Source organism: Musca domestica, unplaced genomic scaffold, assembly GCF_030504385.1.
Source record: "Musca domestica strain aabys unplaced genomic scaffold, Musca_domestica.polishedcontigs.V.1.1 46, whole genome shotgun sequence".
Classification (NCBI taxonomy): Eukaryota; Metazoa; Arthropoda; class Insecta; order Diptera; family Muscidae; genus Musca; species Musca domestica.
Window position 1 is genome coordinate 95,390 of NW_026712336.1, and position 106,750 is coordinate 202,139.

The 106,750-nt window shown below is 35.2% G+C and overlaps 9 protein-coding genes across 9 annotated transcripts; all 9 read right to left on the reverse strand.

Moving 5' to 3' along the window:
- Positions 1-14,196: 14,196 nt before the first annotated feature.
- LOC131804548 (uncharacterized) lies at positions 14,197-15,022 on the reverse strand. The gene is made up of 3 exons (XM_059127574.1): positions 14,738-15,022; positions 14,494-14,661; positions 14,197-14,433 (listed from the first exon to the last, which is right to left on the reverse strand). The coding sequence occupies exons 1-3, from the start codon at positions 14,987-14,989 to the stop codon at positions 14,248-14,250; spliced, it is 606 nt and encodes a 201-aa protein (XP_058983557.1). The 5' UTR covers positions 14,990-15,022; the 3' UTR covers positions 14,197-14,247.
- A 3,399-nt stretch (positions 15,023-18,421) lies between these two features.
- On the reverse strand, positions 18,422-19,284 carry LOC131804583 (uncharacterized). Its single transcript, XM_059127635.1, has 3 exons — positions 18,913-19,284; positions 18,670-18,837; positions 18,422-18,599 (listed from the first exon to the last, which is right to left on the reverse strand). The coding sequence occupies exons 1-3, from the start codon at positions 19,162-19,164 to the stop codon at positions 18,429-18,431; spliced, it is 591 nt and encodes a 196-aa protein (XP_058983618.1). The 5' UTR covers positions 19,165-19,284; the 3' UTR covers positions 18,422-18,428.
- A 2,978-nt stretch (positions 19,285-22,262) lies between these two features.
- On the reverse strand, positions 22,263-23,129 carry LOC131804584 (uncharacterized). Its single transcript, XM_059127636.1, has 3 exons — positions 22,818-23,129; positions 22,562-22,729; positions 22,263-22,496 (listed from the first exon to the last, which is right to left on the reverse strand). Exons 1-3 carry the CDS (start codon positions 23,049-23,051, stop codon positions 22,323-22,325), a joined length of 576 nt encoding a protein of 191 aa, XP_058983619.1. The 5' UTR covers positions 23,052-23,129; the 3' UTR covers positions 22,263-22,322.
- Positions 23,130-27,943: 4,814 nt separating this feature from the next.
- Positions 27,944-28,807, reverse strand: LOC131804541 (uncharacterized). Its single transcript, XM_059127554.1, has 3 exons — positions 28,569-28,807; positions 28,188-28,355; positions 27,944-28,117 (listed from the first exon to the last, which is right to left on the reverse strand). The coding sequence occupies exons 1-3, from the start codon at positions 28,800-28,802 to the stop codon at positions 27,944-27,946; spliced, it is 576 nt and encodes a 191-aa protein (XP_058983537.1). The 5' UTR covers positions 28,803-28,807.
- Positions 28,808-32,091: 3,284 nt separating this feature from the next.
- On the reverse strand, positions 32,092-53,165 carry LOC109613612 (uncharacterized). The gene is made up of 5 exons (XM_059127555.1): positions 52,881-53,165; positions 51,580-51,741; positions 32,595-32,924; positions 32,330-32,497; positions 32,092-32,267 (listed from the first exon to the last, which is right to left on the reverse strand). Exons 1-5 carry the CDS (start codon positions 53,130-53,132, stop codon positions 32,094-32,096), a joined length of 1,086 nt encoding a protein of 361 aa, XP_058983538.1. The 5' UTR covers positions 53,133-53,165; the 3' UTR covers positions 32,092-32,093.
- A 5,301-nt stretch (positions 53,166-58,466) lies between these two features.
- On the reverse strand, positions 58,467-59,331 carry LOC101896845 (uncharacterized). The gene is made up of 3 exons (XM_005190182.4): positions 58,960-59,331; positions 58,717-58,884; positions 58,467-58,644 (listed from the first exon to the last, which is right to left on the reverse strand). The coding sequence occupies exons 1-3, from the start codon at positions 59,209-59,211 to the stop codon at positions 58,474-58,476; spliced, it is 591 nt and encodes a 196-aa protein (XP_005190239.3). The 5' UTR covers positions 59,212-59,331; the 3' UTR covers positions 58,467-58,473.
- A 4,368-nt stretch (positions 59,332-63,699) lies between these two features.
- LOC109613956 (uncharacterized) lies at positions 63,700-64,860 on the reverse strand. Its single transcript, XM_059127632.1, has 3 exons — positions 64,447-64,860; positions 64,010-64,177; positions 63,700-63,944 (listed from the first exon to the last, which is right to left on the reverse strand). Exons 1-3 carry the CDS (start codon positions 64,678-64,680, stop codon positions 63,771-63,773), a joined length of 576 nt encoding a protein of 191 aa, XP_058983615.1. The 5' UTR covers positions 64,681-64,860; the 3' UTR covers positions 63,700-63,770.
- A 4,684-nt stretch (positions 64,861-69,544) lies between these two features.
- On the reverse strand, positions 69,545-70,543 carry LOC101897016 (uncharacterized). The gene is made up of 3 exons (XM_020039146.2): positions 70,161-70,543; positions 69,819-69,986; positions 69,545-69,748 (listed from the first exon to the last, which is right to left on the reverse strand). The coding sequence occupies exons 1-3, from the start codon at positions 70,401-70,403 to the stop codon at positions 69,575-69,577; spliced, it is 585 nt and encodes a 194-aa protein (XP_019894705.2). The 5' UTR covers positions 70,404-70,543; the 3' UTR covers positions 69,545-69,574.
- A 3,089-nt stretch (positions 70,544-73,632) lies between these two features.
- Positions 73,633-74,454, reverse strand: LOC131804582 (uncharacterized). Its single transcript, XM_059127634.1, has 3 exons — positions 74,135-74,454; positions 73,870-74,037; positions 73,633-73,807 (listed from the first exon to the last, which is right to left on the reverse strand). The coding sequence occupies exons 1-3, from the start codon at positions 74,384-74,386 to the stop codon at positions 73,634-73,636; spliced, it is 594 nt and encodes a 197-aa protein (XP_058983617.1). The 5' UTR covers positions 74,387-74,454; the 3' UTR covers position 73,633.
- Between the last annotated feature and the right edge of the window lie 32,296 nt (positions 74,455-106,750).

Here is a 106,750-nt window from a genome sequence, read left to right on the forward strand (position 1 = left end):
GAAAAATTCCGTGGCATCAGAATAAATGCCGAATATTATCGCGAAAATATTTTGGATGGTGTATTAAAGCCTTGGGCAGGCAAACATTTTGGCCGCAGACCTTGGACATTCCAACAGGACTCAGCCGCATCGCACTCAGCACGCGCCACCCAAGAATGGTTACAAAATAAGTTTCTTCGCTTCAATTCCACCACACAATGGCCACCAAAATCTCCGGATTCCAATCCGTTGGACAATTGTATCTGGATTATTTTGGAAAACAAGGTTGGCACTAAAAAATACCAAAGTGTCGAACACCTCAAGCAAGCACTTCGCCGGGAATGGGCCAAAATTCCGCAGAGCTACATTCGAGCAGCGTGTGACGGTTTCATTGGCCGTTTGAAGGTCATAATTCGTGCCAAAGGTGACCAATTCGAACAAATCTAAACTTATTCTTAAATTGGATTGTATTTCCGACATTTTTAGCTTTCATTCAATAAAATTAAAAAAAAAATGTAAAAATTATGGCGTTTGACTATGTTGAAGTTTTTTTTTTATCTCACCCTATATTGGCCGCCAAAATTTTCCGTTAAATTTAAAAAAAACAAAATCTAAAAAAGTCTTTGATAATGTGGGAGATTATGTTAAAGCCTTCACAGCCTTGCTTTAATTCTCTAAATCACGCCATATCCATGTCAAAAATACTCTACTTCCCCTTTTTGACCACATGTTGTGTTTTTAAAAATATTTCAAGCAGACATGTTTACAATTCGTGTTATTAACTTGAATTTTTACACAAAACTACAAAATATTGAAATATTTCAACCATGTTTCATTGTATCGAATTTTAAATATTTTTGTAGAACAAAAAATATTTTGTTTCTGTATATCGAAGCGCAAGTAAATGTGAAATAAGTTTTTTTCTAAAATTTAATTTTTTTTAGTTTAATCAAAAAAAAAAATGAAAAAGGAACATTTAAAATTGTATTTTTCTGTTGCTATTTCGCATTCGTATCGACATTCAGAAAGAGGATTCAAAATGAATTAAAAAAAATGAAATTTTCTAAAAAAAATCTTTAGACTTGTGTAATTTTTGTTCATTTTAAATACTCTATTTTGTCAATTAGCCTCCACATAAAATTTTAAATTTATTCTTCAAAATAAAAATTTATTTTATTTCAATTCTAAACGTTTTGGTTATTAGTTGTATATCCCACACTAAGGCTAGCCTATATTAATACTTTTTTTTCGAAAATGCAGAAATGTTTGATAATTGCCAACAAAGTCGACAAAATAATGACATAAATGTGCTTGGGGAATTTTTGACTTTCTGGATGTTGTATAGGTTGTATGGGTTATGCCACAGTTTTGTGGATTATGCAGCTTGCTCATAGAATACAGGTGAGCAGAAAAATATTCAAATTATTACAAATTTAATTTTTTTTATTTTTTAGATGAGTCTATAATATCATCGGGCAACAAATCCTATGCAATGTGGTCTTCAAGGTATAAAACGGGAATAAAGCACCTAAGTTCGGTCGTGCCGAACTTTTAATACTCTCCACCATTCGCAAGGAACTGGAAAAACTGATTTTTACCATGAACCAATACACGCCACGCGAGTGCTCTGAATTGGTTGAAATTTACAAGAAGTCAATTGTGAAAACTCAACGTGCTTTTAAAACATTAAAAAATGTGAGAAGTGCGCCTTCTAAGAACACCATTAAGCGTTTATACGAAAAAATTTCGACTGGTAAGGCTCTTTCTAATCCGAAGAGGCCATATAAAAGACGACCAAGGCGATCGGCCGAGAATATCGCTGCAGTACGAGCCGGTGTTGAGAGGTCCCCAAGAACATCCAAAAACGCCGTTCTCAGCAGTTGGGCATGGGTCGGTCCACTTTACAACGGATTATTCGTATTGATTTGCATTTGTTCCCGTACAAAAATTCAATTGACGTAAAGAATGTTGCCTGCGGACAAGCCTCGTCGATTGGAATGGGCCCAAAGAGTCATCGAAATGGCCGAAGATGACGAGCAATTTTGGAACATTGAATGGGACCGTAAATGAGCAAAATTGCCGTTTTTACGCCACTGAAAATCCTCAGGAGATTCAAGAAGTGCCTCTTCATGACGAAAAAGACACAGTTTGGTGCGACGTTAGAGCGAAAACGGTCATTGGGCTGTTTTTCTTCCAAAATGAATATGGCCATGCTGTTACCATAAATCAGGAGCGTTATCGCGACATGATGACCAATTTTGTGATGTCAATTATTCGTCGAAAGCGTATGAGGCATCTGGTTTCAACAAGACGGCGCTCCACCGCACACAAGTCGCATAACAATCGATTTTCTGAAGAATTTGTTTCCGGGCCGTTTGATGTCGAAAAGTGGTGATTTGGACTGGCCACCGCGTTCGCCCGATATGACGCCGCCTGACTTCTTCTTGTGGGGTAGAAGAGCTCAAGGACAACATTCGTGAAGAAATAGCCGCTATTCCGGCCGAAATGTTGGCAAAAACGATGGAAAATGGAGCAAAAAGGGCACAATACGTCATCAACGCCAGAGGCGGCCATTTGATAGATATCATTTTCAAAAATTGATGTAAACAAATCTACTTGGAACAAATTAAATGATTAACATTGCCAACCGCCAAATTTTTATTTTTTTCTTTGATTTAAAAAAAAAAAACATGGATTTTTTAAAAAAAATATGGGCAACCCTGTATCATTATCGCTAAATCATCAAAATACCAAATATCGGGGAGTACTGTTATATGGGGGCTAAACAAAGACGTGAACCTGCACAGACAAATTTCTATCTTAGGCTGTAGTATCCATTGCGAACTTCAAGGTTTTATCAACAGAATATCTTAAAAATATTTTGAATCAATTGAAGACCTTATATCTCTATCTTTACTTCAGAAAACCAATAAAATGAGTTTAATCAATTGAAGGCGTGTAGAAGGTCTTCTACAAGTCTTAAATTTTATCTCAAATTTTACCTTTATTAATTTTTACTAATTAATAATTTAGTGGGAATCTCCAACTAAATTATTAATTAGTGACATAAAACATGATATATTTAAATTATGACAAAAAGGATAAATTAATAAATTTTAAAAAATTCACTCCTTACTTCTTTTCAAATGATGTCATGTGTGTCACAGCACAACACTTATGCCAGCTGGCTGGCTGGCAAACGAAAACTTTGACCCATGCCGTGGCAACCTTGACTGATAAATTCTGTTGCAACAGCAGTTGTCAAGCTCATCCAATCAAAACAAAACAACAACAGCAACGACTACATGTTAACTTGGGTTTAGCTAAGCAAAACTATCCAAGCGAGAAATATGCATTTTGCAAAGACTAAAGTTTAAGTGTGCATCTCTAGCTTGTTTTGCTATTTTTGATGGTGGCAAACAAAAATGCAAGGCTGAAGACGATACGAAGGAGTGTGGCAAAAAAAAGGGGAGAAGAATAAAAATGTATTAATGAAATATCTACTAAACAATTCTTGTTTAAAAATCTTAATAATATTCAATACTTTTTCAAGTTATCGTACCAACTGAATATTGTCCAAACGCCCCTCGTTTTTTACAATGTCAAGCTCGTTCTAAATTACAGAAATTACAAAACGGTTACAAAATTGGCTGACTAGAAGCCAACCTTTTGAGGAAGAAATATTATAACAAACTTTCGTATCTATGCCCCCCCCCCCTCTCTCTCTCTCTCTCTCTCTTCCTCACTCTCTCTCTCATCACACATTTGAGTAAATTTGTATCGATTTTCTTCATTTCCTTCGGAAGCTAAAGTGATTTCCACAGACCCTCCATACTATGGTGTAGGGTATAAAAATCGTGGCAATATCCAATTTTTTTTTTTTTTGGAGTCACCATCCTAACTGAAAATAGACCTAGCCTTAATTAACCACCCCTCGTTTTTTTCAATGTCAAACTCTTGTTAAGTTACAGAAACTAATATGAAAACTTCATCCGCCTTACAAAACGGGCTGACTAAAAGCCAACAATTTTGATGAAGAAAAATTAGAATAAACTTTTGTCTCTGAAGACCTCTCTCCCTCACCTCGCCTTATATGTAATATGGTTGTCAAATCATCCCCCCAAAATGAAATAGCTTTGAGCTTGAGGGCATTTTGGATAAAAATAAAAAAATTAATATCTTTCATTGGTTGAGCTTTCGACAACTGCATCATGGAGATACGTTTTTTGTCATTGTATTTTTATGCCCTCCACCAGAGTATGGAGAGTATATTAAGTTTGTCATTCCGTTTGTAACACCTCGAAACATACATTTTAAACCCCACAAAGTATATATATATATTCCTGATCAGCATAAAATTCCATGGCGATGTCCGTCCGTCTATGAAATTCTCTAACTTCCGAAGTAGGTTGATACAATTTTACTCAAATATATATTATGTCTGCAGGACTTTTGGTATTGAAAATGGGTCATGTATGTCCGCGTTTTGGTATAGCCCACATATAACGATACCTCCCGATATTCGGTACTTTGATGATCTTAGCGACATTATTCACCGTAATGGTTTCAAAATTGGTATTTGAAGTTCGTAATGAATACTACAGCCTGTGAAAATTGCCTGTGCAGATCGATGGCATCGTATAGCCCCCATGTAACAATACCTCCCGATATTCGGTATTTTTATGATTTTAGAGACCTTTTTCACCGGAATTGTTTTAAATTTAGTATATGAAGTTCGTAATGAATACTACAGCCTAAGACAGAAAATTGTCTGTGAAGGTACACGTCTTCGTATATCCCCCATATAACGATTTCAGATTTCAAGCACCCAATATCAAATTGTACCAAATATAGTCTATTTAGTATTTATACCGTCAGCCATATGGCTACAGAGGGTATGTATATATCGAAATAACGGTTTTAGACCCCAGGTCTCTTTGGACCAAATCCGTTTCAGTACATTTGGAGTCGATTTAGCGTTGTCCGTCCGTCCCTCTCTCTCTATCTGGCAGGCTGGTGCGCGCGATAACTCTCGAAGGGAGTATCCGATTTGGTCCAAACTTGGTACATCGTAATATTTTTGTCAAACTTAGATCGAGTTCGGCGATGGGCAATATCGGTCCACTTCTTCTGGTACCTCCCCCACAAAAGGTATAAATTTTCCAAAAATATGTTTTTGCACAGAAAGTGAAAGGAAAATCCGATTTTGTTCCAACTTTGCACATTCTAATATTTGCATCAGTGCTAGGTAATGGTGTGAAAATAAACAATATCGGTCCACTTCATCAAGTACCTTCCCCACAAATGGTCAAAATTTTGAATAATTACAACTCTTATAAAAATCTGATGTAAGAGTCCGATGGCGTTCAAATTTCACACATACCGATATTTTTATTAACCCAAGGTCTGGTGTTAAGATGGAATATATCGGTCCATTCCTTCTGGTAACTCCCCCACAAATGGTCGAAATTATCAATAAATACATCTTTTTTGCGCAGAGAGAAAAATGATAATCCTATTTTGCTCCAACTTTGCATATCCTAATATTTGCGTCAGTGATAGGTCTGGTGCGAAAATTGACAATATCGGTCCGCTCCTTCTGGTACCTCCCTCACAAACGCTAAAAATTGTGAATATCCATGAAGCTCATAAAAAGCGAAATCAATATCGTATTCCATTCCAGTCATTGTATATCTAAAATATTTCCATCAACACAAGATCAGTTATAAAGATGTTAGAGATCGGACCATTTATTTTGCTACCTGCTCCACATATGGTTCAAGATTTTGAAAATCAAAACGCGCAAAGAAAGCGAAATAAGAATCCAATTCTCTTCAAATTTCACACATACAAACAATTTTGCTAACACAAAATCTGTTGTGAAGATGCTATATATATCTGCGAACCCCTTCTGGTACCTCACCCTCAAAAGGACACAATTTTCGATACTTTTATGTGTCATAAATTGCGAAACAACTCAGCGATTCTTTACAATTTGCTATATCCAAATATATGTCTCTCAACCAGAATTCTGAGATGAATATGGAATTTATGATTTTCCATAAATTGGATATAAATGTTCGATTTTCTTATATATTTATAATAATATTTATGTCATGTTTATTTAGGTCCGATATGAAATAGACAATATTGACCCATTCTTTCAAAGCCCACTCCATAGAGGGTCAAGAGTTTGAAAATTCATAACGGAAGTCAAAATATTTTTAAATAATCGAATATTGGCTGTGGGTATACATCTGTCATTATCATAAACCTACCACCAACAGGAACTCCAACCCCAAACTGTTTCAAGTTTTGTACCATTTGGTACAGTCCATACCCTTAGTACACATTTCCAAAACCACCTTCATATATCAAACTTACTTTTCAACCTTGATTCTTATAGCGAATTTTAAGTTTTTAGCTCTATATGTTCGCATAATACCAAATGGTACAATTTTATAAATTCAGTACCATTTAAGAACTTTTCGTATAATTTAAGTTCGAATTTCCAAACCATCTTTGGTACATATATTCTGCACTATATTGGTGACTCTCATTTCAAATTTCAGAATACTAACTCTTTGCGTTCATCCAATACAAAGTATTCAAATTTTAGTACTTTTCCTACCCTTTTAGTACGAATTTTGGGAAAACCAGACTTTTCTTACACCTACACACCAACATTAACCCTCGTGCAAATTTTAAGATTCTGGCTTCAGCCATTTCGTCTGGGCTTTGACTCTCGGCCAGTCACCTGTCTGTCCCTCTCTTCCCCCCTCTCTGACCCCTCTTTCCCTAACAATGAGACCTGACACATTAAAACTATTTATTTGTTTCACAATTACCACCCACCCTGACCCACTAACCTACTGTTCCAACGCCTGTGATAAGACAACAACAACTGAAAAACCATCAGCGGTTAATGTGTACAATTCAGGCGGTTAAATGCTGTTGACATTCTGGTTCGTTATTATATTTTTGTTTTTGTTGTGGTTTTTATTATGGTAGAACACACAACAACAGCGAGCGCGTTTTTTAACAACAGCATCAGTTGCAATTCGCAAAAAAATATATATCGCTTAATATTGACTCGCATTTGAAAGCGTAAAATCTGTAATGCAAATTTATCACATTTGCGGTTTTTTTGTCGGCGAACAGATTGTTGTATTTATTTATGAATGTGTATGAAATTCAGTTTTTTTGTTTAAAGAGAATATGACCGATTTAAAATGAGGACTTAAATTTTGGTTGGATGAAATTGGGGGGTTTTAAGTATAAAAGCTCTTTAATTGGTGTCTATAGGTCAAAGAACTTCCAAAGTTTTTGTATAACACCAATACAAGCCCCAAGTGTCGCATTCGAAGTTCTTCTGTATATAGAGGACATAATTCACACACATAGTATACCCTCCATAAGTTTTCTATAGATAAAAACCCTTCCATAAACTTCCAATAATTGGAGGTCATTTAAGGACCTTCAACGAAAAGAACACGTTCCACAAACCTTGTATGGATAAAATACATTCCACCGATCATCTTAAAGTAGAAATCAGATCGGAGGTTCTTCATACAGGTTGTCTACAGACATCTGAGAAACTCGCTCGAATAGGAGTGAGTATATTTCCGAAGGAGTGAGTATATTTGAGTATGTTTCGAAGAGAGCAAAATTCGTTAAAAAACGAGCAGATTCTTCTCTCTGCTCTGCTCCGGACATTCTCTTAGTTTTTGTCATGCTGTTGTTATTTTTCTATGTATATGTATTTTTCTGTACCAAAACCTCCACACCCTCTCTTCCAAAAACTTCCAATAATTTGAAGGTCATTCAAGGACCTTCAACAAACCGACCACGTTCCACAGCTGTTATATGGATAATATACATTACACAGATCCTCTTAACATAGAAGTCAGATCAAAGGATCTTCATACAGGTTGTCTACAGACCTCTGAAAAACTCGCTCTAAATGGTTAAAAAAGAGAAATTCACTCGAATTCGTGCTGGAGCACTCATGGGTGCTAAAAAAATTGGGCAAACTCAATTCGCTCGATGTCGCTCGAGCGTATTTCCCTTGTTTTCGAGAGGGAGCAACATCCTTTCATAATCGACCAGATTCTACTTTTTCGTTCTTCTATTTTTATAACGTTATTTTTTCTCTACAAGAACTTTTCCCCTCTTCTAAAGCACACATCAACGGTGCCCGGACATTGTAAATTGCAAATCTGGGTTTTCCTGGTCATAACCCCCATAATGGAAAGTAGGACCGTTTGATGTGGGAAAGAAACCAAAGCTTAACTTGAGTTTATTATATTATATTTATTGCAGAGACATATTTTTAATCTGATTACAGTTAACCAGAAAGCTTATGGAAATACCTATCTAACAAGTAATCATATGATGGGACCTTTGAACCGGAGTTCCGGACCAATACAAGAAAATTTGTATTTTTGTACCGGAACTTTTTGAAAAACTCCTAAAAGATCTACGCCTTCTTTGAGTGTTTTGTTTTTCAAAAACTGGAACCCTATGTGGGGGAGGTGCCAGAAGAATTGGTCCGATCTCTGCCATCTTTATAACAGACCTTGTGTTGATGGAAATTTTGAAATGTACCAAGTTTGAATGGAATCGTATGTTAATTTCGCGTTTTATGAGCTTCATGGATATTCAAAATGTTGACTCTTTTGTGTGGAAGGTCCCAGAAGGAGTGGTCCGATATATCCCATCTTTACAGCAAATCTTACATTAGTAGAAGTAATGGGATGTGTAAAATTTGAAAAGAACTGGATGCTTATTTAGGGGTTTAAGCCCGTTATGGGTTTTCAAAATTTCAAACATTTTGTGGGGCGGTATCAGAATGAATGGTCTGATCTCTACCTTCTTTATTACTGATCTTTTGTTGATAGAAATATTGAGATGTACCAATTCGGAATGGAAGCGGGTGTTAATTTCAAGTTTTATCAACTTCTTGGTTATTAGAAATTTTGTCTGTTTGTGGGGTAGGTACCAGATGAGTGGTCCGATATATTCCATCATAACAGCAGACCTTGTGTTAGTAGATAGTTTTGGTTATTCAAAATTTTGAACCTTTGTGGAACCATAAGAACTGATCCGATCTCTATCATCTTTATAACAGACCTTGTGTTGAGGGAAATATTGAGATGTGCCAAGTCTGAATGCAATCGGATGTTAATTTCGTGTTTTGTGAGCATTAGGGATATTCAAAAATTTTCAAGAACTTACACTGCAACAGAAGGAAAATAGACTCAAAAGAGCTAAAGAAGTGCTTCGCTTGGCCGAAAGTGGTGAACTGCCGAATTTGGTTTTCTGCGATGAGAAAACATTCGTTGTCCAGCAATTTGTAAAGAAACAAAATTATCGTGTTTACTTGCCAAAGAGGTCAGCTGAAAATGTGCACCTTCGGTTGGCCACCAGCCACTAGAACTCAAGCGCCGGCCATGGTGATGGTGTGGGCCGCCATAACAGCCGATGGTCGCTCTCCACTCGTATTAATCGACCGTGGCATCAGAATAAATGCCGAATATTATCGCGAAAATATTCTGGAGGGTGTATTAAAGCCTTGGGCACGCAAACATTTTGGCCGCAGACCTAGGACATTTCAAACAGGACTCAACACCATCGCTCTGAGCACGCGCCACCCACGAATGGTTACAAAATGAGGTTCCCCGCTTCATTTCCAAAATGTCTGGATACCAATCCGTTGGTAAATTTGGAGTATTTTGGAGAGCAAGGTTGGCACTAAAATACCAAAGTGTCGATCACCTCAAGCAAGCGCTTCGCCGGGAATGGGCCAAAATACCGCAGAGCAACATTCGGCCAGCATGTGACGGTTTCATTGGCCTTTTGAAGGCTATAATTCGTGCCAAAGGTGAGCAATTTGAACGAACCTTAACTTATTCTAAAATTTGATGCTATTTCCGACATTTTTTGCTTTCATTCAATAAAATTAAAAAAAAAAAATTTAAAATTATGGCGTTTGAATTTATTGCAGTTTTTTTTATCTCACCCTGTATACGCTCTCCAGTCATGTGATTGAGTGTCTAAAAATTCACGCATGTCGAAAATACCTACCTATAATGGAATTTATATCAGTAATCGCTGTAGGCATAATCCCCATTATTAGGAGAGTTATGTCCGCTACTTTCTAGGGGTTTTCGACCGATTTTTTTTTATACCCTACACCACATAGTGTTAAGGGTATTATGTATTATGTATTGAGAATCTGCATAGAATCACTTTCTGAGTTGATTTATGTATGTCAGTCCGTCCGTCCGCCTGTCCATGTATTCTTGTGAACAAAATGCAGGTCGCATTTATTATCCGATTGAGATGAAATTTTCCAATCAACATTTGTTTGGCCCAAGGACGAACCCTATTGAAATGGGAGATAATCGGTAAAAATTTAGATATAGCTCCCACAGATATATCTTCGTCCGATTTGCCCAAACGTGTAATATCAGCCCGAATAGTATGGAATTTTGTACATACAACCAAATTAGGCCTGAAAATAAGTATGCCAAATTTGATCGAAATGGGTTCAGATATAGCTATAGCTCCCATATATATTGTTCATCCGATTTGTTATTTTTGTCCTCCGCAGTCGTAATTTGCACTCTGTAACAACAATATTTGGGGAAATATATCAAAAGCAGCTCAGAAATGCCTTTGCTAAATTTTATCGAGATCGGTTCAGATTTGGATATAACTCCCATATATAACTTCGTCCGATTTACCTTCTATTGTACACCAAACGTCTAATATTTGCCCAAATGGAATGGAACTTGGCACATGCGACCGAATTGAGTCTAGAAGCTAGTATGTCAAATTTGGTAAAGATCGGTTCAGATATAGATATAGCTCCCATATATATTGTTCATCCGATTTGTTATATTTGTTATCCACAGTCGTAATATGCACTCCGTAACAACGATATTCAGGGAAATATATGAAATACAACTCAGAAATATCTTTGCCAAATTTTATCGAGATCGGTTCCGATTTGGATATAGCTCCCATATATATCTTTATCCGATTTCAAATTAATAATGCGCCAAATGGGCAATACAAGTCCGAATTTAAAATATACAAATGCTTCGGCATACTTAGTCCTTTGAACTTTAAATTATAATTATAATCAGAGCGTGTATGACTGAATTCTCCCATAAAAGCTTTTAATTGTTTTGCGGAGCTCTACTAAATTATCAAAGTGGTCTAGGGTATCATAAAGTCGGCCCCGCCCGTCTTTAAGACTTTCTTTACTTGTTCAAACTTGGAGTGACGTGGGAGTGTTCCCACACAAAACAAAAAAAAAAAAATGAAGAATAGACTCCGATGAATCCTGATCACGAACAAGTTTTCCTCCTGAGTGAAAATGAGCAAATCCGTTCTTCCAAATCCTTCAACATCAGACCTTCCCTACGCATCAAGGCTTCCACAAGTCCCAACATCACTTTTATCCTTTACCCATTTATTTGTGTGTTTTAATACCTCTTGCATTCAAAATATCCCCATTATCACTCGCCTAATTGATTGCCGCAATGCCACTTCCTATTATGACCCGCAATTCCCCTCCGACTAGATTTCCATTGAAATGTGGGTTTATTCTCCAAAACAAAAATTGCAACCAACTCAAAATTAGTTGTTTTTGCTAATAATAGTGGAAGTGTTGTTTTATTACAACAAATAATCTCTGCCATCCTCATTGTTGTTGCATTCATGGCCACACATAGGTTTTCAATTGTAAAACTAATAATCGCTGGTGTGATTGTGTGCGTGTGTGTCGGTGTGTCTAAATTTATAATATGGTCAACATATTTCAATAATTCGAACAATCTAATCAAAATGAGATCACACACCATTTTACCCAACCATATCCTCTCCATTGGCAATGGCAAATCCATGCCATGAGAATATGGCCGGGGTAAAAATTACACTTCAATTTGTATTTGGCCAGGCTAAACAGGATTAAAGCTTTTGACTTTAATTCATTATTGAATGAAAATTGCAGACAGCAACCGTTGTATGTGGCTTAGTTTAATGAAATTATTTTGGAATTTTAGTGGCAAAATAGTTATGGGATTGTCGGATGTGAGTGAATGCAGTGGAAAATACTGCTCACTTCTATGGAGTGGTGGCTCAGGATAACACTAAAACTTTATTTATCCCACACACATATATAAATATTAGAACAATTTCTTAAATCCCTTGATATTGACAATAAATGAAGCAGAAATGACATCAAATTTTAAATCCGATTTTTGTGGGGGTTCCCTTACCAAAAAAATTTTAAAACAAGTAAGCAAAGGCTACAGTCGAGCGGGGCCGACCGTTGAATACCCTACAACACTATAATAAACCAAACAGTTTATATAGGCGAGATACTCAAAAGAATTCCACAAGATATTGTGACAAATAATAAAAGAAAACCATCAGGTTTCGTTCTCTAATTTTCGAATAATAGCAACTTAAACGAATTTGCTCATTTCCAATTTATTGGTAGATGTTGCACGTAAATGGTCTTCCTAGATCTGGAACCAGTATTTCCCCAAGAAGGAACCAATATTTCTCTCAGAAGTGGCAAAAGATTAACATTTATTATTGGTTTTTGACTGAAACGCATCTATATGAGATACAGACATTTGACTATATTCTTCAACGAAATCAGCGTTAATGAAATAGTCGGAAGGGCGTCTTTCCTGTGTTTGTGAATTCTCCAAAAAGTCACTGGAATGGACATTTTCGTATTTAGTCTACAAATGTTGGCAAACTCCTTCACACATTGAATATTTTTGGATGGCCATCCAAAACTGCTTGGCTTTTTCAATGTCCGCTAACCCCCATACAAATGTGTGTGAGGACCGGGCGATAATTACGACCTGCTGACAATTTTGCAGTTTTTGGTCCATTTCAACCCCTAAATATATGGCGATTATCTCCAAAAATAGTAGGCTTCTATTCTGACCCTCATCTTATCCCCATGCAAAATTTCGTAAGGATCGGGCCATAAATGCGATCTGTATATGATATCCTGATATCCTAACTACTTAGTCTTTTTAGCTGTAGAAATATTACCAAATGTTTAATTCAAAATGAAAATATGCCAAAAAAAAATATGACAAAATTGAAAAAAATATGAGAAAAATTTACAAAATCAATATTTTCATCTTTAGAGAGATATTTTTATGCGATTTTTTAGACGTTTTGTGTTTCCTGCCAAGAGGCCATTCTGAATTAATCTTTCAAGCATATCTTCTTTGATAGACATATATATCGCACATATTTTGCTATACATCCGTTTTGTTGGATGTTAACATCAATGTAAAGATCAGAAGTAACCTTGTGATGGCTTTGTGATTTCGCCAGGATTTAAAATATTCGCGGTTTAATGAAAAATTTTGATTTTTTCAACACAAAAGATATGGTCTATTTTACCCGCTAAATATTATCCGATGACCACCCAAATTGGTAGGCTTCTTCCCCGCCCTAAACTCTAGCTACATGCGAAATTCCGCGTCGATTGGTCTATAATTGCGACCTGTATAGCTACTGCAAAATCCGACATTTTTTCAGTATTTGGTCCATTTCAACCCCTAAACATTTGGCAATCATCTCCAAAAGAAATAGGGTTCTATTCTGACCTCAACCCCACCTACATTCTAAATTTCGTGAAGATCGGGCCATAATTGCGACCTGTAGAGTGATTACAAATTAACATGGACAGACGGACAGACGGACAGACGGACATACATAGCTAGATCGACTCAGCTCGGCGAGCTAGGAAGATCCATATATACTTTCCTATATGGGAAGCCAATATTTCGAGGTGTTACATAATTTTTGGTCCAATCAAACTTATAATACCCCCAACACATAGTGTTGTAGGGTATAATTAAAAATTATGGCGTTCGACTTTGTTGCAGTTTTTTTCATCTCACCCTTTATGTGTAGGCTCAACATGTATCATAAAAATGTAGGATCCATTTTGGGTTAATTTTTTTTTTTTTTTTTTTTTTTGCAAATTTTGCATTTTTTCCGTATTCGGGGCAAATTGTCCTAAAATTGCACTGTGCAATAGCCAGTCTTGGTTGTGTAGAATTCAAAGTGGATTGCATTGTAATCGGTTTGTAGATCAAACCCCCAAAAAATTTAGGGAATCAAAAGGCGACAGGTTAACTTTGATAGTAAAATATTTTCTTTAATTTTTCAATTATTTAATAGCTTGAAATTTGACACTTAATCCTGTTGTATACACTCTCACATGCTTCTTTGTTTTTTAACTTTTGCAAAGACACCAATCAATTCAAAACAATACGATCTGGGACGTTTCATATTATTTTCGTCATAGGCATAGACGTTGACCACGATTTTATGACGTCCCTCCAAATTTATGAAATATTCTGCAGCAGTGTACACATTATAGGGACGATAATGAATAGTGTGCTAGAAATAGAGAAGAACAAAAAATGAAGAAAGATTCACCAACCAAATTTCCCAACCTACCCCAAAATTATTTATACATTTGCGCTCATTTTCGGGAACATTAACAGTCCACACGGGATACCACGGAGAAAGCGCATCATATTGGACCCGACAAAAGTCTCCGAGACGCATTGTTAGAATTGTTGGCTGCCAGGAACCGCGTTTAAATTTCAAAATCTCTCCAATTACCTAGAGATGAAAATCGCAAATTGAAAAGAAAATAAATTAAATTTAAGTGTCTCCCTAGCAAAAAAAAAAAACTAACCTCTATGCGATCGGTGGGTTTTACATCTTCCCATATAAAGGTCATATTACCCTCAACGCGAACAACACCGTCATTATATTCCAAAATTATTTCGGATATATCAACAATATCTAGGATTCCATTGGTGCCGGGTTTATCAGGACAGGCGGTAAATATTTGATCATCGTCTGGTGTAAATTCATAGACGGCTCCTTGTAACATCTGCCAGGAAAGTGTGAAGAATATCCACCCTGTTGGTTTTGGAAATAACATTTTCCTTTGTTGAAATTCCGTCGTTTTTCGCAAAGTTTCAAAGTTTTTTGAAATATTTGATCGGTTTGCTGGTATTATGTATTTATAGTGTGGCAGATTTATGCCCTACCCTATAATTTGCAACTTTGTATAATTTGCAATTTTGTATTTCACAACTTTGTATGTCAGATCGCCATCGGACAAGAATAATAATTACAATGTAGGAGAATAAAGTTAAAATACTTTTTAAAACAATGTTTACCATGGCGGATTTCTGTGCAAATAGTTTAAAAATAATATTTAAAAAATATGGATTTTTTTAAATAATAAAAATTTTTTTTTGTAATTTTTTAAGACAATTTGAAATATTTTTGTGATTTTTTTCTTAACATTGATAGAGATATTTTATTGGTATATATTGAAAATAGAGTGTTCTTTTCGTTGGCAACTTATAGTGAAATTTAGTGTAGAATATTTTACTCTTTGATACTTTCTGTCTAAAACAAAGTTTTATGTTACTTTCATGCAAAACTTAAAAAAAGCGCAACAGAAAATCATCCAAAAATAATTTTTTTTTATTTTTTTTCAACATTGATACAAATATTTTCCTGATAAATAATGAAGATAGAAAGTTGCTTCCTTTCATGACTTATAGTGAAATTTTGTGTAGAATGTTTCCCTCTTTAATACTTTCTATGTAAAATGAAGATTTTTGTCATTTGCATGCATCAACTAGAAAAAAGGCCCAAACAAATTCCTATAAAAATATGGAATATTTTCAAGTATTTTTTCGCAACATTGATGTATATATTATCTTGATATGTAATGAAAATAGCAAGATCTTTTCTTTGGTGACTTATAGTGAAATTTGATGAAGAATATTTCCTCCTTTCAAATTTTTCGTCTAAAATGAGATTTTATGCTACTTTTATGCGTCAACTCAAAAAAAGATCGAATCAAAATCCTTCAAATACTAAAAAATATTTTTTGCGTTTTCCTTGCAAATTTGATACAAATATTTTCTTGACATATAGTGAAACTAGAGATTTCTTATCGTTGGTGACCTATAGTTATATATGATAGAGAACATTTTTCTCTTTGATATTCTCAATCTGAAACGAAGTTTTCTACTAATTTCATGCATCAACTCGGAAACTGCCAAAAAATCCATTGACAAAATAGTAGATATTTTCGGTTTTTTGACAATATCAATACAAATATATTCTTGATATATAATGAAAATAGACATTTCTTTTCTTCGGTGACTTATAGTAAAATTTGATGGAGAATATTTCTTCTTTTCGAACTTTTTGTCTAAAATGAAATTTTATGTTACTTTCATGCGTCAATTCAAAAAAAGGGTCGAACAAAAATCCATCAAAAACTAGGAAATATTTTTTGCGTTTTCCTCACAAATTTGATACAAATATTTTCTCGATATATAATGGAACTAGAGATTTATTTTCTTTGGAGACATGCAGTGAAATTCGGTGTAGAGCATTTTATCCTTTAAAACTTTCTGCCTAAAATTAAGTTTAAGTGTCAATTTTATGCATCAGCTTCAAAAGAAGGTCAAAGAAAAATCCATCAAAAAATAGAAAATATTTTTGTTTTTTTTTACAATATTGGTTCAAATATTTTCTTGATATATATTAAATATTGACATTTCTTTTCTTTGGTGACTTATAGTGAAATTACATGAACAATGTTTTTCCCTTTGATACTTTTCATCTAAAATGAAGGTTTATATCACATTCATGCATCAACTCAAAAAATACCGAAAAAATCCATAAAAAAATTTAAAATATTTTCTCGCTTTTTTTGCAAAATTCATTGAAATATTTTTTTGATATATAACAAAAACAAGAGATTTATTTTCTTTGGTGGCTCATAGTAAAATGTGGTATAGAATATTTTCTACTTTGAAAGCTTCTGTCTAAAAATTTCTGTCTAAAATTTAATGCTACTTTCATGCATCAACTCAGAAAAAGCCAAAGCAAATTCCATCTAAAAATAAAAAAATATTTTTATAAATTTCCTTCCAAATTCGATATGTAATGAAAATAGAGAATTCACATCTTTGGTGACTTATAGTGAAATTTGATGAAGAATATTTCCGCCATTAACACTATTTCTCCGAAATGAAGTTTTATATCACTTTCATGCATCGACTAAAAAAAGGCCGAAAAAAATCTATCAAAACATAGAAAATATTTTCTCGTTTTTTTGCAACATTGAATCAAATATTTTCTTCATATATAATGATAATAGAGATAGAGATAATAGAGACTTCTTTTCTATGGTGGCACATAGTAAAATTTGGTATAGAATATTTTCTCCTTTGATAGTTTCTGTCTAAAATAAATTTTAATGGTACTTTTATGCATCAGCTCAAAAACAGCCAAAGCTAATTCAACAAAAAAATCGAAATATTTCGTCGATTATTATTTTTTTTTTTTTTAATTATTACAGGTATTTTCTTAATATATAATAAAATAGAGATTTCTTTTAATTGGTGACTCATAGTGAAATTTACTGCAGAATATATTCCCCTTTAATACTTTCTGTATAAAATCAAGTTTTATGTCACTTTCATGCATCAACTCAAAAATAGACCAAAGAAAAATCCATCAAAAAAACGAAATATTTTGTCGATTTTTATTTTCAACATTGTTACAGGTATTTTCTTGTTATATAATGAAAATTGATATTTCTTTTATTTGGTAACTCATAGTGAAATTTAATGTAGAATATATTCACCTTTAATACTTTTTGTCTAAAATGAAGTTTTATGCCACTTCCATGCATCTATTCAAAAATAGACCAAAGAAAAATCTATCAAAAAACACATCTATTTCGGCAATATTGATACAAATATTTCCTTGATATGCAATGAAAATGGGGACGTCATGTCTTTGGTGGCTTTTCGTGAAATTTGGTGTAGAATATTTTTCCCTCTGATATTTTTTGTCTAAAATGAAGTTTTATGTCACTTTCATGCCTCGAATCGAAAAAAGAGCAAAGAAACATCCCTCAAAAATAGGGAAATATTTTTTTGCTTTTTTTTAAAACATTCAAAGAAATATTTTCTTGATATATAAAGGGAATAAGGATACCTTGTCCTTAGTAACTTGTAGTGAAATTTGATGAAGAATATTTTCGTCTTTGACGTCAGCCGTCTAAAGTGTTGTTTTTAAGGAGAACTTTACAAAAACTCACATGAAGTACGAAATTAAGCCTAAAGTGTGTTTTTAGCATTTCCTGACGTTTAGATACAATTTAGAGTTATGATTTGTTATGAGACCTAGAGTGAAATTTTATGACAAATAATTTTTTAGAATATTTTGGCTTGTTACAATCCAGTTAAGGGAGTTTTTAGGTAACTTTAAAAGTATAATATTTTTTTTATTTTTCCATTATTTAATTGTTTAAAATTTGAAACTTAACCTATTCTTCTTTGTTATCTAACTTTTGCAAATACCCCAATCACTTCGAAACAATACGATTTCGGACGTTTCCTACCATTTTCGTCATAGGCATAGATGTTGACCACGATTTTATGGCGTCCCTCCAAGTTTATAAAATATTTTACAGTAGTATTCACATTATAGGGACGATAATGAATAGTGTGCTGGGAAGGGAAAAAACCAAAAAAATTAGAAAAAAAACAACAACAAGACCAACCAAATTTCTCAACCTACCCCAACATTGTTTATACATTTTCGCTCATTTTCGGGAACATTAACACTCCACACGGCATACCACGGAGCAAGTGGATCATATTGGACACGACAAAAGTCTCTGAGACGCATTGTGAGAATGGTTGGCTGCCAGGATCCGCGTTGAAATTTCAACATCTCTCCAATTACCTGGAGAAGAAAATAGCAAATTGGAAAGAAAATAAATTAAATTTATTTGTAATCCTAGGAAAAAAGAAAACTAACCTCCATGCGATCGGTAGGTTTTACATCTTTCCATATAAAGGTCATATTACCCTCAACGCGAACAACACCGTCATTATATTCCAAAATTATTTCGGATATATCAACAATATCTAGGATTCCATTGGTGCCGGGCTTATCAGGACAGGCGGTAAATATTTGATCATCGTCTGGTGTAAATTCATAGTCGGCTCCTTGTAACATCTGCCAGGAAAGTGTGAAGAATATCCACCCAGTTGGTTTTGGAAATAACATTTTCCTTTGTTGAAATTCCGTCGTTTTCCGCAAAGTTTCAAAGTTTTTTGAAATATTTGATCGGTTTGCTGGTATTATGTATTTATAGTGGCAGACTTATGCGCTACCCTATAATTTGCAACTTTGTATAATTTGCAATTTTGTATTTCACAACTTTGTATGTCAGATCGTCATCGGACAGGAATAATAATTACAATGTTGGAGTATAAATTAAAATACTTTTTAAAACAATGTTTACAATCGCGGATTTCTTTTCAAATATTTTTAAAACAATATTTAAGAAATATGCATTTTTTAAATAAAAAAAAAAAATAGCATTTTTTTAAGGCGATTTGAAGTATTTTTGCAATTTTTTTCTTAACATTGATAGATACATTTTTTTGATATATAATGAAAATAGAGTGTTCTTTCCGTTGGCGACTTATAGTGAAATTTAGTGTAGAATATTTTACTGTTTGATACTTTCTGTCTAAAACAAAGTTTTATGTTACTTTCATGCAATAAAAAAAAAGCGCAACAAAAATCATCCAAAAATAATTTTTTTTATTTTTTTTCAACATTGATACAAATATTTTCCTGATAAATAATGAAGATAGAAAGTTGCTTCCTTTCATGACTTATAGTGAAATTTTGTGTAGAATATTTCCCTCTTTAATACTTTCTATGTAAAATGAAGATTTTTGCCATTTGCATGCATCAACTCGAAAAAAGGCCCAAACAAATTCCTATAAAAATATGGAATATTTTCAAGTATTTTTTCGCAACATTGATGTATATATTATCTTGATATGTAATGAAAATAGCAAGATCTTTTCTTTGGTGACTTATAGTGAAATTTGATGAAGAATATTTCCTCCTTTCAAATTTTTCGTCTAAAATGAGATTTTATGTTACTTTTATGCGTCAACTCAAAAAAAGATCGAATCAAAATCCTTCAAAAACTAAAAAATATTTTTTGCGTTTTCCTTGCAAATTTGATACAAATATTTTCTTGACATATAATGAAACTAGATTTTTCTTTTCTTTGGAGACTTGCAGTGAAATTCGGCGCAGAACATTTTATCCTTTGAAGCTTTCTGCCTAAAATTAATTTAATGTCAATTTCATGCACCAGCTTGAAAGAAGGTCGAAAAAAATCCATCAAAAAATAGAAAATATTTTCGTTTATTTTTTATCAACATTGATTCAAATATTTTCTTGATATATATTAGATATAGACATTTCTTTTCTTTGATGACCTATAGTGAAATTTGATGAAGAATGTTTTTTCCTTTGATACTTTTCATCTAAAATGAAGGTTTATATCACTTTCATGCATCAATTCAAAAAAGACCGAACAAATCAATACAAAAAATATAAAATATTTTTTCGCTTTTTTTGGCAACATTGATTAAAATCTTTTCTTGATATATATTAAATATAGATTTTTCTTTTCTTTTGTGATCTATGGTAAAATTTTGTATAGAATATTTTCCCCTCTAATACTTTCTGTCTAAAATAAAGTTTAATGCTACTTTCATGCATCCACTCACAAAAAAGCAGCCAAAGCAAATTTCATAAAAAAATAATTTTGTTTTTTTTAATTTTCTTGCAAATTTGATATATAATGAAAATATAGGATTCATATCTTTGGTGACTTATAATGAAATTTGATGGAGAATATTTCCGCCTTTAATACTATCTCTCAGAAATGAGGTTTTATGACGCATTTATGCATCAACTCAAAAAAGGACGGAGAAATATATCAAAAAATTTAAAATATTTTATCGTTTTTTTGCAACATTGATTGAAATATTTTCTTGATATATAATGATAATAGTTATTTCTTTTCTTTGGTGGCTCATAGTGAAATTTTGTACAGAATATTTTCTCCTTTCATAGCTTCTGTCTAAAATAAAGTTTAATGCTACTTTCACGCATCAACTCAAAAAACAGTCAAATCTAATTCCATCAAAAAATACGAAATTTTTTGTCGATTTTTTTTTTTCAACATTGTTTTAGGTATTTTCTTAATATATAATGAAAATAGTGCTTTTATTTATTTGGTGACTCATAGTGAAATTTACTGAAGAATATATTCCCCTTCAATAGTTTTTGTCTAAAATAAAGTTTTATGTCACTTTCATGCATCAATTCAAAAATAGGCCAAAGAAAAATCTATCAAAAACACATCTTTTTTCGGCAAATACAAATATTTCCTTGATGATAATAGGGATGTCATATCTTTAGTGACTTTCTGTGAAATTTGGTATAGAATATTTTTTCCTCTGGTATTTTTTGTCCAAAATGAAGTTATAGGTCACTTTCATGCCTCGAATCGAAAAAAACGAAGAAAAATCCCTCAAAAATGGGAAATATTTTTTTACATTTTTTAAAACATTGAAAAATAAATATTTTCTTGATTTATAAAGAACATAAGGATATCTTCTCTTTGGTAACTTTTAGTGAAATTTGACGAAGAATATTTTCGTTTTTGACGTCATCCTTCTAAAGTGTTGCTTTCTTGGAGAATTTTACATAAACTCTCTTGAAATACAACATTAACCCCAAGATGTGTTTTTAGCATTTATTTAATTCTTGGGGTTCTGGTAAGATTAAAAGTTTTGATTTGTTCGGAGACCTATAGTGAAAATCTATGGCAAATAATTTTGTTGAATATGTTGGTTTGTTACCATTCCGTTTTAAGGGAGTTCTTAGCTTTAAAAAAAAGAACCAAAAGACTGCTTTGGTGAGTCGCTTGAGGTTTAATTTTTTCCAGTAAAAATAATCCTTGTATTGCGATCAGGGATTTTAAGGAACCTCAATTCGAAATTTTCCAAAAAAAACTTGGGAGAATGGGCTACCTGGCACTCCACCAACATGACCCCTTTTGAGACTCGTTTAAGGGTTAAAATGGTAGACCAAAATAATCCTCAAATTGCTATCAGTAATATATGCCGAAGACAATATTTATCAAAAAAAGACAGAATTCCAAGGAATCTTATTTCGAAAATTTATAATAAAAAAATGTAGGAGATGGGAAACTTGCCATACTTCACCCCCTCCTACACCACGCTTTAATTCCATAATCTGCTGAGTTTCTCCTGTATTTATTTTTTTTCTGTTGCTTAGTGTTATTTATTTATTTCCTCTGTCATATTCCACTGTTTTAATCTGTTTCATTTCACTTTAATAAATTCACCAGAAATTTGAAAGCACACAGCAGCATTACGACGCTTAACATTCAGTTTGTCATAGGCATCCAGGTGGATGACGATTTTGTGACGGCCCTCCATGTTGGTGGGAAAATCGTTGACAGTTTCCACATCGAATGGCTGGTAATGGTAAACATGCTGTAAATGCAAAATAAATATTTTAAATTATTATTAAAAAAATAAAATTTAGCACATTTTATTACTCCATAATGATTTATGCATTTTCGGTCCTCCTCGCGGATGTGACGAGTCCATATGTCATACCATATTGAGTTGTTATCAAATTGACGCTCACAGAAATTAAAAACTCGCACGAAGAAGGTTGTTGGCTGCCAAGTGCCACGTTGGAATTTGAAGAGTTCGCCATAGCCCTAAAGAACAAAAAAAAGAGAGAGGGAGAGAGAGAGTAAATCCCCAGGAAATATGTATATGATCAACAAAAAAATAACCCCAACTTACAGCAATCCGATCTGTGGGCTCCACATCCTCCCACATCATTTTAGCCTCACCGCTACAGCTAACATAGCCCTCATTGAATTCAATTGTAAGTCCCGTTAAATCGACTATGTCAAAAATTCCCTTAGTGTCCGGCATATTTGGACAATCTTCAGCAATATCCTCACTGTCCCGTATAAAATCGAAACGATGTCCAGCCGCCAGGGAAACTGAACCCAAAATCCAAATCCACAGCATTTTTCAAAAGGTGTAGTATTTCTCTCGGCGGAATACGAAATAATACAATTCAATAAAATTCCACATTCCGTTTTATATCTGTTGTGCAATTTTGAAATAAAAATGTGATTCTAATTTTATCTTAGATTATTCGGATAATCTGTAACAGCATTAAATGGTATCAGTAAACAAATTAAAATTATTATTTTCATGGGGAGGCAACAACAGCTGCAGAAATGCTGGTACCATTTAATCGCAAGCACATAATTATACCCTACACCACATAGCGGTAAGGGTATTATGTCTTTGGGCATTTGTTTGTAACAGGGGGAAGGAAGCGCGATAGACCCATGGTTACTTTTGAGGATCTTCATAGAATCACTTTCTGAGTCGATTTATGCATGTAAGTCGCACTTATTATCCGATTGAGATTAAATTTTGCAAACAATATTTGTTTGGCCCAAGGACGAACCCTATTGAAATTGGTGATAATCGGAACACATTTAGATATAGCTCCCATATATCTTCAACCGATTTCGGGTTAGTTGTGCACCAAATGGCCAATATAAGTCCAAATGATCTGAATTTTGGAATATCCCACCGAATTCAGTCTAGAAGCAAGTAAAATCAAATTTGGTGAATATTAGTTCAGATATAGCTATAGCTCCCATATATATGTTTCATCCGATTTGGAGTTTTAAGTTCTTCACATGCAATCCAGAAAAATGTTATTTAGTACAGGACATCAGATACTGCTCGAAAATGCCTCTGTTTTTAATTTAAAATTCAATTAAAAAATTTTTACTTCTACTACATGTGTCTCGTACCATCGCTCGATACCGTGACACTGGTAGCGTAGCCCAACATCAAGGAGGTGGATGGAAGAAAACATCAACATCAGCAGAAATGGTTTGAAAAGTAATGAAACGACTTGATCGAAACCCGCGTCGCAATGGCCGAAAAATGGCTCGTGAGCTGAACATATCGCAATATTCCATTCGGCAAATATTGTAAAATGAGCTCGGGGTAACGCCATGAAAATTTCAAAAAGTGCAAGAACTTATACCGCAACGGAAAGAAAGTAGACTCAAAAGAGCTAAAGAGTTGCTTCGCTTGGCCGAATGTGGTGAACTGCCGAATTTGGTTTTCTCCGATGAGAAAACATTCCATTTGTTGGTCACCAGAACTCAAGCGCCGGCCATGGTGATGGTGCCGGCCGCCATAACGCCCGATGATCGCTCTCCGCTCGTATTAATCAACCGTGGCGTCAGAATAAATGCCGAAAATATTCTGAAGGGTGTATTAATGCCATGGGCACGCAGACCTTGGACATTCCAACAGACTCAGCAACATCGCATTCAGCACGCGCCACCCAATGGTTACAAAATGAGGTTCCTCGCTTCATTTCCAGCACACAATGCCACCAAAATCTCCGGATAACAATCCGTTGGACTATTGTGACTGAAGTATATTGGAAAGCAAAGTTGGCACTAAAAATACCAAAGTGTCGATCACCTCAAGCAAGCGCTTCGCAGGGAATGGGCCAAAATACCGCAGAGCAACGTTCGGGCAGCATGTGATGGCCGTTCATTGACCGTATAAAGGCCATAATTCGTGCCAAAGGTGACCAATTCGAATAAATCTAAACTTATTCTAAAATTCCGACATTTTCTTTACAAAAGAAATGGAAAAACTATAGCATTTGACTTAGTTGCAGTTTTTAATCTCACAGAATATCCTTTCAGGGTCTTCAATAAAAGAAGACGTTGTCCAATCTTCTGTAATGGGACTATCTTTCAAGGTTTTTATTCAAAAGATAGTTTGAAGGTCTTATATATAAAGAAGGCATTCTGAAAGTTTTCTATAAACAAACCACAATTGCAATGGCTTCTTAAAATTGAAAATGATTCCAATCTACAAAAAGTCCTTTTAATGAACTTCTATAATGAAGAGACCTTCCAATTCCTCTATAATGGAAGACCTTTGAAAGGTCTAGAAGGAGACGAACTTTCACCTAGGTCGTCGATCAATAGCCGACAAAATACGCACAGACGTGTGACTCGTCCGCAGTCTCGTTTCTAGTTAGCCACGATTTGAGCCAGCTATCCCAGTGCTTATCACGCTCCCAGCACTTCGCAAGCTCCCAACGCTTTGCCCGCTCCCAGTTTTTTAATAAGCTCCCAGCTCTTAAGCAGCTCAAGTTCACAGCCAGTTCACTGTTCTTAGCCAGCTCCCACTAACCGATCTTTTCCCACAGAAAACCCGAATAACACAAAGTATAGTCACACACCCATCGACAGTCGAAACAAACAGCCACCAGATTGCCCAGAACCGAAGGCCACCCAATTACCTCGAGCCGACCACAATCCGAGTAGCGCAGAGCCGAACTACTCACACGACAACTGCCGAGACGACATCAAACCGATTACCCAACCCGAAGGCGAACCGATTACCGCGAGCCGATCACAATTCGAGTAGTGCACACACGTCTGATCTCCACCTGGACCGACAGCATCCGAAAACAGCCTTTTCCCATACAAGACTTTTTTAAAGATTTTCTATATGGGACATATTTTGGATACTTGCCCTTCATAGAAGACATCTTGAAAAGCGTTTTTCCATAGAAAAAGTTTTGAGAAGTAATTTCCCATCAAAGGCCTTCAAATGAGATCTGCATCTATGGAAAGCCCTTTCAAATGTCTTCTACAATAGGAAATTTTTTGAAAAAGAATTTTTGCATAGAAAACCTTTTGAAAAGACTTCTTCCACAGATGACGGCCATCTTAAGCAGAGGGTCTTTTACAGAGTTCTTCCCTCTTCGAATATCTTTTAGAAGAGCTTCCAAACCTTTTTTCTAACCCTTAAAAATTCCATTCCATGGAAAATCCTAAAAATCCCTCTTCCATACAAAACTACTGAGAAGACCATTGGCAATTTCATTAAATAGTTTCTTTGGCAATATTACCGATATCAATTAGAGGATTATTTTTGTGTAACATAACATAACCCTCAAGCGAGTCACCAAAGGAGTCTTGTTGGTGGAGTGAAGATCTCCATTTTTCCAAATTTTTATTTTTTTTTTTTAATTTCTAGTTGTGATTTGAGGTGGCCTTTTTTAATAGAAAGCTCTTGGCTAAGTCGAAAAAAGACAAGAGAAAAATTCATAAAAAAAATCCTTCGTTTTTTCGCAAAATTGATTCAATGATTTTCTTGATATATAAGGAAAATATAGATTTCTTTTCTTTGGAGACTTATAGTAAAATTTGCTGTAGAATATTACTCTATTTGATACTTTCTGTATAAAATGATGATTTTTGTAAGTTTTATGTATCAACTCGAAAGAGGACGGATAAAATCCATCAAAAAAAACAGCAAAAAATTGCGAGTTTTTTTTCGCAACATTGGTGGATATATGTTCTTGATATATAATGAAAATAGAGAGTTCTCTTCTTTGGTGACTTACAGTGAAATTTGATGGAGAATATTTTTCTCTTCGATGTCGTTCTTCTAAAATGTTGTTTTATTGGAGAATTTTTCATAAAATCAGATGAAGGTCGTACTTAGCCCTAAAATGTGTTTGTGAATATTTAGAAATCCCTGCTGTTTAGGTTGTATTTAGAGTTTTTATGTATTCTGGGACCTATAGTAAAATTCTACGACAAATAATTTTGTAGTTTATTTTGATTTGCTACGATCTCATTTAAAGGGATTTTTAACCATTTTTTGAAAAATGGACAAAAATTACACATATTCTTGGCTTGTTTGGGGGTTAAAATGTACCACCCGAAAAATCGTCGAAGACACTATATACCTAAAATGCATGCATTTTAAGGAATATTAACCCGAAAATTTCTAAAGAAAACTTAAAGAGTGGGGAACTTGCCGCACAAAACCAAAATGACCTCTTTGGTGACTCGCTTGAGAGTTATAATGTTTAACCGAAATATTCCTCGTATTTTTATAAGTATAAGTAGAATATTTTGATTTGCTACGATCTCATTTAAAAGGAGTTTTCAAACATTTTTTGTTAAAAGGGCAAAAAAGACCCCTTTGTCGACTCGCTTGAGGGTTAGAATGTCTAACCCGAATAATCCTCCTATTATTATCAGTAATATATTCCAAGACACAATATACCTAAAATTTATGGATTCCAAGGAATATTAATCTAAAACTATCAAAAAAAATAAAAGATGGGAGAACTTGCCTCACTACACCAAGAGGACCCCTTTGGTGGCACGCTTGGGAGTTATAATGCTTAACAAAAATATTCCTCGTATTATTATAAATATAAGTAGAATATTTTGGTGTTTTCAAATTTTTTTTTTTTTTGTAAAAAGGACAAAAAAGACCCCTTTGTTGACTCCCTTGAGTTTTAAAATATTTAGCCCGGATAATCCTCCTATTATTATCAGTAATATATATTCCAAGCCACTATATACCTAAAATGCATGGATTCCAAGGAATATTAATCCCAAAAAAATACGAATATTAATCAAAAAAAAATTAAAGAGGGGGGATCTTACCCGTCTACTTCGGCAAAAGGACCCCTTTTGGTGACTCACTTGAGAGTTAAAAGGTTTGACCGAATTATAGCCCGTATTTAAAGTAAGTAAAAGTACTACAACGCAAAAAGTCCAATTAATTTTACGTTGAATATTTCAAAAAATTTGTGGAAGTATGAAGAATTTGCTGCCCTCCACCCCCTCCTATTTAGGTTACTTGGCAATGTAATCTTTGAAAACGCCAATCTTGCATTTTTATCTCGACTTTCATAATCTACTAAACTTTTCCTGGAATACTTCTTTTCCTTGGCTTAAATTCGTTATACTTTCAAAAGCATTTGAAGGCAATCATCCTACCCGCCCCTCTTTTCTATCCGATTTTAGACTAATTTATTTATTTCCACCGAAACCTCATTTCACTTTAATAAATTCACCAGAAATTTGAAAACACACTTCAGCATTGGAACGTCGAACATTTAACTTGTCATAGGCATCCAGGTGGATGACGATTTTATGACGCCCCTCCATGTTGGTGGGAAAATAGCTGACAGTCTCCACATCAAATGGTTCGTAATGGTAGACATGCTGCAATATATAAAAAGTATTCAAAATTATTATGAAAAGGGAATTTCCGAGAATTTGAAAAATGTTTTACTCCATAATTATTTATGCATTTTTGGTCCTCCCGGCGTATGTGACGACTCCAGACATTATACCATATTGTGGTGGCATCAAATTGTCGCTTACAGAAGTTAAATTCATGTACCAGTACGGTTGTTGGCTGCCAAGTGCCACGTTGAAATTTGAAGAGCGCAGAGTAACCCTACAAAAAACGAGAGAGAGAGAGAGAGAGAGAGAGAGAGAGAGAGAGAGAGAGAGAGAGGGAGGGAGAGAGAGCAAGTTTAGATTATTTTTGGGTTAAAAACACATTTTTAACGTCACATATCCTGTGGGGCCACATATCCTGTAAGGACATATATCCTGTGGAGACACATATATCCTGTAAGGGTACATCTCCTTTGTGAAAGTTTCTTACATCAACACGATCCGTGGCTTCCACACCCTTCCAATGCATTGTCATTTGGCCCCTGCCGCTAACATAACCCTCTTTGAATTCAATTATAAATTCCGAAAAATCAACAATATCATGAATTCCCATTGCCTCTGGTCGATCTGGACACTTTTCGAAAATTTCATCATTATCCACAATAAAATCGAAATAAGATCCCATTACTAGGGGTATGGAACAAACTATCCAAATCCAAGGCATGGTTTTTCGACTCTCACGTTTACACACAAAAGAACCCAGGTTGCAGTGTGACAACTCCTTTTATATTTGTTGGATTTGACATTTAAATAGTGGCTAGAGATTAATTTCTCATTAGAGATAATTTAGCTAAAAGATAATCGGAAATAGAATTAATTTGTAACGCAATTACGATGACAGTACAGGGCAAAACTTTGGATATACGAACAGTTAACCGATGTTTATAATATAAAAATTATTTTTCTAAATTGTTACCACTTTCTAACTTCGGATATTTTTGCCATGCTTTATTAAAATGGCTATAACTCAATTCAAAATTAATTTTTTCAAATCGCTATAACTCTTTTTGTTAGTTTTGTTCAAAGGAGTCCTTCTAACGGTCATGCAATTATAAAAGGGCTCTCGAAGATCATCTGTCTTTAGTGTGAGAAGAAAAAACTGCAACCAACTTCAGACTGCTGTCATTTCCAAGCCACTCGTCCGACAGCTGTTAGAATTATTCCAGTGACAGGTCATTATATTGTTTACAAGCGCACAAAAGCATTTTGGTGAGAATTTTCCAGAAAAAAAGTTATTCGTGATGGAATTCAAGCGTTATAATGTGATTTCTTTTTATTTGGCTGGAAAAGCACATGTGGCTATCGTTAGAGCACTCCAGCATTTAATTGTGATACTGGTAGGGTAGCCCGACGTCAAGGAAGTAGACGGAAGAAAACTGCAACATAAGCAGAAATGGTTTGAAAAATAAATAAGCTACTTGATCGAAACCCACGTCGCAGTGGCCGAAAAATGGCTCGTGAGCTAAACATATCGCAATATTCGATTCGGCAAATATTGAAAAATTAGCTCGGGGTAAAGCCATTGAAATTCCAAAAAGTGCAAGAACTTACACCGCAACAGAAGGAAAATAGACTCCAAAGAGCTAAAGAGTTGCTTCGCTTTGACGAAAGTGGTGAACTGCCGAATTTGGTTTTCTCCGATGAGAAAACATTCGTTGTCCAGAAGATTGTAAAGATTGTCCAGCAGATCGTATGTCGTTTGGCCACCAAAACTCAAGCCCCGGCCATGGTGATGGTGTGGGCCGCCATAACACCCGATGGTCGATCTCCGCCAGCATTAATCTACCGTGGCATCAGAATAAATACCGAATATTATCGTGAAAATATTCTGGAGGGTGTATTAAAACCTTGGGCACGCAAACATTTTATCCGCAGACCTTGGCCAATCCAACAGGACTCAGCACCATTGCACTCAGCACGCGCCACCCAAGAATGGTTACAAAATGAGGTTCCTCACTTCATTTCCAGCGCACAATGGCCACCAAAATCAATACGTTGGATTATTTTGTCTGGAGTATTTTGGAAAGCAAGGTTGGCACTACAAAATACCAAAGTATCGATCACCTCAAGTAAGTGCTTCGCCGAGAATGGGGCAAAGTAACACAGAGCAACATCCGGGCAGCGTGTGACGGTTTCATTGGCCGTTTGAAGGCCACAATACGTGCCAAAGGTGATCAATTCGAACAAATCTCAACTTATTCTTAAATTGGATGGTATTTCCGACATTTTTTGCTTTCATTCAATAAAATTTAAAAAAAAAATAAAAATTATGGTGTTTGACTTTTTGCAGTTTTTTTATCGCACCCTGGAGCTGTGCGAAGACCTGGACCAGCATAGACAATTTTCTGTCATGGGCTGTAATATCCATTACGAACTTTAAATATGACATCTCAAACAATTTCGGTGAATATTGTACCTAAACTCGTCAAAATACCGAATATAGGGAGGTACTGGTATATGGGCATATACGAAGACCTGCATAGAAAATTTTCTGTCACAGACTGTAGTTCCCATTACGAACTCTAAATACGTAATTTGAAACAATTCCGGTGAATAATGACGCTAAAATCTCCAAAATACCGAATATCGGGAGATACCGTTATATGGGGGCTATACGAAGGTATGAACCTGCACAGACAATTTTCGTTCATAGGTTGTAGTATTCATTATGAACTTCGAATACCAAATTTGTAAAAATTCCGGTTAATAATGTCGCTAAAATAATAAAAAAAAAACCGTATATAGGGAGGTACCCTTATATGGTGGCTATACGAAGACGTAGACATGCACAGATAATCTTCTGTCTTAGGCTGTAGTATCCATTTCGAACTTCAAACACCAAATTTGAAATAATTCCGGTAAATAATGCCGCTAATATTATCAAAATACCGAATATCGGGAGGTACCGCTATATGGGGGCTATACGAAGACGTGGACCTGCACAGACAATTTTCTGTCTTAGGCTGTAGTATCCATTACGAACTTCAAATACCAAATTTGAAACAATTCCTGTAAATAATGTCGCTAAAATCATCAAAATACCGAATATCGGGAGGTACCGTTATATGGGGGCTATACGAAGACGTGGAGCTGCACAAACAATTTTCTGTGTTAGGCTGTAGTATCCATTGCGAACTTCAAATACTAAATTAGAAACAATTTCGGTGAATAATGACGCTAAAATCTTTAAAATACCGAATATCGGGAGGTACCGTTATATGGGGGCTATACGAAGACGTGGACCTACATGGCCCATTTACGAACTTAACCTGCCTGCTGAAAAAATAAACATTTGTTCAAAATTTTAGCCTTCTATCTCAATTTGTTCGAAAGATGGCGTGATTAGAACAGACAGACGGTCAGACAGACAAACGGACACACAGACAGTCGAACATCGCTAAATCGACTTAGAATTTTACGCTGATCAAGAATATACATACTTTTTTGTCTGACATGAGTATTCCGAGGAGTTACAAACGGAATGACAAACTTAATATACCCATACTTTGGTGGAGGGTATAAAAAAATGTGAAAGAGGGGGAACTCCGAACGGCACTCCACCAAATGGATATCTTTGATGACTCACTTGAGAGATAAAATATTGTACTAAAAAAGTCCTCGAAATATTATTGGGCAATATACCTAAAATGCAAGGAGTGCCATAAATTTATTTGAAAATTTTAAAAATGTAGATGCAGCACTCCACACCCTCCGATTCGGGTAAATTTGTGATATAACCTTTCAAAATGCCAATCTTCCATTTTAGCTTCACTTTTATATAATATACGAAGTTTTTTCCGGAATAATTCAAAAAAGTCAATATTCTCAACCTTTATAATCTATTATGTTTATCCTGGAATATCCTTGACTAGGATCTGCTATATTTTCAAAAGCATTTGAAAACAAATTTTTCTCTATCCGATTTTAGATAAATTTATTTATTTCTACTAAAACCTCATTTGACTTTTATAAATTCGCCAGTAATTTGAAAACAAACTTCTGCATTGGGGCGTCTAACATTTGAATTGTCATAGGCATCCAGGTGGATGACGATTTTATGACGTCCCTCCATGTTTATGGGAAAATTGTTTACCGTCTCCACATCAAATGGTTCGTAACGATAGACATGCTGAAATACACCAAAAAAAATGTTGAAAGAAAATAGATTTGAAAATTTAAAAAAATTATTACTCCATAATTATTTATGCATTTTTGGTCCTCCTTGCGTATGTGGCGACTCCAGACATTATACCATATCGTGTTGGTATCAAATTGTCGCTCACAAAAACTAAACTCGCGTACCAACACGGTTGTTGGCTGCCAAGTGCCACGTTGAAATTTGAAGACCTCCGCATAACTCTGCAACGAAAAAAAAACGAAAGAAGAATATTACATTCCGGCTTGGAGGAAAGAAATATCCTCAAGGGAGAATCCTCCTCCATTGGGAGAATCTTACATCAACACGATCCGTGGCTTCCACACCCTCCCAATGCATTGTCATCTGGCCCCAGCCGCTAATATAGCCCTCATTGAATTCAATTGTAAATTCCGATAAATTAATAAAGTCACGAATTCCCTGTACATTTGGCCTATCTGGACACCTCTCGAAAATATCATCATTATCCACAATGAAATCGAAGCGGGGCCCCACAACTGGGGAAACAATATAAAATAGGCAAATCCAAGGCTTTAGAAGCATTCTAGCCATTTTTAACGGACACTTAAGTTTAGACAAAACAACGCCGAATTTCTGTGGCGTAATTCGTTTTATATATTTCGATCTGCTCTAGAAATGGGTGGAGATTAATTTGACATGTTGTTAATAAATAATCAGTAACAGAAATCAACGAAATTTAAATTATGGGTATTACCGAAGGCAACTACAGTAAAGGGCAAAATTTAAGTGTCATGAACAGCTTACTGATACTAATACACTGAGGACCTAATATATCAATGGTAGAATAAATAGAACTCTTTAAATATTGGCTTTTCGGAGTATTTAGCACGAATGTGGCTTCAGTGTTTTAACAATGAACAACTCATTTCTTAACATGGCTGTAACTCCTTACATATTGACCGATTTTAGATTTTTATTCTGTTTTCCAGAAATGAAAAGAGATTTTTTTAATAGTTTTTTCCTCAGTGTTTTTTTTAAGAATAAGAGAAAAATAAATGGTGAGACAAAAAAAATTTTAATTAATTAATTTTTACATTTTTTTAATTCTTTTGAATGAAAGCAAAAAATGTCGGAAGTAGCATCAAATTTTAGAATAAGTTTAGATTTGTCGGAATTGGTCACCTTTGGCACGAATTATGGTCTTCAAACGGCCAATGAAATCGTCACACGCTGTCCAAATGTTGCTCTGCAGTATTTTGGCCCATTCCCGGCGAAGCGCTTGCTTGAGGTGATCGACACTTTGGTATTTTTTAGTGCCAACCTTGCTTTCCAAAATACTCCAGATACAATAGTCCAACGGATTGGTATCCGGAGATTTTGGTGGCCATTGGGCGCTGGAAATGAAGCGAGGAACCTTATTTTGTAACCATTCTTGAGTGGCGAATGCTGAAAGCGATTGTGCTGAGTCCTAGTCCAAAATGCTTGCGTGCCTAAGGCTTTAATACACCCACCAGAATATTTTTGCGATAATATTCGGCATTTATTCTGATACCACGGTCGATTAATACGAGCGGAGAGCGACAATCAGCTGTTATAGCGTCCCACACCATCACCATGTCCGGCGCTTGAGTTCTGATGGCTGGTGGCCAACCGAAGGTGCAAATTTTCAGCTGACCTCTCTGGCAAGTAAACACGATCATTTTGTTTGTTTACAAACTGCTGGACAACGAATGTTTTCTCATCGGCATCGGAGAAAATCAAATTCGGCAGTTCACCACTTTCGGCCAAGCGAAGCAACTCTTTAGCTCTTTTGAGTCTATTTTCTTTCTGTTGCGGTGTAAGTTCTTGCACTTTTTGGAATTTTATTGGCTTTACCCCGAACTCATTTTTCAATGTTTGCCTAATGCGACGCGGGTTTGGATCAAATCGCTTCTTTACTTTTCGAACCATTTCTGCTGATGTTGCTGTTTTTTCCGTCCACTTTCTTGACGTAGGGCTTCGCTACCATTATCCGGTAACGAGCGGTGGTACGAGACACAGCAGAAATGGTTCGAAAAGTAAAGAAGCAACTTGATCAAAACCCGCGTCGCAGTGGCCGAAAAATGGCTGGTGAGCTAAACATATCACAATATTCCATTCGGCTAATATTGAAAAATGAGTTCGGGGTAAAGCCATTGAAATTCCAAAAAGTGCAAGAACTTACACCGCAATCGAAAGAAAATAGACTCAATAGAGCTTAAGAATTGCTCCGCTTGGCCGAAAGTGATGAACTGTCGAAATTGGTTTTCTCCGATGAGAAAACATTCGTTGTCCAACAGTTTCTAAACAAACAAAATGATCGAGTTTACTTGCCAAAGAGGTCAGCTGAAAATGTGCACCTTTGGTTGGCAACCAGAACTCAACGCCGGCCATGGTGATGGTGTGGGCTCCCATAACAGCCGATGGTCGCTCTCCGCTCGTATTAATCGATTATCGCGATAATATTCTGGAGGGTGTATTAAAGCCCTGGGCAGGCAAACATTTTGGCCGCAGACCTTGGACATTCCAACAGGACTCCATCACACCATCGCACTCAGTACTCGCTACCCAAGAATGGTTACAAAAATGAGGTTCCACGCTTCATTTCCAGCGCACAATGGCCACCAAAAGCTCCGGACACTAATCCGTTGGGCTATTGTGTCTGGTGTATTTTGGAAAGCAAGGTTGGCACTAAAAAATGCCAAAAATACCTAAAAATACCAGAAAACAACTTTCACAGATCTTCTCACTATAAAGGAGCTTTTACAGTTCATCTGTATATAGAAGAGATTTTTAAGCCCTTTTACAAGTTCTTTTATCCATAGAGGCCCTATTACAGTTCGTCCACCCATAGAAGAGCTTTTAATTTTTTTTTTACAATAACTACAGAAGAACATTTAAAGCTTTTCTGCTTATGGAAGTCTTTATAAAGGTCACCTATCTATAGCTGAGCTTTTAAAGATCGTCTGCTTATAGAAACGGGTTTAAAGCTCTTCGGAAATATTTGAAAGATATTCTGTTCATAGAATAGCTTTTAAAGATCCTCTATTAACAGAAAAACGTTTTTTTTTTTTTTTTTTTTTGATTAACCTAGTCTTTGGTCCATTGAAGTTCTTCCTAAGGTCACTCAGGTTGTGAAATATATCCCATGTATAAAAGAGCTTTTCATTTCCTCTGTGTATAAAAAGATTTAAATCACTCTAGGAAAGCTTTTAAAGCTCTTCTGCTTATTAAAGAAGGCCTTTTTATGGTCTTTTGACCATAGAAGTTCTTCTAAATGTCATCGATCTTTAGAAGAGCTTTTAAAGGCCGTCTGCCCATGAACAGGATTGGAAAGATCTTTGGAGTATGCAAGAGATTTTAAGGGCGTACTGTCTGCAATATGTATTTGAAAGATTTTGAGCTTTTACAAATAATCTGCCTATAAAATGACCTTAGGTGAGCTTTTAAAGAGAGCTCTTCTACTTATGGAAACCCTTAAGGTAAGGTATTTTGTCCATAGAAGTCATTTGTCTAAAGTCCTTTGCCTAAAGAAGAGGTTTAACATTCCTCCGCCTATTAAAGGCTTTATGTAATACAGTTTACCTTCTTTCAGTAAAAAGAGCTTTTGCTAAATTTTACTAAATTAATAACTTATCCATATTTTAAAGATCCTTTGCGTATATTACACCCTCAAAATGTTAAGGCTTCCCTTTGAGCTTTTTCCTCATCAATTACAGATATAACAAGTAAGCAAAGGCTACAGTCGAGCGGGGCCGACCGTTGAATACCCTACAACACTATAATAAATGATAGAGTTTATATAGGCCAGATACGCGAAAAAATTCCACAAGATATTGTGACAATTAATAAAAGAAAACCTTCAAGTTTCGTTCTCTATTTTTTGAATAATAGAAACTTTAACTAATTTGCTCATTTCCAATTTATATGTAGATGTTGCACGTAAACGGTCTCCTAGATCTGGGACCAATATTACCCAAAGACCTATAATCTCTCAGAAGTGGCAAAAGATTAACATTTATTATTGGTTTTTGACTGAAACGCATCTATATGAGATACAGACATTTGACTATATTCTTCAACGAAATCAGCCTTAACGAAATAGTCAGAAGTGCGACTTTCCTGTATTTGTGAATCCTCCAAAAAGACACTGGAATGGATATTTTCGTATTTTGTCTACAAAAGTTGGCAAACTATTTCACACATTGAATATTTTTGAATGGCCATCCAAAACTATTTGGCTTTTGCATTCAAATGCGGTAACTTCCATTCAAATGCGCGTGAGGATCGGGCGATAATTACGACTTACTGACAATTTTGCAGTTTTTTTTTGTCCATTTCAACCCCTAAATATATGGCGATTATCTCCAAAAAGAGTAGGCTTCTATTCTGACCCTCATCTTATCCCCATGCAAAATTTCATAAGGATCGGGCCATAAATGCGATCTGTATATGATATCCTGATATCCTAACTACTTAGTTTTGTTAGCTGTAGAAATATTACCAAATGTTTAATTCAAAATGAAAATATGCCAAAAATATGACAAAATTGAAAAAATATGAGAAAATGTTACAAAATCAATATTTTCATCTTTAGAGAGATATTTTTATGCGATTTTCTTAGACGTGTTTTCTTTCCTGCCAAGAGGCCATTCTGAATTAATCTTTCAAGCATATCTTCTTTGATAGACATATGTATCGCACATATTTCGCTATATATCCGATTTGTTGGATGTTAACATCAATGTAAAGATCAGAAGTAACCTTGACATGGCTTTGTGATTTCGCCAGGATTTAAAATATTCGCGGTTTAATGAAAAATTTTGAATTTTTTCAACACAAAAGATATGGTCTATTTTACCCGCTAAATATTATCCGATGACCACCCAAATTGGTAGGCTTCTTCCCCGCCCTAAACTCTAGCTACATGCGAAATTCCGCGTCGATTGGTCTATAATTGCGACCTGTATAGCTACTGCAAAATCCGACATTTTTTCAGTACTTGGTCCATTTCAACCCCTAAACATTTGGCGATCATCTCTAAAAGAAATAGGGTTCTATTCTGAACCCATCCCCACCTCCATTCTAAATTTCGTGAAGATCGGGCCATAATTGCGACCTGTAGAGTGATTACAAATTAACATGGACAGACGGACATACATAGCTAGATCGACTCAGCTCGGCGAGCTAGGAAGATCCATATATACTTTCCTATATGGGAAACCAATATTTCGAGGTGTTACATAAATTCTGGCCCAATCAAACTTATAATACCCCCAACACATAGTGTTGTAGGGTATAAAAACACTTTCAATGCTAATAAACTTTCCAAATTTTGTGTATAGAAGAGCTTTTACAGAAGAGCTTTTATAGTTCATCTGCCTATTAAAGAGCTTTCAATGATTTTCCGCATATTAAAGAATTTCTGTAATGCAGTGGAACTGCAAATTAGCTTTAAAAGTTTTCTGCCAAAGAGCTTTCGAATGTTTTCTGAAAATAGAAGAGCTTTACAATATATTATACCCTCCACCATACTATGGAGGATATATTAACTTTGTCATTCCGTTTGTAACTCCTCGAAATTCTCATGTCAGACCCAACGAAGTATATATATTCTTGATCAGCGTAAAATTCTATGTCGATATAGCCATGTCCCTCCGTCTGTCTCTCTGCCCGTCTATCTGTTGTAATCACGCTATCTTTCGAACGAATTGAGATAGAAGGCTAAAATTTTACACACATGTTTATTTTTCCAGAAGGCAGGTTAAGTTCGTAAATGGTAGGTCCATGTTCATGTAGGTCCACGATTTTCATATAGCCACCATATAACGGTACCTCTCGATATTCGGTATTTTGATGATTTTAGCGACATTATTTACCGGAATTGTTTCAAATTTCGCATTTTAAGTTCGTAATAGATACTACAGCCTATGACAGAAAATTGTCTGTGCAGGTCCACGTCTTCGTATGACCCCCATATAACGGTACCCGCAGATATTCGGTATTTTGATGCTTTTAGCAACATTATTCTCCGGAATTGTTTCAAATTACGTATTTAGAGTTCGCAATGGGAACTACAGTCTGTGACAGAAAATGGTGTTTGCAGGTCCAGTTCTTCGTGTAGCCCCCATGTAACGGTACCTCCCTATATTCGATATTTTGATGATTTTAGCGACATTATTGACCAGAATTGCTTCAAGTTTCGTATTTAGAGTTCGTAATGGAAACTACAGCCTATGGCACAAAATTGTCTGTGCAGGTCCACGTCTTCGTATAGGCCCCATATATCAGTACCTCCCGAGATTCGGTACTTTGACGATTTTAGCGACATTATTCACCGGAAGTGTTTCAAATTTGGTATTTGAAGTTCGTTAGAGATACTACAGCCTAAGACAGAAAATTGTCTGTACAGGTCCACGTCTTCTTATAGCCCCCATACAACGGTACCCGCCGATATTCGGTATTTTGATGATTTCAGCGACATTATTTACCGGAATGATTTCAAATATTGCATTTGAAGTTCGTAATGGATACTACAGCCTACGACAGAAAATTGTCTGTGCAGGTCCACGTCTTCGTATAGCCCCCATATAACGGTACCTCCCGATATTCGATATTTTGATGATTTTAGCGACATTATTTACCGGAATGCTTTCAAATTTTGCATTTCAAGTTTGTAATGGATACTACAGCCTACGACAGAAAATTGTCTGTGCAGGTCCACGTCTTCGTATAACCCCCATATAACGGTACCCGCCGATATTCGGTATTTTGATGCTTTTAGCGACATTATTTACCGGAATGATTTCAAATTTTGCATTTCAAGTTTGTAATGGATACTACAGCCTACGACAGAAAATTGTCTGTGCAGGTCCACGTCTTCGTATGACCCCCATATAACGGTACCCGCCGATATTCGGTATTTTGATGCTTTTAGCGACATTATTCTCCGGAATTGTTTCAAATTACGTATTTAGAATTCGTAATGGGAACTACAGTCTGTGACAGAAAATGGTGTTTGCAGGTCCAGTTCTTCGTGTAGCCCCCATATAACGGTACCTCCCGATATTCGATATTTTGATGATTTTAGCGACATTATTTACCGGAATGATTTCAAATATTGCATTTGAAGTTCGTAATGGATACTACAGCCTACGACAGAAAATTGTCTGTGCAGGTCCACGTCTTCGTATAGCCCCATATAACGGTACCACCCGATATTCGATATTTTGATGATTTTAGCGACATTATTCACCGCAAGTGTTTCAAATTTGGTATTTAAAGTTCGTTAGAGATACTACAGCCTACGACAGAAAATTGTCTGTGCAGGTCTACGTCTTCGTATAGCCCCCATATAACGGTACCTCGCGATATTCGGTCTTTTGATTTTATCGACATTATAACCAATTTTTTGTAAGTTTCGCATTTGAATATTGTAATGGCTTATGACAAATGTTACCTACGTAGGTTCATGTCATCGTACAGACCCTAATATAATAGCTACATTCCGTATTTTTTAAGATTTTAACAAAATTTTTAACGGATTTTATTTATTTATTTATTTATTTATTTTTTTTTTTTTTTTTTGAAAATTTCTAAATTTTTACCAATTGGTGGAGGGTATTCAAAGTTCGGCGCGGCCAAAATTACAGGTTTATTACTTGTTTTTTAAATAAGAAAATATTTTTGTATTTAAAATTAAGCTAGTCTTTGGTCCATAGAAGTTATTCCGAAGGTCACTCAAAAACTTGTAAGCTCTTCTGCTTATTATAAAAGGCTCTATTATTGCCTTTTGACCATAGAAGTTCTTCTAAATGTCATCTATATACAAGAGTTTTTAAAGGCCGTCTGGCCATGACCAGGACTTTAAAGCTCGTTGAAGTATTGAAGAGATTTTAAGGGTATACTGTCTGTAATGGATATTTGAAAGATCTTGTGGGTATAGAAGAGCTTTTACAGATCATCTGTCAATAGAAGAGCTTTTATAGGACTTCTGCCTATTAAAGAATTTCTATAGGGCAGTGGAATTGCCATTTTACATTTCAAGGACCGTTTGGGTGTCAAAAACACTTAAATATGTTTAGGAACCCCTTGTTAGCTTTTGCCTCATTAATTACCGAAATAATGACAACACTTTCAATGCTGATAAACTTTCCAAATTTTGTTTTTTTTTTTTTTCACAAGCCCCTCATTACTGTCATATTTCATGATTATCGAAAAATTTTTGCCACAACTCAAAAACGACTTAGAAACTAATGTTGCCTCTTGGAAATTTCCCCTAACCCCTCCACCCCAACCACCGAAAAAAATGTCTTCATCAAACTTCTTCTTCTTCTTCAAAATGATGACAAACATATTACCAGCCATACAAATTATGACAAACTTTCGCTCAGACAGAGACGTTTGACATTAATTGATGCAGCATTTATAAGCTGTCATTAACAGGCGTCAACTGGCATTTTCTTATTACTCGACTGACTGACAAACAAACCACCACCATCACCAGCAGCAGCAACAACAACAACAACATGACGTATGAGTGATGTTATTACAAATTAATAACACGTATACGCATGGTGTTACATTTCCAAAGAAAGTTGGCTTCTTGGATGGCAATGGGAAAAGTTTAATTTTGATGGGGGTAGAAGGAAAGGGAAACGGATGGTAATTAGGGTAAAAGCAAAGGAAAGGGATGTGTGTTCTTTAGAAAAACACATATTTTCACAGACAATTTCAGATTGCCTTCGTGGATTGCGTATAAAAAAGGGATCATCTTGTGTTTTCAAATACATGTGAAAATATGTGCATATGTATGTGTGTGTACGTCTGTACATAATTGAAATGCCATATAAAATATTTCGAACTTTTGTTAAAACAACTGTCAACACTGAGTAAATACCAAAAAAAAAACATAACTTGACAGACAATACCCTCGAGACGTGTTGAAATTTCCCAAAGATTTTAGACAGCAAATGAAATGTGTGTTGACAAACCGATGAATAATAAAGGCGAGTTTACACATCATGAGTAAAGTCAGGTTATTATTTAACATTTAATTTTTATATATATAATTAAATCTTAATTTAAGATTTAATTTAATTAAAAAAATAAATAAATGAACTCAATACTGTATGAAAATATAAAATATACTTATACTATATTTATACCGAACTTATACCAGGAACGAACGCAGAAATGCATTTCGAAACCATTTCAGATGAGGGAGGCTTGAAATTATGTTTTCTATGAAAAACATACAAAACCAGTAAGGAAAAGTAGGGCGGGGCCGAATATATGATACCATACATCATTATGCTTATTTAGTAGAGCTCCCGTACCAAAAGAATTCATTAATAATAGATCATACCACCAATCAACATTTGGCTTTAGAGCAGTTATAATTTGGTTTCAGAGGGAACTAATATATGGCAGGCATATCCAATTTTGAATCGATTTTCACTAAATTTGACGGAGACATTTTAATCTTTTATACCTAATAGCATTGCTATAGAGTGCATGAGAAGGATTATATAAAAAATAAGTAAAACAAGTAAGTTCGGCTGGGCCGAAATCTTTAAAATCTTTAAAATATCTAATATAGGAAGGTGCCAATATATGGGGGGATATACGATATTGTGGACCTATAAAGACAAATCTATGTCTGCGTCTAAAGTACTCACAAGGAACTCCTTGCATGGATTTTCAGATAATTCCATTGGAAAAGTGGCTAAAATCATCAAAATACCGAATATAGGGGAGTACCGTTATACGGGGGATATACGATATTGTGGACCTATATAGACAATTCCGTTTCAGGGGTAAAGTGCTCACAAAGAACTCCGTGTGTGGATTTTCAGACAATACGATTGGAAAATGTGGCTAAAATCATAAAAATACCGAATATCGCGGGGTACCGTTATATGGGAGCTATACGTTATCGTAAACCTATATAGAGAATTCTCTGTCGGGGGGTAAAGTGCTCACAAAGAACCCCTTGTATACAAAGAACCCCATTCCGTTGAAAAATATGGCTAAAAACATCAAAATACCGAATATCGGGGTACCGTTATATGAGGGCTATACGATATCGTGGATCTATATAGATAATTCTCTGCCGAGGTATAAAGTACCCACAAGGAACTCCTTGTGTGGATTTTCAGACAACTCCGTTGAAAAATGTGGGTAAAATCATCAAAATACCGAATATCGGGGGTACCGTTATATGGGGGATATACGATATCGTGGACCTATATAAACAATTCTTTTTGAGGAGGTAAAATGCCCACAAGGGACTCCTTTTGTGGAATTTCAGACAATTCCATTGAAAAGTGTGGCTAAAATCATCAAAATACCGAATACCGTGGGGGTACCGTTACATGGGGGCTAAACGATATCGTGAACCTGTATGGACAATTCTCTGCCGAGGTATAAAGTACCCACAAGGACCTACTTGTGTGGATTTTCAGACAATTCCATTGAAAAATGTGGCTAACATCACTATGCGATATCGTGGACCGATATAGCCCATCTTCGAACTTGACCTGCCAGCAGACAAAAGAGAGATCTGTGCAAAATTTTAGCTTCCTATCTTAATTCGTTTAGACTGTAGCGTGATTACAACAGACGGACAGACGGACGGACAGGGCTAAATCGTCTTAGAATTTTACGCTGATCAAGAATATATATACTTTGTTGGGTCTAAAATGATTATTTCGATGAGTTACAAACGGAATGACAAAGTTAATATACCCTCCATACCTTTTTTGGTGGAGGGTATAAAAAAAATTGTAAGTTCGACCGGACCGAACTTTGAATACCCTCCACCATTTTGAACAAATTTGACAATTTAAAAAAATCCTTAGAAATTCTTTTAAAATCTTAAAAATACCGAATGTGGCTGTTATATTAGGGTCTACACGACGACATAGACCTGCATAGGTAACTTTTGTCATAAGCCATTACAATATTCAAATGCGAAACTTGAAAAAATTGGTAAATAATGTAGCAAAAATCATCAAAATATCGAATATTGGGAGGTAATCACATTAAGAGGCTATATGAAGAGATGGACCTGCATAGACAATTTTCTGTCACAGGCTGTAGTACCTATTATGAACTTCAAATACGAAATTTGAAAAAATTTCGGTGAATGAAGTCGGTAAAATTGTAAAAATACCAAACATAGGGAAGTACCGTCATATTGAGGCTATTCGAAGACCTGAACCTACATAAAAATTTTACGTTATAGACTGTAGAACCATTAAAATATCGCTAAAATCATCAAAATACCGGATGTAGGGAGGTATAGTTATATAGGGACTAAAACTAAACGTGGATCTATATAGGCCTTTTTCAATACCAAAAGTCCTGCAGACGAAACAATAATTTGAGTAAAATTTTATCAACCAACCTCAATTCTTTCGGAAGCTAGAGTAATTTTCACAGACGAACGGTCATCATTAAATCGACATAGAATTTTATCCTGATCGAGAATATTTATACTTTGGGAGGTCTGAAATTTGGATTTCGAGCTGTTACAAGTGGAATGACAAACCTATTATACCCTCCATACTATGGTGTCACTTCGTAAGTGACTCTAACATGAAATGTTAGAGTGTCTTCAGACTGGTCAGAATTTCATTTTGGTCAGAATTTTCCAGAAAAAAAGTTATTCGTGATGAAATTCAAGCGTGATAGTGTGATTTCTTTATATTTGGCTGGAAAACCACAAGTGGCTATCGCTAGAGTATGGTTCGAAAATTAAAGAAGCGACTTGTTTGAAATTCGCGTCGCAGTCGCCGAAAAATGGCTCGGGAGCTGAAAATATCGCCATATTCCATTCGGCAAATATTAAAAATTACCTCGAGGTAAAGCCATTGAAATTCCAAAAAGTGCAAGAACTTACACCACTACAGAAAGAAAATAGACTCAAAAGAGCTAAAGAGTGGTGAACTGCCGAATTTACTTTTCTCCAAATGATCGTGTTTACTTGCCAATGAGGTCATCTGAAATTGTGCACCTTCAGTTGGCCACCAGAACTCAAGCGCGGGCCATGGTAATGGTGTTGGCCGCCATAACAGCCGATGGTCGCTCTCCGCTCGTATTAATCGACCGCGGCATCAGAATAAATGCCGAATATTATCGCGAAAATATTCTGGAGGGTGTATTAAAGCCTTGGGCACTCAAACATTTTGGCCGCAGACCTTGGAATTTCCAACAGGACTCAGAATAGTTACAAAATGAAGTTCCTCGCTTCATTTGCAGCGTAAAATGGCCACCAAAATCTCCGGATGCCAATCCGTTAGACTATTGTGTGTGGAGTATTTTGTAAAGCAAGGTTGGCACTAAAAAATACTAAAGTGTCGATCACCACCTGCAAGCGCTTCGCCGGGAATGTTTCAAAATACTGCAGAGCAACATTCGGGCAGCTTGTGACGGCTTTCTTGGCCGTTGGAAGACCATAGTTCGTGCCAAAGGCGACAAATTCGAACAAATCTAAACTTATTCTAAAATTTGATGCTATTTCTGACATTTTTGGTTTCATTCAATAAAATTAAAAAAATCTAAAAACTATGGCGTTTGACTTTGTTGCAGTTTTTTATCTCACCCTGTATTTATTGTATATTGCATAACAATTTAAATGATCCTTTAGACCTTTCTAGGCTATACTAAGAGAATCATAAAACAGCCCAGAATAGCCACATTTGAGTAATCGAGAAAAACGTCAGGGCTAATTGGGCCACGGTCCAGAACACTCATGGTAAAACCAGTCGATCCTGAACGATTAAAACTTGCTCTAGCAAAGAGTGTTATCTCAGTTTAATCTGTAAACATTTGGGCGCCATAACCAGAAGTTTTCACATAAATCCTTCCTTATTGTTGAGGCTTATTTAATTTGTGGTGGGAATGCAGCCTCACCCACCCCCCCCCCCCCTTCCCGACCGTTTACAATTTAGCTTCCTGCTCCTTCAACCCCATTCCATTCGAGATGGTGGTGCCTAATCCCTCCCCTTCTCACATACCCTTAAATTCCAGTTCCCTTTTTAGATCCCTCTCCTTAAGCCACATTATCATTATATTTCCTCGGCTTACATAGTTCTTTGGCAACATTGAAAGGCTCCTTAAAACTTTTATTTAATCTGCATTTTATTTATAAAGCAATTTATCTTTGGCACATACAAAACCAACAGCAACAACAACAAAAACTGTGGTACTAAAACAAAAAAAAAAGTTCCGCATTTTACAACACAAAATGGAACATACTTGGGATGTACTTAATGATGTAACGAAAGCAATAGACCCTACTTCCAACATTTTTCAATGATAAAAAAGTTCAAAGCTCACAAATTCGAGGGAAATTGGCTACGAGCAAGGAACTGATTACTAACAGTGACTTTTTAAATACGACAGCAGGACCCAGGAATGAGTCCAGTTCGATGAACTTGGGAGTTTATTTCAGAAAATTTCTATAGACATTAAAGCTTTTAAATGCCACCTACCGATTGAATTTGAATTTTAATGGTCTTCCGTAGACAGAAGCGCTTTTAAAGGGCTTCGGTCAAAAGACGATTTTTAATAGGATATCTATTTTTAGAAGAGATTTAAGACTACTGATCATAGAAAAGCTTTTAAAGTTCTTAAAAAAAATAAGGCATCCTGTCCATAGAATAGTACTAAATATTATTTTGTCAATAGGGAGACTTTCTGTCCAAAGAAGAGCTTTAAAATATCTTCCGTCCATAGAAAAGCATTAAAAGGTCTTATAGAAGTGGTTTAGAAGCCCAGCCATGTGTGAAAGAGTTCTAAGGTCTCTGCTGTGTATGTAGGAGCTTTAAAGGACTTGAAACGATAAAGCTTAAAAATATTGAAATGAGAGTTCTGCACGGAGTTTTGCCTGTCGAAAAGCTTAACAAACTTTAAAAATTCTACAAATTCTATAGAAGACCTCCAAACATTGACATTTTGCGTTGTGTAAAATAATTCGAAAAGTTCAGCTGTCTATAGAATAACTAGACAGAAAGCCAATTCTATAAAATAGCTTAAGATGTCTTCTTTCCATAGAAGAGCTTTTTAAGCATAGAAAGGCTCTAAAGAAATTCTGTCTCTAGAATATCTTCCAAATTACTTCTATGTGTAGAAGAGTTTTAGAAGTTCTGCAATATGCAAACCCTAACTGGGTATAGAAGAGTTGCTAAGTGGTTTAAAATATATCCTGTCTAGAAAAAAATTAAAAGGTCTTAGGCCCAAAGATGAGCTTCAGAAATTATTTGGATTTGAAATACCTTCTGCCTGTTGAAGAGCTTTATAAGCTTCAAAAGGTCTACACCCAGTAAAAAGCTCCAAAGAACTTTAAAAACGTACTTCATCTATTGAAGGAATCCGAAATATATTTTGTCTGCTGTAAAGCTTTTTAAGCTTCAAAGAGTCTACACTCATCAAAAAGCTCCGAAGGGAGTTTGGTCTATTAAAACAATACAGAAGAGCTTTGAAGGTTCTTCTGTTTATGGAAGAGTTCGAAAAACTTGTTTACCTAATGAAGAGCTTAAAAAGTTCTTCTGCTTTAAATGGCATTTCGTCGATTGAGATATTATCAAAGGTCTATCTAAGCTATAACAAGTACGAAAGCAGTTAAGTTTGGCAGGACCGAACTTTTTATACCCTACACCATTTGGAAGAAACATTTCAAAAAAAAATCCGTCGGAAATTACCGCTCAAATGAAAACCTTTATATGGGGCTATACGAAGAGGTGGTCTTGTATAATTAATTTGTGTCATAGGCTGTAGCAACGGTTTCGAACTTTATATATGAAATGTAAAACGATTCTGGAAAGTGATGTCGCAAAAATCATGAAAATACCGAATATCTTGGGGTACCGTTATATGGGCGCTATATTAAAACGTGGACCTATTAGGACAATTCTCTTCTAGGAGGTAAAGTACTAAAGAGGAAACCCTTGTGTGAATTTTAAGACTATTCCGTTAAAAATGTGGCTAAAATCATCAAAATGCCGAATATCGAGAGGTGCCGTTATGTGGCGGATATACGAAAGCTTCCGATTCCTATAAAAGCTTCGATATGTATTTTCTATATGGGAGATTTTCAATAGGTTTCTCTATAGAATTCGTTTTAAAATGCTCTGATCATTGAAGATCTTATAATGTTGTTCGCGTTCCATAATAGATCTTCAAATGGTACTTTTTTTATGGAGACCCCCCTAACAGTCTTCAATCCACAGGAAGTTTTTTATACCCTACACCTCAAGGTGGTCAGGGTATTATGTCTTTGTGCATTTGTTTGTAACAGGCAAAAGGAAATGAGTTAGACCCATAGTTCCTTTTGATGATCTGCATAGAATCACATTCTGAGTCGATTTATGCATGTCCGTCCGTCCGTCTGTCCATGTATTTTTGTAAACAAAGTACAGTTCGCATTTATTAACCGATCTAGATGAAATTTTGCACAAACCTTTTGTTTGGCCCAAGGACGAACCCTATTGAAATTGGAGGTAATCGGTCAAAATTTAGATATAGCTCCCATATATATCTTCGTCCGATTTGCTTTTTATTGTGCACCAAACGAGTAATATCAGTCCGAATAGTATGGAATTTTGCACATACAACCAAATTAGACCTGAAATTAAGTATGCCAAATTTGAAATCGGTTCAGATATAGCTATAGCTCCCATATATATTGTTCATCCGATTTGTTATTTTTGTCCTCCGCAGCCGTAATATGCACTCTGTAACAACAATATTTGGGGAAATATATCAAATACAGCTCAGAAATACATTTTCTAAATTTTATCGAGATCGGTTCAGATTTGGATATAGCTCCCATATATAACTTCGTCCGATTTACTTTTAATTGTGCACCAAACGTCTAATAGTTGTCCAAATGGGATGGAATTTGGCACTTACGACCGAATTGAGCCTAGAAGCTAGTATGTCAAATTTGGTGAAGATCGGTTCATATATAGCTATAGCTCCCATATATACTGTTCATCCGATTTGTTATATTTGTTACCCACAGCCGTAATATGCACTCCGTAACAACGATATTTAGGCAAATATATCAAATACAGCTCAGAAATATATTTGCCAAATTTTATTGAAATCGGTTCCGATTTGGATATAGCTCCCATATATATCTTTATCCGTTTTCAAATTAATTGTGCACCAAATGGGCAATACGAGTCCGAATTTAAAAGATACAAATGCTTCACCATATATAGTCCTTTATAATTATAATTATATATAATTATAATTATGAACGTTTAATTGTTATGCGGAGCTCTACTAAATTAGCAAAGTGATGTAGGGTATCATAAATTCGGTCCCGGCCGACTTTAAGACTTTCTTTACTGGTTTTAAATGATTTTGCTCGCAGAAGGTCTTGAGAAGATGTTCCTTCCATAGACCACATTGCTGCTGTGTTTCGTTTATAGACAACCCTCTAATGGCCTCCAACCCATAAACAAGCTTCAGAAATTCTTTTTTTGTATAGAAAGCCTTCTATAGAACACCTACAGGAGGTCTTTTGCATACTCAGAGGTCTTCAAGAGCTCTTTTATTTATAGACACCTTAAGGAGTCCTTTTGTCAATAGGAAGACTGGCATCTTTGAAAGATCTTCGATTTTTTAAAGATTTTTGAGAGGGATATTTTATGTATAGGAATTTTATAGAGGACATATATGATGCCTCCCCCGCTCCCCCTGAAGCTTGTATTATTTTCCATCTTCCATATGAACAATTTCAACCGTTCTTAGCTAAATTATTTTCATTTTGTTACAACCCATATCTCCGGTGTATCATGCCCCATCCACGTTTCCTCTATGCGACATTTCCTCGACTCGATTATGTCCTGCAAGGAAATGATAAAATGCAGTTGTTGCCAGAACTTTCTTAAGTAGGATATTGTCGAAAGCTGTCCAGACATACAAAAATAAAAAAAAACAAAAAACAACAATAAAAAAACTTATCCCTTCCCTTGCAAATGGAAACATACAAACAAACAAACGAAAATGAGACCAACAAATAAACACGTAACCAGAAACAGTTTTCAGCATGGATTTAAAAGGGAACAACAACAACAACGACGACAACAGGAACAACAATGGAAAAGAAATTATTTAAATTGTTGTAAACTGTTTCATTCAGCACCGGCATAAGATTCTTAATTTACAGTCAGTTAGGCAAAACAAAGCCATCAAGTCTCAAGTTTTAAAGGCAAAGCTTTAAGTGAGTTTGGTGGATGGTGATTTCAGGGGATTTAGAGGGATTTATAGGGAAATCAAGTGAATTTAAGTATTTTTTATAAAAAAACAAGTAAGCAAAAACTACAGTCGAGCGGGGCCGACCGTTGAATACCCTACAACACTATAATAAACGATACAGTTAATATAGGCGAGATACTCGAAAAAATTCCACAAGATATTGTGACAAATAATAAAAGAAACCCATCAGGTTTCGTTCTCTAATTTTCGAATAATAGCATCTTAAACGAATTTGCTCATTTCCAATTTATTGGTAGATGTTGCACGTAAATGGTCTTCCTAGATCTGGAACCAATATTTCCCAAAGACCTATAATCCCACAGAAGTGGCAAAAGATTAACATTTATTATTGGTTTTTGACTGAAACGCATCTATATGAGATACAGACATTTGACTATATTCTTCAGCGAAATCAGCGTTAACGAAATAGTCAGAAGTGCTTCTTTCCTGTATTTGTGAATTCTCCAAAAAGTCACTGGAATGAACATTTTCGTATTTTGTCTATAAACGTTGGCAAACTCCTTCACACATTGAATATTTTTGGATGGCCATCCAAAACTGCTTGGCTTTTGCAATGTCCGGTAATCCCCTTTCTAATGTGCGTGAGGATCGTGCGATAATTATGACCTGCTGACAATTTTGCAGTTTTTTGGTCCATTTCAACCCCTAAATATATTGAGATCATCTCAAAAAAGAGTAGGCTTCTATTCCCATGCAAAATTTCGTAAAGATCGGGCCATAAATGCGATCTGTATATGATATCCTGATATCCTAACTACTTAGTTTTGTTGGCTGTAGAAATATTACCAAATGTTTAATTCAAAATGAAAATATGCCAAAAATATGACAAAATTGAAAAAATATGAGAAAATATTACAAAATCAATATTTTCATCTTTAGAGAGATATTTTTATGCGATTTTTTAGACGTTTTTTGTTTCCTGCCAAGAGGCCATTCTGAATTAATGAGAACTGTCGAAATCAGTTCAGCCGTTCTCGACATATAAGAGATCTTTCAAGCATATCTTCTTTGATAGACATATATATCGCACATATTTCGCTATATATCCGATTTGTTGGATGTTAACATCAATGAAGAGGTCAGAAGTAACCTTGTCATGGCTTTGTGATTTCGCCGGGATTTAAAAAATTCACAGTTTAATGAAAAATTTTGAATTTTTTCAACACAAAAGACATGGTCTGTTTTACCCGCTAAATATTATCCGACGACCACCCAAATTGGTAGACTTCTTCCCTGACCTAAACTCTAGCTACATGCGAAATTCCGCGTCGATTGGTCTATAATTGCGACCTGTATAGCTACTGCAAAATCCGACATTTTTTCAGTATTTGGTCCATTTCAAACCCTAAACATTTGGCGATCATCTCCAAAAGAAATAGGCTTCTATTCTGACCCAAACCCCACCTTCGTGCAAAATTTCGTAAGAATCGGGCCATCACCTGTAGAGTGATTACAAATTAACATGGACAGACGGACAGACGGACATACATAGCTAGATCGACTCAGCTCGGCGAGCTAGGAAGATCCATATATACTTTCCTATATGGGAAACCAATATTTCGAGGTGTTACATAATTTTTGGCCCAATCAAACTTATAATACCCCCAACACATAGTGTTGTAGGGTATAATTAAAAATTATGGCGTTCGACTTTGTTGCAGTTTTTTTCATCTCACCCTTCATGTGTAGGCTCAACATGTATCATAAAAATGTGGGATCCATTTTGGGTTAATTTTTTTTTTTTTTTGCAAATTTTGCATTTTTACCGTATTCGGGGCAAATTGTCCTAAAATTGCACTGTGCAATAGCCAGTCGTGGTTGTGTAGAATTCAAAGTGGATTGCATTGTAATCGGTTTGTAGATCAAACCCCCAAAAAATTTAGGGAGTCAAAAGGCGACAGGTTAACTTTGATAGTAAAATATTTTCTTCTATTTTTCAATTATTTAATAGCTTGAAATTTGACACTTAATCCTGTTGTATACACTCTCACATGCTTCTTTGTTTTTTAACTTTTGCAAAGACACCAATCAATTCAAAACAATACGATCTGGGACGTTTCATATTATTTTCGTCATAGGCATAGACGTTGACCACGATTTTATGACGTCCCTCCAAATTTATGAAATATTCGGCAGTAGTATTCACATTATAGGGACGATAATGAATAGTGTGCTAGAAATAGAGAAGAACAAACAAGTAAAAAAGCTGTAAGTTCGGCCGGGCCGAACTTTTAATACCCTCCACCATTTGGTACAAATTTGGCAATTTCCAAAAAAAAAAAAAAAAATAAAATAAATAAATAAATAAAATAAAAAAAATCCTTTAAAAATTCTGTTAAAATCTTAAAAATACCGAATGTCTATACGACGACGTATACCTGCATAGGCAACTTTTGTCATAAGTTATGACAACATTTAAATGCGAAACTTGAAGAAAAATTTGTTTATAATGTAGCTAAAATCATCGAAATACCGAATATAGGGGGTACCGTTATATGGAGGCTATACGAAGACGTGGACCTGCACAGACAATTTTCTGGCATGGGCTGAAGTATCCATTACGAACTTCAAATGCGAAATTTAAAACAATCCCGGTAAATAATGTCGCTAAAATCATCAAAATACTGAATATCGGGGGGTACGGTATATGGGGCCTATACGAAGACGTGGACCTACATGGTCCATTTTCTGTTTTCTGCTGCAGTATCTATTACGAACTTCAAATACCAAATTTGGAACAGTTCCGTTAAATAATGTCGCTAAAATCATCAAAATACCGAATATCGGGGGAGGTACGGTATATGGGGGCTATAGGAAGACGTGGACCTACATGGCTCATTTTCCAAATACCAAATTTGGAACGGTTCCGTTAAATAATGTCGCTAAAATCATCAAAATACCGAATATCGGGGGGTACCGTTATATGGGAGCTATATGAAAACTTGGACCTACATAACCCATTTACGAACTTAACCTGCCTACTGGCAAAATATACATGTGTGCAAAATTTTAGCCTTCTATCTCAATTTGTTCGAAAGATAGCGTGATTACAACAGACAGACAGACAGACGGACAGACAGACAGACAGACAGACAGACACACAGACAGACAGACGGACATGGCTAAATCGTCTTAGAATTTTACGCTGATCAAGAATATATATACTTTGTTGGGTCTGACGTGAGTATTTCGAGGAGTTACAAACGGAATGACAAAATTAATACCAAAATTATACCTAGAGATGAAAATCGCAAATTGAAAAGAAAATAAATTAAATTTATTTGTAATCCTAGGAAAACAAAGAAAACTAACCTCCATGCGATCGGTGGGTTTTACATCTTCCCATATAAAGGTCATATTACCCGCAACGCGAACAACACCGTCATTATATTCCGTAATTATTTCCGATACATCAACAATATCTAGGATTCCATTGGTGCCGGGTTTATCAGGACAGGCGGTAAATATTTGATCACCCTCTGGTGTAAACTCATAGATGGCTCCGTGTATCATCTGCCAGGAAAGTGTGAATAATATCCACCCACTTGGCTTTGGAAATAACATTTTCCTTCTTTAAACTTCCGTCGAATTCCGCAAAGTTTCAAAGTTTTTTGAAATATTTGATCGGTTTGCTGGTATTATGTATTTATAGTGGCAGACTTATGCGCTACCCTATAATTTGCAATTTTGTATTTCACAACTTTGTATGTCAGATCGCCATCGGACAGGAATTATAATTACAATGTTAGAGTATAAATTTAAAATACTTTTTAAAACAATGTTTACAATCGCGGATTTCTTTTCAAATATTTTTAAAACAATATTTAAGAAATATGTATTTTTTAAATAAAAAAAAAAAATTCGCATTTTTTTAAGGCGATTTGAAGTATTTTTGCGATTTTTTTCTTAACATTGATGGATACATTTTTTGATATATAATGAAAATAGAGTGTTCTTTCCGTTGGCGACTTATAGTGAAATTTAGTGTAGAATATTTTACTGTTTGATACTTTCTGTCTAAAACAAAGTTTTATGTTACTTTCATGCAAAACTTAAAAAAAAGCGCAACAAAAAATCATCCAAAAATAATTTTTTTTTTATTTTTTTTTTCAACATTGATACAAATATTTTCCTGATAAATAATGAAGATAGAAAGTTGCTTCCTTTCATGACTTATAGTGAAATTTTGTGTAGAATATTTCCCTCTTTAATACTTTCTATGTAAAATGAAGATTTTTGCCATTTCCATGCATCAACTCGAAAAAAGGCCCAAACAAATTCCTATAAAAATATGGAATATTTTCAAGTATTTTTTCGCAACATTGATGTATATATTATCTTGATATGTAATGAAAATAGCAAGATCTTTTCTTTGGTGACTTATAGTGAAATTTGATGAAGAATATTTCCTCCTTTCAAATTTTTCGTCTAAAATGAGATTTTATGCTACTTTTATGCGTCAACTCAAAAAAAGATCGAATCAAAATCCTTCAAAAACTAAAAAATATTTTTTGCGTTTTCCTTGCAAATTTGATACAAATATTTTCTTGACATATAGTGAAACTAGAGATTTCTTATCGTTGGTGACCTATAGTTATATATGATGGAGAACATTTTTCTCTTTGATATTCTCCATCTGAAACGAAGTTTTGTATTAATTTCATGCATCAACTCGGAAACTGCCAAAAAATCCATTGACAAAATAGTAGATATTTTCGGTTTTTTGACAATATCAATACAAATATATTCTTGATATATATATGAAAATAGACATTTCTTTTCTTCGGTGACTTATAGTAAAATTTGATGGAGAATATTTCTTCTTTTCGAACTTTTTGTTTAAAATGAAATTTTATCTTACTTTCATGCGTCAACTCAAAAAAAGGGTCGAACAAAAATCCATCAAAAACTAGGAAATATATTTTGCGTTTTCCTCACAAATTTGATACAAATATTTTCTTGATATATAATGGAACTAGAGATTTATGTTCTTTGGAGACATGCAGTGAAATTCGGTGTAGAGCATTTTATCCTTTAAAACTTTCTGCCTAAAATTAAGTTTAAGTGTCAATTTTATGCATCAGCTTCAAAAGAAGGTCAAAGAAAAATCCATCAAAAAATAGAAAATATTTTTGTTTTTTTTTTTTACAATATTGGTTCAAATATTTTCTTGATATATATTAAATATTGACATTTCTTTTCTTTGGTGACTTATAGTGAAATTACATGAACAATGTTTTTCCCTTTGATACTTTTCATCTAAAATGAAGGTTTATATCACATTCATGCATCAACTCAAAAAATACCGAAAAAATCCATCAAAAAATTTAAAATATTTTCTCGCTTTTTTTGCAAAATTCATTGAAATATTTTTTTGATATATAACAAAAACAAGAGATTTATTTTCTTTGGTGGCTCATAGTAAAATGTGGTATAGAATATTTTCTACTTTGAAAGCTTCTGTCTAAAAATTTCTGTCTAAAATTTAATGCTACTTTCATGCATCAACTCAGAAAAAGCCAAAGCAAATTCCATCTAAAAATAAAAAAATATTTTTATAAATTTCCTTCCAAATTCGACATGTAATGAAAATAGAGAATTCCTATCTTTGGTGACTTACAGTGAAATTCGATAGAGAATATTTTCGTCTTTAATACTATCTCTCAGAAATAAAGTTTTATATCACTTTCATGCATCAACTCAAAAAAGGCCGAATAAATTCATCAAAATATAGAAAATATTTTTCTCGTTTTTTCGCAACATTGATTCGAATATTTCCTTGATATATAATGAAAATAGTTATTTCTTTTCTTTGGCGACTCATAGTAGAATTTGATATAGAATATTTTCTCCTTTAAAAGTTTCTGTCTAAAATAAAGTCTAATGCTACTTTTATGCATCAACTCAAGAAATCAACCAAAACTAATTCCATAAAAAAAAAAATTAAATATTTTGTCGATTTTTTTTCTCAACATTCTTACAGGTATTTTCTTACTATATAATGAAAATATAGGTTTCTTTTCTTTGGTGACTCATAGTCAAATTTTCTGTAGAATATATTCGCCTTTAATGCTTTTTATTTAAAATAATGTTTTATGTCACTTTCATGCATCAACTCAAAAAAAAAAAAAAAAAACAGCCAAAGCTAATTCCATCAAAAAACGAAATATTTTGTCGATTTTTCTTTTCAACATTGTTACAGGTATTTTCTTCATATGTAATGAAAATAGAGAATTCATATCCTTGGTGACTTATAGTGAAATTCGATGAAGAATATTTCCGCCTTTAATACTATCTCTCAGATATAAAGTTTTATATCACTTACATGCATCAGCAAAAAAAAGCCGAAAAATCCATCGAAAAATAAAAAATATTTTCTGGTTCATTCGCAACATTGTTTCGAATATTTTCTTAGTATTTAACAATAAAAGATATTTATTTTCTTTGGTGACTCACAGTAAAATTTGGTATAGAATATTTCCTCCTTTGATAGTTTTTTTCTAAAATAAAATTTAATGGTACATTCATGCATCAACTCAAAAAACAGCCAAAGCAAATTCCATCTAAAAATACGAAACATTTTTTTATATCCTTTCAAATTCGATATATAATAAAAATAGACAATTCATATCTTTGGTGACTTATAGTGAAATTTGATGAAGAATATTTCCGCCATTAACACTATTTCTTAGAAATAAAGTTTTATATCACTTTCATACATCAACTCAAAAAAGGTCGAATAAATTCATCAAAATATAGAAAATATTTTTCTCGTTTTTTCGCAACATTGATTCGAATATTTCCTTGATATATAACGAAAATAGTTATTTCTTTTCTTTGGCGACTCATAGTAGAATTTGATATAGAATATTTTCTCCTTTAAAAGTTTCTGTCTAAAATAAAGTCTAATGCTACTTTCATGCATCAACTCAAGAAATCAACCAAAACTAATTCCATAAAAAGAAAAAAATTAAATATTTTGTCGATTTTTTTTCTCAACATTCTTACAGGTATTTTCTTACTATATAATGAAAATATAGGTTTCTTTTCTTTGGTGACTCATAGTCAAATTTTCTGTAGAATATATTCGCCTTTAATGCTTTTTATTTAAAATAATGTTTTATGTCACTTTCATGCATCAACTCAAAAAAAAAAAAAAACAGCCAAAGCTAATTCCATCAAAAAACGAAATATTTTGTCGATTTTTCTTTTCAACATTGTTACAGGTATTTTCTTCATATGTAATGAAAATAGAGAATTCATATCCTTGGTGACTTATAGTGAAATTCGATGAAGAATATTTCCGCCTTTAATACTATCTCTCAGATATAAAGTTTTATATCACTTACATGCATCAGCAAAAAAAAGCCGAAAAATCCATCGAAAAATAAAAAATATTTTCTGGTTCTTTCGCAACATTGTTTCGAATATTTTCTTAGTATTTAACAATAAAAGATATTTATTTTCTTTGGTGACTCACAGTAAAATTTGGTATAGAATATTTTCTCCTTTGATAGTTTTTTTCTAAAATAAAATTTAATGGTACTTTCATGCATCAACTCAAAAAACAGCCAAAGCAAATTCCATCTAAAAATACGAAATATTTTTTTATATCCTTTCAAATTCGATATATAATAAAAATAGACAATTCATATCTTTGGTGACTTATAGTGAAATTTGATGAAGAATATTTCCGCCATTAACACTATTTCTTAGAAATAAAGTTTTATATCACTTTCATACATCAACTCAAAAAAGGCCGAATAAATTCATCAAAATATAGAAAATATTTTTCTCGTTTTTTCGCAACATTGATTCAAATATTTTCTTGATATATAACAAAAAACGAGGTTTATTATCTTTGGTGGCTCATAGTAAAAATTGGTATAGAATATTTTCTCCTTTGATAGTTTCTGTCTAAAATAAAATTTAATGGTACTTTCATGCATCAGCTCAAAAAACAGCCAAAGCTAATTCAACAAAAAAAATCGAAATATTTCGTCGATTATTATTTTTTTTAATTATTACAGGTATTTTCTTAATATATAATAAAATAGAGATTTCTTTTAATTGGTGACTCATAGTGAAATTTACTGCAGAATATATTCCCCTTTAATACTTTCTGTATAAAATCAAGTTTTATGTCACTTTCATGCATCAACTCAAAAATAGACCAAAGAAAAATACATAAAAAAACGAAATATTTTGTCGATTTTTATTTTCAACATTGTTACAGGTATTTTCTTGATATATAACGAAAATAGATATTTCTTTTATTTGGTGACTCATAGTGAAATTTACTGTAGATTATAATCCCCTTGAATGCTTTTTGTCTAAAATTAAGTTTTATGCCACTTTCATGCATCAACTCAAAAATAGACCAAAGAAAAATCTCAAAAAAAACAACACATATTTTTTCGGCAATATTGATACAAATATTTCCTTGATATGCAATGAAAATGGGGACGTCATGTCTTTGGTGTCTTCTTGTGAAATTTGGTGCAGAATATTTTTCCCTCAGATATTTTTGTCTAAAATGAAGTTTTATGTCACTTTCATGCCTCGAGTTGAAAAAAGAGCAAAGAAACATCCCTCAAAAATAGGGAAATATTTTTTTGCGTTTTTTTAAAACATTCAAAGAAATATTTTCTTGATATATAAAGGGAATAAGGATACCTTGTCCTTAGTAATTTGTAGTGAAATTTGATGAAGAATATTTTCGTCTTTGACGTCAGCCGTCTAAAGTGTTGTTTTTAAGGAGAACTTTACAAAAACTCACATGAAGTACGAAATTAAGCCTAAAGTGTGTTTTTAGCATTTCCTGACGTTTAGATACAATTTAGAGTTATTTATTTATTTATTTATTTAATTGTTTAAAATTTGAAACTTAACCTATTCTTCTTTGTTATCTAACTTTTGCAAATACCCCAATCACTTCGAAACAATACGATTTCGGACGTTTCCTACCATTTTCGTCATAGGCATAGATGTTGACCACGATTTTATGGCGTCCCTCCAAGTTTATAAAATATTTTACAGTAGTATTCACATTATAGGGACGATAATGAATAGTGTGCTGGGAAGGGAAAAAACCAAAAAAAATTAGAAAAAAAAACAACAACAAGACCAACCAAATTTCTCAACCTACCCCAACATTGTTTATACATTTTCGCTCATTTTCGGGAACATTAACACTCCACACGGCATACCACGGAGCAAGTGGATCATATTGGACACGACAAAAGTCTCTGAGACGCATTGTGAGAATGGTTGGCTGCCAGGATCCGCGTTGAAATTTCAACATCTCTCCAATTACCTGGAGAAGAAAATAGCAAATTGGAAAGAAAATAAATTAAATTTATTTGTAATCCTAGGAAAAAAGAAAACTAACCTCCATGCGATCGGTAGGTTTTACATCTTTCCATATAAAGGTCATATTACCCTCAACGCGAACAACACCGTCATTATATTCCAAAATTATTTCGGATATATCAACAATATCTAGGATTCCATTGGTGCCGGGCTTATCAGGACAGGCGGTAAATATTTGATCATCGTCTGGTGTAAATTCATAGTCGGCTCCTTGTAACATCTGCCAGGAAAGTGTGAAGAATATCCACCCAGTTGGTTTTGGAAATAACATTTTCCTTTGTTGAAATTCCGTCGTTTTCCGCAAAGTTTCAAAGTTTTTTGAAATATTTGATCGGTTTGCTGGTATTATGTATTTATAGTGGCAGACTTATGCGCTACCCTATAATTTGCAACTTTGTATAATTTGCAATTTTGTATTTCACAACTTTGTATGTCAGATCGTCATCGGACAGGAATAATAATTACAATGTTGGAGTATAAATTAAAATACTTTTTAAAACAATGTTTACAATCGCGGATTTCTTTTCAAATATTTTTAAAACAATATTTAAGAAATATGTATTTTTTAAATAAAAAAAAAAAATTCGCATTTTTTTAAGGCGATTTGAAGTATTTTTGCGATTTTTTTCTTAACATTGATGGATACATTTTTTGATATATAATGAAAATAGAGTGTTCTTTCCGTTGGCGACTTATAGTGAAATTTAGTGTAGAATATTTTACTGTTTGATACTTTCTGTCTAAAACAAAGTTTTATGTTACTTTCATGCAAAACTTAAAAAAAAGCGCAACAAAAAATCATCCAAAAATAATTTTTTTTTATTTTTTTTTTCAACATTGATACAAATATTTTCCTGATAAATAATGAAGATAGAAAGTTGCTTCCTTTCATGACTTATAGTGAAATTTTGTGTAGAATATTTCCCTCTTTAATACTTTCTATGTAAAATGAAGATTTTTGCCATTTCCATGCATCAACTCGAAAAAAGGCCCAAACAAATTCCTATAAAAATATGGAATATTTTCAAGTATTTTTTCGCAACATTGATGTATATATTATCTTGATATGTAATGAAAATAGCAAGATCTTTTCTTTGGTGACTTATAGTGAAATTTGATGAAGAATATTTCCTCCTTTCAAATTTTTCGTCTAAAATGAGATTTTATGCTACTTTTATGCGTCAACTCAAAAAAAGATCGAATCAAAATCCTTCAAAAACTAAAAAATATTTTTTGCGTTTTCCTTGCAAATTTGATACAAATATTTTCTTGACATATAGTGAAACTAGAGATTTCTTATCGTTGGTGACCTATAGTTATATATGATGGAGAACATTTTTCTCTTTGATATTCTCCATCTGAAACGAAGTTTTGTATTAATTTCATGCATCAACTCGGAAACTGCCAAAAAATCCATTGACAAAATAGTAGATATTTTCGGCTTTTTGACAATATCAATACAAATATATTCTTGATATATAATGAAAATAGACATTTCTTTTCTTCGGTGACTTATAGTAAAATTTGATGGAGAATATTTCTTCTTTTCGAACTTTTTGTCTGAAATGAAATTTTATGTTACTTTCATGCGTCAATTCAAAAAAAGGGTCGAACAAAAATCCATCAAAAACTAGGAAATATTTTTTGCGTTTTCCTCACAAATTTGATACAAATATTTTCTTGATATATAATGGAACTAGAGATTTATTTTCTTTGGAGACATGTAGTGAAATTCGGTGCAGAACATTTTATCCTTTAAAACTTTCTGCCTAAAATTAAGTTTAAGTGTCAATTTTATGCATCAGCTTCAAAAGAAGGTCAAAGAAAAATCCATCAAAAAATAGAAAATATTTTTGTTTTTTTTTTTTACAATATTGGTTCAAATATTTTCTTGATATATATTAAATATTGACATTTCTTTTCTTTGGTGACTTATAGTGAAATTTGATTAAGAATGTTTTTCCCTTTGATACTATTCATCTAAAATTATTTTTTATATAACTTTCATTCATCAACTAAAAAGGCCGGAAAAATCCACCAAAAAATTGAAAATATTTTCTCATGTCTTCGCAACGTTGATTCAAATATTTTCTTGATATATAATAAAAAGAGAGACTTCTTTCTCTGTGGTGACTCATAGTAAAATTTACTGTAGAATATATTCCCCTTTAAAATTTTTTGTCTGAAATGAAGAATCCATCAAAAAAATATGAAATATTTTCTGGCTTTTTTCGCAATATTTATTAAAATATTTTTTTGTGAAATATCAAACATAGATCTTTCTTTTCTTTTGTGACTTATAGTAAAATTTTGTATAGAATATTTTCCCCACTAATACTTTCTGTCTAAAATAGAGTTTAATGCTACTTTCATGCATCAACTCGCAGAAAATAGTCAAAACAAATTCCATAAATAATATTATTTTAATTTCCTTTAAAATTCGATATATAATTAAAATAGAGAGTTCATATTTTTAGTAACCTCTAGTGAAATTTGATGAAGAATATTTCCGCCATTAGTACTATTTCTCAGAAATGAAGTTTTATATCACTTTCATGCATCAACTCAAAAAAAGACCCAAAAAATCCATCAAAAAATATAAAATATTTTCTCGTTTTCTTCGCAACATTGATTCAAATATTTTCTTGATATATAATGAAAACAGAGATTTCTTTTCTTTGGTGGCTCATAGTAAAATTTGGTATTGACTATTTCTCCTTTGATAGCATCTGTCTAAAATAAAGTTTAATGCTACTTTCATGCATCAACTCAACAGTCAAAGCAAATTCCATCAAAAAATACAAAATATTTTGTCGATTTTTCTTTTCAACATTGTTACAGGTATTTTCTTGATATATAATTAAAATAGGGATTTCATTTATTTGGTGACTCATAGTGAAATTTACTGTTAAATATATTCCCCTTTAAAAGTTTTTGTCTAAAATAAAGTTTTATGTCACTTTCATGCATCAACTTAAAACAGGCCGAAAGAAGTCCATCAAAAATTTGAAAATATTTTCTCGTTTTTTTTTTTTTGCAACATTGATTCAAATATATTTTGGATATATAATGAAAATAGATATTTCTTTTCTTTGGGAGCTCACAATATAATTTGATATAGAATATTTTCTCCTTCGATAGCTTCTGTCTAAAATAAAGTCTAATGCTATTTTCATACATCAACTCAAAAAACAGCCAAAGCTAATTCCATAAAAAAAAGAAATATTTTGTCGATTTTTTTCCAACATTGTTACAGGTATTTTCTTAATATATAATTAAAATAGAGATTTCTTTTCTTTGATGACCCATAGTGAAATTTACTGTAGAATATATTCCCCTTTAAAAGTTTTTTTCTAACATAAAGTTTTATGTCACTTTCATGCATCAACTCAAAAAAGGCCGAAAAAAGTCCATCAAAAAAATTGAAAGTATTTTCTCGTTTTTTTTTTTTTTTTTTCAACATTGGTTCAAATATTTTCTTGATATATAACAAAAAAAGAGGTTTATTATCTTTGATGGCTCATAGTAAAAATTGGTATAGAATATTTTCTCCTTTGATAGTTTCTGTCTAAAATAAAATTAAAAGCTACTTTCATCAACTCAAAAAACAGCCAAAGCAAATTCCATCTAAAAATAAAAAAATATTAAAAAAATAATAAAATATAATATAGAATGAAAATAGAGATTTCTTTTATTTGGTGACTCATAGTGAAATTTACTGTTGAATATATTCCCCTTTAATACTTTCTGTATAAAATGAAGTTTTATGTCACTTTCATGCATCAACACAAAAATATACCAAAGAAAAATCTATCAAATAAACACATCTTTTTTTCCGAAATATTGATAGATACAAATATTTCCTTGATATACAATAAAAATATGGACCTCATTTCTTTGGTGACTTTTCGTAAAATTTGGTGCAGAATAGTTTTCCCTCTGATATTTTTTGTCTAAAATGAAGTTTAGTGTCACTTTCATGCCTCGAATCGAAAAAAGAGCAAAGAAAAATCCCTCAAAAAATTAGAAGTATTTTTTGCGTTTTTTATAACATTAAAAGAAATATTTTCTTGATATAAAAAGGGAATAAGGACATCTTCTCTTTCGTAACTTATAGTGAAATTTGATGAAGAATATTTTCGTCTTTGACGTTATCCTTCTAAAATGTTGCTTTATTGGAGAATTTTACATAAACTCACATGAAATACAACATTAACCCCAAGATGTGTTTTTAGCATTTATGAATTCTTGGGGTTCTGATAAGATTTAAAGTTTTGATTTGTTCTGCGACCTATAGTGAAAATCTATGGCAAATAATTTTGTAAAATATTTTGGTTTGCTACAATCCCATTTTAAGGGAGTTCTTAGCTTTAAAAAAAGGACCAAAAGACTCCTTTGGTGAGTCGCTTGAGGTTTAATTTTTTCCAGTAAAATAATCCTTGTATTGCGATCAGGGATTTTAAGGAACCTCAATTCGAAATTTTCCAAAAAAAAAAACTTGGGAGAATGGGCTACCTGGCACTCCACCAACATGACCCCTTTTGAGACTCGTTTAAGGGTTAAAATGGTAGACCAAAATAATCCTCAAATTGCTATCAGTAATATATGCCGAAGACATATTTATCAAAAAAAGACAGAATTCCAAGGAATCTTATTTCGAAAATTTATAATAAAAAAATGTAGGAGATGGGAAACTTGCCATACTTCACCCCCTCCTACACCACGCTTTAATTCCATAATCTGCTGAGTTTCTCCTGTATTTATTTTTTTTCTGTTGCTTTGTGTTATTCATTTATTTTCTCTGTCATATTCCTATTTTTTTACTCTGTTTCATTTCACTTTAATAAATTCACCAGAAATTTGAAAACAAACAGCAGCATTACGACGCTTAACATTCTGTTTATCATAGGCATCCAGGTGGATGACGATTTTGTGACGGCCCTCCATGTTGGTGGGAAAATCGTTGACAGTTTCCACATCGAATGGCTGGTAATGGTAAACATGCTGTAAATGCAAAATAAATATTTTAAATTATTATTAAAAAAATAAAATTTAGCACATTTTATTACTCCATAATGATTTATGCATTTTCGGTGCTCCTCGCGGATGTGACGAGTCCATATGTCATACCATATTGAGTTGTTATCAAATTGACGCTCACAGAAATTAAAAACTCGCACGAAGAAGGTTGTTGGCTGCCAAGTGCCACGTTGGAATTTGAAGAGTTCGCCATAGCCCTGAACAAAACACAAAAAGTGAGGGAGAGAGAGAGAGAGAGAATAAATATATATATATATATATATATATATATATATATATATATATATATATATATATATATATATATATATATAATATATGTATATATATATATATATATATATATATATATATATATATATATATATATATATATATATATATATATATATATATATATATATACATATATATTTATATATATATATATATATATACAATTAAGAAAAAATTAATCCCAACTTACAGCAATCCGATCTGTGGGCTCCACATCCTCCCACATCATTTTAGCCTCACCGCTACAGCTAACATAGCCCTCATTGAATTCAATTGTAAGTCCCGTTAAATCGACTATGTCAAAAATTCCCTTAGTGTCCGGCATATTTGGACAATCTTCAGCAATATCCTCACTGTCCCGTATAAAATCGAAACGATGTCCAGCCGCCAGGGAAACTGAACCCAAAATCCAAATCCACAGCATTTTTCAAAAGGTGTAGTATTTCTCTCGGCGGAATACGAAATAATACAATTCAATAAAATTCCACATTCCGTTTTATATCTGTTGTGCAATTTTGAAATAAAAATGTGATTCTAATTTTATCTTAGATTATTCGGATAATCTGTAACAGCATTAAATGGTATCAGTAAACAAATTAAAATTATTATTTTCATGGGGAGGCAACAACAGCTGCAGAAATGCTGGTACCATTTAATCGCAAGCACATAATTATACCCTACACCACATAGCGGTAAGGGTATTATGTCTTTGGGCATTTGTTTGTAACAGGGGGAAGGAAGCGCGATAGACCCATGGTTACTTTTGAGGATCTTCATAGAATCACTTTCTGAGTCGATTTATGCATGTAAGTCGCACTTATTATCCGATTGAGATTAAATTTTGCAAACAATATTTGTTTGGCCCAAGGACGAACCCTATTGAAATTGGTGATAATCGGAACACATTTAGATATAGCTCCCATATATCTTCAACCGATTTCGGGTTAGTTGTGCACCAAATGGCCAATATAAGTCCAAATGATCTGAATTTTGGAATATCCCACCGAATTCAGTCTAGAAGCAAGTAAAATCAAATTTGGTGAATATTAGTTCAGATATAGCTATAGCTCCCATATATATGTTTCATCCGATTTGGAGTTTTAAGTTCTTCACATGCAATCCAGAAAAATGTTATTTAGTACAGGACATCAGATACTGCTCGAAAATGCCTCTGTTTTTAATTTAAAATTCAATTAAAAAATTTTTACTTCTACTACATGTGTCTCGTACCATCGCTCGATACCGTGACACTGGTAGCGTAGCCCAACATCAAGGAGGTGGATGGAAGAAAACATCAACATCAGCAGAAATGGTTTGAAAAGTAATGAAACGACTTGATCGAAACCCGCGTCGCAATGGCCGAAAAATGGCTCGTGAGCTGAACATATCGCAATATTCCATTCGGCAAATATTGTAAAATGAGCTCGGGGTAACGCCATGAAAATTTCAAAAAGTGCAAGAACTTATACCGCAACGGAAAGAAAGTAGACTCAAAAGAGCTAAAGAGTTGCTTCGCTTGGCCGAATGTGGTGAACTGCCGAATTTGGTTTTCTCCGATGAGAAAACATTCCATTTGTTGGTCACCAGAACTCAAGCGCCGGCCATGGTGATGGTGCCGGCCGCCATAACGCCCGATGATCGCTCTCCGCTCGTATTAATCAACCGTGGCGTCAGAATAAATGCCGAAAATATTCTGAAGGGTGTATTAATGCCATGGGCACGCAGACCTTGGACATTCCAACAGACTCAGCAACATCGCATTCAGCACGCGCCACCCAATGGTTACAAAATGAGGTTCCTCGCTTCATTTCCAGCACACAATGCCACCAAAATCTCCGGATAACAATCCGTTGGACTATTGTGACTGAAGTATATTGGAAAGCAAAGTTGGCACTAAAAATACCAAAGTGTCGATCACCTCAAGCAAGCGCTTCGCAGGGAATGGGCCAAAATACCGCAGAGCAACGTTCGGGCAGCATGTGATGGCCGTTCATTGACCGTATAAAGGCCATAATTCGTGCCAAAGGTGACCAACTCGAATAAATCTAAACTTATTCTAAAATTCCGACATTTTCTTTACAAAAAGAAATGGAAAAACTATAGCATTTGACTTAGTTGCAGTTTTTAATCTCACAGAATATCCTTTCAGGGTCTTCAATAAAAGAAGACGTTGTCCAATCTTCTGTAATGGGACTATCTTTCAAGGTTTTTATTCAAAAGATAGTTTGAAGGTCTTATATATAAAGAAGGCATTCTGAAAGTTTTCTATAAACAAACCACAATTGCAATGGCTTCTTAAAATTGAAAATGATTCCAATCTACAAAAAGTCCTTTTAATGAACTTCTATAATGAAGAGACCTTCCAATTCCTCTATAATGGAAGACCTTTGAAAGGTCTAGAAGGAGACGAACTTTCACCTAGGTCGTCGATCAATAGCCGACAAAATACGCACAGACGTGTGACTCGTCCGCAGTCTCGTTTCTAGTTAGCCACGATTTGAGCCAGCTATCCCAGTGCTTATCACGCTCCCAGCACTTCGCAAGCTCCCAACGCTTTGCCCGCTCCCAGTTTTTTAATAAGCTCCCAGCTCTTAAGCAGCTCAAGTTCACAGCCAGTTCACTGTTCTTAGCCAGCTCCCACTAACCGATCTTTTCCCACAGAAAACCCGAATAACACAAAGTATAGTCACACACCCATCGACAGTCGAAACAAACAGCCACCAGATTGCCCAGAACCGAAGGCCACCCAATTACCTCGAGCCGACCACAATCCGAGTAGCGCAGAGCCGAACTACTCACACGACAACTGCCGAGACGACATCAAACCGATTACCCAACCCGAAGGCGAACCGATTACCGCGAGCCGATCACAATTCGAGTAGTGCACACACGTCTGATCTCCACCTGGACCGACAGCATCCGAAAACAGCCTTTTCCCATAGAAGACTTTTTTAAAGATTTTCTATATGGGACATATTTTGGATACTTGCCCTTCATAGAAGACATCTTGAAAAGCGTTTTTCCATAGAAAAAGTTTTGAGAAGTAATTTCCCATCAAAGGCCTTCAAATGAGATCTGCATCTATGGAAAGCCCTTTCAAATGTCTTCTACAATAGGAAATTTTTTGAAAAAGAATTTTTGCATAGAAAACCTTTTGAAAAGACTTCTTCCACAGATGACGGCCATCTTAAGCAGAGGGTCTTTTACAGAGTTCTTCCCTCTTCGAATATCTTTTAGAAGAGCTTCCAAACCTTTTTTCTAACCCTTAAAAAATTCCATTCCATGGAAAATCCTAAAAATCCCTCTTCCATACAAAACTACTGAGAAGACCATTGGCAATTTCATTAAATAGTTTCTTTGGCAATATTACCGATATCAATTAGAGGATTATTTTTGTGTAACATAACATAACCCTCAAGCGAGTCACCAAAGGAGTCTTGTTGGTGGAGTGAAGATCTCCATTTTTCCAAATTTTTATTTTTTTTTTTTAATTTCTAGTTGTGATTTGAGGTGGCCTTTTTTAATAGAAAGCTCTTGGCTAAGTCGAAAAAAGACAAGAGAAAAATTCATAAAAAAAATCCTTCGTTTTTTCGCAAAATTGATTCAATGATTTTCTTGATATATAAGGAAAATATAGATTTCTTTTCTTTGGAGACTTATAGTAAAATTTGCTGTAGAATATTACTCTATTTGATACTTTCTGTATAAAATGATGATTTTTGTAAGTTTTATGTATCAACTCGAAAGAGGACGGATAAAATCCATCAAAAAAAACAGCAAAAAATTGCGAGTTTTTTTTCGCAACATTGGTGGATATATGTTCTTGATATATAATGAAAATAGAGAGTTCTCTTCTTTGGTGACTTACAGTGAAATTTGATGGAGAATATTTTTCTCTTCGATGTCGTTCTTCTAAAATGTTGTTTTATTGGAGAATTTTTCATAAAATCAGATGAAGGTCGTACTTAGCCCTAAAATGTGTTTGTGAATATTTAGAAATCCCTGCTGTTTAGGTTGTATTTAGAGTTTTTATGTATTCTGGGACCTATAGTAAAATTAGACGACAAATAATTTTGTAGTATATTTTAATTTGCTACGATCTCATTTAAAGGGATTTTTAACCATTTTTTGAAAAATGGACAAAAATTACACATATTCTTGGCTTGTTTGGGGGTTAAAATGTACCACCCGAAAAATCGTCGAAGACACTATATACCTAAAATGCATGCATTTTAAGGGATATTAACCCGAAAATTTCTAAAGAAAACTTAAAGAGTGGGGATCTTGCCGCACAAAACCAAAATTACCTCTTTGGTGACTCGCTTGAGAGTTATAATGTTTAACCGAAATATTCCTCGTATTTTTATAAGTATAAGTAGAATATTTTGTTTTGCTACGATCTCATTTAAAAGGAGTTTTCAAACATTTTTTGTTAAAAGGGCAAAAAAGTCCCCTTTGTCGACTCGCTTGAGGGTTAGAATGTCTAACCCGAATAATCCTCCTATTATTATCATTAATATCGTCCAAGACATTATATACCTAAAATGCATGCATTTTAAGGAATATTAATCCGAAAATATCAAAAAAAATTAAAAGATAGGGGAACTTGCCTCACTACACCAAGAGGACCCCTTTGGTGGCACGCTTGGGAGTTATAATGCCTAACAAAAATATTCCTCGTATTATTATAAATATAAGTAGAATATTTTGGTGTTTTCAATTTTTTTTTTTTTTTTGTAAAAAGGACAAAAAGGACCCCTTTGTTGACTCCCTTGAGTTTTAAAATGTTTAACCCGGATAATCCTCCTATTATTATCAATAATATATATTCCAAGCCACTATATACCTAAAATGCATGGATTCCAAGGAATATTAATCCCAAAAAAATACGAATATTAATCAAAAAAATTAAAGAGGGGGGATCTTACCCTTCTACTTCGGCAAAAGGACCCCTTTTGGTGACTCACTTGAGAGTTAAAAGGTTTGACCGAATTATAGCCCGTATTTAAAGTAAGTAAAAGTACTACAACGCAAAAAGTCCAATTAATTTTAAGTTGAATATTTCAAAAAATTTGTGGAAGTATGAAGAATTTGCTGCCCTCCACCCCCTCCTATTTAGGTTACTTGGCAATGTAATCTTTGAAAACGCCAATCTTCTATTTTTATCTCGACTTTCATAATCTGCTAAACTTTTCCTGGAATACTTCTTTTCCTTGGCTTAAATTCGTTATACTTTCAAAAGCATTTGAAGGCAATCATCCTACCCGCCATTCTTTTCCATCCGATTTCAGATTAAATTATTTATTTCCACTGAAACCTTATTTCACTTTAATAAATTCACCAGAAATTTGAAAACACACTTCAGCATTGGCACGTCGAACATTAAACTTGTCATAGGCATCCAGATGGATGACGATTTTATGAAGCCCCTCCATGTTGGTGGGAAAATAGCTTACAGTCTCCACATCAAATGGTTCATAATGGTAGACATGCTGCAATACATAAAAAGTATTCAAAATTATTATGAAAAGGGAATTTCCGAGAATTTTAAATATGTTTTACTTCATAATTATTTATGCATTTCTGGTCCTCCCGGCGTATGTGACGACTCCAGACATTATACCATATTGTGGTGGCATCAAATTGTCGCTTACAGAAGTTAAACTCATGTACCAGTACGGTTGTTGGCTGCCAAGTGCCACGTTGAAATTTGAAGAGCTCAGAGTAGCCCTACAAAAAAACGAGAGAGAGGGAGAGAGAGAGAGCAAGATTAGATTATTTTTGGGTTAAAAACACATTTTTAACGTCACATATCCTGTGGGGACACATATCCTGTAAGGACATATATCCTGTGGAGACACATATATCCTGTAAGGATACATCTCCTTTGTGAAAGTTTCTTACATAAACACGATCCGTGGCTTCCACACCCTTCCAATGCATTGTCATTTGGCCCCTGCCGCTAACATAGCCCTCTTTGAATTCAATTATAAATTCCGATAAATCAACAATGTCATGGATTCCCATTGCCTCTGGTCGATCTGGACACTTTTCGAAAATTTCATCATTATCCACAATAAAATCGAAATAAGATCCCATTACTAGGGATATGGAACAAACTATCCAAATCCAAGGCAATTCCCCCATGGTTTTTCGACTCTCACGTTTACACACAAAAGAACCCAGGTTGCAGTGTGACAACTCCTTTTATATTTGTTGGATTTGACATTTAAATAATGGCTAGCGATTAATTTCTCATTAAAGATAATTTTGTTAAAAGATAATCGGAAATAGAATTAATTTGTAACGCAATTACGATCACAGTGAAGGGTAAAACTTTGGAGTTACGAACAGTTAACTGATGTTTATAATATAAAAATTATTTTTCTAAATTGTTACCACTCTCTAACTTCGGATTTTTTTGCCATGCTTTATTAAAATGGCTATAACTCAATTCAAAATTAATTTTTTCAAATCGCTATAACTCTTTTTGTCAGTTTTGTTCAAAGGAGTCCTTCTAACGGTCAACCAATTATAAAAAGGCTCTCAAAGATCATCTGTCTTCAGGGTGAGATGAAAAAACTGCAACCAACTTCAGACTGCTGTCATTTCCAAGCCACTCGTCCGACAGCTGTTAGAATTATTCCAGTGACAGGTCATTATATTGTTTACAAGCGCACAAAAGCATTTTGGTGAGAATTTTCCAGAAAAAAAGTTATTCGTGATGGAATTCAAGCGTTATAGTGTGATTTCTTTATATTTGGCTGGAAAAGCACATGTGGCTATCGTTAGAGCACTCCAGCATTTAATTGTGATACTGGTAGGGTAGCCCGACGTCAAGGAAGTAGACGGAAGAAAACTGCAACATAAGCAGAAATGGTTTGAAAAATAAATAAGCTACTTGATCGAAACCCACGTCGCAGTGGCCGAAAAATGGCTCGTGAGCTAAACATATCGCAATATGCGATTCGGCAAATATTGAAAAATTTGCTCGGGGTAAAGCCATTGAAATTCCAAAAAGTGCAAGAACTTACACCGCAACGAAAGTGGTGAACTGCCGAAATTGGTTTTCTCCGATGACCAGCAGATTGTAAAGATTGTCCAGCAGATCGTATGTCGTTTGGCCACCAAAACTCAAGCCCCGGCCATGGTGATGGTGTGGGCCGCCATAACACCCGATGGTCGATCTCCGCCAGCATTAATCTACCGTGGCATCAGAATAAATACCGAATATTATCGTGAAAATATTCTGGAGGGTGTATTAAAACCTTGGGCACGCAAACATTTTATCCGCAGACCTTGGCCAATCCAACAGGACTCAGCACCATTGCACTCAGCACGCGCCACCCAAGAATGGTTACAAAATGAGGTTCCTCACTTCATTTCCAGCGCACAATGGCCACCAAAATCAATACGTTGGATTATTTTGTCTGGAGTATTTTGGAAAGCAAGGTTGGCACTACAAAATACCAAAGTATCGATCACCTCAAGTAAGTGCTTCGCCGAGAATGGGGCAAAGTAACACAGAGCAACATCCGGGCAGCGTGTGACGGTTTCATTGGCCGTTTGAAGGCCACAATACGTGCCAAAGGTGATCAATTCGAACAAATCTCAACTTATTCTTAAATTGGATGGTATTTCCGACATTTTTTGCTTTCATTCAATAAAATTTAAAAAAAAAATAAAAATTATGGTGTTTGACTTTTTGCAGTTTTTTTATCGCACCCTGGAGCTGTGCGAAGACCTGGACCAGCATAGACAATTTTCTGTCATGGGCTGTAATATCCATTACGAACTTTAAATATGACATCTCAAACAATTTCGGTGAATATTGTACCTAAACTCGTCAAAATACCGAATATAGGGAGGTACTGGTATATGGGCATATACGAAGACCTGCATAGAAAATTTTCTGTCACAGACTGTAGTTCCCATTACGAACTCTAAATACGTAATTTGAAACAATTCCGGTGAATAATGACGCTAAAATCTCCAAAATACCGAATATCGGGAGATACCGTTATATGGGGGCTATACGAAGGTATGAACCTGCACAGACAATTTTCGTTCATAGGTTGTAGTATTCATTATGAACTTCGAATACCAAATTTGTAACAATTCCGGTTAATAATGCCGCTAAAATAATAAAAAAAAAAACCGTATATAGGGAGGTACCCTTATATGGTGGCTATACGAAGACGTAGACATGCACAGATAATCTTCTGTCTTAGGCTGTAGTATCCATTTCGAACTTCAAACACCAAATTTGAAATAATTCCGGTAAATAATGCCGCTAATATTATCAAAATACCGAATATCGGGAGGTACCGCTATATGGGGGCTATACGAAGACGTGGACCTGCACAGACAATTTTCTGTCTTAGGCTGTAGTATCCATTACGAACTTCAAATACCAAATTTGAAACAATTCCTGTAAATAATGTCGCTAAAATCATCAAAATACCGAATATCGGGAGGTACCGTTATATGGGGGCTATACGAAGACGTGGAGCTGCACAAACAATTTTCTGTGTTAGGCTGTAGTATCCATTGCGAACTTCAAATACTAAATTAGAAACAATTTCGGTGAATAATGACGCTAAAATCTTTAAAATACCGAATATCGGGAGGTACCGTTATATGGGGGCTATACGAAGACGTGGACCTACATGGCCCATTTACGAACTTAACCTGCCTGCTGAAAAAATAAACATTTGTTCAAAATTTTAGCCTTCTATCTCAATTTGTTCGAAAGATGGCGTGATTAGAACAGACAGACGGTCAGACAGACAAACGGACACACAGACAGTCGAACATCGCTAAATCGACTTAGAATTTTACGCTGATCAAGAATATACATACTTTTTTGTCTGACATGAGTATTCCGAGGAGTTACAAACGGAATGACAAACTTAATATACCCATACTTTGGTGGAGGGTATAAAAAAATGTGAAAGAGGGGGAACTCCGAACGGCACTCCACCAAATGGATATCTTTGATGACTCACTTGAGAGATAAAATATTGTACTAAAAAAGTCCTCGAAATATTATTGGGCAATATACCTAAAATGCAAGGAGTGCCATAAATTTATTTGAAAATTTTAAAAATGTAGATGCAGCACTCCACACCCTCCGATTCGGGTAAATTTGTGATATAACCTTTCAAAATGCCAATCTTCCATTTTAGCTTCACTTTTATATAATATACGAAGTTTTTTCCGGAATAATTCAAAAAAGTCAATATTCTCAACCTTTATAATCTATTATGTTTATCCTGGAATATCCTTGACTAGGATCTGCTATATTTTCAAAAGCATTTGAAAACAAATTTTTCTCTATCCGATTTTAGATAAATTTATTTATTTCTACTAAAACCTCATTTGACTTTTATAAATTCGCCAGTAATTTGAAAACAAACTTCTGCATTGGGGCGTCTAACATTTGAATTGTCATAGGCATCCAGGTGGATGACGATTTTATGACGTCCCTCCATGTTCATGGGAAAATAGTTTACCGTCTCCACATCAAATGGTTCGTAACGATAGACATGCTGAAATACACCAAAAAAAATGTTGAAAGAAAATAGATTTGAAAATTTAAAAAAATTATTACTCCATAATTATTTATGCATTTTTGGTCCTCCTTGCGTATGTGGCGACTCCAGACATTATACCATATCGTGTTGGTATCAAATTGTCGCTCACAAAAACTAAACGCGCGTACCAACACGGTTGTTGGCTGCCAAGTGCCACGTTGAAATTTGAAGACCTCCGCATAACCCTGCAACGAAAAAAAAAACGAAAGAAGAATATTACATTCCGGCTTGGAGGAAAGAAATATCCTCAAGGATACATCTCCTCCATTGGGAGAATCTTACATCAACACGATCCGTGGCTTCCACACCCTCCCAATGCATTGTCATCTGGCCCCAGCCGCTAATATAGCCCTCATTGAATTCAATTGTAAATTCCGATAAATTAATAAAGTCACGAATTCCCTGTACATTTGGCCTATCTGGACACCTCTCGAAAATATCATCATTATCCACAATGAAATCGAAGCGGGGCCCCACAACTGGGGAAATAATATAAAATAGGCAAATCCAAGGCTTTAGAAGCATTCTAGCCATTTTTAACGGACACTTAAGTTTAGACAAAACAACGCCGAATTTCTGTGGCGTAATTCGTTTTATATATTTCGATCTGCTCTAGAAATGGGTGGAGATTAATTTGACATGTTGTTAATAAATAATCAGTAACAGAAATCAACGAAATTTAAATTATGGGTATTACCGAAGGCAACTACAGTAAAGGGCAAAATTTAAGTGTCATGAACAGCTTACTGATACTAATACACTGAGGACCTAATATATCAATGGTAGAATAAATAGAACTCTTTAAATATTGGCTTTTCGGAGTATTTAGCACGAATGTGGCTTCAGTGTTTTAACAATGAACAACTCATTTCTTAACATGGCTGTAACTCCTTATTTTTATTCTGTTTTCCTGAAATGAAAAGAGATTTTTTTAATAGTTTTTTCCTCAGTGTTTTTTTTAAGAATAAGAGAAAAATAAATGGTGAGACAAAAAAAATTTTAATTAATTAATTTTTACATTTTTTTAATTCTTTTGAATGAAAGCAAAAAATGTCGGAAGTAGCATCAAATTTTAGAATAAGTTTAGATTTGTCGGAATTGGTCACCTTTGGCACGAATTATGGTCTTCAAACGGCCAATGAAACCGTCACACGCTGTCCAAATGTTGCTTTGCAGTATTTTGGCCCATTCCCGGCGAAGCGCTTGCTTGAGGTGATCGACACTTTGGTATTTTTTAGTGCCAACCTTGCTTTCCAAAATACTCCAGATACAATAGTCCAACGGATTGGTATCCGGAGATTTTGGTGGCCATTGGGCGCTGGAAATGAAGCGAGGAACCTTATTTTGTAACCATTCTTGAGTGGCGAATGCTGAAAGCGATTGTGCTGAGTCCTAGTCCAAAATGTTTGCGTGCCTAAGGCTTTAATACACCCACCAGAATATTTTTGCGATAATATTCGGCATTTATTCTGATACCACGGTCGATTAATACGAGCGGAGAGCGACAATCAGCTGTTATAGCGTCCCACACCATCACCATGTCCGGCGCTTGAGTTCTGATGGCTGGTGGCCAACCGAAGGTGCAAATTTTCAGCTGACCTCTCTGGCAAGTAAACACGATCATTTTGTTTGTTTACAAACTGCTGGACAACGAATGTTTTCTCATCGGCATCGGAGAAAATCAAATTCGGCAGTTCACCACTTTCGGCCAAGCGAAGCAACTCTTTAGCTCTTTTGAGTCTATTTTCTTTCTATTGCGGTGTAAGTTCTTGCACTTTTTGGAATTTTATTGGCTTTACCCCGAACTCATTTTTCAATGTTTGCCTAATGCGACGCGGGTTTGGATCAAATCGCTTCTTTACTTTTCGAACCATTTCTGCTGATGTTGCTGTTTTTTCCGTCCACTTTCTTGACGTAGGGCTTCGCTACCATTATCCGGTAACGAGCGGTGGTACGAGACACAGCAGAAATGGTTCGAAAAGTAAAGAAGCAACTTGATCAAAACCCGCGTCGCAGTGGCCGAAAAATGGCTGGTGAGCTAAGCATATCACAATATTCCATTCGGCTAATATTGAAAAATGAGTTCGGGGTAAAGCCATTGAAATTCCAAAAAGTGCAAGAACTTACACCGCAATCGAAAGAAAATAGACTCAATAGAGCTTAAGAATTGCTCCGCTTGGCCGAAAGTGATGAACTGTCGAAATTGGTTTTCTCCGATGAGAAAACATTCGTTGTCCAACAGTTTCTAAACAAACAAAATGATCGAGTTTACTTGCCAAAGAGGTCAGCTGAAAATGTGCACCTTTGGTTGGCAACCAGAACTCAACGCCGGCCATGGTGATGGTGTGGGCTCCCATAACAGCCGATGGTCGCTCTCCGCTCGTATTAATCGATTATCGCGATAATATTCTGGAGGGTGTATTAAAGCCCTGGGCAGGCAAACATTTTGGACATTCCAACAGGACTCCATCACACCATCGCACTCAGTACTCGCTACCCAAGAATGGTTACAAAAATGAGGTTCCACGCTTCATTTCCAGCGCACAATGGCCACCAAAAGCTCCGGACACTAATCCATTGGGCTATTGTGTCTGGTGTATTTTGGAAAGCAAGGTTGGCACTAAAAAATGCCAAAAATACCTAAAAATACCAGAAAACAACTTTCACAGATCTTCTCACTATAAAGGAGCTTTTACAGTTCATCTGTATATAGAAGAGATTTTTAAGCCCTTTTACAAGTTCTTTTATCCATAGAGGCCCTATTACAGTTCGTCCACCCATAGAAGAGCTTTTAATTTTTTTTTACAGTTCATCTGTATATAGAAGAGATTTTTAAGCCCTTTTACAAGTTCTTTTATCCATAGAGGCCCTATTACAGTTCGTCCACCCATAGAAGAGCTTTTAATTTTTTTTTACAATAACTACAGAAGAACATTTAAAGCTTTTCTGCTTATGGAAGTCTTTATAAAGGTCACCTATCTATAGCTGAGCTTTTAAAGATCGTCTGCTTATAGAAACGGGTTTAAAGCTCTTCGGAAATATTTGAAAGATATTCTGTTCATAGAATAGCTTTTAAAGATCCTCTATTAACAGAAAAACGTTCTTTTTTTTTTTTTTTTTTTTTTGATTAACCTAGTCTTTGGTCCATTGAAGTTCTTCCTAAGGTCACTCAGGTTGTGAAATATATCCCATGTATAAAAGAGCTTTTCATTTCCTCTGTGTATAAAAAGATTTAAATCACTCTAGGAAAGCTTTTAAAGCTCTTCTGCTTATTAAAGAAGGCCTTTTTATGGTCTTTTGACCATAGAAGTTCTTCTAAATGTCATCGATCTTTAGAAGAGCTTTTAAAGGCCGTCTGCCCATGAACAGGATTGGAAAGATCTTTGGAGTATGCAAGAGATTTTAAGGGCGTACTGTCTGCAATATGTATTTGAAAGATTTTGAGCTTTTACAAATAATCTGCCTATAAAATGACCTTAGGTGAGCTTTTAAAGAGAGCTCTTCTACTTATGGAAACCCTTAAGGTAAGGTATTTTGTCCATAGAAGTCATTTGTCTAAAGTCCTTTGCCTAAAGAAGAGGTTTAACATTCCTCCGCCTATTAAAGGCTTTATGTAATACAGTTTACCTTCTTTCAGTAAAAAGAGCTTTTGCTAAATTTTACTAAATTAATAACTTATCCATATTTTAAAGATCCTTTGCGTATATTACACCCTCAAAATGTTAAGGCTTCCCTTTGAGCTTTTTCCTCATCAATTACAGATATAACAAGTAAGCAAAGGCTACAGTCGAGCGGGGCCGACCGTTGAATACCCTACAACACTATAATAAATGATAGAGTTTATATAGGCCAGATACGCGAAAAAATTCCACAAGATATTGTGACAATTAATAAAAGAAAACCTTCAAGTTTCGTTCTCTATTTTTTGAATAATAGAAACTTTAACTAATTTGCTCATTTCCAATTTATATGTAGATGTTGCACATAAACGGTCTCCTAAATCTGGGACCAATATTACCCAAAGACCTATAATCTCTCAGAAGTGGCAAAAGATTAACATTTATTATTGGTTTTTGACTGAAACGCATCTATATGAGATACAGACATTTGACTATATTCTTCAACGAAATCAGCCTTAACGAAATAGTCAGAAGTGCGACTTTCCTGTATTTGTGAATCCTCCAAAAAGACACTGGAATGGATATTTTCGTATTTTGTCTTCAAAAGTTGGCAAACTCCTTCACACATTGAATATTTTTGAATGGCCATCCAAAACTATTTGGCTTTTGCATTCAAATGCGGTAACTTCCATTCAAATGCGCGTGAGGATCGGGCGATAATTACGACTTACTGACAATTTTGCAGTTTTTTTTTGTCCATTTCAACCCCTAAATATATGGCGATTATCTCCAAAAAGAGTAGGCTTCTATTCTGACCCTCATCTTATCCCCATGCAAAATTTCATAAGGATCGGGCCATAAATGCGATCTGTATATGATATCCTGATATCCTAACTACTTAGTTTTGTTAGCTGTAGAAATATTACCAAATGTTTAATTCAAAATGAAAATATGCCAAAAATATGACAAAATTGAAAAAATATGAGAAAATGTTACAAAATCAATATTTTCATCTTTAGAGAGATATTTTTATGCGATTTTCTTAGACGTGTTTTCTTTCCTGCCAAGAGGCCATTCTGAATTAATCTTTCAAGCATATCTTCTTTGATAGACATATGTATCGCACATATTTCGCTATATATCCGATTTGTTGGATGTTAACATCAATGTAAAGATCAGAAGTAACCTTGACATGGCTTTGTGATTTCGCCAGGATTTAAAATATTCGCGGTTTAATGAAAAATTTTGAATTTTTTCAACACAAAAGATATGGTCTATTTTACCCGCTAAATATTATCCGATGACCACCCAAATTGGTAGGCTTCTTCCCCGCCCTAAACTCTAGCTACATGCGAAATTCCGCGTCGATTGGTCTATAATTGCGACCTGTATAGCTACTGCAAAATCCGACATTTTTTCAGTACTTGGTCCATTTCAACCCCTAAACATTTGGCGATCATCTCTAAAAGAAATAGGGTTCTATTCTGAACCCATCCCCACCTCCATTCTAAATTTCGTGAAGATCGGGCCATAATTGCGACCTGTAGAGTGATTACAAATTAACATGGACAGACGGACATACATAGCTAGATCGACTCAGCTCGGCGAGCTAGGAAGATCCATATATACTTTCCTATATGGGAAACCAATATTTCGAGGTGTTACATAAATTCTGGCCCAATCAAACTTATAATACCCCCAACACATAGTGTTGTAGGGTATAAAAACACTTTCAATGCTAATAAACTTTCCAAATTTTGTGTATAGAAGAGCTTTTACAGAAGAGCTTTTATAGTTCATCTGCCTATTAAAGAGCTTTCAATGATTTTCCGCATATTAAAGAATTTCTGTAATGCAGTGGAACTGCAAATTAGCTTTAAAAGTTTTCTGCCAAAGAGCTTTCGAATGTTTTCTGAAAATAGAAGAGCTTTACAATATATTATACCCTCCACCATACTATGGAGGATATATTAACTTTGTCATTCCGTTTGTAACTCCTCGAAATTCTCATGTCAGACCCAACGAAGTATATATATTCTTGATCAGCGTAAAATTCTATGTCGATATAGCCATGTCCCTCCGTCTGTCTCTCTGCCCGTCTATCTGTTGTAATCACGCTATCTTTCGAACGAATTGAGATAGAAGGCTAAAATTTTACACACATGTTTATTTTTCCAGAAGGCAGGTTAAGTTCGTAAATGGTAGGTCCATGTTCATGTAGGTCCACGATTTTCATATAGCCACCATATAACGGTACCTCTCGATATTCGGTATTTTGATGATTTTAGCGACATTATTTACCGGAATTGTTTCAAATTTCGCATTTTAAGTTCGTAATAGATACTACAGCCTATGACAGAAAATTGTCTGTGCAGGTCCACGTCTTCGTATGACCCCCATATAACGGTACCCGCAGATATTCGGTATTTTGATGCTTTTAGCAACATTATTCTCCGGAATTGTTTCAAATTACGTATTTAGAGTTCGCAATGGGAACTACAGTCTGTGACAGAAAATGGTGTTTGCAGGTCCAGTTCTTCGTGTAGCCCCCATGTAACGGTACCTCCCTATATTCGATATTTTGATGATTTTAGCGACATTATTGACCAGAATTGCTTCAAGTTTCGTATTTAGAGTTCGTAATGGAAACTACAGCCTATGGCACAAAATTGTCTGTGCAGGTCCACGTCTTCGTATAGGCCCCATATATCAGTACCTCCCGAGATTCGGTACTTTGACGATTTTAGCGACATTATTCACCGGAAGTGTTTCAAATTTGGTATTTGAAGTTCGTTAGAGATACTACAGCCTAAGACAGAAAATTGTCTGTACAGGTCCACGTCTTCTTATAGCCCCCATACAACGGTACCCGCCGATATTCGGTATTTTGATGATTTCAGCGACATTATTTACCGGAATGATTTCAAATATTGCATTTGAAGTTCGTAATGGATACTACAGCCTACGACAGAAAATTGTCTGTGCAGGTCCACGTCTTCGTATAGCCCCCATATAACGGTACCTCCCGATATTCGATATTTTGATGATTTTAGCGACATTATTTACCGGAATGCTTTCAAATTTTGCATTTCAAGTTTGTAATGGATACTACAGCCTACGACAGAAAATTGTCTGTGCAGGTCCACGTCTTCGTATAACCCCCATATAACGGTACCCGCCGATATTCGGTATTTTGATGCTTTTAGCGACATTATTTACCGGAATGATTTCAAATTTTGCATTTCAAGTTTGTAATGGATACTACAGCCTACGACAGAAAATTGTCTGTGCAGGTCCACGTCTTCGTATGACCCCCATATAACGGTACCCGCCGATATTCGGTATTTTGATGCTTTTAGCGACATTATTCTCCGGAATTGTTTCAAATTACGTATTTAGAATTCGTAATGGGAACTACAGTCTGTGACAGAAAATGGTGTTTGCAGGTCCAGTTCTTCGTGTAGCCCCCATATAACGGTACCTCCCGATATACGATATTTTGATGATTTTAGCGACATTATTTACCGGAATGATTTCAAATATTGCATTTGAAGTTCGTAATGGATACTACAGCCTACGACAGAAAATTGTCTGTGCAGGTCCACGTCTTCGTATAGCCCCATATAACGGTACCTCCCGATATTCGATATTTTGATGATTTTAGCGACATTATTCACCGCAAGTGTTTCAAATTTGGTATTTAAAGTTCGTTAGAGATACTACAGCCTACGACAGAAAATTGTCTGTGCAGGTCTACGTCTTCGTATAGCCCCCATATAACGGTACCTCGCGATATTCGGTCTTTTGATTTTATCGACATTATAACCAATTTTTTGTAAGTTTCGCATTTGAATATTGTAATGGCTTATGACAAATGTTACCTACGTAGGTTCATGTCATCGTACAGACCCTAATATAATAGCTACATTCCGTATTTTTTAAGATTTTAACAAAATTTTTAACGGATTTTATTTATTTATTTATTTATTTATTTTTTTTTTTTTTGAAAATTTCTAAATTTTTACCAATTGGTGGAGGGTATTCAAAGTTCGGCGCGGCCAAAATTACAGGTTTATTACTTGTTTTTTAAATAAGAAAATATTTTTTTATTTAAAATTAAGCTAGTCTTTGGTCCATAGAAGTTATTCCGAAGGTCACTCAAAAACTTGTAAGCTCTTCTGCTTATTATAAAAGGCTCTATTATTGCCTTTTGACCATAGAAGTTCTTCTAAATGTCATCTATATACAAGAGTTTTTAAAGGCCGTCTGGCCATGACCAGGACTTTAAAGCTCGTTGAAGTATTGAAGAGATTTTAAGGGTATACTGTCTGTAATGGATATTTGAAAGATCTTGTGGGTATAGAAGAGCTTTTACAGATCATCTGTCAATAGAAGAGCTTTTATAGGACTTCTGCCTATTAAAGAATTTCTATAGGGCAGTGGAATTGCCATTTTACATTTCAAGGACCGTTTGGGTGTCAAAAACACTTAAATATGTTTAGGAACCCCTTGTTAGCTTTTGCCTCATTAATTACCGAAATAATGACAACACTTTCAATGCTGATAAACTTTCCAAATTTTGTTTTTTTTTTTTTTTTTTCACAAGCCCCTCATTACTGTCATATTTCATGATTATCGAAAAATTTTTGCCACAACTCAAAAACGACTTAGAAACTAATGTTGCCTCTTGGAAATTTCCCCTAACCCCTCCACCCCAACCACCAAAAAAATGTCTTCATCAAACTTCTTCTTCTTCTTCAAAATGATGACAAACATATTACCAGCCATACAAATTATGACAAACTTTCGCTCAGACAGAGACGTTTGACATTAATTGATGCAGCATTTATAAGCTGTCATTAACAGGCGTCAACTGGCATTTTCTTATTACTCGACTGACTGACAAACAAACCACCACCATCACCAGCAGCAGCAACAACAACAACAACATGACGTATGAGTGATGTTATTACAAATTAATAACACGTATACGCATGGTGTTACATTTCCAAAGAAAGTTGGCTTCTTGGATGGCAATGGGAAAAGTTTAATTTTGATGGGGGTAGAAGGAAAGGGAAACGGATGGTAATTAGGGTAAAAGCAAAGGAAAGGGATGTGTGTTCTTTAGAAAAACACATATTTTCACAGACAATTTCAGATTGCCTTCGTGGATTGCGTATAAAAAAGGGATCATCTTGTGTTTTCAAATACATATGAAAATATGTACATATGTATGTGTGTGTACGTCTGTACATAATTGAAATGCCATATAAAATATTTCGAACTTTTGTTAAAACAACTGTCAACACTGAGTAAATACCAAAAAAAAATAACATAACTTGACAGATAATACCCTCGAGACGTGTTGAAATTCCGCAAAGAGTTTAGACAGCAAATGAAATGTGTGTTGACAAATCGATGAATAATAAAGGCGAGTTTACACATCATAAGTAAAGTAACTTTTTCAGGTTATTATTTAACATTTAATTTTTGTATATATAATTAAATTTTAATTTAATATTTAATTTAATTAAAAAAATAAATAAATGAACTCTATACTGTATGAAAATATAAAATATACTTATACTATATTTATACCGAACTTATACCAGGGACGAACACAGAAATGCACTTCGAAACCATTTCGGATGAGGAAGGCTTGAAATTATGTTTTCTATGTTAAATATACAAAAAAGGCAGAAAATAGTAATTTCGGAGCAGGCCAGGCCCCAACCTACGTGCGTCCCTGACTTATGCTGTAATATTTTAAGACTTAATAAAATTAATAATAATACTAACAAGTCTTTCGTCTTAGTTTGAAAATTATGGGGGAAAACGCCTAAAAGTATGCTCTACAAATGCTAAACATCAATGTGAACAAATTAAGAAGCAGTAAGTTCAGCCGGTCCGAACTTTGAATAACCTCCACCATTTGGAACAAATTTGGGAATTTTCAAAAGAAATAAAACAAATAAAAAATAGAATCCGTTAAAAATTCTGTTAATATCTTAAAAATACGAAATATAGGGAGTTACAGTTATTTTGAGGTCGTATAGGATATTTTCTGTCGCAGGATGTAGTGCCCATATGAGTGTGCAAATACGAAATTTGAAACAATTCTGGAGAATAATGTAATTAAAATCATTCAAAATACAGAATATAGGAAGGTACCGATGTAAAGACCTGGACCTGCATAAACAATTTTCTGTCCTAGGCTATAGTACCAATTACGAATTTTAAATACGAAAATTAAAAAAAAAATCCGGCGAATAGTGTGGCTGAAATCAGAAAAATACCGAATATAGGGAGGTACCGTTATTTGGAGGCCATACGAATATATGGCCCTGCTTGTGCTATTTTCTGTCACAGGCTGTAGTACCCATTACGAACTTCAAATACGGAATTTGAAAAAGATCTGATAAACAATGTCAGTAAAATCATAAAAATACCGAATATAGGGAGGTATCGTTATATGGGCGCTATGCAAAGACCAGGACCTGCATAGATAATTCTCTGTCATAGATTGTGGTACCTATTAGTAACTTCAAATACTAAACTTGAAACAATTCCGATTAATAATGTCGCTATAATGATCAAAATACCAAATATCGGGAGGTACCGTTATATGGGGGCTCTACGAAGACGGGCACCTGTACAGACAATTTTCTCTCTTAGGCTGCAGTATCCATTTCGAACTTCAAATACCAAATTTGAAACAATTCCGATGGATATTGTCGCTAAAATCAACAAAATACCGAATATTGGGGGCTATACCAAAACGTAAACCTATAAAATGGCCATTTTCAATACCAAGGGTCCTGCAGGCGAAACCATCATTTGAGTAAAATGTTATCAATCAACCTCAATTCGTTCGGAAGCTAGAGTGATTTTCACAGTAAGACGGTCATCGTTAAATCGACATAGAATTTCATCCTGATCGAGAATATATATACTTTGGGAGGTCTAAAATGTGGATTTCGAGCTGTTACAAGTGGAATGACAAACTTAATATACCCTCCATACTATGGTGTCAATTCGTATGTGACTCTAACATGAAATATAATTGTGGCATTAACACAACACATATGCATACAGGGCGAGATAAAAAAAACTGCAACCAACTTCAGACTGCTGTCATTCCTAAGCCACTCGTTCGACAGCTATTTAAATTATTCCAGTGACAGCTCATTATATTGTTTTCAAGCGCACAAACGCATTTTGGTGAGAATTTTCCAGAAAAAAAGTTATTCGTGATGGAATTCAAGCGTGATAGTTTGATTTCTTTATATTCGGCTGGAAAACCACAAGTGGCTATAGTTAGAGCACTCCAGCATTTAAATGTGAATAAATCTTTTGTGTCTCCTACCATCGCTCGTTACCGTGATATTGATACTGGTAGCGCAGCCTGACGTCAAGGAAGTGGACGGAAGAAAACAGCAACATCAGAAGAAATGGTTCAAAAGTAAAGAAGCGACTTGATCGAAACCCGCGTCGCAGTGGCCGAATAATGACTTGTGAGCTGAACACAACGCAATATTCCATTCGACAAATATTGAAAAATGAGCCATTTAAATTCCAAAAAAATGCAAGAACTTACACCCAGCAGAGAGAAAATAGACTTAAAAAAGCTAAAGAGTAGCTTCGCTTGGCCGAAAGGGGTGAACTGCCGAATTTGGTTTTCTCCGATGAGAAAATATTCGTTGTCCAGTAGTTTGTAAACAATCTAAGTGATCGTGTTTACTTGCCAAAGAGGTCAGCTGAAAATGTGCATCTTCGGTTGGCCACCAGAACTCAAGCGCCGACCATGGTGATAGTGTGGGCCGCCATAACAGACAATGGTCGCTCTCTGCTCGTATTAATCGACCGAGGCATCAGAATAAATGCCGAATATTATCGCAAAAATATTCTGGAGGGTGTATTAAAGCCTTGGGCACGCAAACATTTTGGCCGTAGATCTTGGACATTCCAACAGGACTCAACACCATTGCAATCAGCACGCGCCACCCAAGAATGGTTACAAAGTGAGGTTCCTCGCTTCATTTCCAGCGCACATTGGCCACCAAAATCTCCGGATGCCAATCCGTTGGACTATTGTGTGTGGAGTATTTTGGAAAGCAAGGTTGGCACTAAAAAATACCAAAATGTCCATTACCTCAAGCAAGCGCTTCTCCGGGAATGGGCTAAAATACCGCAGAGCAACATTCGGGCAGCGTGTGACGGTTTCATTGTCCGTTTGAAGGCCATAATTCGTGCCAAAGGTGACCAATTCGAACAAATCTAAATTTGTTCCAAAATTTGATGCCGTTTCCGATATTTTTTGATTCCATTCAATAAAATCTGAAAAGAAAATGTAAAAATTATGGCATTTAACTTTGTTGCACTTTTTTATCTCACCCTGTATTTATTGTATATTGCATAACAATTTAAATGATCCTTTAGACCTTTCTAGGCTATACTAAGAGAATCATAAAACAGCCCAGAATAGCCACATTTGAGTAATCGAGAAAAACGTCAGGGCTAATTGGGCCACGGTCCAGAACACTCAAGGTAAGGCCAGTCGATCCTGAACGATTAAAACTTGCTCTAGCAAGGAATGTTATCTCAGTTTAATCTGTAAACATTTGGGCGCCACAGCCAGAAGTTTTCACATAAATCCTTCCTTATTGTTGAGGCTTATTTAATTTGTGGTGGGAATGCAGCCTCACCCACCCCCACCTCCCGACCGTTTACAATTTAGCTTCCTTCTCCTTCAACCCCATTCCATTCGAGATGGTGGTGCCTAATCCCTCCCCTTCTCACATACCCTTAAATTCCAGTTCCCTTTTTATATCCCTCTCCTTAAGCCACATTATCATTATATTTCCTCGGCTTACATAGTTCTTTGGCAACATTGAAAGGCTTCTTAAAACTTTTATTTAATCTGCATTTTATTTATAAAGCAATTTATATTTGGCACATACAAAACCAACAGCAACAACAACAACAACTGTGGTACTAAAACAAAAAAAAAAGTTCCGCATTTAACAGAAAATGGAACATACTTGGGATGTACTTTGTGATGTAACGAAAGCAATAGACCCTACTTCCAACATTTTTCAATGATTACTGATTACTAACAGTGGCTATTTAAAATCGATAGCAGAACCCAGGAATGAGTCCAGTTCGATGAACTTGGGAGTTATATTTCAGAAAATTTCTATAGACGTTAAAGCTATTAAATGCCACCTATCGATTTTAATGGTCTTCCATAGACATAAGCGCTTCTAAAGAGCATCGGTCAAAAGACGATTTTCAATGCAATATCTATTTTTAGAACAGATTTAAGACTACTGATCATAGAAAAGCTTTTAAAGTTCTTATACAAAAATAAGGCATCCTGTCCATAGAATAGTACCGAATATTCTTTTGTCCATTGGGAGACTTTCTGTCCACAGAAGAGCTTTGAAATGTCTTTCGTCCATAGAAAAACATTAAGAGGTCTTATAGAAGTGGTTTGGAAGCCCAGCCATGTGTGAAAGAGATCTAAGATCTCTGCTGTGTACATAAGAGCTTTAAAGAACTTGAAAGGGTTAAGCTTACAAAAAATTGAAATGAGAGTTCTGCACGAACTTTTGCCTGTTTTAAAGCTTAACAAACTTTAAAAATTCTACAAATTCTATAGAAAACCTCCAAGGGGGGGTTTTCTACAAACGAGAAGCAGAAAATCATTGACATTTTGCGTTGTGTAAAATAATTCGAAAAGTTCAGCTGTCTATAGAATAACTAGACAGAAGGCCAAGTCTATAAAATAGCTTAAAATGTCTTCTTTCCACAGAAGAGCTTTAATACTTAGGAAGGCTTTAAAGAAATTCTGTCTCTAGAATATCTTCCAAATTACTTCTATGTGTAGAAGAGCTTTAGAAGTATTACAGGTGAGATTTCATACCCTTACTGGGTATAGAAGAGTTTCTAAGTGTTTTAAAATCTATCCTGTCTAAAGAAAAAAATTAAATTAGGTCCAAAGAAGAGCTTCAGAAGTTATTCTGAATTGAAATACCTTCTGGTTGTTGAAAAGCTTTCAAAAGCTTCAAAAGGTCTACACCCATTAAAAAGCTCAAAAAAAAAAACTTTAAACGGCCTCTTGTCCAAAGAAGACCTTTAAAAGGCACTTCATCTATTGAAGCAATCCGAAATATATTCTGTCTGCTGTAAAGCTTTTTAAGCTTCAAATGGTCTAAACCTATTAAAAGAAGATATCCTGTAAAAAAAATTATTCTACCTTATAAAACGTTAAAGGTCTTGTGTTCAAAAAAGTTTCAAATTGTACGTCATCTGAATCTGAAATATGTTCTGTCTGTTGTAAAGGTTTTTAAACAAACGGAGTTTTGTCTATAAAAACGATTCAGAAGAGCTTTGAAAGTTCTTCTGTTTATGAAAGGGTTCGATACGCTATTTTACCTACTGAAGAGTTTAAAAAGTTCTTCTGTCCATGGAAGAGCTTTAAAAAGCATTAAATCGATTGAGAGGCTATAAAAGGTCTTTATAAAATTGTCCTTTTTTAGAAGGACTTTAAAAGCTCTTATATCCGTGGAAGAGCCTATGAACATGAAAGAAGAACTTTAGAAAACTTTAAAATGTATTCTGTCTAATAAAAAATTTTGAAAGGTATTGTGTCTGAGAATAGCCCTAAAATGTACCTCGTCTATAGAAGGGATTTGAAATACCTTCTGCCTTTTGCGGATCTTTTTTAGATTAAAAATATATACATTTCTATTAAAGTTCAGCAGAAGCGCTATACAATTACTTTTATTTATGAAAGAGCTCTAAAGAGTCTTTCTAAGCTTTAGAAGGTGTTCTGTTCACAGAAAAGTTCTCAAGAGGGTTTTAAAAGCTCTTCGGCCCATAGAAGAGTCCTAAAAGATCTGCTATCTATAGAAGAATTTTAAAAATATCTCCTGAAAAAAGACAATCTTTAAAAGGAGTTTTATCCAAGGAAGAATTCTTCTTTCATAGAAGTGTTATAATGGTATCCTGCCTATTATAAAGCTTAATGAGACCTTCTGTCTGTACCAGACGTGATTTACAAGCTTATTTGTCAATAAAAAACAGAAAACGTCGTAAACATTTCTCTCTACAGAAACGCACTAAAAGCTGGCCCCCCACACGAGAGCACAGTAAAAGCTTTTTTTCAAGAAAAACTAAAAATAACTTTTGTTTATAGAAGAGCTTTAAAAGCAACTGTCTGGATTAGAGCTATGAACAGATCCTAGGTACGAAAATCTACTCTTTAAAAAGTGGATCTAAAATCTCCTTTGTCTCTAGAAATTCAAACAAAGGCAAAAGTTTCTTAGAAGGTCTTAGGTCTATAGAAGAGCTTCAGTAGGAATTCGGTCTAAAAAAATAAAAAAGGTCTTCAGTTTTTAGAAGAGATACAAAAGCCTTTTTGTCTCCTGGAGAACTTCGCAAGATCGTATGTCTTCAGAACTGGCTTGTCTGAAGAAGAACTTCAAAAGATAGTCTGTTTGAAGAAGAAGAAGAAGTTTAGAAGATTTTCTAGAGTTTCGGAAGGTATTTTGTGCATAGATTGCCTTTTCAGAGGATCTTCTGTCTATAGAAGAGCTTCAAAAAATCTTCATTTCTATAGAAATGCAAACAAAGATAAAAATTTCTCTCTCTCCACAGAAGTTTCGTGCTCTTCTCCTTTGTAGAATAGATTTAAAGCTCTTCTCTTTTTAGAAGTGTTCTAAGAACACTTCTTTCTACAAGATTGCATTAACAGATCTTTCATATATAGAGGATAGAAGCTTATCTGTCCATAGAAGTTTTTTTATTAGAACAACTTTAATGCGTTTTCTCTTTTAAATATATTTTGTCGATTAATCTTCTGGGTATACAAAAGATCTTTCAAAGCTTTTGATTCCTATAAAAGCTTCGATATGATATCTCTTTATTAGAGATTTTCAATAAGTCTTTCGTCTACAGAATTTCTGTGTTCTGACCATTGAAGATCTTGTAAAATTCTTCGATCCACAGGAGATCTTTGAATGGTACTTTTTTTCATGGAAACCCCGTCCAAAAGTTCTCTAAACATACAAAATATTTTAAAAAGGTTCTATCCGATGAAGGTCTTGAAAATATGTTCGTTTGTAGATGGAATTGTTGCTGTGTTTCGTTTATAGACAACCCTCTAATGGCCTCCAATCCATAAACAAACTTTAGGAAGTCTTTTTTGTATAGAAGGCCTTTTATAGAACACCTACAGGAGGTTTTTTGTCTACCCAGAGGTCTTCAGGAGCTATTTTATCTATAGCCACCTTAAGGAGTCCTTTTGTCAATGGGAAGACTGACATCTTTAGAAGATCTTCGATTTTTTTGAGATCTTTGAGAGGAATATTTTATAGATATAACTTTTATAGAGAACATATATGATGCCTCCCCCTCTCCCCCTGAAGCTTGTATTATTTTCCACCTTCCATATGCGAATTTCAACTGTTCCAATCTAAATTATTTTCATTTTGTTACAACCCATATCTCCGGTGTAACATGCCCCATCCACGTTTCCTCTATGCGACATTTCCTCGACTCGATTATGTCCTGCAAGGAAATGATAAAATGCAGTTGTTGCCAGAACTTTCTTAAGTAGGATATTGTCGAAAGCTGTCCAGACATACAAAAATAAAAAAAAAACAAAAAAACAACAATAAAAAACTTATCCCTTCCCTTGCAAATGGAAACATACAAACAAACAAACGAAAATGAGACCAACAAATAAACACGTAACCAGAAACAGTTTTCAGCATGGATTTAAAAGGGAACAACATCAACAACGACGACAACAGGAACAACAATGGAAAAGAAATTGTTTAAATTGTTGTAAACTGTTTCATTCAGCACCGGGATAAGATTCTTAATTTACAGTCAGTTAGGCAAAACAAAGCCATCAAGTCTCAAGTTTGAAAGGCAAAGCTTTAAGTGAGTTTGGTGGAGGGTAATTTCAGGGGATTTTGAGGGATTTAAGGGGAAATCAAGTGAATTTTAGTATTTTTTAAAAAGAAAAAAAAAATGGAAACTCCAATAACTCAAGTTTAGTTTAAAAAAATAAAAATTGAACATAAAACCAGTAAACAATGTCTTAAAGTCTGGCGGGGCCGACTTTATGATACCCTACACCACTTTGCTAATTTAATAGAGCTCCATATAATAATTAAAAGTTTTTATGGGAGAAAGAAGGTTCCAAAGACTAAATATGCCGAAGCATTTGTATCTTTATACCCTCCACCTTGGAAAGGAGGGTATATTAACTTTGTCATTCCGTTTGTAACATACTTAAATATTCGTCGTAGACCCCATAAAGTATATATATTCATAATCAGCATAAAATTCTAAGTCGATTTAACGATGTCCGCCTGTCTGTACGCCTGTCTGTCTGTCTGTCTGTTGAAATCACGATACAGCCCACATTATTTGCAGAGCAATTGGTATTGTGTCTAGGATGGTTGGTATTGAAAATGAGATATATCGGTCCACGTTCTGGTATAGTCCCCATATAATGATACCTCCCGATATTCGATATTTTGATTATTTTTGCCACATTTTTTTAACGGATTTGTCTAAAAATTGGTATTTGTTGGTCATAATGGGTTCCAGCTCCGGTGGCGAAACATTGCATGTATGGGTCCACGTTTTGGTATAGTCCCCATTTGGTATTTTTGACACATTTTTTCACGAATTTCTCTGAAAATTTGGTAGTTGTAGATCATAATGGGTCCCAGTTCGTGTGGCGAGTCATTGTAATTATAGGTCCACGTTTTGGTATAGACCCCATATAACGGTACCTCCCGATATTCGGTAATTTGATGATTTTTGCCACATTTTTTCGCGTATTTCTCTGAAAATTGGTATTTGTAGGTCATAATGGGTTTTAGCTCCGTTGGCGAAACCTTGCATGTGTAGGTCCACGATTTGGTATAGCCCCCATATAACGGTACCTCCTGATATTCGGCATTTTAATGGTTTTTGCCACATTTCTTCTAATGTTTCCTTTACCCTAAGGTGGAAGGTATTAAAAGTTTGGCCCGGCCGAACTTAATGTTTTTTTTACTTGTTTAAATTCGGATTTGTATTGCCCATTTGGTGCACAAATAATTTAAAATAGGATAAAAATATATATGGGAGCTATATCCAAATCGGAACCGATCTCGATAAAATTTGGCAAAGATATTTCTGAGCTGTATTTGATATATTTCCCCAAATATCGTTGTTACGGAATGCATATTACGGCTGTGGGTAACAAATATAACAAATCGGATGAACAGTATATATGGGAGCTATAGCTATATCTGAACCGATCTTCACCAAATTTGACATACTAGCTTCTAGACTCAATTCGGTCGTAAGTGCCAAATTTCATCCTATTTGGACAAATATTAGACGTTTGGTGCACAATCAAAGGTAAATCGGACGAAGTTATATATGGGAGCTATATCCAAATCTGAACCGATCTCGATAAAATTTAGAAAATGTATTTCTGAGCTGTATTTGATATATTTCCCCAAATATTGTTGTTACAGAGTGCACATTACGGCTGCGGAGGACAAAAATAACAAATCGGATGAACAATATATATGGGAGCTATAGCTATAACTGAACCGATTTCGATCAAATTTGGCATACTTATTTTCAGGCCTAATTTGGTTGTATGTGCGAAATTCCATACTATTCGGGCTGATATTACACGTTCGGTGCAAAATGCAAATCGGACGAAGATATATATGGGAGCTATATCTAAATTTTTACCGATTATCTTCAATTTCAATAGGGTTCGTGCTTGGGCCAAACAAATGATTTGTGCAAAATTTCATTTGGATAGGGCAGTAAATGCGAACTGTACTTTGTTTACAAAAATACATGGACAGACAGACGGACGGACGGACATGCGTAAATCGACTCAGAATGTGATTCTATGCAGATCATCAAAAGGAACTATGGGTCTATCTCGTTTCCTTTTGCCTGTTACAAACAAATGCACAAAGACATAATACCCTGACCACCTTGTGGTGTAGGGTATAATGACCACCTTGTGATGTAGGGTATAAAAATAATGGAGGATAAATTTCAATAAAGAAATGGGTATAGTAAAAACTCGAATAGAGGAATAGCCAAAGAATTCAAAAAGATATCAAGTTTAAATTAAAAAAATAAAAATTGACCATAAAATTAGCTTTTAAAAAGGATACAGTAGAACCTCAAAAAAGGTACAATCGAGGTAGTCAAGGATTTTTTGTAACCAAAAATGGATTTAATTTTTATGATTTTATAAAGGATACTTTTCGACCCTGTTCATAATTTTTGCTTCTGGGAAATAAATCCGAATTTTGAGAAAAAAAATATGGCAATGTTTTAAATTTGACCAAAGGGGGAGAAAGATGAGAGATAAAGAGGAATATCTGAAGAGGAATATTCCACTTTATCTCCCATCTTTCTCCCCCGCTTTGGCAAAATTTAAAACATTTCTATATTTTATTTTTTTCTCAAAATTCCAATTTATTTCCCGGCAATATCTCCTGCCACAACATTACCATGAACTTTTTCTTTCTCTCTTCCGAAATACATTTAATGTCCTTCTTTTCCGGGTATGTTGTTCTTTTTGGTTTTGTTGGTTGAATACCTAACACAATCATTATATCTAGATCAAGATAATGATAAAAAAGGAGATGAAGAACCATCAACCACCATCGTTCCGGACAACAACTTTATCACGTTCATAATTTCCACGGAAAAATGCTAAAATAAACGCTATGTTTATGGCTCTTAATGATGGTCGTTTAAATGAATGGAGGGAGGTCAAATGGAACAGATGCTTGGAAAGGTATTTCAAAGTTGGTCAGGAGCGTGGCTAAAGGGATTGTGTGTGAGATAATAATGATGTTATTAACACTCTACATAACAAAAGAATGAATACAGGAAATCTTCGATAGATAAGAAAGCTAGAGCTAACAGGTTAAAAAGTATCAGTCGGTTTTGCCAACAGATGTATACCCTCAGCCAATGTTCGATTATTTGAATATATTTTGACTTCAGTCATGATTATTCAAAATGTTGACCCTCTATGGAGTAGGTTTCGGAGGAGTGGGCCAATATTCTCCACTTTCATATCGTATCATATCGAATATGATATAAATATAAAAATTTGGACCTGGATCTTCACTTTAATGTACAGAAGGCCTGCCGAATGTCCTTGTTTTATAGAAGAGCTTCAAAAGATTTTTAGAACAGTTTCAAAAGGTTTTTACAAGAGCTTCAGAAGGTCATTAGTCAACAGCTTCAGGGGGTCTTCAGTCTATAGAGGAGCTTCAGAAGGTCTTCGGTCTATAGAGGAGCTTCAGAAGGTCTTCGATCTATTGAAGAGCTTCATAAAGTCTTCGGTCTATTGAAGAGCTTCAGGAGGTCTTTGGTTTATTGAAGAGCTTCAGGAGGTCTTTGGTCTATTGAAGAGCTTCAGAAGGTCTTCGGTCTATGGAGGAGCTTCAGAAGGTCTTCGGTCTATAGTAGAGCTTCAGAAGGTCTTCGGTCTATAGTAGAGCTTCAGAAGGTCTTCGGTCTATATAAGAGCTTCAGGAGATCATTGGTATATTGAAGAGCTTCAGAAGGTCTTCGGTATAAAGTAGAGCTTCAGATGCTCTTTGGTCCATAGAAGAGCTTCAAAAGATCTTCGATCTATAGAAGAGCTTCAAAAAGTCTTCAGTCTTTAGTAGAGCTTCAGAAGGTCTTCGATCAATAGTAGAGCTTCAGATGGTCTTCAGAGGAGCTTCAGAAGGTCTTCTGTCTATAGAGGAGCTTCAGAAGGTCTTCGGTCTATAGAAGAGCTTCAAAAGGTCTGCGGTCTATTGAAGAGCTTCAAAAGGTCTTCGGACAATTGAAGAGCTTCAAAAGTTTTTCGGACTATTGAAGAACTTCAGGAGATCTCTGGTATATTGAAGAGCTTCAGAAGGTCTTCGGTCTATAGAAGAGCTTCAGAAGGTCTTCGGTCTATGGAAGAGCTTCAGAAGTTCTTCGATCTATTGAAGAGCTTCAGAAGTTCTTCGGTCTATTGAAGAACTTCAGAAGTTCTTCGGTCTATTGAAGAGCTTCAGAAGGTCTTCGGTCTATAGAAGAGCTTCAGAAGGTCTTCGGTCTATAGAAGAGCTTCAGAAGGTCTTCGGTCTATAGAAGAGCTTCAAAAAGTCTTTGGTCTATAGAAGAGCTTCGAAAGATCTTCGGTCTATTGAAGAGCTTCAGGAGGTCTTTGGCCTATTGAAGAGCTATAGAAGTTCTTCGGTCTATAAAAGAGCTTCAGAAGGACTTCGGTCTAAAGTAGAGCTTTAGAAGGTCTTTGGCCTATTGAAGAGCTTCAGAAGTTCTTCGGTCTATAGAAGAGCTTCAAAAGATATTAAGTATATAGAAGAGCTTCAAAAGGTCTTCGGTCTATAAAAGAGCTTCAGAAGGTCTTCGGTCTATAGTAGAGCTTTAAAAGATCTTCGTTCTATAGAAGAGCTTCAAAAGGTTTTCGGTCTATAGTAGAGCTTCAGAAGGTCTTCGGTCTATAGTAGAGCTTCAGAAGGTCTTCGGTATATAGAAGAGCTTCAAAAGGTCTCCGGTCTATTGAAGAGCTTCAGATATTCTTCGGTCTATAGAAGAGCTTCAGAAGGTCTTCGGTCTATAGTAGAGCTTCAAAAGATCTTCTGTCTATAGAAGAGCTTTAAAAGTTCTTCGATGTATGAAATAAAATCCGAAGGTCTTCAGTTTATATAAGAGCTTCAGGAGGTCTTGTGCTCATAGAAGAGCTTCAAAAGGTCTTCGGTTCTACAGAAAAGCTTCAGAAGGTCTTCAGTATATAGAAGAGCTGAAGAAGCTCCAATAAAAAGCTTTATGGGGCCAATAGATGAACTTTCAAAATCTGTCTAATTAAGGAAGAACACCCGAATTTGTTCTGGAGTTTGAGAAGGTCTTTTGTTTGTCGAGATCCTCTTTTAGAGGATCTTCTGCCTATAGAAATTCTTCAGAAAATCTTCGATGTGTAAAAGGCCTTCAGAAACTCTTAAGGATAGGTGACGATGAAAAGTTCTTCTGTGTGTGAGGACCCACCAGGAAGCCTTCTATACCTAGAAGGACGTCGAGATGACTTCTGTCTATAAAAGTTTTTCAAAAGGTCTTCAGATATTTAGAAGGATTTTAACCTAAATAAGACCTTCTAATTGTCTTTTTAGAAGATCTCTTTTCTAAAGACACATTTAAGGTATTCTTGAATAAAACCCATCTAACCCCTCCAGAATCTCCTGGAAAATAAATTTCTACAAAATATTAATTAAAATCTTAAGTTGCGTTAAAATAACATTTTTGTTTTCACATGGCAGAGTAAATTATTGCTTTGGAAAAATTAGCAATTATCATTTATACCTTCCATGGTCCTGCTCTCTGCTTCACATTTTCGCATAAATTGAAAAGAAACACACACACACACCCAAACTCATAAACAAACGTTCCTCAGTAAGATGTTAATTTTCATAACATTTTTACCCTGTCAGTTACAAGTGGGGCACACGGGAGAAGAGAGAGAGAGTGAGAGAGAAAGAAAAGAGATCCAGAATGGTGTTACATTTTTATGACGTTTTTTTTTTTTTTTTTGTTTTTGTCTCCTGTCAGATATTTTAATGCTTGAGTTAAATGTCATTAGTACGCTCTGAAGAGGGCATCTTTGAAAAGGACAATTTGAAAGAAAAACAAAAAAAACGAAAAAAGGGAAGGACTTGAGTATCCCATATAAAAAAAAACGTTGCCTTGTCTCTGTAAACCTGTAAATACGTGCCTGAAATATTTGTTGCAACTGGACATTTGTTTGGTCTGGTCTAAGGGAGTGAATGAGTAGTGACTGAATGACAGACATTCCACAACACACCATGATGACATATGGCCATAAAGAGCTGTATTCTCGCACTTGCTTGCCATCCATGCCTAGGCATCCTTTCAAACATGTCTCATGTTTGAGGGGACAAATTATTTGACATCAAGACATTTTCTTGGTTAGATGGTTGTCTCACTGGCTGCTAAGTTGTCTGGCCTCTCAGAGACTACGTTTCCCCTTTTTTACGGTTTTACGTGATAATATTTAAGGTATTTATTATCAGCTATACTTTATTGTTGGGTAGTGATGATGATGATGTTGTTGCCCCTAAAAGTATGCCATGCAATTTTGTAACTGGCCATGTCACAAGTTTTTCCTTTCAAAATAAGTTTTTTTTTTAATTTTCTTATCATTTTTAGCCCCCACCTTTTGATAAAGGCCAGACATACTTAATTATTTCGTTGCTAATCATCCTGACATTTCCTTAATTATTTCTTTTGACATTTTCTTTTTTTGGAAATAATGAGTTATGATGCTATTTTTACAACTTTGTTTTTTTTTAATTTATTCTTGGCTTGTGATGAACGTAGATGGGAGAATATGAAAATATTTCCAGGGAAAGCCTTTTAAATTGGCATTTTAATTAGGAAAATTGTGAAAAAAGTTATTAATCTGGGGTTTTGGGAATCTAAAAAAAATAGGAAAAAGGTTTCTAATAAAAACCTTGCAGGACATAGTGCCGAGGAATTTTTAATTAAACCAAATACAGCGTGAAATAAAAAAAACTGCAACCAACTTCAGACTGTTGTCATTTCTAAGACACTCGTCCGACAACTTTTAAAATTATTCCAGTGACAGCTTACAAAAGCAAGCAAGCGTACAAAAGCATTTTGGTGAGAATTCTCTAGAAAAAGAGTTATTCGTGATGGAATTCAAGCGTGATAGTGTGATTTCTTTATATTTGGCTGGAAAACCACAAGTGGCTATCGTTAGAGCAATCCAGCATTTAAATGTGAATAAATCTTTTGTGTCTCGTACCATCGCTCGTTGCTGTGATACTGGTAGCGTAGCCCGACGTCAAGGAAGTGGACGGAAGTAAACAGCAACATCAGCAAAAATGTTTCGAAAAGTAAGGAAGCGAGTTGATCGAAACCCGCGTCGCAGTGGCCGACAAATGACTCGTGAGCTGAACATATCGCCATATTCCATTCGGCAAATATTGAAAAATGAGTTCGGGTCAAAGTCATTGAAATTCCAAAAAATGCAAGAACTTATACCGAAACAGAAAGAAAGTAGACTCAAAAGAGCTAAAGATTTGCTTCGCTTGACCGAAAGTGGTGAACTGCCGAATTTAGTTTTCTCCGATGAGAAACCATTCGTTGTCCAGCAGTTTGTAAACAAACAAAATGATCGTGTTTACTTGCCAAAGAGGTCAGCTGAAAATGTGCCCCTTCCGTTGGCCACCAGAACTCAAGTGCCGGCCATGGTAATGGTGTGGCCGCCATAACAGCCGATGATCGCTTTCCGCTCGTTTTAATCGACCGTGGCATCAGAATAAATGCCGAATATTATAGCGAAAATATTCTGAAGGGTGTATTAAAGCCTTGGGTACTCAAACATTTTGGCCGCAGACCTGGACATTTCAACAGGACTCAGCACCATTGCACTCATCATGCGCCAACCATGAATGGTTACGAAATGAGATTCCTCGCTTCATTTCCAGCCCACAATGGCCACCAAAATCTCCGGATACCAATCCATTGGACCATTGTGTCTGGAGTATTTCGGAAAAAAAGGTTGCACTAAAAAATATCAAAGTGTCGATCACCTCAAGCAAGCGCTTCGCCGGGAATGGGCCAAAATACCGCAGAGCAACATTCGGGCAGCATGTGACGGTTTCATTGGCCGTTTGAAGGCCCTAATTCGTGCCAAAAGTGACCAATTCGAACAAATCTAAACGTATTCTAAAATTTGATGATATTTCCGACATTGTTTGCTTTCATTCAAAAAAATTTAAAAAAATTTAAAAATTATGGCGCTTGACTTTGCAGTTGCAGTTTTTTATCTCACCCTCAAAGGAGTGTTTGCGGAAAATCGTACTAAAAAATGTACTAAAAAGAACTACATATTCTACAGCTAGTATAATTAGATTTAATACATTGCGTAGTCTAAGGAAGCAAGACTTGCTTGTATAAATCAAGTTAGGAAATCGTAAATTTTTAAAACCGACTATGTGATACCCACTATGAATATTTCTGGGATGTATCTGATATCTGCCACCAAATATCATTCTTGTGGGGTGCATATTACAAATGTGAGGGACTTAAACACCAAGTCGAATGAAACATACATATGGGAGCTAAATTTGATGTACTTGCTTCTAGACTGAATTCGGTCGGAAGTGCCAAAATTCAGGTCATTTGGACTGATCTTGGCCATTTGGGGTACAATTTTACAGAAATTGGTTGGAGATATATATGAGAACTATATCCGAATCTGAACCGATCTTGACAAAATTTGATATTTTTATTTTTATTTGATATTTGGTACCAAATATCATTCTTGTGGGATGCATGTTACGAATGTGAGGGTCTCAAACACCAAATCGGATAAAACATATATATGGGAGCTATAGCTATATTTGAACCGATTTTCTCCAAATTTGATTCATTTGCTTCTAGACTGAATTCGCTGGGATGTACCAAAATACAGGTCATTTGGACTTATATTGGCCATTAGTTGTGCAATTTACCCGAAATCGGTTGAAGATATATGGGAGCTATATCTAAAGCTGATCCGAGTAAGGTCGTCATTGAGCCTAACCAACATTGTTTGCAAAATTTCATCTCAATCGGATAATAAATGAGACCTGCATTTTGTTCACAAGAATACTTGGACGGACGGACGGGCGGACTAACATACATAAATCGACTCAAAAAGTGATTCTATGAAGATCCTCAAAAGTAACTATGGCTCTATCTCCCTTCTTTCTCCCTGTTACAAACAAATGCACAAAGACATAATACCCTCACCACTATGTGGTGTAGGGTATAAAAACTACGAGAGAGCTCTAGTTCTTGATCAGCTCTGGTATAAACCCCAGATTGGAGGTTTATAAAAATACTCTCCCAATAAATATAAGTCCTTCTGAGAAGCTCTATATTTGACATAGATTTCCATTCCTTATCCATCCAAAAATGGATAAGATTCTCATTCAGATTTTAAATTTCTTTCGACATGCTTTATGGCTCATAATGTTTCCTGTATTCTCTCCTCATCTCTCCCCGTCCTTTGGTAATGCCTTTTTATTTCCCGAACTTTGTTCATATTTTAATGGTATGCCATAACCGGGAAAAAAGACAACTTGTAGTCCTCATCATCGTTATCTTGGTGGGTGGTCCTTCATGGCCTGGTGAAGTAGTAATGCCAAAAATGCATAAAAACCCCCAAAAAAAACACAACAACTTTGTGGTCCTTTATTCCCGTTTCTGTCTTTTCTGGAACACCAACCGACTGACCTAACCAAGTTGCTGGGATTCAGTGTTGTTGGCATTTACCACAAATCAGCAGCGTTGGAACATTATCACCATCACACCAAGCTATCAACGCTCACGTTATCACCGAGTGTGGGTGTTGTTTTTCACTGCTATTGAATACTTTCCATCCTTTGGTTTATTTTCCACTTCGTTTTTTCTTTTTTTTTTTTTGTTATTGTAAGTTTTTCTTTTTTTATGAGCATATTGATGTTAAGCATTTTTATGAGCTTGTTCACATCGCGAGAAATTTATTATGCATTGATGCATGGCAAAACCGCAATAACAACCGTAAAAGTTATGGCAAAATATAATCCAAAGAGCGACAACGAGAGGAAGAGAGAGAGAGAGATAGAGAGAGAGACAGAGAGCTAGGAAAAAAACAGTAATTTGCAATTCTCTAACCAGCCACTCACTCGACCACAAAAAGCCAAATGCGGAAGAGAATAACCCACAGAACAAAACCTGGAAGAACTTTTTAATAGCACAAATTGTTGTTGCAGTAATCCTCGCTCCTTCCTCTTCTCCTGCACGTTATGGGCGGGTCAATAAACTGTTCGTTTGTTGCTTTGTTTTTTTTGCTAATTCCGTTCATTATTATTAATGAAAATAATAGGAAGTTTTTCATTTTAAAAGCATTCTCCATATAATTGAAAATTTTGGAAAAAGTGAAGTTATGAGGAGGAGGTAATTAACTCTGATTAATTGAACAAAAATGCGTTTTTATATTTTTATAAATTACTAACGGTTAAGAAAAAAATTTGGGTGAAGATACATAAGCAGCTGGCATCATGGCTAGGCATTATAATGTCAAATTATAAGGAACGACGGCGGCAGGATTTGAGTGCGGCTCTGTTATCCCTTTATGATAAGGCACAAAATATGTCATGCAAAGACTGCAGGCTGTTTATGTACTCTAACCTTTAGAGCTTTGATGTATTCAAAGATCTATGGTAGAATTTTATGACAAATACAGGGTGAGATAAAACAACTGCACAGTTTTTAAATTTTTTTGAATGAAAGCAAAAAATGTCGGAAATAGCATCAAATTTTAGAATAAGTTTAGATTTATTCGAATTGGTCACCTTTGGCACGAATTATGGCCTTCAAACGACAAATGAAACCGTCCCCCGCTGCCCGAATGTTGCTCAGCGGTATTTTGGCCCATTCCCGGCGAAGCGCTTGCTTGAGGTGATCGACACTTTGGTATTTATTAGTGCCAACCTTGCTTTCCAAAATACTTCAGACCCAATAGTGCAACGTATTGGTATCCGGAGATTTCTGTGGCCATTGTGTGCTGGAATTGAAGCGAGGAACCTCATTTTGTAACCATTTTTGGGCGGCACGTGCTGAGTGCGGTGGTGCTGAGTCCTGTTGGAATGTCCAAGATCTGCGGCCAAAATGTTTGTGTGTCCAAGGCTTTAATACACCCTCCAGAATATTTTCACGATAATATTTGGCATTTAAATTCGAGCGGAGAGCCACCACCGGCTGTTATGGCGGCCCACAGCATCACCATGGCCGGCGCTTGAGTTTTGGTGGCCAACCGAAGGTGCATATTTTCAGCTGACCTCTTTGGCAAGTAAACACGATCATTTTGTTTGTTTACAAACTGCTGGACAACGAATGTTTTCACATCGGAGAAAATCAGATTCGGCAGTTCACCACGAAGCAACTCTTTAGCTCTTCTGAGTCTATTTTCTTTCTGTTGCGGTGTAAGTTCTTGCACTTTTTGGAATTTCAATGGCTTTGACCCGGGCTCATTTTTCAATATTTGACGAATGGAATATTGCGATATGTTCAGCTCACGAGCCATTTTTCGGCCACTGCGACGCGAGTTTCAATAAAGTCGCTTCTTTACTTTTCGAACCATTTCTGCTGATGTTACTGATCTCTTCCGTCCACTTCCTTGATGTCGGGCTGCGCTACCAGTATCACGGTAACGAGCAATGGTGGGAGACACAAAAGATTTATTCACATTCAAATGTTGGAGTGCTCCAACGATAGCCAGATGTGGGTTTCCAGCCAAATACAAAAAAAATCGCACTATCACGCTTGAATTCCATCACGAATAACTTTTTTTCTTCTGGGAAATTCTCACCAAAACGCTTTTGAACGCTTGTAAACAATATAATGAGCTGTCACAGGAATAATTTTAACAGCTGTCGGACGAGTGGCTTAGAATTGGCAGCAGTCTGAAGTTGGTTGCAGTTTTTTCATCTCACCCTGTAAACGCGCTATAAATTCCTTACCATGCCTTCAACAGCATAATCAGCAATATCCCCCTGCGATTCTCCGTTCCACTTTTTTTTACCCATCACACCTGACACAATCACTGAGCAAATGACATTATTGCAAAAATTTAATCCTTCCCATGAATAAGGGGAGATAAAAGAGGGAGTTCTCCTCCCTTCGTGCGTGTGTGTGTGTGAAATTAATCTGGTTTGACTAACTTTTAATAGTCTTAACGGTTTAGTTTATGGTTTTAAATTAAAATTGCATCTTATGTTGGAGCAATACTTCGGCAAGTGCAGAAGGGGAAAGAGAAGGAACGTTGGCTGTGACAGTGAATATTAGGTTCCCGCCACGGTGGTAGTAGGCATAAAATATTCAATGTTAAACCAATCAACTTTTTGACAACTTGAATGGTTGAATGTCACTACTTTGCAGTGCAGTGCAATGGCGGCGGAAGCGGCAGCGGCAACAAAATCAGGGCAATGACTCACTTGCTCTTCAATAGCTCACAACTGGTGTGAGAGACTTAGTCGCATGTCATGCTAGGGAACATAATATGGCAAGGCATGTATGCACACTACATATATACATGTGTATGCTCATATATATGTATGTATGTATGTTTATGTGTATGAATGAAAATAGAACCCATTGCTTCTTCGTGAGCATATTTGCATAAATGGATTTTTGTGCTTAGGGGCCAATAAACCGATATGCATCCTTCAAAGCTGTAAAGCTGCTAAAGGACACAATATAAAGCATAGCTTTGAGAGCAGAGATTTCGTAGTCTTTGCTCTCCATTGAATGTTGAATGAATGTGTCTGATTATGACATTGATGCTTGACTTTTAATTGATACTAAAACCATGGGAAGGGAGGAGGGCAAATCATTTGACTGGCAATGTACTTAAGTCCTGGGTTGGGTTGTCATTGCTATGGTTAAGGGGAGGTTGGGTTGTGGAAATTAAATATATTTTTGAAAAATAGATATAAAACAAGGCAGGAACCGGGTTATGTGGGATAATTGACAAATTTCAATAAAGTAGCGCTTTCCATAGCGGAATTCGAGTGATGAGTCAACTATCAGGGTCAAATCGGACAATGAGTTTTATGTAAACGTACTTTTTGGGTCTTCATGGTCTTCCTGCTGACGAAGGCAATCATATTTGCCAAAGAGGCAGCAAGTTTGAGACAGAAAACTTGCTCCAAGTGTTGGGTTCTAACAATAAGTCTTTGGACGTCAAAGATGGGAGGTCTTTCACAGGGAGGTACTCTCATTGTGGTGCGACGAAGGGCACGTTGAAGTTTTTTTTATCGGCGAACATGAGCATGAGCAGACCAAAAAATGCAGTAAAGAGGAGTTCCAAAACAACAAAGAGGAGGTATCGGCAAGAGCAATCAAGGCCAAAGCTATCTGCGACAAAATGAAATGTAGAAACAAAGTCCTTCAGGCGCTAGCCTGCAGCACTTGGGGGGCGGACAAGGAGACCTCGTTGGCCTCTTTTAACGCTATAGGTGGTCAACTATACGACCCTATTGTGGTCGCGTATATAAGTGCTACGAAGTGGAAAAATATCCAGACCTTCCAGAATGCGGACCTGAGAACTGCGACATGGTGTCTCCTCACGACATCAGTGGACCGTCTACATAAGGAGGTGAAGGTCCTTCCCGTAAGTCAGCATAATCTTATGTTTTCGTTACAGTACTTGCTTGGGTATTATCGTAGGAGTTATCCAAACCATCATATGGTGAATACAACTCTCCCATCCAGGCGTGTCAGGAAGGACAATCATGATCTACAGGGTGAGATGAAAAAATTGCAACCAACTTCAGACTGCTGCCAATTCTAAGCCACTCGTCCGAGAGCTGTTAAAATTATTCCAGTGGCAGCTTCTTATATTGTTTACAAGGGTACAAAAGCATTTTGGTGAGAATTTTCCAGAAAAAAAAGTTATTCGTGATTGAATTCAAGCGTGATAGTGTGATTTATTTATATTTGGCTGGAAAATCCACAAGAGGCTATCGTTAGAACACTCCAGAATTTAAATTGGAATAAATCTTTTGTGTCTCGTACCATCGCTCGTTACCATGATACAGATACTGGTAGTCCGATGTCAAAGGAGTGGACGGAAGAAAACGCCAACATCAGCAGAAATGGTTCGAAAAGTAAATAAGCGACTTGATCGAAACCCGCGTCGCAGTGGCCGAAAAATGGCTTGTGAGCTGAACACATCGCAATATCCCATTTGGCAAATATTGTAGAATGAGCTCGGGGTAAAGGCATTAAGAGAGCTAAAGAGCTGCTTCGCATGGCCGAAAGTGGTGAACTGCCGCATTTGTTTTTTGAGAAGACATTCGTTATCCAACAATTTGTTAACAAACAAAATGATCGTGTTTACTTGCCAAAGAGGTCAGCTGAAAATGTGCGCCTTTGGTTGGCCACCAGAACTCAAGCACCAGCCATGGTGATGGTGTGGGCCGCCATAACAGCCGATGGTCGCTTTCCGATCGTATTAATCGACCGTGTCATCAGAATAAATACCGAATATTATCGCGAAAATATTCTGGAGGGTGTATTAAAGCCTTGGCCACGCAAATATTTTGGCCGCAGACCTTGGACATTCCAACAGGACACCTCGCACTCAGCTCCCGCCACCCAAGTATGCTTACAAAATGAGGTTCCTTGCCTCATTTCCAGCACACAATGACTACCAAAATCTCCGGATACCAATCCGTTGGACTATTGTGTCTGGAGTATTTTGAAAAGCAAGGTTGGCACTAAAAAATTCCAAAGAGTCGATCACCTCAAGCAAGCGCTTCGCCGAGAATGGGCCAAAATACCGCAGAGCAAAATTGGGGCGGCCTGTGACGATTTCATCGGCTGGCTTCTTCGTAGAGGAACAAAGAAGTTTTAGGTTGACTCAGTTCGATTTGGGCCCTAGGCTCATTTGTTCATTTCCGAAAAAACCAACCGATGACTCAGGCTTTTTATACCCTACAACACTATGTGTTGGGGGTATTATAAGTTTGATTGGGCCAAAAATTATGTAACACCACGAAATATTGATTTCCCATATAGGAAAGTATATATGGATCTTCCTATCTCGCCGAGCTGAGTCGATCTAGCTATGTATGTCCGTCCGTCCGTCTGTCCGTCTGTCCGTCTGTCCATGTTAATTTGTAATCACTCTACAGGTCGCAATTATGGCCCGATCTTCACGAAATTTAGAATGGAGGTGGGGCTAGGGTCAGAATATAACCCTATTTCTTTTGGAGATGATCGCCAAATGTTTAGGGGTTGAAATGGACCAAATACCGAAAAAATGTCGGATTTTGCAGTAGCTATACAGGTCGCATTTATAGACCAATCGTCGCGGAATTTCGCATGTAGCTAGAGTTTAGGGCGGGGAAGAAGCATACCAATTTGGGTGGTCATCGGATAATATTTAGCGGGTAAAATAGACTATATCTTTTGTGTTGAAAAAATTCAAAATTTTTCATTAAACCGCGAATATTTTAAATCCCGGCGAAATCACAAAGCCATGACAAGGTTACTTCTGATCTTTACATTGATTGATGACGGATATATAGCAAAATTTGTTCGATATATATGTCTATCAAAGAAGATATGCTTGAAAATCTCTTATATGTCGAGAACGGCTGAACTGATTTCGCCAGTTTTCATTAATTCAGAATGGCCTCTTGGCAGGAAAGAAAAAACATCTAAAAAAATCGCATAAAAATATCTCTCTAAAGATGAAAATATTGATTTTGTAAAATTTTCTCATATTTTTTCAATTTTGTCATATTTTTGGCATATTTTCATTTTGAATTAAACATTTGGTAATATTTCTACAGCTAACAAAACTAAGTAGTTAGGATATCAGGATATCATATACAGATCGCATTTATGGCCCGATCCTTACGAAATTTTGCATGGAGATAAGATGAGGGTCAGAATAAAAGCCTATTCTTTTTGGAGATGATCGCCATATATTTAGGTGTTGAAATGGACCAAAAAACTGCAAAATTGTCAGCAGGTCGTAATTATGGGGGTTACCGGACATTGCAAAAGCCAAGCAGTTTTGGATTTTTGAAAAATATTCAATGTGTGAAGGAGATTGCCAACTTTTATAGACAAAATACGAAAATGTCCATTCCAGTGACTTTTTGGAGAATTTACAAATACAGGAAAGACGCACTTCTGACTATTTCGTTAACACTGATTTCGTTGAAGAATAGAGTCAAATTTCTGTATCTTATATAGATGCGTTTCAGTCAAAAACAAATATTAAATGTTAATCTTTTGCCACTTCTTGGAGATTATAGGTCTTTGGGAAATATTGGTTCCAGATCTAGGAAGACCATTCACGAGCAACATCTACCAATAAATTGGAAATGAGCAAATTAGTTTAAGTTGCTATTATTCGAAAATTAGAGAACGAAACTTGGTGGTTTTCTTTTATTATTTGTCACAATATCTTGTGGAATTCTTTCGAGTATCTCGCCTATATAAACTGTATCGTTTATTATAGTGTTGTAGGGTATTCAACGGTCGGCCCCGCTCGACTGTAGCCTTTGCTTACTTGTTTGGAAATGAACAAGGGAGCCTAGGTCCCAAATCGAACTAAGTCAACCTAAAACTTCTTTGT

Excerpts from the sequence above, each read along its gene's own strand:
- LOC131804584 (XM_059127636.1), bottom strand. The coding sequence starts at position 23,051 with ATGCTGTGGATTTGGATTTTGGGTTCAGTTTCCCTGGCGGCTGGACAT. Across the intron at positions 22,730-22,817 it reads AGCCCACAGATCGGATTGCT|GGCTATGGCGAACTCTTCAA; the intron begins GTAAGTTGGGGT and ends TTTGTTCTTTAG. Across the intron at positions 22,497-22,561 it reads AATGCATAAATCATTATGGA|CATGTTTACCATTACCAGCC; the intron begins GTAATAAAATGT and ends TTGCATTTACAG.
- LOC101897016 (XM_020039146.2), bottom strand. The coding sequence starts at position 70,403 with ATGGGGGAATTGCCTTGGATTTGGATAGTTTGTTCCATATCCCTAGTA. Across the intron at positions 69,987-70,160 it reads AAGCCACGGATCGTGTTTAT|GGCTACTCTGAGCTCTTCAA; the intron begins GTAAGAAACTTT and ends GTTTTTTTGTAG. Across the intron at positions 69,749-69,818 it reads AATGCATAAATAATTATGAA|CATGTCTACCATTATGAACC; the intron begins GTAAAACATATT and ends TATGTATTGCAG.
- LOC109613956 (XM_059127632.1), bottom strand. The coding sequence starts at position 64,680 with ATGCTGTGGATTTGGATTTTGGGTTCAGTTTCCCTGGCGGCTGGACAT. Across the intron at positions 64,178-64,446 it reads AGCCCACAGATCGGATTGCT|GGCTATGGCGAACTCTTCAA; the intron begins GTAAGTTGGGAT and ends TGTTTTGTTCAG. Across the intron at positions 63,945-64,009 it reads AATGCATAAATCATTATGGA|CATGTTTACCATTACCAGCC; the intron begins GTAATAAAATGT and ends TTGCATTTACAG.
- LOC131804583 (XM_059127635.1), bottom strand. The coding sequence starts at position 19,164 with ATGTTATTTCCAAAACCAACTGGGTGGATATTCTTCACACTTTCCTGG. Across the intron at positions 18,838-18,912 it reads AACCTACCGATCGCATGGAG|GTAATTGGAGAGATGTTGAA; the intron begins GTTAGTTTTCTT and ends TTTCTTCTCCAG. Across the intron at positions 18,600-18,669 it reads AATGTATAAACAATGTTGGG|CACACTATTCATTATCGTCC; the intron begins GTAGGTTGAGAA and ends TTCCCTTCCCAG.
- LOC131804541 (XM_059127554.1), bottom strand. The coding sequence starts at position 28,802 with ATGCCTTGGATTTGGATAGTTTGTTCCATACCCCTAGTAATGGGATCT. Across the intron at positions 28,356-28,568 it reads AAGCCACGGATCGTGTTGAT|GGTTACTCTGCGCTCTTCAA; the intron begins GTAAGAAACTTT and ends CGTTTTTTGTAG. Across the intron at positions 28,118-28,187 it reads AATGCATAAATAATTATGGA|CATGTCTACCATTACGAACC; the intron begins GTAAAACATTTT and ends TATATATTGCAG.
- LOC109613612 (XM_059127555.1), bottom strand. The coding sequence starts at position 53,132 with ATGTTATTTCCAAAGCCAAGTGGGTGGATATTATTCACACTTTCCTGG. Across the intron at positions 51,742-52,880 it reads AACCCACCGATCGCATGGAG|CACACTATTCATTATCGTCC; the intron begins GTTAGTTTTCTT and ends CTCTATTTCTAG. Across the intron at positions 32,925-51,579 it reads TGATTGGTGTCTTTGCAAAA|AGCAGATCGAAATATATAAA; the intron begins GTTAAAAAACAA and ends ACCCATTTCTAG.
- LOC101896845 (XM_005190182.4), bottom strand. The coding sequence starts at position 59,211 with ATGTTATTTCCAAAACCAACTGGGTGGATATTCTTCACACTTTCCTGG. Across the intron at positions 58,885-58,959 it reads AACCTACCGATCGCATGGAG|GTAATTGGAGAGATGTTGAA; the intron begins GTTAGTTTTCTT and ends TTTCTTCTCCAG. Across the intron at positions 58,645-58,716 it reads AATGTATAAACAATGTTGGG|CACACTATTCATTATCGTCC; the intron begins GTAGGTTGAGAA and ends TTCCCTTCCCAG.
- LOC131804582 (XM_059127634.1), bottom strand. The coding sequence starts at position 74,386 with ATGGCTAGAATGCTTCTAAAGCCTTGGATTTGCCTATTTTATATTATT. Across the intron at positions 74,038-74,134 it reads AAGCCACGGATCGTGTTGAT|GGTTATGCGGAGGTCTTCAA; the intron begins GTAAGATTCTCC and ends TTTTCGTTGCAG. Across the intron at positions 73,808-73,869 it reads AATGCATAAATAATTATGGA|CATGTCTATCGTTACGAACC; the intron begins GTAATAATTTTT and ends GGTGTATTTCAG.
- LOC131804548 (XM_059127574.1), bottom strand. The coding sequence starts at position 14,989 with ATGTTATTTCCAAAACCAACAGGGTGGATATTCTTCACACTTTCCTGG. Across the intron at positions 14,662-14,737 it reads AACCCACCGATCGCATAGAG|GTAATTGGAGAGATTTTGAA; the intron begins GTTAGTTTTTTT and ends TTTCATCTCTAG. Across the intron at positions 14,434-14,493 it reads AATGTATAAATAATTTTGGG|CACACTATTCATTATCGTCC; the intron begins GTAGGTTGGGAA and ends CTCTATTTCTAG.